General features: G+C 38.7%; 14 protein-coding genes across 17 annotated transcripts in view; 6 read left to right on the forward strand and 8 right to left on the reverse strand.

The window, feature by feature from the left end:
- Positions 1–3,395: 3,395 nt before the first annotated feature.
- LOC140936759 (ubiquitin-associated protein 1-like) lies at positions 3,396–9,552 on the reverse strand. Its single transcript, XM_073386245.1, has 8 exons — positions 9,496–9,552; positions 8,785–8,886; positions 7,987–8,043; positions 6,776–7,720; positions 6,162–6,377; positions 5,133–5,231; positions 4,756–4,928; positions 3,396–4,212 (listed from the first exon to the last, which is right to left on the reverse strand). The coding sequence occupies exons 1-7, from the start codon at positions 9,550–9,552 to the stop codon at positions 4,791–4,793; spliced, it is 1,614 nt and encodes a 537-aa protein (XP_073242346.1). The 3' UTR covers positions 3,396–4,212; positions 4,756–4,790.
- On the forward strand, positions 9,429–29,531 carry LOC140937690 (coiled-coil domain-containing protein 87-like). Its single transcript, XM_073387254.1, has 34 exons — positions 9,429–9,639; positions 9,773–9,842; positions 11,698–11,747; positions 12,021–12,134; positions 12,449–12,520; positions 12,818–12,846; positions 13,746–13,813; positions 14,058–14,139; positions 14,595–14,730; positions 15,433–15,519; positions 15,632–15,719; positions 16,031–16,070; positions 17,203–17,239; positions 18,696–18,774; positions 18,896–18,936; positions 19,701–19,750; positions 20,035–20,098; positions 20,575–20,625; positions 20,803–20,975; positions 23,847–23,871; positions 24,459–24,500; positions 24,875–24,976; positions 25,161–25,277; positions 25,448–25,608; positions 26,000–26,039; positions 26,382–26,498; positions 26,855–26,967; positions 27,277–27,392; positions 27,998–28,248; positions 28,342–28,467; positions 28,588–28,702; positions 28,797–28,858; positions 29,058–29,138; positions 29,308–29,531. Exons 1-34 carry the CDS (start codon positions 9,589–9,591, stop codon positions 29,470–29,472), a joined length of 3,015 nt encoding a protein of 1,004 aa, XP_073243355.1. The 5' UTR covers positions 9,429–9,588; the 3' UTR covers positions 29,473–29,531.
- A 495-nt stretch (positions 29,532–30,026) lies between these two features.
- On the reverse strand, positions 30,027–37,144 carry LOC140937687 (uncharacterized). Of its 2 annotated transcripts, none has more exons than XM_073387252.1 (6): positions 36,949–37,144; positions 35,520–35,591; positions 34,064–34,561; positions 31,427–32,452; positions 30,640–30,811; positions 30,027–30,502 (listed from the first exon to the last, which is right to left on the reverse strand). In XM_073387252.1, exons 1-6 carry the CDS (start codon positions 36,950–36,952, stop codon positions 30,298–30,300), a joined length of 1,977 nt encoding a protein of 658 aa, XP_073243353.1. In that variant the 5' UTR covers positions 36,953–37,144; the 3' UTR covers positions 30,027–30,297. The 2 variants fall into 2 exon arrangements, with proteins under 2 accessions (XP_073243353.1, XP_073243352.1); XM_073387251.1 differs by having other exon boundaries at positions 34,064–34,564; positions 36,949–37,143.
- On the forward strand, positions 35,471–40,972 carry LOC140937689 (melanocortin receptor 4-like). The gene is made up of 3 exons (XM_073387253.1): positions 35,471–35,545; positions 39,437–39,542; positions 39,751–40,972. The coding sequence occupies exon 3, from the start codon at positions 39,802–39,804 to the stop codon at positions 40,714–40,716; it is 915 nt and encodes a 304-aa protein (XP_073243354.1). The 5' UTR covers positions 35,471–35,545; positions 39,437–39,542; positions 39,751–39,801; the 3' UTR covers positions 40,717–40,972.
- A 1,631-nt stretch (positions 40,973–42,603) lies between these two features.
- On the forward strand, positions 42,604–44,068 carry LOC140938954 (beta-2 adrenergic receptor-like). The gene has a single exon (XM_073388489.1). The coding sequence runs from the start codon at positions 42,886–42,888 to the stop codon at positions 43,810–43,812; it is 927 nt and encodes a 308-aa protein (XP_073244590.1). The 5' UTR covers positions 42,604–42,885; the 3' UTR covers positions 43,813–44,068.
- Positions 44,069–47,058: 2,990 nt separating this feature from the next.
- LOC140938617 (alpha-1A adrenergic receptor-like) lies at positions 47,059–48,587 on the reverse strand. Its single transcript, XM_073388116.1, has one exon. It carries the CDS (start codon positions 48,549–48,551, stop codon positions 47,592–47,594), a length of 960 nt encoding a protein of 319 aa, XP_073244217.1. The 5' UTR covers positions 48,552–48,587; the 3' UTR covers positions 47,059–47,591.
- Positions 48,588–51,707: 3,120 nt separating this feature from the next.
- Positions 51,708–53,067, reverse strand: LOC140939027 (cannabinoid receptor type 1B-like). Its single transcript, XM_073388586.1, has one exon. It carries the CDS (start codon positions 52,896–52,898, stop codon positions 51,960–51,962), a length of 939 nt encoding a protein of 312 aa, XP_073244687.1. The 5' UTR covers positions 52,899–53,067; the 3' UTR covers positions 51,708–51,959.
- A 1,521-nt stretch (positions 53,068–54,588) lies between these two features.
- LOC140939049 (melanocortin receptor 3-like) lies at positions 54,589–55,661 on the reverse strand. Its single transcript, XM_073388607.1, has one exon. It carries the CDS (start codon positions 55,630–55,632, stop codon positions 54,712–54,714), a length of 921 nt encoding a protein of 306 aa, XP_073244708.1. The 5' UTR covers positions 55,633–55,661; the 3' UTR covers positions 54,589–54,711.
- Positions 55,662–57,472: 1,811 nt separating this feature from the next.
- LOC140936606 (peptidyl-glycine alpha-amidating monooxygenase B-like) lies at positions 57,473–69,895 on the reverse strand. The gene is made up of 19 exons (XM_073386103.1): positions 69,590–69,895; positions 68,389–68,443; positions 67,825–67,912; positions 67,085–67,179; positions 66,878–66,961; positions 66,283–66,331; positions 65,765–65,832; positions 65,373–65,456; positions 65,008–65,084; positions 64,683–64,733; positions 64,427–64,485; positions 63,383–64,027; positions 62,832–62,951; positions 62,658–62,730; positions 62,136–62,281; positions 61,277–61,359; positions 60,648–60,842; positions 60,308–60,423; positions 57,473–59,892 (listed from the first exon to the last, which is right to left on the reverse strand). The coding sequence occupies exons 1-19, from the start codon at positions 69,767–69,769 to the stop codon at positions 59,095–59,097; spliced, it is 3,066 nt and encodes a 1,021-aa protein (XP_073242204.1). The 5' UTR covers positions 69,770–69,895; the 3' UTR covers positions 57,473–59,094.
- A 2,698-nt stretch (positions 69,896–72,593) lies between these two features.
- LOC140939114 (protein FAM219A-like) lies at positions 72,594–77,932 on the reverse strand. Its single transcript, XM_073388673.1, has 7 exons — positions 77,760–77,932; positions 77,572–77,638; positions 76,460–76,529; positions 75,706–75,786; positions 75,472–75,541; positions 75,260–75,303; positions 72,594–74,421 (listed from the first exon to the last, which is right to left on the reverse strand). Exons 1-7 carry the CDS (start codon positions 77,817–77,819, stop codon positions 74,310–74,312), a joined length of 504 nt encoding a protein of 167 aa, XP_073244774.1. The 5' UTR covers positions 77,820–77,932; the 3' UTR covers positions 72,594–74,309.
- Positions 77,933–77,989: 57 nt separating this feature from the next.
- Positions 77,990–117,503, forward strand: LOC140939115 (spatacsin-like). The gene is made up of 50 exons (XM_073388674.1): positions 77,990–78,202; positions 80,979–81,178; positions 81,644–81,895; positions 82,462–82,530; positions 82,972–83,313; positions 84,110–84,627; positions 84,905–85,055; positions 85,707–85,865; positions 86,524–86,852; positions 87,341–87,421; positions 88,229–88,357; positions 88,727–88,798; positions 89,318–89,460; positions 89,627–89,735; positions 89,933–90,041; positions 90,324–90,585; positions 90,840–91,091; positions 91,340–91,446; positions 91,920–92,065; positions 92,392–92,562; positions 93,311–93,380; positions 94,127–94,295; positions 94,775–94,995; positions 97,332–97,440; positions 98,540–98,699; positions 99,763–99,924; positions 100,370–100,610; positions 100,986–101,134; positions 101,616–101,703; positions 101,980–102,012; positions 103,177–103,292; positions 103,557–103,664; positions 104,410–104,596; positions 105,184–105,398; positions 105,552–105,689; positions 106,641–106,820; positions 107,394–107,582; positions 107,683–107,799; positions 108,534–108,842; positions 109,478–109,615; positions 109,893–109,953; positions 110,488–110,658; positions 111,284–111,426; positions 111,519–111,626; positions 113,217–113,385; positions 113,637–113,669; positions 114,006–114,076; positions 114,498–114,647; positions 116,069–116,226; positions 116,670–117,503. Exons 1-50 carry the CDS (start codon positions 78,018–78,020, stop codon positions 116,848–116,850), a joined length of 8,130 nt encoding a protein of 2,709 aa, XP_073244775.1. The 5' UTR covers positions 77,990–78,017; the 3' UTR covers positions 116,851–117,503.
- Positions 117,504–121,025: 3,522 nt separating this feature from the next.
- LOC140939158 (melanocyte-stimulating hormone receptor-like) lies at positions 121,026–122,206 on the forward strand. Its single transcript, XM_073388718.1, has one exon. The coding sequence runs from the start codon at positions 121,030–121,032 to the stop codon at positions 121,948–121,950; it is 921 nt and encodes a 306-aa protein (XP_073244819.1). The 5' UTR covers positions 121,026–121,029; the 3' UTR covers positions 121,951–122,206.
- Positions 122,207–126,889: 4,683 nt separating this feature from the next.
- Positions 126,890–129,871, reverse strand: LOC140937703 (protein Mis18-alpha-like). The gene is made up of 6 exons (XM_073387269.1): positions 129,687–129,871; positions 128,930–128,996; positions 128,222–128,308; positions 128,044–128,079; positions 127,822–127,924; positions 126,890–127,128 (listed from the first exon to the last, which is right to left on the reverse strand). Exons 1-6 carry the CDS (start codon positions 129,856–129,858, stop codon positions 126,970–126,972), a joined length of 624 nt encoding a protein of 207 aa, XP_073243370.1. The 5' UTR covers positions 129,859–129,871; the 3' UTR covers positions 126,890–126,969.
- Positions 129,872–129,957: 86 nt separating this feature from the next.
- The window catches only part of LOC140936659 (importin-11-like), a 23,657-nt gene continuing 13,475 nt past the window's right edge, over positions 129,958–140,139 (forward strand). For 2 of the 3 annotated variants that reach the window (XR_012165401.1, XM_073386150.1), the window contains exons 1-16: positions 129,958–130,138; positions 132,667–132,767; positions 133,154–133,226; positions 133,472–133,558; positions 133,838–133,951; positions 134,366–134,446; positions 135,700–135,748; positions 136,420–136,478; positions 136,816–136,864; positions 137,020–137,090; positions 137,839–137,938; positions 138,556–138,648; positions 138,945–138,979; positions 139,184–139,267; positions 139,735–139,771; positions 140,130–140,139. The exon at positions 140,130–140,139 is cut by the window's right edge and continues 31 nt beyond it. Coding sequence is in view for 1 of the 3 variants with exons in the window: in XM_073386150.1 (XP_073242251.1) it covers positions 130,004–130,138; positions 132,667–132,767; positions 133,154–133,226; positions 133,472–133,558; positions 133,838–133,951; positions 134,366–134,446; positions 135,700–135,748; positions 136,420–136,478; positions 136,816–136,864; positions 137,020–137,090; positions 137,839–137,938; positions 138,556–138,648; positions 138,945–138,979; positions 139,184–139,267; positions 139,735–139,771; positions 140,130–140,139 (1,178 nt within the window). In the remaining 2 variants the exon portion in view is untranslated. The remainder of the gene's footprint in view (positions 130,139–132,666; positions 132,768–133,153; positions 133,227–133,471; positions 133,559–133,837; positions 133,952–134,365; positions 134,447–135,699; positions 135,749–136,419; positions 136,479–136,815; positions 136,865–137,019; positions 137,091–137,838; positions 137,939–138,555; positions 138,649–138,944; positions 138,980–139,183; positions 139,268–139,734; positions 139,772–140,129) is intronic. The other variant, XR_012165402.1, reaches the window with a different exon arrangement.

Below are 140,139 nucleotides of genomic sequence, written 5' to 3' on the forward strand. Positions count from 1 at the left end.
GAAAAGTAGCGCTCTAGACACCACAAATGGTAAACGACCAAAGGGACTCAAGTATCTGAAAGATAAGTCACAAATCGCCTCAGGTTAGTCTGGATAGTATTTTAGAAACACATTGCGACTTACCAAGTATCTTGAGGATTTTGCTGAAGGTCTTTGAAACAGTAACGTGTGGGAAAGATTCCATTTCTCGAGATACTTTAATACAGTGAAAATACATAGGTTTTCACTATATTATACTCCCCACTGACTCGAACTACTGAAAGATTCTAGAAAGATTCCGATTAAAAAGAGAGATAACTAACCGTAAACTAATTGCAAAGAAAATAAACGATGGTAGGTAAAACGAAACGTGAGGAAGGGAAAACAAACTTTTATCTTTAAAGACAAGTGCTCTTGACCTGTAATTATAAATGAACGTATTCTGATCTTCCTCAGGAAATCTAGTGTTGTTTATTAAAGAATCGGCAGTCAATGAAAAAACCAACAACCACAACAGCAGATTAAGAAAGTTTAGAACGTAAAATATTAACAAGTTTTTGAGAAAAATGGATGTTGATCGTTGTTACGTTAGTTTTTAAATATACACTTTGGATACGATCTAGGTCGTTTTCTAAGGGGGAGTAGGGGGGGGGGGGTGGGGGGAGCACTTGCTTTATAATCTTAGATTTTCCGTGTTGATATAATACTGTCAACGGTCTTACAATACGATTACAAGCTCTAGTTTATAAAGTGGCAAATACTGTGACAATATCCATCTGATGACGAACCAAACTCTGAACTTGGGCCACAGCTCTATCGAACAGCGTATTTTTAACAGCTCCTGGTAGTTGTTATCGGAGGCCCGCTTTAAAAACGTCAGCTTAGGTGACGAGCTGATATTGAATGCGTTTTCTGTTCAGTCGGACGTGATTCCCTGTACTTCCAGTCAGAGGTTAAAAAAACAGCGACCGATCAGCGTGAAATGTTGAATGACACAAAAACATTGCTTTTTATTCGAAGTTTTCCGCAACTAATAGTACTTTATATGAGTAATTAACATGTTTGCTGAGAAAACATTACATAAACTCAACGAGAACTCTTAAGGTTGAGTCGTTAGCATTCAACAATAAGCACCTTAACGCTCTTAGTTGGCAAGTAATGAAGCTTATGAGTGCTTTGACAACCGTATTAACATTCTGACTAGAATGAAAACTATTTCAGTGGAAATAACAGTAGCTTCGCCCCTAAGAGGTAATAAGCCACAAAAAATCAATTCAACTTTTGTAACAGCAACAGAAACAATCAGTGCAAGAACAAATCTTCAAAACGGAGGTGGAAAAAGACTGAACAATTGCAGTGGAACGTGTTGCAAACAGCAGAGCTCACAAGGTTGTTTTTAAGTACCAAAGCAGGCCTGCTAAGAAAGTAGGCATCATCAATAGTGTCTCGCAAAAGAGATTATCCTCTAATATTATGTCTTGTTCGGGCTCAAAAAAGATGTTAACGTCCAGAAGAGCAAATATCCATCGATAGGGGAGTTTCATAGCGGAACACAACAGTTATTGGAGTTAAAGACCAGGGCGTTGGTTGCTACATTCTTGCAATTACAGGCGGCTTCGACGTTTGTACTAAATATGCACTTCTTTCCGTGTCGCGGGAGTTTAAGCCCTGCTCGTTTCCGTTCTCGCGCTCGTTTATTTTGGAACCAGGTAACCACTTGCTGTTTTCTCAAGCCTAAAAGCTTGGCGAGCCACGTTCCAGAAGATGGCGATAAATGTTGTTTGAACTTGAAATTATTTTCAAGAGTTTCACATTGAAATTCTGAAAATATTGTTCTTTTGTTTGCTCTTGAAGGAACAGCTAATCCCTCGCGAGGATTACCAGATTTAGCCGGCGATGATTTCCGGGAATTGAGTTCAGGCTCTTTATTGAAGAAGTCTTCTACGAACCTTTCCAGTTTAAGAAGAGGAGGACCACTTGGCTGTGTGCACGAGGAGTGTCTTCCCGTTAATTCGTCGAAAGGCGAGGAAGGTTTCCATCGTGAATTTCGTGAAGACACCACGGGATTAAAAGCACTAACTGAGTTGCTGTTCCTACTGATCGTATAGCGAGCCATCCCCCGCTCAGATCTTTTACTTTTGTGTAGCGTGCAGAAATGACTTATTATTTACTTAGACTCGTTTATTCAGGTGACTTCAAGTGTTATCGAGTCCATCGATTGAAGTTGCGCTCGGCTATCAGCTCTCTAGGGGAGAACACGCAATTCCAAGGCCAGCTGTAAAACAAAAAAACGCCCAAACAGTTCAAGCCTGTTCACCCGTGACAAGAAATGTGGTGAGAGAGATTTACAGATATCTGTTGACACTAATCTGTAATAAAAATAAGCCGCGATAATCTCCTTCAATGTATCTACTGATACATTTTTGGCTATTTTTTTAAAATTTTTATATGCTTTTCAATAACGCGACGAACAAGGGAAGGATCGACTCCACCCGTAGATTCATTTCGTACGTTACGTATGTTTTCTCTATAACTATTTTTTGCGGGAACATTTTCTCCTCAGTATATACCACCTCTAGCTATTTTTTGTCTTACATAAAACTTGAATTTTAAGGCAAAACTAATGAGGAATGCGATAAGAAATGGAATCGTAAACATTTAAATAAACTCGGAGTTGAAAAGCAGTAACCTCTGACTTGTCTCATTAGAGTGTCTAATACTGTCTATATGTTTTAGTTGCCTGGATAGTGTAATAGACTTGCACGTAGCCGTTCTTTGGGTGGTCTGTAGCCGTTAATCCCCAACATGGGGCGTGGCCTGCTGCTTTTCACACAAGAGAGGAAGGGTACAAGAATTCTTCTTATATAACCAAGTAATTCAGGATTACCGTCAAATCTCCAACTAGCGCTCCCTCAAGGTTAATAACAGAAAATAAGCGCTCCCTACATAACAGCGCCCCTACCATCCCCAAGAAAGAGAAAAGCGCTGATGTAAAATGCCATAGAAGTAAAACGGAAAAATTTCAATACCAGAGCATAGTGCAACTAAGAGGAAACAGGACCTTGAGAGCGACTACACAGAGAATTGCGTTTATTCTCGGCTAACAGTTGTACATTCCAGTCAACCGTTACAGTTTGTGTGTGTGTTTTTAAAATGAAGACGACAATGGCATTTTAAGACCGAAATTAAAAATGAAAAATGAAATAAGCGCCCTCCCTCATTTGAATAAATGCTCCGCCACCTTCTCTACTCGGAGAATTGAATAAATGCACGGTGGAGCTGCAAAACTTAAGGTGGAAAGAGAGTGGAGTCGTTACCAAAACGATCGGAGAGCCTCAAAAATATCACCAAAAATTATACACTTAAGAAAAGCACCTGAAATGAACTCCGCGGCCTCAAAAACGAGCCAGCCTAGGTACATGCCTGTATTTAATGTGAAACCATCACTTCAAAGCTTTTATTTGCCCCATGGATGTACTGTCTCATAAAATTAAAATAAAATTGAGATTTGCTAATCAGTCTAGATGTCCACCTGTTGTTCAAAACACTTGCAACATTGCAATAGGTCAATACTTTTATAACTACCAAGGAAACTTTAAAGAAAAAAGTTCGGGTGTCACAAAAACTAAAATAGGACAACCTAAACCATTCACTAAGTCCAGGACTTGTCACTAATGTTACAGCCTTGCCTCTCAAGATCTCAGATCCACCAGCTTGCCTTACAACCTTAAGGAGATCACTTGTGTGAACAGAAGTAATACCTTATTGCAGAGTCCTTCTTTTCACAGTGGAAGGTTATCTTTGAGTAATTTAGTTGGGTTTACCAACAGACATTGGTAGCGTTTTTTTAGTCTCTCTCTAGCTGTTTTTGCGTTTTTGTATTTCCTACAGAAAGAGAGACAGGTGGAATTTCCTGCCTTAGATTTGACACAAGGTCTAAGTGGCAGGAGAGGTGCAACAACCTTCATTCTTGAACATTATTTCACTCTGCCTTCAAGGGCACAAACAAATGAAGCCTTCCATAACGTCAGCACATTTGTCATTGACTAATGTGGTACAAGAAAACACAGCGCACTGTAGCATCGCGCCATAAGGTCAGCTGATTATGTACATGTATCACATGTATGTATAACCATAATTATTATTACATAGTCTTTTAGGGTATTATTATTTTTAGCAACTGTGCATCTTAAATTTTTCTCTCAGCTGGTAAAATGCAGGTGAACTGTCTTCCTGGGGAAAAAAAAAGACAAAAACCTTGTTGTTACTGCTAGATGAAAACTGAGCAACCACTGAAGTTTTTTGAAGTGTGAAGTAACAAGCAGTCATGCATTAATATCCCCCACCCCTTCTTCCTTAAACTGACTAGGATTTTACTTTGTCAATGTAAATACAGTAACTAAAACAACAGTTTCCGTAGACTGTTCACAGTCTCCTATTTTCCAGTAAGATTGTCAAGATCAAGTGCTTTGTGTTATGGGCAGCCATCTTGGATAAACCCTGATGCCCATCCCTAGGTACGTAAGTGAACCAAGCACTCAATCCTGAAAATCTTACACAAAAAAAAAAACCCAGAGAAATGTGAACAGTCTACAGTTTCAGTTTAAATACATGTATTACAAGGAGAAAGGTTTCTCATCTAATGATAATCAATCTTTACTTGTTATTGTTGTGGTTGTTCTTTTTTTCTTTTTTTTTATCCTTGCTACATGTGTAAACTTGTACAAACTAGTTTTTTTTTTCTTTTCTAGAATAACACATTCATGCATTCATTACCTCCAGCAGCTGTACAATCCATTCAGCAGAAGTTGTTATGTAGAAGATAGTGTCATTAGATACTCCAGAGCCTTTTCTCTATCATTATCAGCAGCTTTTAAGCTTTCATGAATATTTTCCTCTTTAAAACCATATTCTTTAAAAGTTTTCACCAACTCAAGAAATTCCACTGCCTACAATAACATAAGATAAAATAATTTTAAGATCAACACATTCTTCAGCATGACTATGTGTAAAGAAAAATTAGGTCAGCTTTTTTGCATGTTTTCTGCCAGAAAGACCCAAAACTGCTACAGTATAAGTGCATTACAGCTGACTTGACTGAAAAGTATAAGGAATTCATCTGTTACAAATTAACAATTAATGTAAAACAATACCTTAGCTTTTTCTGAGTTAAATACAAGAGCAACTTCCACAGAATCAGCTGGGTACTTTTGTTCGCACAGTTCATTTACGGTAATTAGAAATTCAAACACCTGCAAGATAGTAGAAAATTCAGGCTGCTGTTTGATCAGTCAGTAGTGTGTTAAGTATTATATTTATATTTGTGTTGTATCAATAAACCAAAAACTTTTAAAACACTGTCTTGTACAGTCCCATTCAAGTGAACTAAAATAATTTCTAAGATTTGTTCTGAAGAATGAGATACAATCAATTATTACAAAAAATTATTATTATTTTAGTCTCATATGTACAGTCTTATATTTCAGTATCAGAAACCTTGAATCAAGACCACCGATGGTGACTGTTGAGACGCATTACAGTGTGAATGATTGTTGGCTGTGGATATTTCCTTTTTATTGTAATGTTTTGTTTAAACAATTAGTTCTTTCCAAAATAATACAAGTGAAAAAAAAAAACCAGACAACCAAATGATGGTTTAGTTGCTTAAATTAATCATTGTCTGTGAAGATACCTATCATAATAACATTTTCTGTCTTGTCTTCTCTAGTGTGAGGTGGAGGGTATTTTACTGTCGACAGTACCACTTACAGTGGAACCTCGATTTAACAAAGGGCAAAGGGACTGACAAAACTTGTTCATTATAAAGAGGTTTTGTTGTATCGAGGTTCTTTTTCATATATTTTACTATTACCAGGCTAAATAAAATAGTTCGTTATATTGAGGACTTTGTTATATTGAGGTTTGTTAAATCCAGTTTCCACTGTACCACACACCTCAATTCACCTCCAGACTAGTTGCTGAAACTGTCTCATTGTACCGGACCATGTCACTAAAAAGGGGAACAAGCACAGGGAATGGGAAAATGAAAAATGGCAACAAAACCAACTGGAATCCCAGCCCAGCTCTCAGTAACTTCATTTCCAATACTCTGTTTTGTTCCCTGCATTCTTTTATTTTCCTGTTGCCTGTGCTCAATCCTCACTCCCTGTTTGCCTGCTTACCTCCTTATCGTTAGTTCCAAGTCTCTGTACAGCTCTAGCCACCCGAGGAGCTGGGAAACCCATGCTAATAATACTCCTAGCATAAGATTGTTCTTCATCTGTTAGGACAGGCCAGGGATCAGCCAGAGAGGATTGATAAGAGGTTTGCCTGCTAAGAGTTTCATCACATGGCTTTCCAATAGGTGGCAAAGGAGAAGGAAAGCGACCTCCAGGTATCTGAAAATGAAGGCAAAATACTCACACTTGTTACTTCCAACTTCATGTTGAAAACGTCAGGGTTCAGACAGATGTTAAGATGCAAAATTTAAGCCTTTTGTTTCTATGTTAATTAACCCTCTTTGCTGTGTTTGCACTAGCAGAATTCATAAGACCTAGAACCAAGTCACCCGTAGAGAAGAGGAGAGGGGGGAGGGGGGATTGCAGACTGTCCTGTCTCTAGCAAGAGATTGAAAATAATGACCTCCGTTATGCCTCAGCAAGCATCATCATCTGAACCTTGACTGCAAATATTCTGGATCATTACCAATACTAGGAAGTTCAGCTACATTATCATAGACATGTGAGGTTATGAAAATATTGAATATTCCAGCTACCAGACATACAACCACACCAACCTGGACTTCGGGAGATCTTGGCATATTCCACTGTTGGTCTATAGTAGTAGGTGCACCATATTGTTTGTATTGTGTGTTGCTATTCCAGCTATTCATGCCTGGATACTGTCCTTGGCTGGGAGCAACACTACTTGGAAAGCTATTTATTCCTCCTGGTAGTGAACTACCAGTTGTACTACTATATACAGGCATTGGTAATGTTTGTTGTCCTTGCTGTTGTTGAGGAACTGGTGAAGGAAAACTCTGACCAATAGGTGGCAACAACCCTCCTCTTGAAAAAGGTCTGTTTGTATTGGATAATGAAGTATTTTGAAAAGTATTACTTGCAGGAACTGCAGCTGCAGGAGCTACACTAGCTGGTTGTGAATCTCCAATATCCACCAATATTGAACTTGCCTCTGTACCAACATTAGTCACAGGCATGCCTCTAGAATTAAGAGATGCTGTAGCCTCACTAGCGATATGAAGACCAGAAATATCAACTAATGAATTCCCTGAGGGAGACACGTTGTTTGTTGGAGATACATTGTTTGTAGTTGCCAAAGGAGAGGCCATCCTGGGTGCTGAATTTTCTGATGTTGTTGCTGGTAAAGCATTGGGTTGGAGGACATTCTTAAGTTCATCCATGTCATTTATTGTTTGTAATTCTACTAGCTCAAAAGGAGTTGAAGTATCGCCTTCAAAGTCCGAAATATCAAATGCGTTCTTGCCTTTCCCACCAAAACTGTCTTTCTTCTTATGTCCTAATCCAGGAGCCACAACAGGTTGGAGGATTTCACTTCCAACATTAGAAAAAACTGAGTTATGATTTGTGGCTGTATCTGTACTGTCCACAGATGCACTTGTAACTTGAGCTTCGGTGGAAGAAATTTCTGGCTGTTCCTGTTTTGAGGCCTTTAGTGCCTCAGACTTGGAAACAACATCTTCTTCAAGTCTGAAGTCATACTAAAAAAGACCATAAAGATAGTGTAGAATATTGATTTGAAGTCAAGTCAGCTCCTATAACCAGCAAACATACAGTGTAAATACTGTCAAACATTATAGATTGAGAATATCTTTGAGTGGGCTTACAAAACTAAAAATAAAAGAATTAAACCTTTCTCTATTCTAAAGTTTTATTGTTGTTATCTACAATCTGTCCACATTGTCAACTAGAGTCTAAAATTAAAGAAAGCTTTATTATCCATTTAAAAACATTTATGTCAACTTACCATGAAACTTAGTACACCTGAGGGATCTTTCTGTTGCCATCCAACAGGCAGAGTTACCTGAAAATAGTTTTACATTACGTATTATTATACAAATGCACATATTATATGTGCTAATGTTCAGGGCTGTCATGCAGGGCTGGGGGCCTAGGGATTTCCCCCAGCTACTACAAGGGTAACTCCTGGCTACTTTCATAAGAAACAAAAGGGAAAATGAATGAAAAAACAAAACATCCAAGCTGTTTAATTCCCTACTAAATGCATAAACCTGGTATCTTAAAATCTTAGCAACAGCCCTGAGTGTTCACTGCCACATTCAGAGACAAAAATAAATAGCTAACTCAAGAGGCATCAACAAAACTTTGATTGGACCACACTGGATCAACCCCTGTTACTCTCTCAACAACAATATTAAGGGTTCACGGCTGGATCTGATCTGATCCTATCCAAGTTTTGTGAATGGCCCAAAATCAAGGGTATACATGTAGTAAAGGCAGTAAAGGGGTGACCCCTAGCGCAATTTCAAAACCCCAGGTCGGAGCAGCTCCCATCCCAAAACTGAAACCTAAGCAACATGCTGGTGTTAGTCCTTCCTATTAAAAATTCCTGTCTATAACCCTGTAAATAACTGTGATACATTATTGATAATAGAAAGATACACCTGGGGATCGATTCAAGAAAGTTCTGTTAAAAACAAAGCCACCTATTGTACATGATAAATAAGCTTGAATTAAGAAGCTTAGATAGAGAAAAAATAATGGAAAGCAACCGATATAAGAGCAAGATCTTTTCATACTTTACCTTTTTCGGTGGTCTGAACTTTCCTCCGATTTTAATTTCTACCCCTTGTAGCGAATGAAACTCGGCATGATCTGTGAAATGGAACCAAATAAAACATCGAATCTTCGATTAACCGATAACTTCAAATGTCATAAACCTCCTATCTTATATTACATTGTTGTAAGCTAATAGTTTTATTGGCCGCACTGAAGCTATGCAAAAAACTATTTTGATAGCGAATGGAAGACGGTCAGCAAATTTGGTGCAATTTAGATTGACGACTGTCTGTACGTGAAACCATCAAATAGAGGAAATCTATCTTTTCGGGTAAATAGTGTGCAGAAGGAATAAGAAATGAGTTAAACTTACGGTTACCGCTCTTTCTAAATGTCTTTTGAAACGACGCCATTAAGCCAGCTTGTGATGAACCAAACAGTAACAGGCGAACTTAGACTAAAAGACTGTCGTCCGCCATATTGCACCTTTCCGGGAATGATGTCATTGTGCTTGCACGAGCCTGCGTTGTTCTTATTCTTCTGAACCTTATTATGAAATAGTTATTTTAAGCGTTTGTTCACGCAGATAAAAATGTCATTTCAATTTCATGATATTCCTCAAAACAAAAGAGCTAACTGAATAACGCAAACTACATTTCCCTCTTCTTTCGCAGACCGCTTTCCTCTCCCCTCCCTGCATAGTCGCCAGGAATTTCCTATTTCATTTCCACCCTACCCTAAGGAGTCTGAAATTGCTCAGTTTTTTGTTGCCATAGCGAGTGATAGTCGCCATCTTGAAAATCGAGATGTCTTTGAAAGTAGTGCAATAATGTCAAAGACAGAGAGGCTTTATCAGCTAGAAAGACCTCCATTCACTTCTGTAAGTTTAATATATTGACTTTTTGTTGTGGTTTCAGCTTCTTGCACGGGCGAATTAAAATGCATGAGGGTTTGTACAACGAAAAGTAAAGTTTACTTATTTTCTGACATTAGTTTCTTGATTTCATTAACAGAGAGACTTTCATGCCAGATTTACACATCTTGCGGGTCCTTTAAGTCTCTTTGAACCAGAGGACAACACAGGTACATATTAGTGAGACTTGGAGCTTTGCATTGTAACTGAGTTACCCCTCATTATCCACAATATCTCTGATTAGTTGTTGATAAAGTGGCATTACAGCTGTAACTTTAAAGAAAATTTATAGCATACATACATACTTTATTCAGGGTATTAACTTTATTTTGACTGATACTTGTTATAATTTTATATCCTTAAATTATTCATTGAAGTTTTTACTTATGAGGGACATATGAATAAAAGCCATGCTTTACATTACTAATGTTAAACATAAGCTTCTTTTAAGTCTCTCTAAAAAAATCACCTAGTCTCCAGGCAGAGGCCCTCTTAGGAGGGTTGTGCATGTCCTTTGTTTGAATTTGAAAACTTATTCTTTCACTTCAGTTGTTTGGAGAAGATCTCATATCCATCTTGCTTTTTTAATGCTTTATTTGTGAGTGTCTTTGTCACTGTCCCATCTTTGTGTTTTTGTCATCATCTCTCAGGCTTATGCTGCTGTGTCATGGCCATGTTCCTTATCAGTATTTTACCCTGACAGAACTGCCACCTGGTTTAAGCTCAGTTGGGAGAGTGCCGGACTCTGCTGAGCGGGAGGTTGCGGGCTCGAACACCGGCCAGACAAGCCCTCAGGGTCTTTAAATAACTGAGAAGAAAATACTGCCTTTGTAATGACATCTGTAGCCTGCGAAAACATCCCTTTCTCCTTGCTCTTCACCGATGGGGATGTTTCGCGCAGAGGAACGTCTGCGACTCAGCGACAGAAATTCTGTCATTCATAAACAATAGCTAAAACAATGTAACTACTCTGTCAACCAATCAGCGCTTCTGACCGGATTCCGGACAGATTTCAAGTCATCAGTAAACGCGAAGAATCTCTAACAAAACAGTCAATATTTGTGCAATATAGTCTTCTCTAGAAGAAGCATTTGAGTTTTGCTGCAGCTCGTTAGCAGATGAACACAACACTTTACCAAAATCGACCAGAAGACACGTAAAATTGAACAAATTTATATTTAAAACCCCATGACTACTAGATTTGTTATGTAAACATTGGTTTGCGTAATCAGTATGGAATTTCTGCAGCTGAGTCGCAGATGTTCCTCCTCATGAAACGTCCCCGGCGGCGAAGAGCGAGGAGAAACGGATGTTTTTGCGGGCTATGACATCTGCAAACAGTTAGACTTTCTTCTCAGATAAGGACAAAGAACTGTAGGTCCTGTCTCACAGCAGTTACACTTATCTGTTCTTGTGGGACATAAAAGAATTAACCCACACCGCTGTTCGAAAAGACTAGGGGACGTAGACCCTTGTGGTGTGGCCAACCTTCACACTTCATTCACGTCATGGGTTGGGTGGTTACAGTAAACTCATAAATGAACTGATAGTTGCTGCCAGTGGTACTTTTGAATGCTGGCATCTGAGCTTACTGTTAACATGTTAATATATATTATTGTAAAGAGGGCACGTCTGTTGTCCTCCCATCCATGACTCCTTCCATGACTCCTCAATCCTTACTCCTTGCTCGTTTGCACTCTCTCCCTGCAGAGGCTCCTGCAAGGTATTCCCATTAACAAATAGAAATAAGTGAAAATATTCTGCCACAAAATTTCTTTTTCCCTCTCCCCAAACTCCCTAAAACACAAAGAGCCAGGGTTCTATGGAGGAGAGAGTCATTTGCATGCATTTTTTAAGCCCACAGAGTGGTTTTTGTATGGATTAATGCTGGCCCCATTTACAGGTTCAGGACAATGGACTCCTTACATGTCTTTTAGAGAACAGCCTCGTTAAGATAAAAAAAAAAGATTACCTAAATGGAACACTTTCATCACTAACTTAAAATAATACTGTCAAATTCAACAGATGTTGGCAATGAAAACCCTGAAGTTGAAAGACCACTCACTCCCATTGAGGTAATTTACATTCTACAACTGCATGTAGCGAGGAGAATTCATAAATTAAAAGCAAAATTACTCCCCTTGTTATGCCAGTTCAGGATTTGATGTACCAATACAAAGAGATGGTGTGAATCCCGGCTACACCAGGAGGGCTGTGCAAGTACCTTGTCTCTAAGTTCAGGATTAAATTATTCCAAGGATATTATTAGCAGAAAATTAATCTTCACTTCACCAAGTCTTCACTTTCAGCCCGAACAAATTTACAGTATATTTATTCATTTTTTTCAGGATGCAGTTAAATGTCCTCCATCATCATTCAGTGCCCTTGCCAAGATTGTACGTCCAAGGTTATCACCAAAAGATGGAATACATGGACTGACATCTAATGACCAACAGCAACTGGTAGGCCCACAACCCGAATCCATATATAGTACACATTGTTGAGGAGAAAAGGTTCTATAAATTTTTGAAAGTGAACTCTGTACCTTCCTTTTTGTTGATCAGGTACATGTATTCCCATAATGTACCTTAAGTTCTTTTTTTAGTTTAATAACCTTTTTTCACCAATCTTTTTATATGAAGAAAATGATAAATGATAACCTGGAAAATCCCCCCCCCCCCCAGTCCACAAAAACTGTAGTATACTGTTTTGCCTTTTATTTTTTAATATAGGCAGGATCATTTAAGAGTCTAATCATACTTTGTTTTCCGCACAGATTGAAATTCTCATGAATGAGCTTAACAACATCTGGAGAGATGTTCAAAGAGGTCCTCCTGATCCATTCCTGGTAACTGATTTATAGCATTAAAAATACAACCTCTCTTTTTTTAATTTTACTGGGTTTGTTGTTAAACATGTTGACAGGCATTGAGGGGCGTAAGGACCATACCTGTTTTTTTTTTTTTTTAAAGGAATTTTATATCAATAGTTTTTCAGTGGATGAAAGTGCTTCAAATGTACCTATAGTTATTATACCCCATACTCAATTATTTTTCAACTTGTGCAATATTGGAAACTATGTAAAAAAAGTTACTCAATTCTTGATATTCAACTGATACATGTTCATTTCGCTTCATTTTATTAGACAGGTCAGCAAAACAGAGAACTACAAAGGTACACGTACATGGTTCAGGTTTATGGTGTATGATGATTGAATACAAGATTAAAATCTACATACATGTATTGGTAGCAGTCTTTAAAAGCCGAAAAATTGAAATAGTTTTTCATGAAGACAAGTGGTGGATAAATGCAAGCACACTACTAGATCATTTAGATACCGTCTTTCCTCGAACAATAGCTGTCCCTTGATTATTCACCTCGCTCAAATAATCGCCCCCTTTGACAGAAATGCTTAAAATAATCGCCTCCTTATTGGCCTCCGGCTCCACCCCTCTCGGAGAAGGATAAGGCTGAAGTGGAGTCTGATCCAGCAAAATTGATCAGTGGCGATTTAAGCTCTGATGCCGAGGATACTGGAATTAAAAAATATTTAATCAAGGGACCAAATTTGGAACACTTGAAAAGCCCATGTTCCATTTATTTGAGGTGATTATTTTTTATATAGTTTAATGGGATAATGACACAAAATATTTAGGGCACAACTTCCAGTGAGCATTATTTGAAATAATTGCCTCCCTCGAATATTCATCTTCCTTATAATAACCACCCCCTTTTGGTGGCAAAAAATAGTCGAGGAATACAGTATTTGGAAAAAAATGGGTAACTCATTTCTGTAAGCCACATAATATAATAGAAAAATTTGTATAGGGCTGGAGGAAATTAGCTCTTGGTATGCAGTCACAGTTCAGTGATTTTCCATACAAATGCTTGTTAATATTGATATTTAAAATCTCTCCCTTGTGCATTACTTGCCTTAAATTTTTTCTATGATTAAGATTTTGAGTTTCTCTGAATTCTCACTAATAAGAAGCCAACCCCTTTCTGAGAAAGGTTGACTTTGATTAAGGTGGAATCAAAGCTCTCTTTCACTATTAATTTTATATTTTTTTCAGACGTTTGACAATTGAGATTGTTGTAATCACTCAGGGACTTTTTGCAAAGTACTTGGACAAAGCTAACAGTAAGTTGTATATTGATACAGAAAGTAGCAATAGTACCCATCATTTCATCATAACAGCTCTAACTGCAGTCTGGTTAGATTTTAGCACCCTAAGTGGTAACAGAGCCACAAATTGCAACCCCTAAAAGGTACTACAGTGAGCACCCCTGTCATCCTTGTGGAATGTACTTCCTGGGCAGTGGACATAGTCCATGGACATAGTCCCTGTAATGTAAAAATTGTGTCTTATTGATTTTATTTCTAGAACTTAACCAAAGAGGAGTGTTTAGTGGGCCTGCAAACCTGAGTCGCCTAAAAACTCAGCTGGCATTGGAAGCGAGTAAAACGTAAGCCACTGTGACATCCATTAACAAAACTGCATAATGTTTTGTTTTTTATTTGTATTTATTTACTACATTGCTCTAAGTGGAGGTGGATGCCCAGGATGTCCAGGGGCTTCCACTTTTGGCAAAGCCAGCCCCTAGACAGAGTTATGCCCCCATGGCTTTTAAACCCCCGCCCTCCAACCATGATTTCCCACTCCAACAGAACCAGGCACCTGTCACTGATTTATCAGTGGAAAAAAAGTGGGGGAGTGGGATGGGAGTAAAAGAATGATCCAAAGGTTAAACAAAGAGTACTGGCACATGGAGATGATGCAAGCAAGGTTGACCGCACTTTAGCCACCACACTGAACGCTGACCAACGCCTGCGCTCCTAGTTGTTAACTGTGTTAAATTTCATTTAACTACATGTTAACTTGATACTTTTGTGCTTAATTGTATTTGCATTTAATTTTCAGTCTGAATGTACTGAGCATCAAACGTAATCTTGCTGCTGACATGAAACACCCTTTAGATACAAGCACGGTTTCCAGCAGGTTTTCTTTTAGCCGAGCTTTGCGTACTCCTCCCCCAAAGCACTACAGACCGCTTGTGGTAAGTACAGAATTGCCATTCAACTGAAACACGAGTTAAAGGTAATGAGTCGCGTTTTAGGAGGGCCATTATGAAAACTACTGGGTGACCAGTAATCAATGTCTTTACCCTCGTTAAATAAAGTTGTTACTTACTTACTTATTTTCAAGTTTATTCAAGTTTTTCATTTTCATTCAAGTCATGTTCAGTCAAGTTTATAAACAACAGGCAATCATGGCGATAATACAAAATTGTACAAACAAAATATTTATCCTTAACTACTTCATGATTGATCCAACTCGTCTTATTTTTTTTTTCATTTCTGAAGAATTTAGGACATGAATTGTCTTGAGGAGATTATCTGCCTTTTTCTTTGCATTCAGTCCCTAAAACTAGCCTGCGCGCGGACGAAATTAAACTTTGGTTAACTCCGTCTGCGAAACAGCGCCGAAATCCTTGTTCTGGACTTCCAGCTGTGTACCCAGATTTGAGTACGCGCCACGATTGGCCAGTTAAAAAAGGCCTTTGTTTTGTTTGTCGTGATCGCCAATCAGGTTGAAGGGAAATTCGAAACGCACTTCCGGTAATTCGTTGAGTCCGTTGGGGGTCCAGAACAAGGATCTCTGCGCTGCTTCGCAGACGGTACTAATCAGAGTTTAATTATCGTCTGCACGCAGGCTACCTAAAACTGGACAAAGAAATTGTTTACATTTTATGTCGTAGATGAGGCAGGATGAAGACAAGAAAAACAAAGTGCATCTTTCAAGAGAAGAGAAGCGACAACTATTGATTGATCGTGAGTTAAGTGATGTAAGTTTGATGTGTCCATGGTGATAAACGTATACTTGTACATGGAAAAAATATTCTTCGACTAGAGTTCGAGCACTGTTTATTTGTTTGTTTGTTTTTACTGTTTTTGCAGCTTCAGAAAAAAATGCCTCAGGTAGATTCCAGCTCTTACCATACTATTGTTGCACATCATCTCCAGCTTCCAAAGAAATCTGCATCAGGTAATTCTCTCTCAGTGATGTGAATTTGCTCCCCTCCACCTTTCCTACACACACATACATGCATGAACCTTTTAAAAGGCCAGAGGCTACTATGGTAATTACCATAGGTACTATGATCTGTACTTCTAACTTTGAGACCTCATGATTGATGTAGTAGTCTCTGTTCTTACTTATATAAGAGACTCCCACATAGGTTAATATGGGTAACTGTGACCTCTCTGCTGTTGTACCCAACATTGTGGTCGTAATAATAGCCGTATCTTAATGCAGTGAAACACACATTTAACAATCTTTTTTGTTGCTTTTCTCAGATTCTGGATCTGTTGTAGAAGATGATTTATCACAGCAAAGGTACGTGACCCATGGAGAAACTTGATATGACGTATTTGAAAATAATAATAATATTGGAAAATAAAACGGGAATCACCAACAAGTGCAAAGACAAAGGCAAAGGCTCATCTGCACCTTTTTCTCTGGATCTGTTCATTCCTCAAAATAATGATATTCTTGGTATGGTTCCAGTTTTTAAAGTTTTTCTTGTTGAAAAAAATGGTGTGTAAAAGTTTGGTCAGTTTTATCAGGTTTAAAAACACTATTTCATAATTCATTGCATTTTCTTACCATGGAATAAGTAACTAGGCAAAAGCCTTACTAAAGAAAAGGCCAGAAATCTGTTAGTTAATGGTCTTGCGCGTCGTGTTCATACAGTATCTTCTAACAACTCCACATGTGGGGATATTCCATTGCACGTTAAGTTTTTTCTGCCCTAAGTGTCTTTAACCTTATGCTGGCAATAAAGGTTTAGTTATTGGTACACTTTGCTGTGCTTGAGTCATACTCATTTAACCAACATTCCTTAATACAAGCATCTAGACAGCCCAGAGCAATTCTTTGTATCTCAGGAACGCTAGGCAGCTGTGGAGATGGATTGCAGCTACACCAATAATGACTATGTTAAACCGAGCCAGACGAAACTGCACTATAAGGTAGAAATAGGCAGTTAGAGTAGTGAAACAATTTGTAGATGAGCTACTTTGCACCATTGAAAAGAAAGTAATACTGCAGAGTCTTCAGACTACCCTGTGAGCAAGCTCTCTAGGGGCTCCGGGGGGGGGGGGGGGGGGTGGGGAGCTGAGGGCTTGCCTGCAGGCTAGCGCTAGACGGACTGATCAGAGGATATGTTCACAGCCCCATGGCATGACTTATTATTGCTTTGTCCTTAACATGCAGTTTGCCAGTAACACTTTTCAAAGCGAAAACTTCAAAGGGTGGGCTGATAGAGTCATAAAGTTTACATGGTACAGGTGTACATCATTGAATAATAATATACGAGGAACATATGACAATAAAAGTTACACTTCGTTACAGAACCAACATCAAGAGTACAAAGGCCCAACATCGTAGTTACACTGTATTTGCACTCGTTTTTGCATTTACCCGTTTTGTCCATTGTTACTAAGACAATTTTTTATTGTTTTTTCAGAAATGGTGATGAGGGAATATTTCGCTCAATTCAGCAAGTAGGTTACCTTGGTTACGTCAATAACCCCTCTTTCTCCTCCTTAACTGAGTGGTAGTATATAATTGATTTATCTGGTGGGTACAATCTACATAGAGTCACAATCAGTTTTGTTTAAAGCGTTTTATACCACTGTTAACAATGTTTTCCATGTTAGCGTGCCTCATATTGCCTGCATCGCAGACGTTCTAAACCTTACAAATGGTTAAGACGAGTGCGTGCGCACCCAACAAGAATATAGTTCAAAACCACTTAAAAATAGCATTGTTGAACGTATTTTAGTAATTAAACGGTGGTTATAGGTATATTTTTATCCCCTAAAAATCTTTCATCTGTTCGGATTTCCTAGCTGAAAGTCTAATGATCCCAAAATTATAGGGATCAAAACTTACCTCTCCAAAAATTTCAGCCAGAAAAAAGGCTCCCGAAAAATTCTAGGTGACCTTTTTAGGGTAAAAATCCGTTAAAAATGGGCAATTATACTATTTGTGGGGGGTCGAAAATCCTAGGAGAGGCAGGCAAGCAAGAAATTTAACAAAAAATGTTCCAAAAATTCTAGACCTCAAATCGTCTTCCGAACAGATAATTTCCAAAAATTGTCGTTGGGTGCCCCTGACGAGTGCGTGGACCGGCTGTAGCGTAGGCTAGCCTCATATGGTACCTGCGAATTAATCCAATCCAAATTAACCGTGAATACGTTTTAGGCACATATTACGTGATAAAATTAAATCTTATTCAACTGATTGGTTATTGTTGACTTGTTCGATGAAGAAACAAAAATAAGACTTTGTCCTTATTTTATGTAGCTCTGTTGATACGCCTCTGAAGTTAAGGCTTTCATTTCATCTATTTTTCTACTTATTGGATATGAGTTTTGGTGTCATATCTTCCTTTTCTCTCTGGGATTAATTTCGGACTGGAGTGTGTTTGTATGGTATTTCTTTTCAGTGCTTTAAGTTGTATACCTGTCCTCATTCCATCTCATTCTTCAGATCCGCCTCCCAAGGGCCGTCTTGTGTTTCACATTTTCTCCAAGTATCACGATGGAAACACATGGAAGTCTTCTCATTCTTTTGAAGTAAACTTTACAGCATTTGCACCTCTATCTTTATCTTTCTTCTTTGTTTCTGTGATACTCTTTTAACGTAATTCATTTCTTAATTCTTCTTCGATTGCCATTCTTTAATCTGCTCTTGTATTTTGTTTTATTTATAGAATGCGCACACTTTATCGACGGACGAATAAAAAAATTTCCTTTTTAACTTGCCTGCCATGATTGCTTTTCTGGTATTATTAAATATGTCCGCTTCGTTGTTGACAGTCTTTCTCGAATTTTTTCTTCTCGTGTTTAGCTGCTTGCCTCCGTATCCCGCGAGCATTTTATCAAAATAACTGTCACTTTAAGTAGTCTTATTAATAACTACAGGCCTAAGGGAGCGTTTTTCTCTCTGTTTAAGAAATATGCGTCGTTACCAGAGCTGTTTTCAAGAGATGCTGTCTTTGAAGAGCTTGGTATTTTACCAGAGGAAATGCAAGGTAATCGACAGATAGTGAATGTACTTGTACTTTGTATATACATGTAAAACTTTCCTAGTGCCCGCTCACATGAAAGATGGTGAAGGCGTAATATGATCATTTTATTATTATTTTCTCTCAGATTATATTATGAGGAGGAGTCAAAGCGAAACTAAACTCATGGTTTGTATTCAAAATAGCGTTTCGTAAAAAAAATAGCTTATAACACTTGCATTGGCTTGACAAGTTTGACAATAAGGGAAGCGTCGCTTGATCTTCTGTCGCAAGTTTTTAACAATTATCTGGTCAGGCTTCGAACAGGTAAACCGACAGAAATATTCAGCAACCTAAAGAGGATGTAGCACCCCGAGATAAATTGCTGTTAACGTCGGTTTCGCCATTTGGATTCAGTTCTGGAATCTCTTTTTACAGTTGAAACTCTCGTAAGCCGAGTCCACCTCGGAAATTCGAAAGAGTGGTCGTAACTGGAGCTTAGTCGCTTACGAAAATGTGCTGTCGCAAGCGACCGCATGGTAAAACAATAGGGGGTGTTCGCTTACGAGAGCTTCAGAAACTCAGTCGTTTAAAATTCATAAAGAAAAACCAAAAGAATTCAATGTTTATGAGTGTCTTTATATGTAATATAGACACGGCTAACTTTACGTCCAATTCTTTAGACTATTAGCGCAGTGTGTAGTTTCATTACTGTGTTGATTTATATGAACAAGACTCTGAGAGGTCGCTTACGAGAGCTTAAAAACAAAGGAAAAGTCCAGTTGGGTAATCCTGAAAGTGGCCGCGGTTCATGGCTTTATATGGGAGTGGTCGCTTACTATCCTAGAGCTTTTCATTACAAAGTTTAAGCCACGGTTCAAACGGGGTTTCACAGGCATTGTATCTTGAGCTGGTCGCTTACGCTTTAACTGTATTTACTTTTTGCTTTTTAGGAAGAAAACAAGTTTCAGGAACGCGATGTTGAGAGGACAAGTGTTACAAAGTAAGCTGAAAAATGGTTGAACCTTTACGAACCGCCACATCTTTGCGGTGGTAGATAAATTCACTCTGGTTATAACCGTTTCTAAAACGGCCTCGTAACTCTGTCCTAAAAGTGCCATTTGGAGATGTTCATCTCGTATCCTCCGGCTGATACATCTGACGATTGTCAGATGTTTTTGATCGGTAGAGAGCTTTTTCTTGCATTTAAGGATTAGCTAGTTTTCAGCTCAACGGGATCTTTGTGAACGCTTTCAACCTAAAAAGTAAGCAATTTACGTTTTTTAGGCCAGGTACGGCAGACCGCGCCTCTCAAGATCTGATGAAGCTTCTGTCCCCTTCAAAACCCAAGGTAAGTAGCCAAATAATACACTGTGTGCATTTGACATAGTTTACGCTAGCATGTAGCATTGCGCGATATTCACTCACAAATAAAATTGCTTTGGTTACAATGGCCCGCTAAAATTTCGTGAGCTAGGGTTCTCTATGGCTCAAAAGTATATCTTAGGCCTAAAACGCCTGAGCTAACGGAATAAGCGGTGCGGTTTGCCAGCGATATTCGCGTCATCATCTCTGTTTTACCATGACAATTTACCTCTTAGAATAATGATTTTAATGTGAGTTAAAAGCGACGATAATTGTACGAGGATAATTTACAGCTGTCTGTGACTGGAGATGATGGTTATGAATTTTCGAAGTTTTCATCAGCGTCTTAGAAACGTTGTTGTGATTTCATGTGACCTCTCTTAATTCATCTCATGTTTGTCTGGATTCAGGGGGGGGGAATTGAAATGAAGAATTAACGAAACCAATCTTTCTTTCTTTCAGGAAAGACTTCAAGGCGAGGAAGATCTTGATGATCTTCCGCCCTTGCTACAGGTAAGAATAAGCTCACATCACTAATTATCGATGTCTGGTAAATATTCGATTGATCGCTTAACTTGTCAATCATCATTTTTTAACGAACGATTGGTCATACCTCAACGGTCATAGGACAATCAAGTCAAGAGAAAAGTGGCCATAAAAGCATGACCAATTTACATCTTCTTCGCACAGGCACTTGCGCGCCACAGTTCCACTAACAAACAACGGGATATAAGAAAACAAAGGCGACTTCAAGCTGAAGCTGGATCTAAAGATGATGAAGATGACGCGGCTAGTGTCACGTCCAGCATAAGATCAACAGAAGCGTCCTCAGTTGCCAATGATCCTACTGTAATGGATGAGAAGTAAGGCTTCATGAATTCATGCTTAATTATTCTTCCCCGTTGATGTTCTTTTCCAGGTTAATGAAACAAATACCATAAATTCTTTAATATAGAGATTTAGCCAGGGCTAAAAGCGAAGCTCTCATTAATAAATTTATATTTTAAATCAAACAATAAACTTGTAATCCACAAATCAGTTAACTTAAGGGCACATTCATGTGACTTTTGAGGGAAAGGATAAGTTATTTTAGAGTGAAACATCTTACATCGAGTTGATAGCCTAAATATACGTACACCCAAAAAATAGCAAACATCTTCTATCACATTCAAGAGCCATAATGGCTCTTGATCACAGTAGATTAGGCCTCGAAAACAAATTCTTGGAAAACAAATCAGGCCGCATTTTTTTGCGTTCGAGAGGTTTACTTTAAAAATTCTTGCCAACACATCTGAGGGTGTGTAAAGCAACTTTTTATACTTTTTATACTTCACATCTGAGGTGAAACAGTACTTTTTATCGTACAGACCTCGGACAGAATACGGCATTTCACAATTTTTTAATGTTCAGGACGATCAATCGTGGGCTTTTAGCGAAACCGTTCAAAAAATTTCCAAAATCATTCATACGGCCAGCCGCTTCTCATTTTTAGTGCGAGCTGTCAGTGTGGTCGAGTGTTTGAGTGAACTTTAATGGAGATACGCTTCAACATAATAACGAATTTATTACCATTATTTTTTGTTATTTAATGGTTCCAGTTATAACGATGTGTAATCTTATAAAGCGTTTGATACGCGCGACATTTTTGAGTACTCCTGCAAGCGATGTTCATGAACGATGAAAACGAACACCACAGACAAGCGATTAAAATTGCAAGAGAGACTACTAACAATCAATAAGAGAAATATAATTCGGTAAAACATTTACAAAGACAACAATTTTCATTCACGAAGACAAGTATTAAAGTGTCTCTAAAAATTCTGAGTGTTTAAGCTTAAAGCTTAAGCTTAAGTTTATTTTGGTTTACTTTCAGCCGGCCTCCCGGTGTTTGTTTGTTTTCAAAGATGAACTCCTCGAAACAAGAAAATCACTCAAAGTTTTCTTTCTACAGCCAAATTTATAACTGAATATTCTTCGGAACGTTTTTTTTTCTATTTGCCGTGAGAAAATATATCTGAAGGCCATTTAAAGTTCTGTAAGCTTATATCAAACCTGATACTAGATCAGATCATTGACTCAAATCTCAACAAACGTGCAAAAACTTGCCGCATAAACTGTGCTCGACTTCATGAAATTAGATATAACAAAAACAAATATCAAATACAATAATTATTCAGGCTTACTATTCGAGATTCAGTTCCTGAAAGATATCAAGGAAGGCCATAGTTGCTTGAGACTTTTAAACCCTCTTACGCATTGAGCAAGGTGAAAGACGAAAACGATGCCATCCGAAATCAGATTACCCAATTTTGACAAGCGACGCATTTCTCAACCAAAAACCCAGTAAACAAACCAGCCATGGATAACAGAAGACTCTTGATAGCAGCTGTATTTCATTTTGTACATCCAGTGGAAAAAGATTTAGACAGTTTAAAACATCACAAGTTGACACCAAACTCTGTCAGCTTTTACTGTCAAAGTAAACAACTTTCAAGATGCTGCATAAATTTTCCGCATGAACTCACCTGTCACATTTTGACCAATCAGAGTACAAAAATTGGACGTAGAGCGTGACCAACGCGTGACCATGGTAAGAAAAGGTCTTCCCCGCCTTTATTTTTAAAAAAGTGGCTGAATTTTCGCGTCCGAGGTCAGTTTGAAATCAAAATCTTGACAGTGGGGGGCCATAGTGACATAAACACAACATATTTCATATGAATCATTGGAAAAAATAGACTTGAGCCTGCGATCATTTGAAACTGGTTATTTGTCAGCGGATAACTTCAAAAAAGTACTCGACCTCGATTAGTCGACACTTGAGCCCGCGGTACAGTCAGGTGATACTGGTCAGCGGATATCCTGTTTTGACAGCTGTCAATTGATCACAATATTGATGTGCAATTAGTTTTCTCTTGGGCTCCCAAACTAGCTAGAAAGTGTGAGAGTAAACATTGGTTTCCCTGTGGTGCGGACGGACGGTCGGGCGTACGGTCACGTGATTACCAAATTTTCTCGGATGGGTAGATTACCACATTTCCTTAGCTATGGGGCTCCGTCCACGCGCGCGCTTCGCGCGCGGGTGGAGCTCCGCTATTAAGGCTTGGGGTATTTATTTCAAGCACGTTTTAAGGGGGAGGTGGTGATGTTCTTAATAGAAGAGGGTTTATTTGAGAGAAGGGTGAAGCTTTTTCAATTTAGCGCTGAAGATGATAGTATCATCTCCCTGTAAAGAACTAGAATGCCAAGTTGAAATGCTCGGGCACACTAAGTTGGAGGTCAAACAGCCGAAGATCAAAAACAAATCTGAACGTCCAGCTCATGACTGCACTGGAATCAGTCCACATGAAGTGTTACAGTCGTGATTAATGAATTCAATCAATCTGTTATTTTAGATTAACGGGGGAGGGGAGGGGATGGGAGAGGGTATCGGTATTTCTAATTAAGTAAAATAAGTTTAAAATCCTTATTGACAACAGTTAGATTAGTTGGCAATTTTCATGCGTGGCGATAGGGATGCAGCCACGTATTTCTAAATACATATTAAAAACCTCCTGAAGGGACATTCACAAAATATGTGGTTGCTTAAAAAGCAAATGTCTAAATCACAACATCAATTGTAAACCAAGATGCTTCATAGTTAGAAAGTTGCTTACGTGTGTAATCACTAAGAAACAGTCAACTGTTATTGCTCTATAGCTTATCATTACATCTGTTTCTCTTTCTTTACATTCCAGTATAACAGAATTTACCGGTGAAGAGGTACGTATTCTCCATTTTCCATATGAATAATGCAAACTGTAATAACCTCCTTATCGTAACTGTAGTTCGATGAAACAATGAAGGTTTGAACCAAGGAGTCATTTCATAAGTAGGTTGCATGATTATGATCGTCCGGGCGCGCGTATTCCTGAATAGGACTGTTGTTGACAGTGTCTGACGTTTTGACGACCTGTGCGGACAATAGTCATCTTCAGAGTCAAATTGGCTTTTACCATAGGTCATTTGATATAGTCTTATGGCCAGAACCTTGATTAATCATACGTCTGTAACAGCCGTGAAACTTCTGATCATTATGTGTATCTGGGAAACTGCCCACCTACCCCTCCCCTAAGCCAACATTTTGCTAAATGTATAATGATCCGAAACTTCATCAATGTGTTGATTCTCAAAGGGACAAAAAAAAGCTGTAAAAGGTTTGCCTGCAGGAGGAGGTTGGAAAATTTTGAGCTGTTGATGCTAAATACGTGATAACTAATTAGTCTTACTCTTGTTCTTTTATCGTATTTGTTGAAAGACAAAGTCTTGATGCATTCTTGTAACGTCGGCGCTGAATTGTTTTTCCACAGCATCCTCAGCCTACTGTAGTATCATTGCGGCTTCCAGATAAGGTAAGACTTAACTACAACTGGTGTAGTTTAAACACGTATAAGAATAATAGTTGAAAAAGTGCCTCACTATCTTATGCCCCACTCGTCGCATCAGTTGACAGCAAAAACACTGTCAAAAGCTGTTTTAGTGAAAAGCAGTTTTAAACAGATTTTTGTAGAGTAAGAAAAATGGCACGGAGGCAGAGTGTGCTGTCTGTAGAAAATGGCAATAATATGAAGTCTGTAGCTTTTTATAGAAAGAAGACTCAGTTGCAGAGCTGAATTTTCCTTTTTTCCGTTTTGATGTCTTTAAAATGAAGTTTTTATGTTTGGCCAGAAAAAAATCTGCATGGCTTTTCTAGCACGCTTTTTGAACTTAGTCTTGTCTTCTACAGACTGTAGTCAGAGCCTCCGATGTTCGTGTGTCCAATAGAGTCAACAAGGAGTCAGTGACATTGAAAAGATATCCAACAGTTTACAACGACCTGACAGGAGAGGTACGTAATATGGCATAATGTTTTATGGCATTTTAAACACCAAAAAAGGAAGTTGAAGTTACGACGCGTAGAGGATAATTTTTCATGATTAAGACCTAAATTCTTCTCACCACTGTAGGTTATTCGAGGCAGGCAAAAATAATAATTTTTTTGTGTTGGTGATGTGGCTTTCACCTTGATTTAGATCGATGCGCCCATGGTCAAGTGGCTGGACAGAAACCTTTTCATAGGCGAAGAAATCAAAGAAGTTTATGAAGAAATAATCAAGACTATAGGAACAGACCATCTTCTTTTTGATCAAGTGAGTTGACCGAGAAATCTCGGTTCCCTTGATTAACGTGAATGCCAGCTGTAACTTGCATTACTTCGGCTATGCCATGTGCACGTTCCTTGCGTTTTAATGCAAGGGTATCCATACAGTTCTTATTTGGCGAAAAGATAAGCCACTTTTTATCGCTCTTTTCATCGTAGGATACGTACGTGGAAAGGCACGCCAGTACGGCCGAGGTTAGTTTATGTACATCATCTTCCTCACTGGACAAACCTCGTGCGGAACGCCTTATAAATAAACACTTGAAAAAAGAAATCCCACCGCCATGGGGAAACAGCACCGCCGACAACTGGAGAAACAGGTACAATTTCAACTAAGTTTACTTATGTTGCGTTTGCTTGACAAGGATGTGGTAGGTGCATTCTACATGAAAAATAGTACCACAGGAATTTCTGGTCAGTATCTTCCATATAAATGGCCGGGGTTAGGTTGAATCCACCGAATCAAGAGTTTAGAATTACATTCTGCAATATAACAAACGTACTACGTGACTAAACGAAGTGACGGGACCTGGGGACGAGGATGCACAGGGAAGGGTTGCGCAGATTACTGCGCAGTGGCTTAAACTGATTTGACTGACTTGGTAACTTATTCACTTACTTAAACGTCTGTATGTGTTACCTGTATGTGCGCAGCCATATTAATACTACCAAAGAGAGAGAAATACTGATCATAATGATTTTTTGTTGCAGTCCAAAGTTTGGCGGTCTTGGAAGAGAAGACATACTGCAGGTTAGCAAACTTACTAGTCAGTATATCATTGCGAGACACCTTAATACATGCCTTGCCAACCAAAGTAGTGAACGTACGCAATAGGACGGGAGAGGGAAGAAGACGGCAAACATTGTGTGACAAGCGTGACAATAATTTTGTTTGAAAAAACTTTCCAGGAATCTTCACGTTCTTTTAAACAGATATTTTTTTACAAAAGACCAGAAAACATAAATGTTACGAAAAGATCATAACAAAACACGCAAGTAATCGCCCTGCCGTGTTTGTCACACACAAGCGTTTTATCGTCCTATTCTTTCTGCGGTCCTGGGTCATTTATGATGTGAGGGTCTGTTTCCGCAGGCAAAACTGAAAAAGGGTGATGACAATGGTCATGGTAATAGATCGTACAACTCCTGGCTGGCCTGGTGGCGCAGTACTATCACTACAGATGACTTCCTCAAGTTCCTTTCCACACAGGTACGATCACTCCCCAACCCAGTCCTCCCCCCAAGCGCTTTTCGCTTAGAAAATGGGGAAAAGCCCAGTGGTTGAGGTTGTTCACTCTCCTAAGAAATGCTTATTACCTCAAGCACCACTACAATATTTTGTACGGTTTTACCAAGCCATTTTTTCTTTGTTTGTGTTTAAGTTTTACACTTTGTAATCAATTATTTTTAGTCTGAACCTACCATGATCAATTTAATTGTTTTCATTTGAACGCAAAAACCATACATGCACAAAGTCATCACTGGCGAATTTGCTGTCTCGACTACTTTACATGTACAGTGTATAAAATAAACGTTTTGTCGATCAAAATGCCATGTGTTTTGCAGGAAAATGACTATATGTCGCTGCTATTTCATTTATACGACTCTGATAACGAGGAAGATGCCGAGGGGGATGGGAACGAGGATCGTCCAGACACTCTTCAAATGGCTTTGATAAGGTACACGCTGACCAGAAAATTCATGAACTAGCCGCATCCTCAGAAGCAGTCTAAATAAGTGGCCGAACTTGACTACTGAAGTGTGAGCCTTTTCCTCATCCCAGTCCTCAACGGGGCTTTTCTTGCGTAGGGCGGCTGGGTCAATGAGACGGCTGACACTTCTATCTACCTTCATATGCAAATTGAATGTATCCAGCCTAGCCTGGGGTCGAGGTTGGAATGTATTTCATCTGTTAATTCACATTGCCTCTTTTTTTCGTCTTATGAGAAAGACTGGAATGGAAGTTTTGTCGTTTATTCCGATTTTAGAGAAAGAGAAAGAAAGCGAGCTGAACTGAAATCGTTAAAATCTGAGTATAAACCAGGTGTATGGAATGTGAACAGTGTTCTCCTGGGAGGACTTGGAAATGAACCTGATGTTAATGGTAAATATTTTCCCTTTGTTAGTTCTTAAAAGCATCAGAACACTCCATACAATAGAAAGCTGGTACCGAACTCAAGAAGAAAAGAGACTGTCAGTCATAAGAGACCTTTCTTCTTCTCCCGCGCGCGCGTGACCTACGACTCGCACGATGTCCAAACAGAGGTCTTTTGCTAACTAAAGGCTATATTTGTTAGCGGGGGTGGGGAGAGGAGGATGCACTTTTCTCCTCTTGTCTGTCTTCACCCTGGTGGTGTATACAGGCCACAGCATAAAATACTGAAGAGGGTAACCCAGCGACAGTCATTACATCTAGGGAGCGAATATCATGTTCCCGCGGCTTGACTCGTTCGTGATAAGAAGTGAAAGCTATAAGAATTGAAGCAATATTCCTAGTTTTGTTACATGTATCACAGTGTGTCACTGACAAGGATGGTTAATCTGGGGCAGTGTGTTCTATTGCCTGTGCCATACTGAATGCCACTGTGTCTTTCTAAGCAAGGTATCAGCCCCCTTTTCAAACATGTCTGCTTTATGTGTGAATACTTTTCGTTTTAAAAATCTGTTACCACAGATAATGCTTTTCAAGTATATATTTGAACTTTTTAGATGAAGAACTCATGGCCAACCTTGAGGACACGTATCTTCCTGTGCCGGGCACAGTCACACCAAGTAAACAGCCAACTGTAATGGTCGGCTCGCCACTGGCTCGCTCTGCTAGTAGTATCCAGTCCTTGGGATCAAACACGACTGGAAATTCAGACCAGCATAAACTGGAGGCTACACTGAAAGTGAATTCTGTTGGTTTTATGACTCAAGCTTCCACCACTGCCAGAGGAGAAAGCGCTAGTACAAGCGAGGCAAGTGTTAAGATAAACTTACAATTCTTATGAGCCTCTCGGCTTCCCTCTCAGCGAGCTCAAGTAATGGTTTACCGTTTTGTATTGTGGTAGGCTGGTTCATTGTCGCCTCAAGAGCGCTTGGAAAGGATATGGATGCTACTGTGTATGCCAGATGCTCAAAGGTTGGACATGGCAATAAAATATAGTGCAGACCCATATAGTACGCGTCTGATAGAGGTAAGGAAAGGCTTTGTTGGTCCTCAAGAGACAATCATTCTCTCTTGCTTTCACTTTGGAAAAGCTCGGGACACTACTCATTCTTTAGGCACGGTTTAACGACTGGTCTTACTGTTACAGTCTCTTGCCTCCTGGGAAATAGCCACGGAGGTCATACTGGAGCGCGAGAGTTTAATGACCAAGCTTGAGGACTTCGAAAGAGCTGCCTCAGATCCTAACAGGTTTTTCGTCAAAGGTAAAAATATACGTTTAATCTCAAACAGGAAACTGGAAATTTCCTTGAAATTTGTTTAGGCTGGTGGTTGAATTATGTCAATTGTCTACACCAGGTACTATCGGCTCATCGGCTGAAAGAATCCGCGAGTCCAAGACAAGAGATTCGTTTAACAAGGTAAGCAATAATAGCCTTGGCATTATGGCCTAGCTATTATCGGTAAATTGTGTCGCCTCAAATTTTAACGTTGAGTTTACTTGTATCCCGAGTTAAAGTTTGCAATTACAGTTAGGACTATAGGACAGTTGTTACAAGAACTGGTATCGCGTCATGTCGGTGGCAAATAATATGAATGTGTTTTTTTGTCTTGTTTCAGCGCCTGTCACAAATTGATAGTAACGTCAGAAGGGCGGTCACGGATGTTCAGAGCCAGTTTGGAGACATCGTCACATTTCAGGTATGCTGGTTATGGTATGATCATAGCGGAGCGAATGTCGATAAGTGCAAGAATGAACTAAAGGCTGTTTAAAGGGGAATTTCTTGTCATACGTTTTCTAAATTATAAACAAGTGAACGAACCAAAATATTAGTCAGTTGAAATTCGTAACCCTTTTTTCGTTCGACAGGGTCGTCCATACTTGGAGAAAATGAGCCTGGATCGAACCGAGATGTTTTATTGGTTACAACAGGAACGGCGGCAACAGGTTATGGATAAAGAGCTTGTAAAGATGAGAGAAGTTACTCTCAACTCGCCGGATCTGCCCCCAATTCCAGCACATACAATACTGTAAATGAAATGTTTATTTAAAATAATAGAGTGTTTGTATATAATAAAATGCTACGGAAACGATTTTTCGGTTGAAATGATGCTTAACAGTTCCCACCTAACAAAACTGACGTTAATGGGAGTTTCTCTTTGTCTGTTCTATCATGAACCCTTCTCTCTACATTTTGTTAGAGAATTAGTTGTTGGGAGATTTTGTTAAAAGATCAAAGCAATAACCTGTAGGGGATCATTTTTTAAAATCTCATTACTTTTTCTTTTGATCCTGTATTGATATTGTTCGGAGATGATAGATTTTGATCACCCTTGGGACTTGAAGAGTTACTAAATAGTAAGGTAATTGAGTGATCAAGGAACTTGTTACCTTGCTCTAGCCCTTTGTTGTCCGTTCTTTCTCACGGACTTGTCATCGAATCTGGTTTGCAACGTTCTCGCTTTGTTCGACCAAGTTCATGACTATCTAGAAATCTATTCTATCGCGGTATTTCATGGTATTTTGCAAACAATTGATGCATCTTTCTTCGTAACGAAGCAACGCAATTTCATATTCCTTTCAAGAAATTTCGTTAAATCGATTTAATTTACTTAATATAATAATGTGATCTTTAATTTTTCTCAACTAAAATTATTGCTGTTTAACCAAGTTGTAGGAAAAACAAATTCAAGAAAATATCTTCCCTACTGCGTGTAATGGTTCTGTAATGATAAAAGGCCTGTTTGTCCGAGGGTTAAGTTTCCCGGCTGGACATTTCCATAACTGAATAAGTGTTGTAATGGTACTGAGATAGCAAAGTTTACTTTGAATATCGCTCGCCGTTGACCAAATCATCCGTCACTCTTCCACTTTAGCTGACGTGAGACATGTGTGAGCTTCGTAGGAAAGAACAAAACCCTTTTTACTGTTGGTAGAGTCTGAATGGAAAACCACCGCTGCTACATTGCCTTTGACTTCTTTGTACACAGGCGACATGATTGAGCCGCAGTAACGCTGACCAACTTGGTTGTCCAATAAATCGTACACTGCAATGTAATCATATCTGAAAAAAAAAAAGAAGAAGAACTGTTTGCTCAGACTTTGATAAAGGAGTCCTTAAACTTCAGTGGTCTAATTATAATACTAAAAGTTTGACAGAAATTCTCTGACCATAGCTGTGTTCATAACTGAGCAACTTACACGCAGTTCCGATCCTCCTCAAGGTAAACTCTGTGGATTGTAAATCTGATCACATGATAGTTGTTTGGTAAAGCTATTGTCCATCTGCATGTTGTGTTTGAAGGATACCCAACTGGGTAACCTGGTGACATAAGCTTTCCTTTAGCTGTTGCCAATACACCTCCACAGCCACCTGAAATAAAACAAAACAGGGAATGGCTTTAACTATTAAATTTTTTTTTAGCCTCATTGACCCGAGTGTAAAAATGGCCAACGGTCGGGTCAGTGTAACCTATGATCAGGAGTTCTTTATTTCTTCGTGGAAGCACGAAATTTAAAGAGCGAAGAAAAAAGTCAGTTATGAAAAGATGATTCAAAGAAAGATTTATATCATACATTTGCCTCCGTTCTTTTCCGTTGTACCTGTGCATTAAATAAACATCTTTGAGTGGTTGGTACAAAGAAAGACAATGACCGCGTCTGAGAAATCTTTTAAGAAGTAAAGTTCGAAGTAACAATTATCATTTTCTTGCTTGGAAGACTTTTTGGGAACTTTCATCCTGCTCTTACCGTCTAAATACTTCATGCATTCCCTTTCCATGGTCTGTTAGTTTGACGAACAACAAGTTCTGTTTGAAACAAAAACTTTAAAGAACTTTTGTCACTCCGAGAAATGAAACGCGTGTGTGTTACTAACCAAAAGGGCAGGAAAACATTTGCTTCACAATGGGATTCCATTCTCAAGAAAAGTCTTCTTTCTCTGCTCTTAAATTTCATTTTACATTAATTATTCTCCGCTAATACAAACCTTCGACATTATTAGTTGTCGGTGTCACAGTAAGCAGTGGAGAAACCGAAGAATTGAACTGGCTTTGGCTTCCGTTTGTGTTCACACTGGGTCTGGTGGGTCTGGTCCTATTAAAGATCCTCGTTGGGTTTCTCAGGCGTATTTTCGTGTAATTCTGAGTAACTGTTAAATTTTTTATTATAGTGGTGAGTTTTCCTGTTGTTTTTGTGGTCGTTGGTTTTGTTGTTGAAGATTCCTTTTTGTTTCTCTCTGTAAGTGATTTCTCTTTGCTTATTTTTGTATACTTGCCGGTAGTTATCGTCTTCGTGATCAACCTTGTAATAGGTTTGGTTGTAAGTGGCTTTATTGGTGTCTTTACTTCACCAGATGTGATTAAATTCATCTTGGTTGTAGATGTGCTCTCACGGTCGTTTGTTTTAAGCCGACTGCTTTTTGGGTTTGCGGTTGTTGGCTTAAAAATTGTTTCGGTTGTTTTCACGTCTTTCCTTGGGGAATATTTCTTTGATTTATTGTCTGTCTTTTTCATTGTATTTGTCTCCGTTAGATCCTCTTCTGATAAATTCTCTCCTCTCAACAGTGTAGTTCGCCTTGAAGTTACCTTAGTCGATCCCAGGAAGCATTTCGTCTCATTATTGGCTCGTGGGAATCTCTTGCAGCTCAGATGAGCCGGCCAGCGGTTTACACCACTTGCGCAGTCTTCTTGGACACTCTGACACAGTGACTGACAGGGTGGGGCAGCTTGCTGAGGAAGAGCGCATGGGGGGAGATACAACTGACACAAAAATGGAATAAGATGAGGAGAACAGTTAGGCCGTAAATTTGATAGAAGAACTAACAATTTCATCGATGCGTCGCTAGATGTCTTATGCTGCAGGGCGTTTGGAACTTGTGTGAGATTGTAGCCCAGTTCTTTACAAGCTGTGAGTGTCAGTGGTTCACACTTTGGCGTGACTGACACTGTTGACCTCGCTATTTTTCTGGCACTGTAGGTAATCACTGGTGGTTTGGATGGCCGGAGAGTGGTCTCTGTTAAAAAAAGAGATAGGTAATGAAATCTCATCTTTTTTCCTCTACAGTTCGCGTGTTTTGTAACTACTTGAGGACAAAGAAGGACTGGTCAAAATTTACTCGTCGGTCCCATGGCCAAAATGAAAAAGTAAACCCCCACTGGAAGTATAGATCGCAAATCTTTCCTCTGTATCACAGCGCTTTCTCTTGAGATCGCTGTCTATTTTGGACAATTGCAGGAGCCGATTACTGACAATAGGCAGATTTAGCAAAGAAACTGAGACCGCAGTAACAGTGCGCGCAGATCTAAAAACTAGCTTGACCAATGAGAGGGCAGGAATGAAGCACCAGAAGTCGAGTTAAGGTGATTCCCTAGTAAAAGAACCTAACATAGATTTTAGATGAAACTTGGTACACTGATGCAATAAGTCAAGAAGATGATAAAAAGGTAATAAAAAGTGGGGGTCACCGTGCTCGTTTTGACGTCACAATGCCGACAAATACGGCTATTTTGGACCCTTTGACATAAACCGCGCGCAGCCCAAAACTAGACAAAAAGGAAAGATTTTTTCAATGATGCATATGGTATCGCACAGAATTTGACTTTAATGTATTGTTTATCCACTTACGTACTAGAAAAATGCCTTTTAATGCCCTTGTTTTTACTTTACGCTCCAAAGTAGAATTAAATTGGACACGCGCTATTCGACACGTGATAGCTCAATCCGTACAATTTAGTAAACTTGCTAAAAAACTGAACATAGATTTGTGCCAATTTTTTTCTCACCGAAAGGAAGCACTGTCCTTATTAAAATCATGAAATAAAAAATGGGGGTCACCGTACTCGTTTTTGCGGTAGAGCTGCAGAAAGTGCGCACCAAATGCATTTTCCTTGATTTTTGAGAGAGGACTGGGGCGAGTTTCAATTAGAATGTATGCGAAAAGGGGAAGAAAGTACTAAAACATCCGTTTTTACAGAATTTACATCGAGATATCACATTTAGGACACAATGTGATAAAGAAAGCGTTTAAATGAAAATCAAAGTGAATAAGCACAAATTAAACATCCACTAACGAGGTTCTCCGTGAGGAAGTCGAACTCAGCATCACGCGTACTGCTTACGTTATGCACATTCCCACCACACTGAGTCTCACCGCGACAAGAAACAACCGCGAGCAAAAATTGCAATAGCGTTTCTCTTCGGTCAGCTTCATTTTAGTAATGTTACTTCACATGCTCTTTTTTACGGAGGCCATCTTGTTATGCGCAGTAAGAGATGCGCAGTGCAAAACCAGGGAATCACCTTAAGTCCTTTCCGAGCGTTTTCGGGTTATCATGTACCTTCGCGTTGTCATTTCTAATCCGCCTAGTATATTCTGCCACGTGATTCTCACCAGCCCCTTGTTACAAAACGAGGCTATGTACAAAACCTTTCTTGTGAAAATGAGTTTTATTTGCATGAAAATAAACAATCATTTTCACATCAATAGCGTCGCACCTATTCTCGCTTTGAAACAGAGGTTTGGGTCAACTCTGAAAAGGAATGTTCGCATCATTAATGTGTTACTTACGAGGCAAAATCATAATTACTTTTACTAAGATGAGCAAATGCAAAGAACACCACTCACTTTTGACGGAACACTCATCTGACATTTGCAAAACGTATTCTTGTGTTTTGCTAGCGCGGACAGTTACTGTAGAATCAGTGATGCATCCCTGAACACCTTTACCGAGGACAATTTTGTCTGGCGATGAAAATGGCACTCCCAAACGCGACACGTAGTACCTTATATAGGAGGACCCATCCACGTTATAGTATACTGCCCCACGGAATAAGGACAAGCTGAAAGTGTGCCTCTTTCCGTCGCAGAAGCTCCCTTTTGATCGCATTGCAATATCCAATTGACCCTTCCCTCGACGGGTGTTGAACGCAACACGAATAGGACCGACTCCCAGAAGTGTAATCCGTAAGTACTGCTTGTTATTTCTGCTGGTGATGTCTAGTAGTTGTCCTGTGCATTGGGAAGTTGTGAACCGCAAGAAGATGTCGTAGCCCTTCACTTCTTTGTAGACTGGGAATCGTATGTTCTTTTCGTTCCCAACATTTTGAAAAAAACCTCGCATGTCTACTAAAAAGGAATTTAAATACAAGCGTAGTTAACGTTTTATTCCGAGTTGCCTGTAATATCTTAGCACACCTAAACCCCAGGGCCAGGAGCCCAATAGCAGACTGATGTCTTTATCATGATGTCTTTATCATGTAGCGCCGGATCCTGCAATGACTCATCCCCAGTCGTCTCTCAGTCTCCTTTTAATATTAAAGAGGGAAGCGTGGGGGAGAGCGAGGGATGATAGGAAGGATTAAAGGTAAGATTAAAGGTGGGAGATTTCCTCCTTCCCATCACCCCTCGCGCTCCCTTTGGTTACGCGTGCCATCCAAATAGAGACGACTGGGCAGTAGTGAGGGTCCTGCATTGGTATAGCCAGCCTTACTTTGTTGTTTGTCTTTTTACAGTTTGTTGTTGGTTCTCTCCTTTGCTCCGAGAGGTTTTTCTCCGGGTACTCCGGTTTTCCCCTCTCCTCAGAAACCAGCATTTCCAAATTCCAATTCGACCAGGAATCAGGTAGACGAAGAACCACTTTGTGGATGTGCTACCTCCAAATCATTATTTATTTATTTATTTATTTATTTACTATGCATTCAAAACCTCTGTCCTCCGCCGACGCTTTCTTATGTCGCAGGGAGGCTGGGGAGAAGGACAAAGACAGCGCGCGGGGCAGGATGGGAAAGGGATAGAGAGGAAGCGATTATTGCTATTTTTATTGGGATACTCAGCGGGAGTCTCCGCGGATGAGACTCTAGCCTGTTCCAGGCGTTCAGATAGTGGGGAGCGGTGCGAAGAAAAAAGGAGCGCGAAAAAATATAAAAGCGAGGGAGGGGGGGAGGTGAGAGCACCTCTCTCCCCAGTCCCCCTCTACTTTTCATCGCTATCTTTACTTCGCACCGCTCTCCACTATCTGAACGCTTGGAACAGGCTAATGAGACTCGGGAGAGAAATTCAAACCCTCAATAAAAACACTTACCTTGAGAGCTTTCCACCTTGTGAGAGGTAAGTATCCACACAAGCAAGCAAGCTGTTATCACTCTAGGTAGCCCTGTAAAATGATAACTGGAAGTCAATCAAATCACTGGCAGTACTATCGGCGCTCTGTAGATTTTGAAAAGAGTGTTCCCATGCCAGCCGTACAAGCTATGGTATAATACGAGAAAAAGATGAAAGACAGCTTTGCTTGGCCTTGATAGTCAAAGATCACAATTGTACAACACCTACCCACCTATCTCTTAATTGAAGAACCTCTTTAGTATCAACTTAGAGCGGTTTTCACTTGACTGTCGTAAAACCAAAACCAAAGTAAATACACTAGCCAACCAAAGGACTTAGTAAAACCAAAACCAAAACCAAAACCAATCCCTTTCGACAGTCAAGTGAAAACCGCTCTAAGCCATCTGTCGGAATAGTCGCCTCGCGCCATGCTGATAAGCCTGAGTCAGTAAATGACGAATATTTGACGTATTTTCACAGCATGAAGTGCGCAATAAAAATCATAGCTGTTTTCTCTTCGTTTCTTACAAAAACTGGAAACAGCCTTTTTTGTTGGTTTTCTTCTATTGCAAGCCAGAAGAAGCGCAGAACCCTTCTCAACAGCTTGTCTCGTGTTCAAATATATACTAATTGTTTCGAATTGTTTTTAAAATTTTACATATCTGCGCTGGCATCGATCTATACCCTGGTTTCTAAACTCGTTTTGTAGGTAAAAACGCTGCAAGTTTAACTGGTTTAATACATTCAAAAACTCATTAAAACCTGTTAATAATAAAAATAACAGCTATTTTAAATATTTAGATGATGTTGATCGCGTACAACTGGAAGAAATCCAAACAAGCATTACATCTTGGAAAAACAAGAAGTGAAGTGTTTTCGACTGGCGCAAAGGTCTCACTTTTCAAACAAAACAACAAATTTTTAGATTGGCTCAGATTTCGGTCATGTTTCACGGGTGAAATTTTTCCTCTAAGTATCTGAGGCTATATTTCGTCAATTTAAAGAGAGGAATGGTACGAAAAACCACTCAAAAAAGGAGGCATGATCACAGAATATAAAATTTGAATAACAGCGTTCAGAGGTGTTCCTTTTCACAGATAAATCTTTGTTGTAATATGCGTGTTTTATAAGAGTGCATATTCAACAAATTGAACTCTTTCGATAATGTACGCTTTATGATGTGCTTTAGGGTGCAGTATTCCAGTCGAATTTCCAGATTAGGGGCTTTCGACGGTATTCCTTTGAGTATGTGCTTGTCTCAGACATGTTAATACGACAAATGAAATAATTGTTGCAATACCCTTACCACATCTACTGTTAGCTAATTGTTGCCCATCATCAGGGCCATCAGAAAGCATCTAACAGACGGTTAAGCAATCAAAAAGACCGCAACATCTTTCCTAACTTACCCATATCGCTGAAGAAATGATTCGTGCGATTACTGCAGCCCAAGCATTCGACACTTCCTTGCTAGCTGCGAGTTCGTCAGCGCCTTGCAAAGAAGACTGCCGTGAAAAAGATACCAAATTGACGACAGATAAGGCGACAAAAGAAAATACATTTTTATAATGTCATCAGCTCTAAATTAGTTGTCACACCAAGGGGGTACGTAACGCTAAGCAGATCACAGTCAACGACGTAGTGTTGATCAGTCTCCTTTTTTTCCCCATTATTTCATTTTCATTTTGTCAGTCCTTTTGTACATCGGCTCCTGACACATCGGATAAAGAGTTCAGGTAAAAACAAAAAGCGCAAGGCTTTGTAAGGGCAGCTATGAGCTAAAACGAAATAAACTTGAATGGCACTAAATGAAATCATAAGCCCTGATGGGCTCCTGATGAAATCATTTCCAATTTTCATATCTTTATCCGCCGCTCAAAACGTGAGTCATTTCATATATTTCCATTCATGTCATTTTCACCATCGGGTATATTACAAACTGACAATGGACTGCTCTCCAGTTGGCTTGATTAGCTTTATAACGGACAGAGTGGCGGCGTCCGGTCTCGCAAAGATCATGGTTTGACCGTAATCTCGTAACCAGATCTCTCGTTGACGAGGCCGGCTTCGTAAACATGAGTTCTGGGTAAGAGATTATTTAAACTGCTGAGGTTGTTTATTCAACTGCGAGGATTATTTCCTCTTTCATAAATATAAAAACTAGTTCCCCTCCTGAAAACATAGGGAAGGGGAGGGGAGAGGGGGACTGGCCCTATATAGCTTGCTCGCGGGCTACATGATATACAGGTTTACGTCCTTGGTTTAAGGGTGATTTGTGTAAATGAAAAAGCTGATTGATTCCAAATTAAAAGACTTAATTAAATGTCTTTAATTTTGTATTATATTTATTTTAAAAAAAAGAGATGTTCTTCATCCTGAATAGGGTATCAGTGTGCTGCACTCTTAAATAGTGTCAAACAAATGTCTGTTTCCCCTTAAACAGGTAGCGAAATGAAGGAATTCTGTATCAACCCTTATAGCCTAATTATCGCCATACAAAATCCCCAGACTGATATTCATACATTTCCTTAGGGAAATTAGTTCAACAAGAGATCATGATTTGATCTCTTGATTGAGAGAATTTGATAAATGCAATAATGACAGGAGCCCAAATGTTAATTAGCCCTCAATGTCTCGATTCCAGCTAAGAATTCTTTTGAATTCTGAAGATGCGATGGAGGCATCGAGGGCCAATTAACATAACTGTAAAGATTATTAAAATTGTCGCCATTTTGGAATTTGGTTTATAGGCTCCTGTAAATGATCCAAGCATTTTCCCTTAAGTGATCATTATACTATTTCTCATAACCTTTTATCTTGAGACAATTGATGTTGGTGACTTTTGGGACTTTGGGTGTTCAAGGCCTCGGCGGCGGCACACCCCACCCCACCCCACCCCGACAACCCAAAACTTTCCCATTGTACGTGTCTCAGGATATCTCTTCGCGGATGACAATTTTCACGCACTCTCGTTCTCGCTTGCTCTACTTTATATTTTCATGAGGAAGTTAATTGACTACTTGTAATCTATACTAAGCGGAACTACTTGTATTCTATACTAAGCGGAGATTGCAGCGGATGGTAAAACGACAAGTGTTTCCCCCCCCCCCCCCCCCCCCACTTAGGCGACATTATACGGTCTCTTTTGTCATCGTAATGTTTCGAATTCGGACACCGCCCTAAGAAAATCCAGGAGGTGGAGTTCCTTTTTTGTTGTGGCTGAGAGATAGAAGAATCAGCAGGGCGTTCAGTATTTTATTGGTTATCGTCACGGCTTGAACTATGTAGTAATTAATAATTCACGATTGCTCGGTTTTAAGATTTTAATCAAAAGTTATTTTCGATCACGAAAAAGACCTTGGCCTTAGGCTGTCACGGGTTGCTTGTAAACTCGACAGCTGTGATATGAAAAAAGAACAAACTGATCATAACATAGAAATCTATTCATCATTTGGAATTTTCTTCACTTGAATTAATGATCCAACCTAGCCAATTGTTTTATCATAGTGGGGCAAAAGCTGTGTTACACTGCAAAGACTGAACACTTTTTCCACACAAACTGTCCACAGAGACGGTACAAGTTGGAATAATGAAGAAACAATTAATTATTTCAGCACTTCCAGACAGAAAATTAAGAAAATAAAAGTTACTTTTAAGGGTTAAAGAAAGCAAACAAATCAATTTTTTCAACGCAGGTAAATTAAGATTTTTAAAGACAGCTTGATTTTTATCCGGATAATGAAACATTTCATCTCCTACTGTTTATAACCAATCTATCATGATTCATTTCCTACTGACTATAGAGTTTCAAAAAAAATTTGAATTACGATGAACTTTTCATTAAGAAAATAAATGTTGTCATACAGTTTATTGAAAAACAGTGTTCTTTGTTTCAAGATTACAGCTGTGTACGGAGAACAGTTCATTCCCTTCACATCCGTGATCGTCCTAACAATTACAACCGTAAACATTCAAGTACGATCATCTCTAGTCCACTGGCTCAGTAAGTTCTCAGTTAACAAATTCAACATTTTTATTATTAATTTTTGTTATTTTAAGATCCTCTTAATCTTAGTCCTGTCGGAGTAAGTTCATTACGTATTTTCGTCCTCGAAAAATTCAAAACAAACCCGGCTTCCCTTAACCTTTTTTGTCATTGGGATAAGCAAAGAATGCCATTTCTTGTCTTTTATTTCTTGCTTCTTTTTCAGTTTTAAACTTTGACGAAGCTGACCTTCCCTGCAGCTACTGTTGTGTTTATCATGTCCTGTATGGTAAATTGTAGTGAGTATCCACCAAGCTTTTCGAATAACACGTCAGACTCAACCAACACCAATCCGCAATTATCTTCAGCATCAGTTGTGATTCTCTCCATGATTGCTACTCTCGCGAGTATCTCAGGCAGCTTAGGAAATGCTTTGGTTATGATTGCTGTTTTCAAATTTCAAAACCTTCGCAGCGCTCCAGACTACATCATCTCAAGCCTGGCCTTTTCAGATTTTATTGTTTGCTCTGTCTATCTACCACTAATGATTTATTGGATTGTGACAGGCGACAACAAGCATAGCATTGCAAGACAAGTTATTGGAGTTACCTCTTTGACTGCTTCCGTCACCAACATGCTTGTAGTAACAGTTGATCGTTTAATTGCCATAAGATTTCCACTTACGTACATAACAATTGTGACATTCAAAAGAATCTCATCTGTTATTGGCTTTGTTTGGCTTATTTGCCTTATTTCTGGGACGCTTTATGTCCCACAAATCGGCGGTGTTTCGAAATTCATTTTGGTCTCCTACTGCATCACTCTAATGTTGGGCACATGGAGTATGTATGCCTACATCTTTTTGGTTGCTAAGCGGCAAGAAAATAAAGTTCACACGCTTAATTTATCCGCACAGCAAGGAACTTCTGGTGAGCAACAGAGGAACGAAAAGAAAGCAGCGAAAACGATTTTCACCATCGTTGTTTTTTATGCTTTGTGTTGGTTACCACTGCTTCTTCTTCCCATTTTTGTGAGTCCTTCTAAAAATCCGGTATTGTTCCAAAAATGTTTTTTTTGGACGCAGACAATATTGGTTTGCAATTCAGCATTAAATCCTTATATTTACTGTGTACGAAGCCAAAAATATCGTAAACAGTTCAAGAAACTCTTACGAATGTCGTCTTCTGTGTGAGAGAGCATTCCAAGAATTTTCTGAAACAGCATAGAACCACTAAAAGAAACACTGATTTTGGGGGGGGGGGGGTGAGGAGGCTGTTTGTTGTTAAGATATGTTTGAACGTTATCGACGAAGCATGTTGACAAAATGGGGATTCACTTTTAGGATCCATTGTAAATAGGACCCACATATATAAATAACATCGCTGTTTAGGACGGTTCTTTTCCTTCAAGTTACAAGTAAAAGATTATTTCAGTTTAAGAGCGTTAATTGCAAGCATCAACAACTTTTCGAGGTTATCGTAAGCAAAAAGGACTCAGGGAAACTTTCTTCAATGTCGTGCTTCAATGAGGATGGCGGGCTCAACTAAATATCTAGCATTATGACTGGATAATTTTAGATGATCAATTCTTCTGTTTCTGCTTCCGTTTCCGGCAATCTGTTTTAATTACGCTAGATCAAAAGCGACGGAGACATGAGGGGAGTCGGAAGAAAATGGAAACGTTCTTATTCTTGCCAATCCGATTCTGTCGAGCTGAAAACACCGCTTACAACTCCCCTTATTTTTTATTTACACCATGAAGGTAAACGCGGGCTAAGCGTTGAAAATATGCAAGTTTCTCAGCAAAATAATGCCGAAAAAAGAAAAAAGAGGGAAACCAAATGGCAGTCCCCACAAATAGTTTTATGTTTGCTAGTGTAGTTAAACCAAGGTTAGAATGCGTTCTCCCTTGTCGAACCCAATGAGTCAGTGATGAATAAGTACCGTATGCCATGGTACTCATTCATCGCGTGCTGAGGCTGCTCTTTCACCCAAACGTAGCTTTAGTACCGAAGTGATCATCTGTTGCTTCGGGTGGCCGTGTAGAAGTCAAAAATAAAAATAAAAAGTTATCTTCTACTTCTGACGGCGGAATTTTAGGGCGCTGCAGTCATCATATATGATTACCTTAGAACCTAAGGTTCTTTCTTAAAATATCTCGTAAGAAATAAATGGTGCATGTCCACTATTTTTTTTATTTTGCTTTGATGCGCCCTGGTTACCATACGCAGAAAATGTACGCGCGTTCGTGAATCATCTATTCGTCGTTATAAAAGCCGTAAATTCGCTCGGGTTTGAAGTCACCGATTGTAAAGCTCTTGAAAGTTAAAAAAAGCCGTGGACTTTGATGGACTTTTTCGAGACTTACCTGCTAAGGCACATCAAAATGAGTAATTAATTTAATATGTCGATTCCAATCATTTTCTAATAAGTGCGACTTGAGTAGTCATGTATCAGTGCCTCAGGTTGCACGATTTCAAGACATGTATTTTTGCCTCTTCAAAAGGCGCCGATGGTTATATCCTGAGTCGACAGATCGCTACTGTGTGGCTCCACGAAATGATTTTCTTCTTTACAGCTAATTGCCTGTAGAAAAGCAGTGAAAAAAGTCAGTTAGAACTTTTCGAAGTTTCTACTTGCAGGGTGAATTAAAAAACATTAGGCATTCAGCTACTTGAGTGCCACTATAATATCCAGGATTTACCGTGAGTTCATTTGGCGCAATAGAAATTACTAATAAAAGTATACTTCATTTAGGTAAGTGCTAAATGTATATTTAAACCTGCTATTTCGTTCCTAATTCTAAAAAAGCTCTTAGAAGTTAATCAAGGCGATTTAACTTGTATTTTGAAAACAATGAAATCCATTAGTCAGTAACAACCAAACCAAAATGGAAAACCTTTAGAAAAACTATAGTAACCTGTTCATTTAGCAACATGGATATAAATTTGGAAACAGTTGCAGATACTAAAGTGACAGAGGAGGCGAAAAACTAGAAACTCGATGGAGGATTGATTGTAATGGTCCATGGAGTCGCGGCGGTAGCTCTACTTCTGAACTGTGTAAGTCGCTCTATCGTCACAGTGAAATTATTAACTTTATTTGTCTATTTTTATTTTTTTGGTTTTCTTCATGGTCGAAGGCTTGAAAGCAAAATCGTCATAGATTTCATCGTGCCACCCTGTTCGCTCATCTTCAGTGTCTACCACTAAGTTGCAAGCTGGCAAATTGGTATCTTCTTTTACCAGAGTCATCTCGCTTTAGTGCAGTGTCGATGAAATTATTTTTCTTTTTTTATAACAGATAGAAAATACCTTGGTATAACTGCTGAAAGTTAATACTCACATCTATCATTTCCTGTCATGTTGACGAACAGTACCAATAGTGATGGTCCAAGCCCTTCGATTGACACGAGCACAGAAAAAAGCCTGAGTTCTAGTAATCCAGAATTATCTACAGAATCGGTTGTGATCCTGTCTATCATGTGTTCCTTGGCGAGTGTCTCTGGTAGCATTGGAAATTCCTTGGTCATCCTTGCTGTCTCCAAATCAGAAAGCCTTCGAAGTATTCCTGATTTTATCATATCAAGTTTAGCATGTTCAGATTTAACAGTCTGTTTTATCTACCTACCCCTACTTATCTTCCAGGTAACATACGGCAATAACTTTTTTGTTAACACTGTAAAGAGATTTTTTGGGCATTTTTGTGTGATTGCCTCAATAACCAATATGTTTGTGATCACAATTGATCGTTTACTTGCCGTACGATTTCCACTCAAATACCCCATCTTCGTAACGGAAAAAGTAGCTTTTTCCTCCATTGCAATAGTCTGGCTCATTTCGCTATCCTTCGGGGCCGTTTACTCCCAAGAATTAAACAATCCTTCTCACCACGCCATTTTAACTGTATATACCACCTTGTTAATTTTTGGCACATGGGCTATATACGCCTTCATCTTTTTCGCCGCTAAGCGACAAGAAAACAAAGTGGTTCGGCCCGTAAATCCAGCTACCCCACCGCAAATTTCTGTCGTGCAACAAAAGGCAACCAAGACCATATTCATCGTTGTTGGAATTTATGCGCTATGTTGGTTGCCATCAAAACTTATTCATTTTTTTGTAAATCCAGCCAAAAACCCTATTTTGTTTAAAAAAAGTTTCTTTTGGATTCAAGCAGCATTGGCGTGTAATTCTGCTCTCAATCCGTATGTTTACTGCATAAGAAGCGAAAGGTATCGCAAACAATTTGCAAAACTCCTTCGAATAAAACCGGCGTCTGACGCTCAATAAAACGTCAGACGTTCGCATGTTTAACAATGACTAAGCAGTTGATTTGCAGCGAAACAATTGTCAGTTGGCAGTTGCTGCATTTGTCTTATTTGAACAGTTAAATTAAACGAGTCAGAGGAGATTTACTTTTTAAGATGGACTTATTAAGTTAATCATATTTATTGAGCTGAAGAAATTTGATGTTTTTGATTGTTTATGGCAAGTAGTTTTTTCGTGGAAATTGTGAAATGCAAAATAAATAATCAGTTATTTCACACACCTGTCAGTTTTAAGTTATGTTAATGTATCAATGATAAACTGGAAATAAATGTATTTCATAAAATGTTATTTTATCGATTCAACTACATTCTGTCACAGAAGCCGGCAACCGCGGCAAATTTCGTAAGGTAGCCACCAGTGCAAGTTACGAAATTTCCTTGTAGGTTCTGAGTTAAAAAAAAAAAATGAGTTTGTGATGGATGCGTGTTAAAAGGGCTGCTCGCGAAATATTTTGGCATTGTGTAACCAACATGAAGCCGCAGATCTGTCAAAGATCACATGTCCCTAGCCTTCCACGCAAATGGTAATTTCACGTGTCTCGTCACCCCCTACCCCACCCCCCTCGCTGTTTCTCCTGCTCACATCGGACTACGACCAATCCATCGCACTCTCAAGACGATGGCACCCATGGCGGTTCAGGAGTCCTTTTCTGTAGAAAGAGCCCTATCAGCCAATTAATGTCGTCGCAATTTGTAAAATAATTTTCTTCAGTAAATAATTTAGTATCAGATCTTGTTGACATGTTATAGGGTTTGTATCGGAAAAATAAAAATAGAAAAACTATCGCCTTATCATAGCTTATCGTGTAGCATAATAAGCCCCTTATTATGACGATTAAGACAGAATAGCAAAAACAGCCTAAAACGCTTCAAAACGACACAGGAACAGAAAATTCAGCGAAATTAAGTTTATTTTAATTCTTTGGTACACGGTAAGTTAAAATGAGGCGAGATTTTTTCTAGTTTTTTTTTTTTAATTTTTCCCATTTAAACCCTGAAAAACCGGCTACGTTACGCAAGATTAGCAAATGTATGAATTTTAACATGCGCTCACATATAGAGTTTGGGACGCCTATTGATAAAACAGTGGGAAAAAGCACTTAATGTTATTTGATGAAGATGGGGTTATCCTTCTTAGTTTTAGGGAACTGTTCCACCCTAAATTTCTATAGTCACGAATCTTAGCAAACTAAAAACAGCTCTCGCCTGTAAAATATTTGATGCTATGATCTCCCCTATTCTTGAACATATAAAAGTGAAATTTGGGGTGTGTATGCAAACCAGATTTTAAGACGGCTCACAAATCGAGAAGACACGCCTTCAATTTTGCAAACGGTACTTAGAGGTAAACAACAAAGCTTCTAATATAGTTTGTAGAGCAGCGCTTGGTCGTTTCCCTTTAAATATCACTATCAATCAAAACATTTTCAAATACATTTTGTATATACAGTCTACGAGGAACGTCAGTTTCGTCAAACAATCTTTTTTAAACGGTCATTTGACTTACACTGTAATGGCAAAAATAGCTTCCACTTTCATTTGACGAATATGTCGGAATATTTTAACCTACCTGACTTTAACCCTGATTCATTAGATAACGCTATGGTAAAAGGCTGTGTAAGTTCAATGAAACAGGAATATATCTCAACTTGGCAAAACACCCTTAAACATTCTCAAAAACTTTGAATTTTATAGATCTTTTAAAACCTATCATACCTCCTCTAATTACTTAGACTTAAAAAGTGGAACAGCTGGGAGAAGGGCTTTAATAAAACTACGAATAAACAATCACAAACTAATGAGAAATTTTTTTGTTTAGGGAAGATTAAAGTACTTTACCTCGTTGTGATACACGGGGCGAAGGGTCCTTTTCTATAGGAAAAACCTCACCAGCCATAGATGCTATCGATTTCTATTCTTTTTATATATATAATTTCCACCTAGAGTTATGTTAATATCAGACCTCTTTGATATGTTTGTATTAAAATAAAGAACAATCGTTGTAAGGGTCTCATACTCAGGTAGGCTAATGTACCCTCCCCTCCCTACTACAACAATACCAAATGGTGGTGCCCACGCTTCTCGCGCGTTGAATCTCCTGACGTCGGACGCAATGATTTAACAGGATCATTTTTAAAATTCCTTTTTGTTCTTAGGATTGTTACAATGTACAAATGAACAGTTATAAATTATTGAACATTGTTGTAGACAGAACAGTTCATTCATGCCCTATTAATACCAAGATTCCTCAAGACTGGAAATTTTAAACAAGAGGTAATAGATTTTCTTTTCTTTCAATTTCATTTTATTGAACCTCGTGTAAACGCATAAGTAAATTTATTACTCCCACCTTGTTGTTGTATTTTGAAAAGATTTGAGGAGTCAGCTTGGCCGAGCGCTTTCAAAGCTGTACTTGTAATCCGGAGTCTCGGAGTTTAAGTCCCACCCTGACCGCTAGCTGGATTTGTTTTCGGCATTCCTCGGCCACTCTTTTAGAATAGCATAAGGGGGGGGGGGGGGGGGGGTGGGGGGATAAATACGTCCTTTATTTAATGAATTAAGTTCCAATAACCCTCACTTTCAAAATGAGGCTAGGTTCACAACCTTTCTTGTGAAAATGAGTTTTATATACATGAGAATGAAAAGTGATTCCCATATCAAAGGCTGAGCACTTACCCTCGTTTTGAAACAGAGTCGAGGGAACTCGGAAATGGCCTATTTAATATTCTCAAGCTCACTGTACATAAGCTACAGAATTCTACTCTTATGTGGCGGGAAATAGCAGTAGTGGAGAAACTATGACGTCATCGAAAATTGCTAGATTTCTCGAACCTTGACTCACAAGTCATAAACATGTTGTTGTTTTTCAATAATACCGTCGAACCTCTCTAGAACGGCCACCTTGGGGACGCAAGAAAGTGGCCGTTATGGGGAGGGAGGGGCCTAAGATGACCAATTTTTTTAGGGAGTACAACATGTTTATTGTGCTAAATTCATGCTTACTGTATCCCTTATTGGTAATCCAATTATAAATAATGTATAGAGTTAAATAATAATAAGATATGTTTTGAATCAAAAGGGTTCGCTACATTCGCTAAGTATCATTGTCAATGTATTCTTAATGCAGCAGTATAAATGGAACATAATCAAAGTACGATTGCGGTGATTAATCATCAACGCTCCATACGGATCAAATTTCATAACCATTCTTGACTTTTTCACATTGTTTTTCATTAGTCGCTGAAAAAATTGGCCGATGTCGAGAGGTTATTAGGCAGTTGGGGACACGCTTTAGTGGCCGTTCCCGTTGTAGAGAGGTGGCCGTTGGAGAGAGGTTTAAACAAGAACCATTGTTATATTCCTAGACTTTCACTCAACTAAACAGGGACTGCTATTGGTTGATTCTTGGTCACCTGGCCTTGACTAAAAAATCAAATGTATGGAGTGTCCGCCGAGACCAAAATTAGTGACCGTTGTAGAGAGGTGGCCGTTACTTGGTGGAGGCTTGACTGTAATAAAGGTAAATGATGAATTTTTTGGTGCTGCCTTTGTAAGCTTAGAAATTAAAGTCTTAGTTATTTATCGAAATAAGTCACAACTGTTCGAAGAACTAAGGTTTTGGACGCGTGAACTGAGTCCCGAAGTTCCTTAGTCACGGATGGCGTCATCATCGTTATCCTTGTTCAGAAAATTATTTCAGTCTATATTTCTATTTTTTCTTGTGTAGTACAACGTTTCACACTAGTGGCGAGTATAGGTGTTCGATGCCGTGTTGGAATGAATATTTTCGGCACCCTTTATTCGCAAGAGCTTGGCAAACTGTTTGCGGTATTTACGGCTTCTCAAACAATAAACATACGGATTCAGCGCAGAATTACATGACAGAACCGTTTGGACCCAAGGAAAACATCTCTTAAACAAAACTTCCTCCGTGGAAGGATTAACAATGATCGGGAGAAGTAATAAGGGTAGCCAACACAGGCCATAAATTCCAACAACGGTGAAAATGGTTTTTGCTGCTTTTTTCTCGGCTTTCTGTTGATCAGTAGAAATATTTGGCTGCGTGGATGAATTCAGAGAGTGAACTTTGTTTTCTTGCTTCCTTGCGGCGTAAAAGATGTAGGCGTACATACTGAGGGTGACTAACAAAAGAATAATGCAGTAAGAAAGTATAATGAACCGTGAAACGCCGATGTCCCGTGCGTAGATCCCCCCAAAAGCGAAAGAAATGAACCAAACCAGCGCAATGGCGAACATGGCTGTTTTGACTGTCATGATGGACGGATATTTGAGCGGAAATCGTATAGCAATGACGCGATCAACTGTTACAACAAACATGTTTGTAACAGACCCGATCAGGGAAATGTGTCCAAAAAAGCTGGTTACGATAGAAAACGCTGAATCAGGATGTGATATTGGGCTTGTATAGTAATTGTACTTATAAGCCGACAGAGGTAGGTAAACAGAACAGACGGTGAAATCTGAAAATGCTAAACTTAATATGACAAAGTCAGGAATACTACGAAGGCCTTCAGATTTCATTACGGCAAGGATAACCAAGGAATTTCCAAAGGTTCCAAACATGCTTGTTAAAACACAGATGACAGTGAGAATCACAACTGATTCTGGAGATAATTCTGGATTTATGTAGGTTGCTTGTATAGTCGTTTCATTTTGAGTACAGTTCTCTGTGCAGGACATGATGACAGATGTTACTTGTTGACAACGATTCAAGAAAAGTTTCTAGAAAAAAAAATTAATAACGGCAAACAGTTTTATTTATCATTTGCTGAAACGTGGAACAGATGGAATTAACCATAGTTGAAAAGTTAAAACTAATAAGAAATAATGAGATGGTTCAATCTTCATTTTGCATTTTTCAGTTTCTTTTTTACAAACCTGATAGATTAGGAAATTTTGTACCATGAATTGGAAATTTTTCCTCGTAAATTATCATTTTTGGATATCAAAACAAAAATCATTTAATTCAGTTGAATTATACAGTTTTTAAAAGAACGAACGATGGAGGAAACTTACATTTCTTTCACGCTTCTTGCAAGACGTATCACCAACGCAATTGCACTTGACAGTGTAGCTTATCTGTTGATACTGCTTGAAGACTGTGATCACATTTCCTCGCTATGATTATGGATGTTTATCTCATCACCACCTTTTTTAGTAAGGTCATCAAACGCGGCACGAAAGGGCTTCTTGTCAGTTGCAGCAAGTCACCACACAAAACAGTGACTTCAAACCGTGATAGCAAATACAGGCGAAGATTTTACAATTATTACACAACTGAACCTCAACATCTAAGAGTAGCGAGGTAACTAAGTATCACATTCGGAAGTTGTTATCACAAATACAGCTGCTAATGTTGGAATATTCATCAACCTGCTGATAACAACAAAATGGGTAAAAGATAATTAAACTTTGTTCATTGGCCGATGAGAACCGAGAGCAATAATTTGCAGACCGATCTTGAACACGGTGACTTTCTAAATAAGCAGAAACTGAAAGCTCTTATTGGCTCTGGGACATGTCTTCAAAATTAAAATACTTAACGTTTAGGTAAACACTAGGAAAACCATTATATTATATTATCTTCATGCTGTGTAATTCCCGCACAATTTTCCCACTTTGGTCAGTGAGATTACCAGCCACCACCTTTCAGTGTTTATTTGAAATGACAATATTTTTTAACTCTACTTTAATCTTATATCTAAAAGTGGAAAAGTAATATTTCGTGCCACAGACTGATTTATGAAATGGTCCTCCTTTAACTCTATTGTTTTATCGGTGAAAATAAAAATGTTTCGATCGTCGTTAGGTCTTAATTGAAAGCGATGATCAAAACTGTATTCAAACCAATTCTCTTTAGTGACGCCATCACGTCGTGGACTTGATAAATTGGCCTGATCAACAAAGTTTAATTAAACAAGAGTGTCGATCATGGTTTTTCCTGTTTTTCTTTTTACTTCAAAGGAAAGATTGTTTCGTTCTATCGGCAAAACTAACAGAAAGGGTCCCACGAAATGTGTAGCCAAAGAAAAAACTGTTTGAAACGACCAGAGCTGAGCCTTGTTTTGTGGGTTTTGAATTGTTAATTGTGATGAAGACACCCAACTGCAACAATCAGAATTCATTCTGCGTTTAAACAATCAACATTAAAGACAGGATGGCTTTTCGTTTGCACGACATATCAAAAAGCAGCGCCGTTTGCGCCCATGTTGATGTCATTTTGTTCATTTACTTCAAAAAACTCTTTCTTTCGTTGATGAACAGTGTCTATAAAGAATTACGCGGAAAGCACACCCAAGTGCATTTGTTTCATATCCTTATGGTTCAGTCAATTCCAAGCGTACCCATCCCTCTCGGTCATTTGTCGAATCGTCCCCCCCCCCCCCCCGGCACGGTGGAGCTTTTCTCATCAATTGTTTGTTTGTGGGTGGGGAATTTGTCATTGTTGAATTTCACGCTTTCTACATGCAAATTTTGAAGAGGAACATAGCATATCTAAAGAACACTAGTACCCAGTGAGAGCATAAGCAAAGTCACTGGCATTGCAGAGGAATTTATAGAGAAACTGTCACTGTTTGTAAAGAGCTTTATTTCTGTCTACTAGTGGATCCGCGTTTGTCACTTACGGAAACGAAATCGAGTCGAAAGAAGTCCAGTTTCCCGGCCGAGATGCCCCTGATAAAACAAGTAGGGGGGGCTAATGGGCAGTCGCCCGTGATACCTCGAGAATTTGTGGCTTTGTACAATAGGAACACCAAGATTAGGATGCGTTCTAACGAACGCGAAAATGACACTTTTGAAAGAAGGCTCATTTTCTCGTCGTGTCTAAATGATAAAATTTTCGACGGTCACTATTTTCGCTACCCGATACAAAACGGAATCCAATGATTGTTTTATCATGTACACACATGAGCTTGTGTTAACCAAAACGTTTACCGCAATCAACAAAATATAAACAAAACGACACATCAAACTGCTTACAACATTTTAAATCGTTCAACCTTTTGTCACTTTTCGTAGACTCTTAAATTTTCCAAGGGCTTACAAAACTTAAATGCGAAAGCCCTCTAATTTGTGAATACTTTTTGAAAGATCTTTACAATTTAAAATGCCAAAAATTGTTGCTTCCTCTGATGGCAGCTACTGCAACAAGCTACTGTAGTTCCCAGAGTTAGAATCCTGGGAAGGATTTTGTTTGATAAGAGAGGTAACAGCAAAATGACTTAACTTTGGCGTCACCTTTGCCCGTCTTGCTTTTGCATATTGTTTATTGAAAATATGTTTCTCCATCTTTCTTTGGCTCAAATCTTCCCACCAAATCTTCATAACCCGTTGACCAAATTTGGCAATATCCGATAAAATGACGTCAATAGTACAGTCTATCGCCAGGAAAAAGGAATACTGCAACCGAGAAGCCCTGAGGACGAGGTTGCGTTTTATCTCAGTTGTTTTGGTAGAGCTTGAGAAAATGGCGGAAAACTTAGCGCGTTTTGCGAAGAAGAAATAGGCGAACCTCTGTCTAAATAAAATAGCAAGAACAGCAGAAATACAACCCGATGGATGACAACTGTTATTTGCAGAATATCTGCTAGACTTAACACACCTTTATACACCGAATTTTACTTCGACAGCTAGAGAAGTAATTTGTAGAAAGTCTTGAGGCAGAAGTCCTGAAAAACTCTTATCAATTGATCATTTCAGCCAAGTGATCGTTGCTGAGTTTCCAACTTTAGAAAGCCCGTACTACAGAGAGCAGTGCACGGAAGTGCAGTGACCTCGTTTTCCGGGAACGCTCTAGCAATAGAATTCGCTAGAGTCAGTTATACCCCATCCTCCACCTTTTCATCCACAGGCGACGCCGCTATACGCCCAAAGAGCTATTTCATATCAGATAGTAAATGATTCAAGATATGTCTTAAACCTTAGGGTCTCATGATCACTTTGTAGAAATCAGTGTTAAGTGTTAACTTTGCTAATTGTCTCCGGTTTTTTATCCTAGTGAGAAGCCGGGTGAAGAGAGTGGGTGCCCGGTTCGATAGCTGGCGTATGAGGTGGTTGTATTCGCAAGCTTTTCGATACTGAGATCGACTAACCATTTTTAAAGTACCTTACTCCCAAGAAATTTAAAAAATGTTTGCGGTATCTCTGACTTCTGAAGCAGTAAACGTACGGATTGAGAGCAGAATTACACGACAGCACAGTCTGAACCCAAGGAAAACATCGCTTAAACAACAATTCCTTCTTGGAAGGATTGACAATGATCGGAAGAAGTAATAGCGGCAACCAACACAAAGCATAAATTCCAACAACAGTGAAAATGGTCTTGGTTGCTTTTTTCTCGGCTTTTTGTTGCTCAGCAGAGACATGTGACTCTGTGGATGGACTCATAGTCTGAACTCTCTTTTCTTGTCGCTTGGCGGTGTAAAAAATGTATACATACATAGCCCATGTACACAACATCAGTATTATGCAGTAAGAAAGTATGATGAATCTTGATTGAACTCCGATATCCCGGGAGTAAACTGCTCCGAAAGTCAGAGAAATGAACCATACAATCGTTATGGCGGATATGGCAGGTGTTGATGACGCAAAAGTAGCGTATTTGAGTGGAAATCGTATAGCAAAAAAACGATCAATTGTTACTATGAACATGTTTGTAACCGAAGCAATCCAGGAGCAGTGTCCAATAAAGTTCTTTACAATAAAAAACGCGGAGTTCTGTTGCGTAATCTGGCTTGTATAGTGATTGAATTCAAAGATGGACAATGGTAAAAATATAAAACAGACTGTAAAATCTGAAAATGCCAAGCTTGATATGATGTAGTCAGGAATGCTACGGAGAGTTTGAGATTTGAAGACGGCGATCATAACTAAAGCATTTCCCAAGGAGCCAGAGACACTCGCTAAAGCAGAGACGATGGAGAGAATCACAACTGATTCTGGAGGCAGTTCTGTCCGATAAATGCAGGTTCGTTCACTGCTTGTGAAATTTGTTTCGGAGGTTGATCGACCCTCACAAGAGGACATGTTGTTGGTAATTATACCAAGTTACCTCGGCAGACATTGAAGTATATTATATGATGTTCAGAATAGTAGAACTTATCCTACGGGAGGAGTTTGTGTTACAAGGTGATACTTGCATGCATTTGGAATCCTGTCAAGGAACTGTTTCTGTTGAACCGCCTAGAGCAACAGCTGGTTACATAATGGACATAATCACAGTCCCGTTGAATATATTGGAGACTGAGATTAACATAACACGCTTCATAACGTTTTTAAGATCCTACTGGGTTCTTTTTAGCCTCAGAAAACATCCGACATTTCTCGACGCCAGCAGTGTTTTCCACGCGAAATGACGTCTGAGAAACTAGCGCAGAAATTCCATACTGCATGACGAGGCGTCACTACCCAGATCTGGGTAGTGCTTCTCATTAGTCATGCCGCTCGGGAAATTTACTTTGACCAATCAGAAGCAACGCCCAGTTTCTGGTAGTGACGCGTCATCACCATGGAATTTCTGCGCTCGTTTCTCAGACGTCATTTCGCGGGGAAACCAGTTGGCGGCGTCGCCAAAGGCCGGTTGTTTTCTCAGGCTAGTTTCTTTGACACATTCTGGTTTAAACAATATTAAAGTAGGTTTAACGTACAACGCCATAACGACCAAATCAATATTCCCTGGAAAAAAAGGGGATTTAACCAATACCCAGAGAGATGCAAGGCGCGCCCGTGGTACATGCGTTGGCTGCCGTACGTGGTTCTGAAGCTACGTTGGGCCGGACGAATCAGTTTCCACCGGCTAAAAAAATTGACGGATGGCATAGTTGGTTCACATGGAACCGCTCAATATTTTCGCTCTTTTGACACGTAACTAACGAACCAGGATGAATTTTAACTTTTTTCAGTGGTTTTACCATCCGCCCATGCGCAGGGTAATAATTCATGGCGTCTCGGTTAAAGGCGTCTCGGCCCAGCTGAGTTACCAAGCGCACACATCCGAGGAACAACGCCTTTGCCGTACAAAAATTTAGACAGTTATGGTGTTCAGACCGCGCCGGTCAAATTTCCTACCGAACTAAATAAAAATTTCATTTCAGTTGTGTAACCTGGTGACAATAAAAGGACGTGGCGATAAATAAATTTAAGTAAATGCAGACCATGATATGGGATTTGGCGTTTCGAGACACAATTCTGACTTGTGTTCAGTCCCTACCTTCCTTGATGACTTTCAGCAGTTAGCAATAATTCTCGCGAAAACAGTTAAACGCATCGTTAATATTGAAATTAAATATCAGACGATTCATGCGCCGTGGACTGACACTCAGGAGCACGGTTCGCTGATAATCGTCAATGTACTACCGATACAGGGAAAGATCAGAGAATTTTAAATCTAAGAGAATAAAATAATTTTTACACTATAAAGTTTTTTTCGTGTTTTGCTGTTAATGTTTTTATCAGGCACCAGTTACAAGTAAGAAAGAGAAACACGGCAATAAACATGACGGGTTAGTTTTAAACAAGGGTTATTGTTGGAATCCTCCTAGCCTGCGAACACAGACGTATTTCTGGTCGTCGCTTCCCTCCATCCGCGTTTACAGACTTCCTTCCTTCCTTCCTTACTTCCTTCCAATTCCCAAACTACTCACAAGGCACGCGTGCACTAGCTGTATGCAAAGTGGGTGTAGCGTGGCGGTTATTATACGATCAGAGAGTCATCAGAAAACTGAAATGCTCTAGTTCTAGTCTTGGTAGTAACAGGTTAAGTCACCATTGGCTTAGTTGAAAAAATCCTCGTTTATATCCAGTTTGCTTTTCAGATGGTCAAAGTGATTCAACCTCTTATTCATTCATCTACAGGGTGATTTTGGTAGCGCCTAATCCCCAAGAGCTTTGCAAACTGATAGCGGTATTTGCGGCTTCTTAAACAGTAAACATACGGATTCAGCGCAGAATTAATCGTCAACAGCGTCTGAACCCAAGGAAAATACCGCTTATACAATTCATTTTTTGAAGCACTTGAAAACACAATAATCGGGAAAAGCAGCAATGGCAACCAACACAATGTATAAATTCCAACAACGGTGAAAATGGTTTTTGTTGCCTTTTTCTCGGCTTTCTGTTCAGCTGATACAAGAGGGCCTGCAGACGAATTCAAAGTTTGAACTTTGTTTTCTTGTTGCTTGGCAGCGAAGAAGATGTATGCGTACATAGCCCACGTTCCAATCATTAAAATGATGCAGTAGGAAAGTATGATTAATTTTGAAGCACCAATTTCTCGAGCGTAAAACGCTCCAAAAGTCAGAGAAATAGTCCAAACAAGCGCAATGGCACACAAGGCTTTTGGCACTGTCATGATACGGGTGTATTTTAGTGGAAAACGTACGGCTATAACACGATCAATTGTTACCACAAACATGTTTGTAACGGATGCAATCCAAGAGCAGTGGCCAAAAAAGGACGTCGCAATAGAAACAGCTGAATCAACGTGTGTTAAATACTTGGTGTAGTGGTAGTACCTGTGAATCATTAACGGTAAATATATAAAACAGACTGTAAAATCTGAAAATGCCAAGCTTGATATGATGTAGTCAGGGATGCGACGGAGAGTTTGAGATTTGAAGACGGCGATCATAACCAAAACATTTCCTAAGGAGCCAGCAACACTCGTCAAAGCAGAGACGATGGAGAGAATCACAACTGATTCTGGAGGTAATTCTAACCGGCTGATGTTTTCTTCAGTGCCTGTGCCATTTGTAGTGGACATGTTGCCAATTAATCCAGCCTACGTCGCTGAAACCTGATTAAAAATAAAAAAAATATATGAGAAATTCGTCACCTTTTTGACTACTTAACACAGGCATGCTTCGCCATCAATAAAGAAAAGTGAGCGTAAACGACAGCTGAAACGATACATCAAAGAAACGAAAATATATATATATAAAAATCAAGAGATCTGGAAAAGGACATTTCCTGCTATAGTATTACTTTGACTAAAATATGAGCTTACACTACCAATAGGGAGATGGTGGTAAAAGATGTAGTCCAGTATGGTAATTTTCGATGCCTTTTTGAGGTGGATGTGCTTTTCACACAGCACCTTAAGTAGCTTCTCCAGAATCTGTCCGGAAATTAAATGCGGCTAAAGGCTGTTAATTTTTAGAAGACCAAGCTGTTTTCTTGTTGTCGGCACCAAGGGCTGCTTCCTCACAGCAGGGGCTTTTAATCTGTTTTCAATGTTGGGCATTGTAAACATTTGTGCACATACCGTCATCTTGGCATTCGTCGCGTTGAGTAGGAAAACAAATTTATATTGCCAAGAAAAACAGTAACCCTCACCGGAAGAGCTACATGTTGTAAGCATGTTAATTGGCATTGTTTGTATTGTCACTATTTGACTTCTCATGTACCAGATACACTGCTGACTATTTGCGCTTTTCATATTGCGTTTGCCTGCCTAGCAAGCGTTTCCAATTGAGTTATCCGAGAAAGTTAGAGCGGGAACAAAAAAAAGTTTTTTTTGGCTTTCGTCCCAGCTTTCTCGACGAACTCGCGGGGAAGCGCTTGCTGCGCAGGCTAATATGGCGTCCATGATACTTACTCAACTTTGTGACAATCTAATCATTTGATGCCTGAATCTATTTGATAAGTCACTGCAGTTTGTTTTTGAGAGCAATTAATGGTAACAGGTTAAAATTGTACTCACTTTCCAAATGATTTTTCTGCAAAGCAAACATAAAAAATGAAAACTAAGTTCTATTACTGATCATGATTATAAGATAAAATAAGACAATGTGCTTTTTAGCGGCTTACACAGAAGTACATCGCTTGAATTACGTTCTGACTTTTCGAGGACCATGACGTTATGAAAAGCAGGTGACATGAGCTTTTCGTGCTTTTAATGGTTTCCTCTAATTTGATTTCTGGTTAAATAAACCGGTTCAAAAAGCGAAAAAAAAAAAATAGAATAGGAATCAGAAAATCCTTTAAACAATGGATCAGTGTTTAGTGACATAACCCAAAATAGTAAAATCCTAGCTCAAGAATTCACTTTTAAACTATTTTGTTAGTGGTCTTAAGGAGGGTACGTATATTTGTGTGCGTTGTAGGGTTTAATAAGTGTGATATTAGTCGATATTTGATAACAGGGAGCCAATCAGATTTTAACAACTTAAAATTATAGTCGACTTCCGTTATTACCGACAACGTCGGGGGGAGATTTAGAGTCTGTAATAGCCAGAGTCCGTAATAGCGGGGAACGAGAGAAAAAAATTGTTTTCTCTTTAAACTTATGAAATAATATATGTTCTAAAAGTCTCATAAGCATTGTAGTTTATGCCGATTTAGAAAGTTCATATTTTATCACGGTTGTTGCCTGGAACAATTCACGACCAAATTTAATCGCGAACTGTAAGACGTGTATCTTTTCCGTAACTGATGACTTTGTTTCTCCTGCCTCACAGTGGAGTTTAAAAACATGTGCCGGTATACATGTATACACACATATATATTTCGAAGGCTTTCAAATCAATGGAAACAAATGCAATTGATATTTAGCCATTATCGGTGATTCTAACACCGTATGAATGAAATTATGCAACAGGTAATAACTCGTGAAAGGGTATTTTATTAGTAAAATAAATCAGGTACTGTCAAGCATCTGGAAAGAAATTTAACTTAGTGAAAGAAAAATATCGTGTTAACTATAATCACAAGTAGAAAATTAGAGAGAACGTGTATTCAGGTTACAATCATAAAAAGATAACGGACAAACAACGCACTGCAGTGAATCCTTATTGTTGTAACCCAGGCTAAGCTCTGGCAGATTGTGAGGTGGGTGGATGGGCGAAACCAAGCGCTCAATTTGTCTTCTCGTACGCAAGATTCTCCCCTCCCCTCCTCCCTTCCATCACCTACCCCGTACGCTAAACCTATGCGGGTTTCCCACCCATACCGAGGGTACACATAGACCTAGACATACTACTGGTATATAGTTATGATGCAGTGGTACGTCCTGCAAGACTGAACGACGTAGTCTGCTGGCCAATAGACACCACACAGCTCTAACAAGGATGCAAATTCACAGGTTTCACTAAGTACACAGCTCTACTGTCACCGGGCTAGAATCAAATTTTTGTGCTTTTTTCTTATTCTTGTAACCGCGTGCCATGTTGACAGAGCTACGCACCAGAGATCTAAAAACATAATATAGTCTACGGAAATACAACATTGCTTTTACTGCGTCTCTCAGTAGCCACGCATGCCGAATGTTGAGTTGACACAAATTAATTGTTTACTTTAAAGACGCTCCACAAGGCAAAATTTGACTGACAGGCATACCTTGCCGTTTTTAACGGGCGTAAAAATAAAATCCAATTTAATGCCCGACATGAAGCAAACGACATTTAAAAATATTATTCACACTTAAATAAAGAACTAATTTGCATATTTATTGTGAAAAGTATTGGCGCAATAGACCTCTTAAGCTAATGTTGGTCAAGCGAATTCGCCGTTTTTCTTGTAAATTTTGTGTACATATGGGCGTGAATAAGACCAAATTTGAAAGAAACAGTTCTCTGGGGCATTATCACATGACGTTGGGAAAACAAAACTTTCAGCTATAGAGGTCTATTTACTTGAAGCTGCCTTGAGGATGGCTTTCATTAATATTAGTGAGGAAAGAGTTACTTGATCCTGTTACAATAATGTTTATTATGAACGAGTTTTCAAACTCCACGATAAAACTTAAAGCACGCACAAGCTTTCGATTCCATCACGGAAACTTTATCAAGTGATGGAGATGAACGTTTGTCTCGTGATGGAATCGAAAGCGTGCGTACGTGTTCTTTTATTAAAATTAAGTTATATTTTGTGTCTAATGGATCAAACTTTTTTTCGTCCTTGTAGTACTGCATGGCAGCCAATTAAGACATACTGAGTTTGCCTTATATTGCTGACAAACTATTACGAAACACTAAAGTTATCACATTCTTGCGTTAAGTGTTTATGGTATGTTTTAAAAATTTTTGAGCAACTGCAACTACTGTCCCTAACTTAAGGACTGCATTCACTCAGTAGATCATATTCAACCTACTTATGACCTGACTCCATTTCACATTTACAACAATCTAACAAACTTTGTAAGACCATCGAACTTCGAAAACCTAAGCATTATTTTTCGCGAATAGGGCCGTAACCGTAAATTTATATTTTGTTGTTGTTTCATTGTTTACACGCCATCGCTGTCCGAATCACTGTAAAAGTCCTGTAGCGTGACCCTGTTAAACTTGTACTTCTGCCTGTCACAGCAATTCATGTATGACCACCAGCCCCGTGTCCTCCCCACTGACAAATTCTTCCTGCTTCCATGGAAACCGTTCGTTTGAAGATGTTTGTCACGACGGTAAGCACGCACGCGCAGTGTGATGCTAATAAGGAGCAGGAACACAATGGGAACAGCAAGCACCGACAGAATAACCAGCGCGGGAATTACGCCCGCTGTTACGTCATCGCGGCTGTCATCACCGTCTAGAGTATCACTTTCTGGTGCGCCTGTAGAATTGTTCTTATCTGATGAGGCTTTAGTAACAGGTTCGGCTAAATTGTTTCCCATATCACCTTTTACTGGACTAGTGGATTTGTTGTGGTGCATTGACTCCACTTGACTGAGGTTCGCATTCCCACTTTTAACATCTCCATGTCTTTGTGAGCCGTTATTTTCGGTTCCTGTCGCAGTGGTTGAGTCATAATCTGTTGGGACCAAACTGGCCTTCTCTTCAACCAAATCTAAAACACGAGGGCCGTGATGTGATTGCTCTGTATGAACCTTTTCACTGGTTGGTTTAGGACTGGGCTGACTGTTTTTTTGAGCAATGTTGTTTGTTACAGCCGAAACAGTAGATATTGACGGAACATCCACAGGTTGCTGCTTCGAGGAAAGTTTCCACACACTGTTTGGATTGAGTTCTACAACGTATACCTCCGTTCCATCAACGGATGACACTACGTCGTGAGGCTGGGAAAGAGCCTGCAGCAATAAACAAATAAATAAATAAATTACACACTTACATATTAGCCTGATTTAGCAACAGAACGAGAACATCATTTAACGACCGGAAAGCGCGCGAAAACGACTAAACTCGACTTCCGGTACCCAATTTGTCGCTCTGCCATTGGTCAAGCCAGTTGTTTGATTTGCGCGCGCCACACAGTCAAATCTCGATCCACTAACGGCCACCTCTCTACAACAGTCACATTTCTGTTCAAACCTCTTTACAACGGCCACTTTCCTCTGTCCCCAAGGAGGCCGTTGTGGACTGGAGGTTCAACTGTACATAAATTAGCATTTCAGCCACTGTTAGTATAAAGTACTCCACACTACTATTTGAGTTAACTAGTTTGACGCAAAGCAAACTAGAAATGACTGACTATCACTTCTGTACCTGTCCTTTTTCTGTGGGCCATGTTTGCAGAAGGGTTCCATCAGAAACACGAATTGTGAACCCCTGTACGGGCCGATCCTTATTAGGTCCATTGACCACGTGCAGAACTCCTCCTTCTGAAAGACAAAATATCCGAAAAATTGTTTTCGTTTTGCCTTTTGTACAAGAGGTTTAAAACCCTCTATAAAGCAGTTCATCCTGCTTATTATTAAAGATATTTTCGCCCTTTGAAGTCCTCCTCTCTTGGGAAAAAATTTTGATGTTGTCGTTTAGAATCATAGCGTTATCTTAATAACTCATAAGCCATACAGAATATTCTGTCATGATTGAAGAAACTTACGTTCGTTGTCATTGTAATCCACAGCATAAACAAGCCCTCCAAACTCTGGAAGCTTTATTTGTCCTATAAAACTAGTGGTGATAGAGTTGAACACCTGAACGCGTCCATTCTCTCTATCGGCAACATACAGAGAATGTCGTTTACTGTCTAGAGCGAGACCATGTGGAATGAAGAACGAGCCAGGGGCAGGGACACCTGGGGTAGCATAAATAAAGGACATGAGTGTTACCAAGAGCGACATCAAATTAAATTAAAAATGTAATCGCAAGGAACGACAATCTGCCAAAAAAGACTAACGAGGTTTAATTTGAATGATCACAAGGAAGAATTTTAGTCCAAAACCTTTTCGACGTTATAGTCCAACCACATTTCTTGTCATTGGCTTCACTTGTATGCAAGTTGATAGCAATACAGTTTAAATCTACATCTACATTAATTATCAAGTAGTTTTAATTCAAAACGGTTTCCCATACACGTGAATATGTGAATTGGTTTCTTGATACAGGTACTAGGGAAGCTAAGAACGTGAGAAATCACCTTTATTATGATCACTGCAGTGTCTGCAGTACCGTTGACAAGAACAGTTGATACACTGACACAAGAAATTCAGAAACTAAAGTAAACGTTACCTGGACTACTGTAAGACTTTTGTCCCCATTGACTCAGAAGCTTTCCAGAAGCGGAAAACTTCATAATACGAGAATTGCAGTAACTGTAAAAAACAACGAAGAATTGAACAGTTTAAACGATCGACTTGGGTTCTTTCTTTTCTTTTGTTTTTCAAATTAAAAAAAATCACAGTTGCGAAATGTATTATTACATTATTACATGTAGGTAGTGTATTTTGTGTATTTGAAGTAGTTCAGTCTTTATTGATGTACATGTTATATTATTAATAAAAAAGAAATAAAAAAAGAAGTTACGAATGTAAACCTGTCGTAAATAATTTATAAACAAGTGTAATTAAACTACAGCAAATTTCGCAGAAACACTACCCACATCTGGATAGTGACACTTCATCAGTATGAAATACCTGCGCTCGTTCCTCGGACATCATTTCGCGAGAAAACCAGTGGTAGCGTCGCAAAATGTCTGCTGTTTTCTTGTTTTCTCATGCTAAAGGTTTATCAGCTCTTGAAACTACCAAATGTCACTCTGTCTAGATCATAATGTTACTTAGCTCAGTTGTTTTGTTAAAGGTTAATTCGATTGTACTTTAAAAGTGTATCCAACGGGCCAAACTGTCCACTGACTAGTGTCATGTATCTTCCATTATAAATTGCAGGGGGGTTACCTTTGAATTAAAGCATTGTTGCAACTTTGCCTGCGAGCAAGCTCTCCAATTGGGGAAATAGCGAGAAGACACTCAAGAGCCGCGCGCGCATTCCCTTGAGGCTCGCCTCGCTTGCCGTAATTAGAGAGCTTGCTCGCAGGGTAGTTGCAACTCTGCTTTCACATAAAGACAAATAATTTGCTATTTTTACTTACCCATCCGCAACATAGAATTCTCCATTTTTATCCACAGCAACAGATGTCGGTTTACAGAATCGAGAATTACCAGATCCTGGAACAAGTTTGTCTCCTAATGCAAGAAGACGCTGGGTTCGATCACTCAGCGGCGAAAACTTAAAAACCTACAACGAAAAAAATAAACAACATTTCAGTTTAACTTTACACAAGTACATTTTTCACCACTTTGTTAAATATTTAATTACCGTTTGTGGTGCAAAAGAGCGAGGAAAATGCTTTGACGACTGCCTCTCGTTTGAGAATTTATATCATTTTTTACAGTTTAGGGTATAAACGATGCTATTTTCATAAGCACGTCCTAGTTCATGAAGCCACAAAAAGGGCTTAGAACGCGATTTGTATTTTTATTAAACGCCATTTACTGTTACTGTTTTGCTAACCGAGAGCCAGGTGAATCCATAAAGAAGGGAAAGATCAATATGTTAACCAATCGCACGTCACGACAAAATTAATCTTCAAACACTTAACATATAAACTAACCTGATGACTAGCAACATCAGTAAGCCACAAGTTGTCTTCATGATCAACTGTCAGTCCATGGGGCAAATAAAACCTGCAATAGAATAGAAGCATATTACTTAGACAAAGAGCCTTAACATAATACCAAGAAGACACTCAACAAAGGATCCGAGCTCTTGAAGAAAAACTACTTACATGTTCTTGCCCCAAAATCCTCGCACTTTTCCGGTCACAGAGTCTATGATCCATACAGCGTGTTCTGATATGGTGCCAACAACGTCGGCATTACGGAAAACATTCGATGAATCAAACGTACTGTGAAAGAAAATGTTACAACCGTGAGGGCATTCCTAACTGAAAAATATTTCCAATTACTTTTATGGATCGCACATTTTCGGGATTTGGAGGATCAGAAAATTCAGGTAGGTAGAGATTTAAAAATGGGAAGATTTTTTACTTCATTAAGTTTAACCAACGTGTCAATTTATTTCAGGAATACCTATTTAAAAGGCTTTAATTATAACGTAGATACATAAACAGAAAGTTACTAAGTTGGGATAACGAAAATTCCATTTTCCCAAAAGTGACTAAGATGGGGTCTACATTTGGCCACAGAATAGACTATAATAGGGTAGGGGTGCCGAGAGGCCTGCGGTTCATGCCCAGCAAAATTTTACCCAAGTAAACCCACCCTTGGCTTTTTACTACCACGACCTGGTTAAGAATGTAATATTTTGATGTTATACCTGTCATCCCAAATCCTGCTACCACGATGAAACACTATAACCTGGCCCTTTGAGTCCATCGAAACACCTGTAACTTGTCCCAATTGGGACTTTTCCAATGCTGATAAACTTGGCCAGTTAGAAACAACATGCAGCTCTGAGGAGTGACTCTGGGGAGTGGTAGTGGGTTTTTCTACAGGTATTACAGGATTAGACACTGCACCCACACTACCCCCATCAGGAACTGTTTGGCTCTTTGTTGGTGGTGAACTTGTTTGTTTGTATGACATTGCAGTAGGAGAAACCTTCATGTAAGTGACTTTTTGAGTAACTGCTTCAGTTGGAAGAGAAATATTATCAGAACCAGATGAAGATTTTGGTGATGAAGAGTCGTCTCCACCAGGCTCTAACTTAACACTTGGAGATACCACAGGTGTTCTCTGTGTGTGTTTAGATGGAATCCCAGAGGTAGGACTCACAACAGGGTTGGATGTTGCTTTATGTTCAGGTGATTGTGGTTCAAGAGGTGTATCAGAACCTGCTGGAAAATGTTTGAAGATTTCATCATGGTCCTGTTCTCCACAGTCTCCACCCGAGTACTGCAGAAGCTCTGTATTACTGTAATACATGATGTAAAAATTGCACATCTCATCATTGCCACTTGCCCTGAAATTTCAAGTGTACCAAAACATTTTACAATGTCAGATTACATAATTTCGCACTTAGTGTTATTGAATCTTTCCAACAAGACCCTTCCAAAGGTTTTTTCAACTTCTGACTGGGACCAGTAAGAGTCAGTTAGCAAAACATACCTTAAAATCAGTAAAGTTGCCAAGTTTGAAAGTGATTTGTAGAAAACAAATGAAGACACAGAGTAGCTCTGCAAAGTCGTGGTATTTCACAGACGTTTGTATGGTCGAGGTCAAGTTTCTGCCCCCCATACAATAAAAAACGTCAGCAAAATTTTCCCCTCCCTTCCGCTTTGATCTTCCATTTCTTTTGCTCTTACTCTGACTTTCACACAATAACTCCATTGAAAAACACTTGCTACATAGGCTAACTTACCCCATATGGACTACCTTACGTAGATGATGTCCTCTTGAATCATATGTGCAATGAGCAGCCTGCAATAATATATTTAGTGATGAGTAAATAGCCAAAAACATTTACACTATAAATTGAATACCAAGCACAAGCTTTCTTACTTTCTTCATGCTTCAATATTCTGACCAGAACCAACTAGAATTCAGTGTAGGGGTAAAATTTCCATGTATGTAAAGGAAGGACATCACATTATATTAATGATGAAACCCAGTCTTACCAGAATGTCACCTTTCCTTATCTCAAAAGTGGCCTTCATGGGATAAAATGCCTGCAAAAATTAAAAAAGGTGCAGTTCCTATTAGTTACATGTAAGTTTGGTTCTTTTAAAACAACATGTTACATTTCAGTGCAATTGCAATTGCAACAACTTTCTTTAGTTAGTTTCAAAAGTGCAAAAAAAATCTGTCTCTACCTCTATAGTTAGAACACCTCTATACTGTAGACATCTGGACATCTTTTCTCCAGTGTCCATATTAAGGAGAAAATTAAAATTACTCAATTTCCTGATGGATTCCATCTTAATAATAATAATATTTCATTACCTGGGGGGCTTGGGGGTCTCCCTTGCCTAGCAAAGTCCATACACCATCACGGATTCTATATCCAGTGATCACTGTTGCTGAAATGGTTACAGGAAATGTAATGTACAGATTTTAAAATAAATACATGTAACTATCCAATCTTTGTGTTCTTTGCAAAATTTTCATGAAATCAATGATCTGCAACTACACATTTTCTCAAATATTTAATAATAATTATTATAATAGTATGGCTAATATCTGGAAATTGTGCAACACTGATTGTTCTGATTGTTTTCTGTTATTACTAAAAAATATTTTAAACTTTACTAAGGGATACATTTATGGATTAAATATTCTAATAACAAATCTTTACTTTTACAACATACCAAGTGAGTGAGCGTGAGTGCGGAATGCAAAGGCAAACATTGGAACAGATTTTTTATATTCACATGCCACATCAACATGCACACCTAAAATTAAAATAAAACCAGTAAATTAAAGTCATGAACTAGTGCAATTCAGTAAACACCTGCTATTGCAGACACCCTCAGGGCTGCGAGTTAGAGTCCTTATGGGAAAGAGTCCATAACGACAGGGTGTGATAAGAAGTCTTTTTGAAAAACACTTGTTTTATATATTATAGTCTACATGTTTACTTTGAAACCCAGAAGACCCTGAACATGAGTAACTGTCTGCCTGAAAATGGTTTCTGCCTGCATGTAATAGAGAGTCCAAGAAAATAATGACAAGTAAACAACAGGGAGGCTTCAGTACAAACCAGATGTTTCAGGTGGAATGGAGGCACTGTATGCCCAGAGTAGATAAATTCCCCCTCCATATGGAAGACTGAAAGAGAAATTCAAAAAAAAAGAAAATTAACAAAAGGCTTCTATCTCTTTTTACCCTGCCTAGCAGAGGCTACCTTTTGTGGTATGCACTGGGCCTAGAAAGTAGCTTTTCCAAACAACCATTATTTTTGTCCGGGAATTTAGCTGAATACATTAAACTGGTTTCCAACCGGCTCTACCCTAGTTTGCCAATTGCATCACCTTGATCTTCTGTCATGTGTCACCCTGTAGCCACCCTACAGAAAAACACACCATTTACAAGCCATTATGCTTTCAAATCGCTCTACAAAACTTGTGCATCCATGATAGAGAATAGGGTAGCTGTTGGCAGAGGCTACATGAATTGTACAACTTGCTGCATGCCAGTTATAAACATGAAAAGGTATGTGGACCTTTAAACATAATTTAAAAATAATTGAACAAAGACTGATATTTACACCACATGTACCTTTGTTGTCTAGTGTGAAGAACGAATCCTGAGTGATCTGTAGCCCCACCTAGACAGCAATGAAATAATACCATACACATTTTAATTAATTTAAGAGAGCAGATAACCAAATTATAAACTGACCAACTATAATTTCCTAGCAGTTACTGCTGATAAATTTTCAGAGACTAATCCTTTTACTGTTAGGATGAGTTACATGTAGGTAGAGTGAGACAATTCTCATTTTAACTTTTTGTAATTCTACACAGAGCTCAAAAAAAGTCCTGTCTGCAAGTACAGGACTATTAGATATTGTTGCTGGGCAAGTGACTTTTAAAGCTTACTTGCCCAAAGGGCAATGGTCCAGAAATGTCATCCCCTAACAAAATCATTACCTAAGATGAGCAAGAAGTGGCGCCGAGTAAGCAAAAGAACTGAGCTGCTTGCCCAAAGGAAGAGATGTGGAATTCAAGTGTTTTTGAGCCCTGATACATGTACAATTCAAATGAAACCTCTTTAATAAAACATTTCATGGTACTATACATTATTAAGGATTTTACAAAAAGTATAATTATTAGAATGAAAATGCAGCAGTTTAATTGAATGATGTCCTTACTTTGAAATTTATCCACAGATGCATAATGTACTTGTAGCACAAGATAGTCAATACCAGAGTCTCCACCGATTGCAAATCCAACATCTAAGGATGATAATAACACAATTTGACAATTAAAATTAGTGGTAAGTTTCTCTTTACATTTAAAAATGCTTATAAAAAATAAATATATCCTGAGATTAAAAGACATTTTAGAGATTTAGTAACCTTTGGGCAAATATTTTGGAGGTGCATTCTTGGCCCATGCATAGAGAATTTTTTGTCCACTCCTGCATTCACCGTATGGTCCATCTTTGCAATTCCTGATGGAAGAAACAAACATTATTCTGTTGCATTTTTTCAAGATGTGGAGACATGACACATAGACCTCTAGTCTAAAGACCACAGTCACAACCAAACACCTTACGGCTGTACAGACTTTCAATCAAGAAGCGGGGTCATGACATGAATGTGGATACCTCTGACCAGATACATTGTACATGTACAATGAACAAAAGACAATTTCTATAATTTTTTTTAATGATTTTTATTTCCCCATGTGCAAATTTTAACTTCACTAATTTGCATATCCATACCGAAAAATTTTCAAACTGAGTCTCTACATGAAGGTGTCAGTAGGGTACCGGTATGCCCCTCTAAAGTCATAAGTAACATCCTGGATCTAGTGGGAGCATTATACAATGTACCCATTCCTACCCAAGTATACCTGAGTGGAGGGGACAATGCAACCAAACTAAGTACTTTCTTGTTAGGGGAAAAAATCATGATGACATGGCTAAGACTCAAAACCAGACCTTACAATCTGAAGTCCACTCTGCCTTCCAGTAGAACACTACTGTGATTTTATGATATACTGTACAAGTCTATAACACATACATGTACAGCGTAGGTATGGCACATCTACAGCACATGTACAGGTACAGTATATGTGTAAATGAGTTCCTTACCAGCTGGAGATGTCAGCGCCTGGAGTGCCACATCCAAACAACAGCATGTGATGTGCTGTCTCTTGTGAAGCACTTGGCTCAAAATTAACTTCAAAAACAGAGCACACATCAGTAATTATTTCACCTTCCCAGAGAAACCAGGGTCCTCCCTGGCCTTTCTGCAATAAGGTCCTCTAAGACTTTGCTCTTTAATGTTTCAAAAAAGCCAATGGTCCAAATCACTTTTATTTTGTCTGTAAAATACTTTTGACATTGAGATTCATTGCCAAAAGCATTTCTTGAATGTAAACCTAAACCACCACAAAAGCAACTGACCAAATCTCTCTATGTTTCATTAGGAATAAATCTATGACTAAACAGTCACAAAAACTCATGGTACTCTTTTTCACTAGTGAAGTGACCACCAAGCAGCACAAACTATTTGTGAGTCAATTCAGGGATGGTATTGATAGGTTGATTATTTAATTACTTAACCAAATGAAGAACATTCCAAGTTCTGATTGCTTTATTTAATAAGTCTTTGTTGCTTACTTTCATTTCCGCAGGCCAAAAACATACACCTACCTATGTATTGTTTCTGAGGTGAAAGCCTTACGGCTGTACAAAGATAGGTGTCCCTCTATGGAATAAAACATCTCAGTAAGTTATGAATTTCCGGTCGAGACTTTAAATTAAATAAAGAAAGGAAGTGTTGTTTACAACCCACTCAAAAAGTTCCTTATCTAACGCTCAGTATTAAAAACTGAATCATTGGATAATGCAATTCTAGAGCTCTGATTGGCCTAGCCATCATGGTATATGAGCCATTATACGGGTACCATGCTCTCCAATATGGTAATAATATTGTATGCCTCTGCTCAAAATTAAAAACAAGCTGAAAATCGGTTGTTTTTACAAAGAATTCTCCATATTTTGTCGGCATTTTTAATAAATTATTCCACTCGTGCTTGTTAGATATGAGACGATTATAGCCAACTCTGCACTACGCACCTTGTTGGCTATCTACCATCTAATAGCCTATGTACACTCGTGGAATAGTTGTTAATTAGTTCTTTTTCTAGCAATCAATCATATACCATGAATTTGCATTGAAAAAAATAGTTCCATGGATGGATGAATAGAAGTAACTAGAACCATTCTCCTTCGCAATTCTTGGGTTACAGATACTATGTGCACTGCTTTGGAAAATTTTCTTCCAACTGCTTCATTATACCAAGCAAAAGAGTTGTGTATAACAACTAAAAATAAAACTTCCATCTAATATTGCCTGTAATTCAGTATTATACAGACCAAAGGTTTTGTTAGTTTTGCAACCAAAATAATATAAGTACAGAATGAAAATAAAATAAGACTTAATTCAATAGTTAATTTACCTCCTTTTAGTAAACAAGTCTTAACTTCTCATACTAGATTAACCGCACAGCCAAAGAGAATGCCAAATAAACAGCTACGAATCAAATTAAATTAACGATCAGCCTAAAATGGATGCTTATCTCGGCAATGCGACTCACCTTTTTCCCCAAATGAAACTCTTAGATCAGCTAGTTGTGAACACATCAATATTAAAAAGACCGAATGTCACGTTTATAAGTATCATAGCTTAATAAATGTAAGTCTTTTAACAATAAACTGTGAAAAAAATTTAACACATCGTCACAGAAACAGATAAAAAATTCCCTCGCTGAATTAAAATTATTGAAACGAAGACATGACAACTAGTCAATTTTGTGTCGTCAAGTGAAGTGAAAATGTGATGAGTACTCGCCTTTAGTGGACGGGTTCCAGGCATTTTGATGGTGATGATTCTTTCAGATAGACTGTCACTATTCTGCTCGTAAACATTCCATGGATCCGCAGCCTTGCAGAAAAAAACATCGCTGCACATCAGATAATATAGGAGGACAGTGAACAAACTATCGCGACAACAAAACCAACGTAAACCCATGGAAAGTCCAGTTTGTAGCGAGATACGCTAGTTAAAAAGAAGCCAAAAGGAAAACTGGTTTATCTTAAACAGCTGATCGAAGGTTTCCGAGAAATTGCGATCACAAGTCAGGCTGACACTTCCTGAAAGTAATCCGAAAAAGTTTACGCTTTGGTCAGTTTCAGGGGAAGCTCACTTTGAGGTTAAGATATGCTAATGTATGCAAACTGACTTCCCAGCATTCCCACTGGTATACAGATCGAAAGGAAAAGGTTTGAATCATCAAATTGTGATCAAAGTATTCCCAAAAGTAGTTATCAAGATCTCTGGTGTATTCATTGATTGAAAGAATGGAAAATACAGATGAATACGAGGAATACAACTATGACGAAAGTCTGCACTCAGCTGGACATTCGCGCAAAGGAAAATCGAAGAAGGAGGCAGGGCAAAACAAAAGCACGGGAGAACATGGCCAAGGACACGCAGGCAGAAAAATCGTAGAGAACATTCAACATGGTGAAGAAAAAAGAAAAGAAGAAAATAAGAAATCAGAAAAATAACGAAACGTTTGCCTTGGAAAGAAGAGTTTCGTCGAAAAATGAAAATATTTGATGGCGTACGCGAGTGGTGTAGAAACTGTCACTCCCCCCTGGTTAGTTTGCTGGAAGTGGATTGGAAGAACGTATAGGAGAAAAAAAATAATTTTGCGCGAGGACAGTGTAGAAGAAAACTGCTTGGAAGGAGACATAACGATGAAACCACGATAAAAGATCTGTACTGGACATTGCGAGTAAAAAATGGAGAAGGAGGTTGGGGGGAGTCAAGAGAATAGACCTTCGACCTTAATCACGATGCCCGCCAACTTTGCACGCGCTCTAGGATCGATGGGATAAAAGCTACGTCACGTGGTATTTCAGGGGGCAATCAAGTGATAAAATTTGCCAATACAAGTGATCGCAGTCTAGTTTCTTTATTCTATCTCAAGAAGAAGACAATTTAAAAGTAATGGAAAACATATATATTGAGTTTTGGCAAGATTTACATCGTTACTGTTTGCCATGAGGACATCTACGGTCCCTCCACCCATATTTTGACATTATCGTATTTAAGATGAAAAGGTCTTCATTTCTTATTTTCTAGAAAAAAACAAACTCAACCTTGATTTCCTCCAATGCCAATTTTTTTCACTTGTTTGCCCCCTGAGAAAACACACGACATTGCTTTTATCCCATTAGTCCTTGAACGCATGCAAAGATGTCAGGTATCGTGAATAAGACCTATAAGAGAAGTCATTATGTCATGTTGCCATGGTAGCAAAAGTTTTGGATCTCAACAAACCGTTGTCCTGCAAATATGGCAGAACAAAATGACATGTATGACTGTCCCTTGCGTGAACTTGTACTCAGGAAGAAACCAGTAGCCCATACTCTCTTCCTTCGTTCAACAATCCAAATGGCCATCTCTGTCAAAGAAAGATTGTTGAGATCCAGAAATCTTGGCACCATGGTAACCTGACGTCACACTTCTCTTGTTTAATCGGTCTTTTAATTCATTCTTTTGCCCATGTGTAATCATCTGACCATCAAGTATTTGGTTATTTTGTATTTCATCATACATGTAATTCGCCATTTAATGTTTTCATTTTTGGAACAAACTAATAATATTATTTCAAGCTTGGTGAAAATGCGCTTATTGTATTGTCATTTCAAAATTTAATAATGTTGAAAGGAAGAAAGCTTTCCAAATAAATATTTTGTCTATATTTGAAGCTGATAATCTATAATCAATGTCTTGTGATGTCTGTGCAGTCATTGAACTTAATCTTTTCCGGGAACCCAGTGAGAAAATTCATAAAGAAAACCATTTTCAATGATTTGATAGCCCCAGAGGCCCAGAATGCTGTTGCATTAATAAGCTTGAGATAAGTAGGGTTTCCTATCAACTGCTCCACTTATTTTTTTCCTCCTATTCCATAGTCTTCCTTTTGCCCAGTTATCCATGATTCCATGTGAGAAAATCCTCTGGTGCAAAGGAAATGAGTTGTAGAAAATCCTCTGTGTTTATCTCACATTGCTTCAAGCAACTGGTCCCTGACTCTCCAGACCTTAGACAATCTGAATATCATGTCTATGACTAGTAATAACCAAAGGTTAGGGAGTGTGGGTGACAGCGATCAAAGGTCAAAACACTTTTGCTGTAACGCTGTGTTTTGTGTAAGTTTTACATGGCAGACGGTCAAAACACGTGTGATCAGATTACAAGAGGTAGAAGGTCAAATCACACATGATCAAAATTTGTGTTATGTGCATTCCATTCATTCTTAGTGGAAGCCCATTCAAATGCTGGCTACATACATCTGTGTCGCATGCATAATAACAACTTGGAGATTAGGATTTGGGGCTCCTCTTGTCACCCACAATCAAAACTAGCCTGTGAGCGGGCTCACTTGTGTGAGTTGGGGGAAAAATTTAGCGGCAGAGCTGCCATCACAAAACCAAAAAATTTTCCCCGCACTCCCACAAGTGAGCCTGCTTGCAGGCTAGATAAATGCAAATACTAGATTGCTTTAGCCTGTCGACTACCAAGCCCTCGATATTGGTACCACCATGGCAAAGGTGAAAAAAAACGTCACTTACAAACTGACTTCGAGTTCTTCGAAACTTCAGTACAATTATCCTTACTCACTCATTATTTCTTCTCATCTCTTACATTTGCTCGATTGTAAAATTACTAACATCTCATTTGATAATGGAGTCATGACGACCCCAAAATGTCACGTTATAAATCTTTCATTTTTCTTCTCAGTCGCTCATATTTGTCTAAGAAATTATCACAGTCAAGACTATCAGTTTTATTAAATACTTTAATCTTTTTTAAATAATGTTAATCATATTTCAGTTGAATTCCCCACCAGTATTTTCCTAATTGGCTACACTCTAGCTCATAAACAACCAAAATGGTGACTCAAAAATAATATTAGTGTCCAAAACTTTGCTATTGCTTTTCTTTAGTTTTGAACAATAATAATTATTGACATCAATGATAAGACCTGTTTAAGTGTAGACAAGGGAAAATGACTTGATCTCAATTTAAATCAATAATAACTCGGCCTGAAAAACAAACAAACAAGAAAGTAAAACAAAATTAAACAAACAGACATTATAAAACAAATAAAAGCCCTGAAAGAAGTGTGAAAGTTTTATACTGTCATGGGAAAAACCAAAACTGCATTTACATGAATAAAAGTATTTTTAAAAAAGAAATCAGAACATTTCAAGGAAATCAAAAGCATGTGATGAAAATGAGCCACTTGTAAATTCTAAGGAACTGAGGCACCAGTATCGCAATCAGTCACAGACATTTTCTAAAGGAATTTTTTAAAAACCATCTTATTCTTTCTTCCCAGTTTTTTTTTTGGAAACTCCCAGTATAAACTTCTCCAGAAAACCCACCAATCAGTTTAAGTTTTCAAAAGATTAATTTGCTATATTATTGCTGACTATAGAGAACAACATCATACTGACTAACTGTACATCAAATGTCTACTCAAGCCCAGATATATCTTGTAACCTCTTTAACTGAATTGCCATCAGTTCTGGGTATGAGTTCTATGATCAGACACCAAAATTTATTCTATTCCACCTCCAATTAGACCTCACTCTTATCTTTTTTGGCTTACTGCCTGGTCAAATACGATGTTTTTCTTTGGCTCCCCACGCACCTAGCCTCCTCTGCACCTGTACTCTAAAACAGGACAGTGATGCCTGGGAGAATGGGGAGAGAAAAGGGGTGACAGTGACTCCTCCTCTTTCTTTTCCCCTTTTCTGGTTCTCAGACCCCTCACAGCCAGTGTAACCATTACAATAAAAGAGTTGCTTGCAGAAGAGGCTATCATGCACCAATCTGGAGAAGGAGTACATAATATAGGGGGGCAACTTCCATATGAATGTGACCAGGATGCTCCTTAGAAAATTAGAATTTATTATTACTAAACCCCTAAAGGACACCAGTCTGGGTGTAGCTCAGCAATTGTTTGATGTCTAAAGATAACGACTCAAAGTAATCGGATGAAATTCAGGCTAAAAGGAGGCATCACTAAAAAGAGCTTTTTGTTAGATGTTGACATCAAATGCTATGTTCAACACCCCAGTATGATGACACTTTGTTTGTTTTACACAGATAATTCTTCACATGTAATGTTAAGCGATGCCTTTATGGTTAAAAATATTAGCTTTCTATCCTGAACACCCAAGATGGAAATGCATCCCAAGGTTCTTTTCAGTATGGGACACACACCCTCCCCGCACGTGCAGGGCATAATGAGCCAAAAGAAAATCTGTGTATGAGGCTAATCAAATATTGAACCAGGTATAATTTTTAAAATAAAAAGAATTATAGGAAGTTTAAGTGTGAATAATCTTAACTGTGTAGACTTGGACACAGCTAATAAAATTGTGGAGAATGTTTGTTCCACTAGTACTGGCTATGTATGTTTCAAATCTTAATATAAAACTACATCCTTTATTATCTTAAAAAAATTCTCTTAAATTTGAAATGATGATCAGGAAATGACACAGCCCTGCAACGTCACAGCTCCACAGCATTGACATCTATCATCCACAGGCCGTGGTGGTATAAGATCTAAGTCCTCTTCATCAGATATTTCATCTAGTCTGTGAATAAAAACAAATCATTTTTCCAAAAATGAATAGGACCACAACCAAGAAAATTACACACTGTGGTTTCTTAGGATTGATTACCAGCCATTTTGCATGTTTCTTCACACACAACATGGCTAAGGATCACTATGAATTAAAAAAGGGTGGAAGCAGCACAAACCAGTGATCCAACTGTCTCTGGAAGAAGGATGTAAAAAGGTGCCTGGAAATCGAGCCTTGCTGTTGTCAGTTAGGAAACAAAAGTGGCAATAAAATATTTTCATTGGCTGAAGCAAAGCAATGACTGCATCCAAGATGCAACATGCACACCTCCTTAAAAAGTAAAACCTATCTCTTTCATCATTAGAAAGTAAGTCAGGGTCCCTCTAGGATAAGTATACAGTTATATTTACATGATGTTTTAGCTACAACAGGGCTAGAAAAAAGTCCCATGCAGTCTAGTTGTCCGGGACAAGTAGACTTTCTTGCTGGGGCAAGGGTACAGCCAGGTCATCCTCTACCAAACTCATGGACTAAGATGAGCAGGAAGTGGCTATGGGCAAGCAATAGGTGCAACCACTGGACAAGTGGGAATTAAAGTTTCTTTCGAGCCTTGGACAGACAGTACAAGTTGTATACATGTTTCAACCTCATGATCAAATGTTAAAACAATGAGAACTGATACAATGATCATGCATGGCTCAGCCTTTGTGGTTTCAGGTATTAATTGACTGTGAAGACATAATTATTATACTTTAAGTTTTAGGACTAACTACATTTGTACACCATAAGACGATCACTTTCATACGTTTTTTCGACAAGTTACACAAACATAAATAATTGCCACTCTAACCTGTATCCATCTTTTAAAAGCTGCTGTGTACAGTCTGCGAGATTCTAATAAGATGAAAAGAAAGTATTTGTCGATGTCAGTGATAATAGAGGAGGCTAATAAAAAAAGGTTGAATGCAAAAGAATATAACAATAAATAATTATTTGTTCAAATGAATGTGATGTAAAACAAATTTTGAAGTCAGGGCTACCTTTCTAAATACCTCCACTTACCTTAGAATTCTGTGTCACAGAAACATTTATAGGTGGTTTGGTAAAATGGGTCACATTTAGCTCCTCGTCACTGTTAAAAAAACAAAACAACCAGCCAAATAATTATTAACTATAGTCATTTGTTAACTAATGACTGAAGAGAATACTATAATTCTGTCAATTAATAACTTTTACTTCTTATACTTCTCAGCTATTAACATCACTGCAACATTGTATTCATTTGACTTACAGTACCTGTCAGATTCTACTTGAAATAAAGGTCTTTCATCTGAATTACTACTATGTCTTATTGTACCATTTTTGCTTGATGAAACCCTATTAAAATAAAAGTAAGAAAGTTGGAAAATTAGAGTCTGCCTCAGGACAAGTACACAAAGTCAACAGGATTTAAAATACAGTCTTGATGGCTTGCTAGTCTGGAAATTTTGTTATAAAATAAATGAGTTACATATGAAAATGCTCATCTGTTGCAAAGTCCAATGAATAATAAGAATGAGGCAGATTTCATTTTATCTTCAGGGAATTTGGAGTGTTTACATGCAAAAAAACCTCTTAGAACACACATACAATGTATGTACATGTACAAGCTTTGGTGCTGCATATTTAGAAATACCAATTTATTTTTTCCAATTCATTTATCCAAACAAAGTATATTTGCCACCAATTCACCAATTTCCTTCATTTTCAATTTTTGGTCACATGGAATGTCACATGATCATAATTAAATGTAAAGGCACAAAACACCTCAAGCTTAAGATTTACTTTTGGTAGCCTGCGAACGGCAGACATTTCTCCTCACTCATCGCCACTGAGGGACGTTTCACGAAACGTCCCTCAGCAAGGAGAAACGTCTCCAGATCGGAGACTATACTTTTGGTGAAAAATTAATATTGTTCTAGGAATCCCAGCAAGAGATACTGTCAATCAATCACATTCTCTGAACAAACCTCTGGCCTTAAAACCCTAGTGCAGTAAACTTGTAACCTACCCATTTGTATGTCCTTTTCGAAGAGTTCCATTTGAGGTGGTTGATTTTCTTGATTTTTGAAGCTGTTCTTCTACATGTCAAACAAAAAGTAAAGAAAATTCACAGCACTTGACATATTTAATCAGCTTGGACTTTGATGTGCAAATAGGCAACAATGCAAATTTTGGGTTGAAAAATGACATCCAAATTCTTTGAAACATCACAGGTAAATATTATTTGCTGAAATGTTTCTGCTTATTTCCTCTATAGAGCGACAGTCCCCTAAAAGTAACAAAAGCCATTTGACTGTCAAAAACTTGTTGGCAAAATGAACAGCTTATTTCAAGAGGATCATGGCTTCTCAAAGAATATCTTGAAATTCTCATCATCTTTTAGATTTAATGTGAATTAATGTGACCGTACTACTGAATGATCACCTCCCCTTCCGTCCCAATGCTTATAAGGCTTAAATCTGCACAGTGAATAACTTAAGTTCAGCAATTATTGGGTTAGAAAACTGAGTGAGTCAAGTTCCAGTTTAGTTTGCCCAATATATAATAACCCTCACTGGAAATTGACTCACCCAGTTTTCTAACCTTAATCACTAAACTTCAGAGTCGTGTGGTGTTCTGTGGCCATTCAGCACTCTGCATAATACCCAAGTGAGCTTTAATATCGGCTGATTAAAACTCATCGGCTAGATCTCAAAGATAATAAGATATAAAATTAATATTGCCCCAAGAATTGTTTCAATAACAGCAGGGAAAGGTTTGCAAAAAAGTTATTTTATAATACGATACAAATGATGGCTTCATGAAAATATATGACTCCAGTATACAAAAAACAACTCTATGTAAGCTTAAATAATTCATCATCACTCGACATGAAGCACTTAAGTGAGCTTTGATAAGCTCAAATAATAAAAAGAAATTTTGTTCTCACAAAAAGTTTCTTATTTTGGTTTTGTTAAAGCCAAATAAAGAAGACGTAGATTAGGATTTAAACAGGGTGGATGACCTAAGATAGATAAAAGTTTTAATCTATTGCAACACTCCCCAAAACGGATCATTCTAAATACGAATCGAAATTAAAAGTTAAGCTTAAGTCTTAATTTATGAAAATGCCCGGCTAACCTAGTCTTTTTTGTAGAGGTGACGGCTTTATCAGTCTTGAAAGACTAACATCTTCCTTTGTTATGACCTAGAAATAAAATAATGATGAGTCACCCCAGAAATTAAATCAACACCACTCAACAAACTACATCTATAAACAAAGCAAGACTGGATCAAAGACGTGTTATTAGCACAACGATATTCTTTACCTTTGAATCATTTTCGCTGTCTGGTAAAGACACAAAGCGTCCGTTACTTTGACTGGACATTTAAATTCTAATTTACCCGATGAATTACTCTCATATCTGGCTAATCCTTCAATTTATAAGGTTATTCCACCGGAAATCATTCCTGCGCCATTATAGTTTTTCTAACACGCGAGTCATCATGGGATTTCCTGATGGGAAATAAGACTTGTCATATACGCCATGTATCTCATCACGTAGTATACAGGCGACAAAAACAAGATGGCGACTGGAAGGAGTCTTCCTGTCATCTTCAAAAAATTCGATAGAAGCGTTGATCCGTGGTCGTTAGAAACCGCTGAAGTGTCACGCAGATGTCGAGTGTTGGCATTCCTTGGCTTTGATCAAACACTACAGCTTTGGAACCTAAAGAGCGATGCAAAATGCGCCCTTCCGAGTATCAAACAGTAAGCTATGTTTTTGATAACTCAGGATATCTTTAGTGATGATACTTTATTTGGTAAAATTTGCGTACAGCCTCATTTGTTATGCGCGCAGCACTATCTTACTATCTCGTACAAATAAGTTAATATGTAATAAGCTTAAATGTATAATATTATGCTTCGCGGCAATCTTATCTAGAAAATTGCTCATGAAAATTATTAAAGTAAGATACCAGCTGGGTATACTGAGATATGAAGTAGTAAATGATAAAAAAAGGAAGAAAAGACAGAAAGAAAGAGAGAAATGGGCAGCGTGATCACTAAAAGTGTCTCTGAGTACCCTGTGTAGCTGGAACCCATGATTCATAGAGATCACTTCAAACTGGGATAGGAAGTACAGCAACACCATGGCAGGGGGTGTGTCACTATGAGATGGTTGGAAGTAGGACGTCAATTACAAGGTTCAAACTGTAGTGGAATCAGCAGCCCTTTGCAGCTTGCTTGAACCTCATTTTTATGACCCAAGCTGTATTTTTAGTTGTAATACCATATGCAGTGTAATTTACAAGAATTTTATAAAGTCTATAATGAATGAAAACAACAGGGAAGTCTTGCCTTATTGCCCCTGGTACAAGACAAACAGCATTTGCTCACTAATCAGGACTTGAAAAAAACTTGAATTCCGGCTTGTCCTTTGAGCAAGCAGCTATCACATTTTCCTGGCCCAGGGCCACTTTTTGCTAGACTTAGTTAATGACTTTATTAAGCTCGATTTCCATATGATCACTGTGATCATAGTTCCAGCAATCATCGCAATTGATGGTTTCCATATAATGGCTGCTATGTGATCACTGAGAAAGTATTGAGGGGACCTGGGTCTGACAACATCGTTCGCACCATTCTTCAAATTCAACACTGGTACTACCTCTCTTCCAGAACCAGATGGCACAGATTTCTTTAAAAATCTCCCATAGCCTGTTCTTGTGTTTTTAACTTTTTTCTCGGCCTGATCAGGACTCAGGTCAAATTTTTCCCAATTTCTTTCCAGCAATTGTTTTTCTTGTGCTTGTCTCTATATTCTGTTGAAAATTCGTTGTAAAGGCAGTCGTATTTTTGCACTTCCTCCGTAAAAAGTGGCAAATCCAGTGATTTCTGGGTTCTCATGGTGGCAGCCATCTTGAAACAGGTGAGCGTACGCATTGCATACTGGTCTTTTTGCTGTCGCTGCAATTGCTATGATCGCTGGAGAGTGGTTTCCCTATAATCACTGTGATCACCATGATTGCTGAGAAAGAACTTTCTCTATTTCAGACATCTCAGTGATCGTTGTCGCTATGATGGCTGTGATCGCTCGTAGTTACTAAAACAAGGAATGACCTACAATGACCTACAATGATCTACAATGACCTACAATGACCTACAATGACCTACAATGATCTACAATGACCTACAATGAGCTACTATGACCGAACGTGTAATCCCTGTAATGAGCTAAAATGAAGATTTTAGAAAAAGACAAAAAAAAAAGATCAGGGGACACGTGTGCGTAAACGTAACGCGTTTAGTCTACTGCATGACAGCCCATTTAACGATGACAGCATCTCTAATTATTACGCTTGGAGATAAATTTACAGTGTAATAATATATGTATGATGATACTGTGACTTTTGTCCAAACCATCCCTTGCAACCTTTCACATTAGTTTTATTTTGTCTTGTCTTTTTTTCAAACAAATTCAACAAACACACCCCAACAGCCGATCCGGGGGGATCTTCAAGGGACGTAAGGGTAGAGATGAACAAAGGAGGCCTTCAAATTCTGACCCTGTTCAAAAGAAAAATTGTTCATTTTTTTTTTAAGTACCCTGGCCTGTATAAGACATCATAAGACCCTTTAAATGGCTTTCGGTCCAACAGGATGCTCTGTTTGTAACGCTAAATAGTAAAATCCATATCCTGCTCAGCGGCCCATACCCATCTAGGCCAAATAAGGGAGTGCCTGCATGACTTCCGTCAATACAGGGTATGATAGTGCTATACCAGTAAAAACGCGATTGCAATAATCTATTTTCAAGTTTCTCAAGTTACCTGAGATCAGGCACAATTTTTGTTTTGCCTTTCCAAAATGTGCTTGGCAATTTAATACTATGAGCCTAGTGTCACATCCAGGCGTGACACACGACAAACATCATTGTCTGTCATTTTGTAGCTCATTGTAGGGCTTATTTTAACTCATTTTAGCTCATAGTAGCTCATTATAGCACGTAGTAGCTCATCGTAGATCATTGTAGGTCATTGTAGGTCATTGTAGGTTATTCCTTGTTTTAGTAACTATGACACACGTCCCCTAGTCTTTTTTTTTTGTCTTTTTCTAAAATCTTCATTTTAGCTCATTACAGGGGCTACACGTTCGGTCATAGTAGCTCATTGTAGGTCATTGTAGATCATTGTAGATCATTGTAGGTCATTGTAGGTCATTGTAGATCATTGTAGGTCATTGTAGGTCATTGTAGGTCATTGTAGGTCATTCCTTGTTTTAGTAACTACGTGTGATCGCTACGATAACTGGAGAGTGGTTTTGATATGATTGCTACTATTGCTGAACCTTTTTTTCTAGCAATCGCAGTGATCACAGCAATCATACATGTATGGAAACCAGGCTTTAGAGATGACTTACCTGGACCCTTTCCCATAGGACAAGTAACTAGCTTTGAAAGTTTCTTGCACAGCAAGAAAACCTTCTTATCCTAGGCTAGCAGATGGGACTTTTTTTAAGTGCTAATTATTCACTTTTTGTGAAGATTCAGGTGGAGTTTGTGTCAAGACTGTGTGAATGAAAGTGTTCAGCATGATTTATCAGAAGACCATTTTGCTGCAGTAAAGTCAGATGCCAGTATAGAATTATATTCCATTTCTAAAGCTTTTGAGGATTTATCGGTTACCTGTGATGCTGTTGTTGCTAAAGACTTGCTGAAAGGGCTTCTACATGATAGAGGAAAAGGTATGAAAATCTGTGTATTAGAAATAATGTTATTGACATTAACAGATTTTTATGTAAAGAAAGTCAGAATTTTGTAGCCACATTAAGCGAGGGAAATTTTTCTTTTTCCTCCCCTTTTATTCTAATTATCATCCAGGTTTTGGATAGGTAATCTGTAAATAACATTTATATGATGTAAGAATATTATCGACAGTCTTAAATTCTCAGTTCCTCTCGAGTGCCACTAGATACAAAATATTTTACCCTTACTGCTTTCACAACCTTGTTCCCATGGTCCTCTCAGTGGAGGACCAAGAGGGGGCCCTGGGAGCAAGATTGACTGCTTCTTTACAGCAATCTTTTCCTGATTAAGCAATACTCCAGTAATCTCTGTTTTAAAATAACCGCTTTATGGAAAGCTGTTGTGAGCTATGTAAACAGGTCTGCAAATACCTCTACTTAAAGGGGTTTCTTTGTTGTTTACAGATTGGCTTGGTGATGAAGTAGACCTTGTTTTTGTAAGCACAAGCGTGGAACCAGTGAGACATGAGATAACTCTACTGCTAGATAAGACATTTGTGGCTGTGTTGTCTTTGACCAAGAGCATCACTGCTGTATCAGTTTGCTTTGATATAAAACAATCTGTGAGAAACACAGACATTGTTCAGTCAGGGCTGGTTAAAGTAGTTAGGAGGAGTCACAAGTTCATTTTCACTCTACTGTCCAATGGTGTTGTGCGTATCCTTTTACTACCACTAAGTTTACAGTCTGAAATTGAAAAGAGAAATGATTAAAGAGAAGATCAGGGGAATTATTGAGTGCATAGGCAAATCTTTGTTTGTATTTTTTTGCCTCATTAAGCATATGCTTATCATTCTCTAGAGGATCAAACCATGAGAATAACATCCTTGAATATTGAAAGAGGGTAGCAATATTAGTAATCTCTCCTAGCTGGTGGGATGCCAACCAGTTGGCTATTTACAAGTATGGAAGGGGATTTGAACTTGGTATTATCAAGGACAAATCCAGCCAGTGGTCAAAGAAGAAATTGAACACAGGCCATTCAGATTGCTAGTCCAGGCTCTGGTCGCTTGGCCGATCCTGGTTCCCAGGCTTCTCCCTGTAAGCAGGGAACCTGAGTGAACCCTGAGAACTTGGTTGCACTTGGCCATGCTGTGTCCCAACGACAGTTGTATTGAATGTACTATAATGTGGTTGCAAAATGTAGAGATATATTTTTGTGTGAAAATCTGCCTTTTGGTACCTGCTGTAACTGCTGTTTTATGTGTCCTTGACATTTAAAGTAATTCACAACTTGAATATTTTTATTGGTTCAGTTGATGTGTGGATGCCTGACAATTTTATTATGCAAGGTTTGTAGCTGACTCTAACACTTTGTTTTAAGATGAAAGATTTTGTTGGCTTTTAATACTTCCCATAATAGTTACCACCAATTAGTTTAAAAGTAGCTAAAAGTATTTTGATAAAGATGAGATGATGAATTTTAACTGAATTTTATTTCTGGAAAAAGAAAACATAACCATACTGTTCAGGTTATAGTTATTAAATAGTCACTAAAACTGGGAAAGGTGGCTTAGCATTAAGATATATTGTTTTAAAGTTTTTATACCTTCAATATACAACTATCAATAAGTTAGATAACTTATTTTAGCTACAGGTAACATGCAGCCATGGGGCTGAATGAAATAGTAATGCACTTAAAATGGTCACAAAATCTTACATTTTGATCCAGCTGATGTAAAAGGAACTTACAGTGGCCTTTGAAGTGAATGCCATATTCTGCGTTATTTCAGATTCTGCAACAATTATTCAACCAAGACCAGTATTTTCTCATCTGGAAGTCGCTGATGATCTTTCCTTTCTTGTGTGTGCTGATGAAGCAAACAACATCTATTTAATAAACCTTGATGTGTATTTTAAAGATTCTCCTTCTCAGCTTGTTTCTGCTGGCTTTGTTGGAAACCAGTCTTCATCGATAGGAAACGTTAAGTTTCAGTATGAACCTGATGATGAAGATGCAGTTGCCCGGGTTTCTCACATGTCCGGGATAATATATGGTGACAGAGTGTGGAAAACTGAGTTACTGGCATTTAGAAGTGATGCAAAGAAACAAGGATGCTTGAGCAGCATTTCAGGTTACAATTATGCCTCTAGCCTAATTTGTTGTGTGTGTTAAATTCCAGACCTTTTCCATTAATACATTAACTCCTTGCTCCTCATTGAATTTTTTGTATTAACATTGTCTAATTTAGTGTTTGACTTTCAGTTTCATGTTTATTATGAAGGTATCATTACTCTCAAATCCCGATTTATTGAAAAGCAAGCAGCAGTGTTACTATTTTCATGAATCTTTATGATTCATCTGCTGTATAATATTACCAATAAGTAAACCAGGGTGAAGCTATGTGGTTAGTGACAGGGATTTGAGGTATGGGTTTAGTCCCAGATAAGCAATAAGAGATAGCTACACCAGAACTTTGCCCAGTCATTACGGGACACCCCACTATTATGTCCATGTATCGACAAGGATGGAAAGAGTCAATGTAGAGCAAAGTTTCGTGCAGAACACTGACCTAATGGTTAAAAAAATAAATAAATATATAAATAATTATTTGGAGGTAGCACATCCACGAAGTGGTTCTTCTACCTGATTCCTAGTCAAATTGGAATTTGGAAATGTTGGTTCTTGAGGAGAGGGGAAAACCGGAGTACCCGGAGAAAAACTTCTTGGAGCAAAGGAGAGAACCAACAACAAACTCAGCCCTCGTTAAATGAGGGCTGAGTTTTGGCCTCGACACTGGGATTTGAACCCGGGCCGTACTGGTGGGAAGGCGAGCACTCTCACTATGCCATCCCTTGCTCCTCTCCCTTGGTTTTTTGTTAACTTAGTATTATTTTAATGTTTGTTGTTTTTGCTCCCATTACCTACAGATGACAGTCCAGTGTGTGATTCAGCTGAGAAGAATCGATGGTTTTCTCATTTAGTGGGTCCTGGAGATGGACATCTCTTGGGTACATTCACATCATGTCATAAACTGCCATTCACAAGTTGCAGCAGAGTGTCAGGGTTTAGAGGAAAACAAGCAAAAGCTGCAGCTGCAGCTCTTGAAGGTGAAACTAATGCTGAATGCCGCCAGAAAGTGCTCTTCTTTCGTCATGAGGCCTGGATGGAAGTGTTCGACTTAGATGGAATTTTCATCACCCCAGCATCATTTTTGTTGAACTTTAAGTCAAAGCAACTGAGTGAAACAGAAGAACAGTCTTATGATGACTCGTATGGAATGCTATGTCTCTACCTGTTCAACACCAAGGAGTATGTTTATCACAGGTTGTCAGAATCTTCCCTGATGGTGCGATGTTGTGAAACAACCTACCCACCATTACTGCTGACAAGCAAATCACTTGCTGTACCTGTATTTGATATCACGCAAGATCAACTTGTACACAAGGTGATGTATCTCTTAACTGGCTCAAAGAAGTGTGACATAAGACATAAATATAAGCCTACACAATTATATATTCAAGGAAGCTTAAAACTCACTGTAGATGGGCAAAATTGTCATGCAAAAACACAAAACATTGTATCGCCATAGTCAAATTCCACCAATTCAACATCATAACAGTGTCGGTTAAGCAGATCTTGGAACTTGTAACAAAGTATAAATACAAAATTGGTTAAATTGCAGAGAAAGTATCTTCCTTATTTTACCACTGGTCTTGTTTTAGGTAATTATGTATGAAAATGCGGGCCTAGCTGACTCATTGTGCTTTGCAAATCAGTGGGATCACTGTACCATTCCAATTCATGCTTTGGAAGTGGCCTTGAAACTACGACAACTTGACACTGTTGCCTTCTTTCTAAAGAACCAGGACAAAGGTAACGCTGCATGGGTATGAAGAATCTAGCAAGCTGTAGCTTAGTTAGCTCCTGCTTGACGATTTTTGCATTACTTTTCAAATAGTGCTTTGCAAAAAATGTCAAAACTTGGCTTTATTAAAAGCTGTAAGATGCATTTAATACTCGTTTAAATCTTAGGGCAGTGTATCGCAAAGCTGTGATTGTGCCTTTTCCCCTTTGGCTTTACAAGTGCTCCAATAACAGCATGATAGCGTGATTTTTTTATCTTTTGATTCTTGATGCGGGAATTAAGGGAGTGAAGTAGAGCTGCATATTGAGGGTTCAGTTTGTTATTTGGATTATCTATTGTGAAAAGCGATTACTCACAAGAACCGTTGCCATTAATGGATCAGCCCTTTTTAAGATGTCGACTAAACAGATGTGTGGGGATGAGTAATAGCTCTTTGGAGCTCCTTAGGTTTTGAATTGCATGAAGAGTGTCAAAGTCGTTTCTCCCTGTCCAGCCCAGATGCTTAAGTATCAGTGTACCTGAAGGAAAGATAACAAGAGCTTACTTAAAGCTTAAGACCGGACCAACCAAAGGTCAAAATCTGATGCTGTGTCATCAATAAATCCAGTACCTGAAGTGACTGAAAGCCAACAATTTATGGCACTTTCTGTGTTTTTCAGCGTTTACCAACAGGTGTTCTGTAGCCACCTCCTCAGTTTCTTTGTCTTCGGGCGCAAGTTCATCCCCATCATCATCACAAAGTGAGCTTGCTTTGGGTACCACAGATGTGAAAGCAGTTACCAAGACTCTTGTCGCAGCTGTCAAGTACAATATGCAGCGTAAGTGGTTTTGAACCTCAGTGGTCTAATGTTAACTTACATTTTGCCCTTAGTACATTGTGCAGCTCGGCCCATCAACAGACACCAACTGATCAAGAGCCGTTTGTCAGTAGCCTTCCTTGTTTCAAATTTCAGGAATCAAATGAAGCTTTATCATCGTCATCATCAGTTGCCATTGTTGTCTTTTTTACATCACCATTCTGCTCCAGAACAACAGCTTGGCTGGTGTTGTCGTTATCTATATCCTCAATTTTAATATCATTATCTTCATCGTCATAAGTGCACAATGATTTTCTATTTTTATTACATTTCTGTGCTTTGTTGGTAGTTTCCTCATCATTAAAGTCGTTCATATTTGTGGTTTCATCAGAAGTGTCTGCAAAATCATTATCATTAAACTGTATTTTGGTTTTCATTCGGGCAATAGATATTATAACGGAAGGCACATTATGCCATTATTACAGCTTAAACAGTTGTTGGTAGTTTTATGGAGAGGTGAATAGCTTTCCTCTTCTCAAGATAAGAGTACTCCTTTTTCGTTTGCTTAGAGGCGGTTTTCTCTCTTGAAAGAATATCACAATTCACTGACGCAACAAATAAGCTAGTGTAGCAAACCTTTTTACCTTGCCAATTCTCACTTTGGTACCTTTTCTTCTAGAGCAACACTACCAACACTTTACCCAGCAACTTGCGCAAATGACTTTGAGCTACCTCCACAACTTGATGGAAGATGGAGCAAAACTTTTAGAAGCTGAAGACTCCTCTAACTCGACAGAGAGTGAACGGTCTCTATTTTTCCAAGAGATAAAAGAGTGTCTTGAATTTCTCACTCAGAGCACTGTAGAACTTCGTTGTCATCTCAGCAACATGCCTGTCGATGCTACAGAGAAACGGGAAACTGTTGATGGAAATCAAATGTCTTTTCCATGTATTAAAGTAGAAGAGGCAGATAGGTTAACAAAACAATGGATCCAAATGACAGATGAGGTAACATAGCGGGTACTATTTTTCTTGGTGATATTTATCTGTGGAAAATGTGGGTTTACAGTTTAAAAGGGGAAATACAATTAGAAAACGGAAAAAAAGACACTAGTGTAATTGTGTTCGGTGAAAAAAAGTTATTGTGCAAACAGGCTAACTAAAGACAGGAGGGCTTTACGAGGCGTTGGCAGCAAATCACAGTGGTGGTGGTTATGTTCCGAGTATGTATAGAAAGATTAAACATTCAGTTGATTGGTAAAACAAATTAACTGATTTCTTTGATGTACATTGCATTTCTTTTGATTGCTTGAAGCACTTGTCACGCTTTGCTCGCAAGTATTTACCGGCCCATCAACAGACACCAACTGATCAAGAGCCATTTGTCACTTGCCTTTCTTGTTTCAAATTTGAGAGATCAAATGATGCTTTAGCCATGTACACTATTTATTTATCGTTTCTGATTCAACCTTACCCACTGTTACTTTACTTTGCAGGAGATTGTCGAGGATGCCATTATAAACAGACAGATTTCCTCTGCACAGACGTTTTTCCAGAGCAGGAAGAAAGAAGACGTGGTAGGATGAGAGTCAAAACTGTTAAATGATGCCTTTGTTGATGTTGTCAATGCAATGTGTTAAAACTCCATTCTGTACTCCTGGTCTCCCCTAAATCACCGTGATTCTTATCTTCCATTTTTTAACGGTCCTGTAAGATTGGTTTGACCGTGTGCAGAGCCAATGTGACAAGTGGCAACAGAAATTCATATTAAACCTTTTCATCTCCATTTTACAACCTGTTGCTTTTAGATGTGTTCCTTGCGTCTCCTTTAATGTATTACCCGAAACCTCCGTTAATTGTAGCATCATGTTCATCAATGATAATGGAAGTCATCTATTCCCCTTTGGTTTTACGAACGAACCTGGTATGTTTTAGTGGCTCTAATGCAACTACTTTGGTCATGTCTTAAGGAAAGATAAATATATTTCAGTCAAGTGATTTCAATACCAGCATATTAAGTAAAAGACAGAAACCTTATCAAAAACCTGAATTTAAGTATCTGAGGACACATTTCTCTTGTTTTTCATCTCTTACAGTAATTAGCTCTAGTTTTAAGTACTCAGGCAGATGACTCACTAGACTGAAGTCAGTGATAATAAAGGTCACCCGTTTCCCTTTGGCTTAACAAACGACCCAAGACTTTTTCAGCCACTCAAGGACGATTTTTTTGGTCTGGTCCAAAGAAAATTCGTATTCTGCGGCTACTATAATCTAAAAAAATTCAAAACCCTCGTTATCATAATCCTGGCATTAAACAGTTGACATCACCAATTACTTTTTCTAGAGCCACTTTTCTAGCGTTGTAATTACTAAGTAATGTCCAGTCAACAGAGGTCAAAGATGTTCATTGTGATGGTTCGCTGTCAAGCTTCATTGCAATTGGTCTTAAAGTGGTTCTTCAGAAACTCTTGGACCATGACATGGATACTGTGGTGATATTGCTAGCAAACCTGGTAGGTGAGATGCGAAAATACGAAAATGTAACAAGATAGTACACGTTACCATAAAAACTGTGATCTTCACCCACCTCTTCCCACCAATAATGTACAAAATCGTTTGGTTTTCTGAAGGTGGAGTCGGATTTTGTGGTTGTAGATTAGAGAAAAATAGGTATTTCAACGCGAGCCTTGTGGTCTTTTAGATAATGAAGTACTATAAAAATCAACATGGGAGTGGCTCCTCCTAAATGTTATGCGATTCTAATAGTTGACAATGGAGCCGAAATCAATTGTGTAATTGGACACCATCTTAGGCATCCTACTTCTCATCCTATATTTACTAGACCATCTGCCCCTTCGAATAAACATCTCTTCTGTTTGCAGGGACGGGATGTTTTGCGACAATTGCACACGATTTGCCTGTACACACTTCACAGACCCTTGAGAGATTTCCTGGTAAGCTAAGATTAGTAAAATATTGAAGCAGAAAAAGCGTTTTGGTCAATGTCTAAAGCCAAGTAGTGGCTTGAAGACAAAAAACACAAGAGACGGCCGAGTTTTCTTCTTTAACCGACTTCAAGGTGTATGACTGCGTATGGCAACGTGTATGACTACGTGAAAAGTCATCTCAAATGGTAGTTAATGACTGAATTAAGACAAAACATTGTGGTAATTAGAATACGTTTTCCTAACCTCCTTTACCTTTGTTATGTCCTGTGTTTTCTTCTTATGATGTTTTCATTTGAGGAATGTTCTCTTAAACGTTTAGGAACAAAAAAAGGGTAGGTAACAAGCTTATTAAAGACAAAATATTTGATCTTCACCCTGCCTTGAAAGGTACAACACGCAAAACCACACGCTCGTGAGATATGCGTAGATTTCGGACAAAGAGGGAAAAGTGTAGTCGGTCTGTTTAAACTGAAAAGTAACTACAGTTAACCCAAAACAAAGGTTTATAAAGACATTATGTTTCAGGCAACTGAATTGGAATCCAGAGGCTTTTTATCGTCTGAGGAAAAGGATCTGGTTGGATTTGTCCATACCTTGGAAAACACATACAGTCAACAATCGTTCTTAGAGGCAAAACGTAACATAAGGAACAACGACGAGGATGACAGGTTTTTGGAAGTCACTTTATTGCTACGTCGTAAGATTCGTGGTTTACCGGCCTGGCTTGTATTTTGTTTATTTGTCCTTTCTTGCTCACCGGTACAAGCTATCTCTGCTGTTGTTATTGTTTTAAATGTTCTTAAAACAGATCAATTTATACTTTCTATTTCTCAGCTGGCGAGATCTCGGATTGCTTAGAAGTTCGTTCAATCTTGGATCTACCCAAATCCTTGATACGTACATCCAGACTGGAAGTCTGTTGGAAGTGGCAATGAAGGAGCAGGTAAGAATTGTCAACAACCTCTTCGATAGATTAACACTGAACAAAGAAATTTTTTTAACATAAAGCGAAACGCTTTCTCATATTGTCAAACCTGTTGTTCCACGCTGGCACCGTGTCGTGGAAAACGTGGACCAGTGGAGGTCAGTGGGAAAGGCCCCATTCAACGGCTGAAACTGAAGTAAATTGTTGTTCCACAGGCTCCTTCAAGCTCCAGTAGATATGTTGAATTACCTCTCGCTTGGGGATGCACCTGGGATCACCTCTCCAGACAACGAATTTTGGCTGAAGCAGTGCTTCCTTGTGAAGGTATTTGAAAGGGACTTTTGCAGTTTTATGGTCTTCCAAAAACGAAAGTTGAAGGTTGAAGAGAGTCTGCAGTTAATTTGATTAAACCAAAATATTTTAGAAACATTTTTTGTGCAATTGTATGAAGATTTTATACTGAAATATCCTTGTTTTGAACTTCATAACCATCGTACAGTTTTTTTCGATCAGTTGTTAAATTGCTTAAAGACATTACTAACCTTGGTTATCGACGTGTTTGTTTTGACAAAACTGTGAATGGTGATGATGAACATTTCATTACAGCTGGGGATTACACCTGTGTATCTGAAGAGGTGAAAATTGGTGCCAAAGCTATATGGAACTACTTATTATCACACACAAACTGGCAAGCACTACTCGACTGGATCAGATCCATGGCCTCTGATTTGGAAGGATCTCATGAGAACGCCAGCCTCCATGTTCACAAAGGGAACGTCGTCCTGCCAAAGCTGAGTCGTGGTGTCTTCAGTCAAATTGATGGCTGCCACAGGGTCGTAAAAGAAATGATTTTAGAAGAGCTAACCAGGTACAATTTAACTACCCACCTACCCGTCCCCCTACTCAACGTTTGCACTAACTTCTGACTTAGGGCAAAATATTAAATTAGGGGAGGGGTAGGTAGGGAGTTTGTCAGAAACTTATACTCTCAATAACTGATACCCTGTATCGGTTTCACTGATCACGTCCCTCAGTAATAGGAGATAGTTCTTAGATTGTTCCAACTAAACTAACTGTCGTTGGCAAATTTGTACCACCATTGCTTTTGTTTTTTCTTTCTAGGAATGGAATGTTTACAACATCTCAGCTATCCAGCTTTTCTCTTCTGCTTCACTATTTGTGCGTAACACAGTCACTGTTTAAGGGCAACCCGCCAATATCATCTCTGGAAAACCCTCGTGCGAGTGAAAACAAAGTGTCGGCTAATACAGAAGGATGTCTTGTATCCGTGTTGCAGTTTCATCGGAGTTTTATCGACTACTGTATAAGGCTAAAATTGGCCAACTTGTTGTATTATTACGTGGATTTCTACAGGTTTGTTTTACCTCTGAAACTACTTTTCTCTTTTAAGTCACAAAAATTACCACACTTTACTCCAACAACATTTTTGGGAAACAATTAGTACCATGTGAAAGTACTTCTGAAAAGTTACAATTAAAGACCCTGGTATTGAGGGATATCTACACACGCACGTACAGTACTCTATATGAAGAGGATAACAGATGTAGGAATGTGATGTGTGAATTGTGTCATCTAAATGTTGATATACTTTTCATGTTTAGGCTGTGTGAATGTGAAAGCAGCGTGAAGGAACTTGGATTAAATAAGGAGATACCAGCTTGGGTTGACATGCTCATAAAATGTAGATTCCTTGGGCAGAACTCTGAAGGTAGTCTGTTTCCAGTTTACGACTTAGTTATAATGTTTGGAGACAGTGGTCAAGAAAAATGGCGTCTTATCTAGATTAGCAACTTACAGTACCAACAGAATACATGAGGCATTTTTCTTCTAGTCATGAATGATTTTACTGGATTTTTGCATCAACTAGACCTTCGATTACCAATAAAATCGTGCGTCTCTTTAACGGATCAAGCAGATTGCTATCCAGTTAAAAGTTACCATAAAGGAACCTTGACTGTGAAATACGAGTTAACGTCAGGATGTTATGACTGACGACAGTCGTGAGAACCCGCTAGAACCATGAAGCCTTCACTAAGTACACCAACACTATTGGTGTAGGACATAGTACGCATTCCAGGCTTGTGACGCTTTAAAATACATTGTGGCATGTAGGACTGGCAAAAACGTACTAATAAATAACACATGTAGTAAGTTATTGACCATCACGACTGCTCTCTTTAGATCATGGTGCGGTTTTTCAAGCCAGTTTATCAATGGCAAGCTTTCTTTTAAATACTGAGTTGCCTTCTGTCACACACATGCTGCAGGCAGGACGCCCTGTTATGGCCTTAAGTAGCCTTCTGTATGGTCCTAATACACTTAGTCAGGTAAGGATCTGCAGCTTACTGTGGAGGTATACCTCATCTCAAGCAGATATAGAACGTAAACATGATGAAACTAACTAAATTTTGTGAAGAAACCAAACCGCGAGTGAAATCAATCATAACAAAGTTTTAAAAATGAAATTTTCCTGCGGTTAGTAAATTCCTTAATGTGTAGTTGTACAACGCTATTCGCAGCTACGACGTCGTCGCTTGTATGCTGTTCAGTTGTACGGCATAAACATACAAGTTAGGAGTTTTGTTCGAATTGAAAACAGGTTTCACCATGAGAGCACTTTAGAAAGCATTGTTTTTTTGTTTCAACATTTTAGGCCATTATCTCTTCCGAATCTCAACCCAACGTTCCAGTCTACCAAGTGGACGAAAAGCTCCTTTACACGTCGCTAATGAGATTTCCCAAGCTGCAGTCAGCACTCTTCCCTATCACATGGGGTTCGCTTGGAATGGAACGACAAGATGTCTCTGTATATAAACTTTTACAGGTTTGTTTTCTGTCATTTTAAACTTTTGGAAGGGGTGTGCTTGGCGCATCGTTTCAAGGTTGAAGTGAATAGTTTCAAAATAATAAACGCAAAGAAAACCCTCGAAAATTTCTCTAGTTTTTGAGTAATACAATTAATCAAACTACGTTTACTTAGCACGGGTACCAAACCACTGTGAACCATATATGCTTTGATTTATGCTTTTCTTTTTCTCGTTAGTTAATATACCACCTATGGTAGTCTGTCTTTCTTGTTAAAAACAGCAAAATGCTCCGGGCGGGACTACTCACAACAGCGTTTTAAGTGGACAGGCTCCGCCTGAGGTCCAACCTTTTAACCATTTTATATGCCATTTTTGACAGAAAAGGTCCTCCTTTCGTATACCTTCAATTGAAAAATGGTTCCCTTTTCACATACTAACTAACAATAAGTATTCTTGTCATTTTGTGTAGCGTTTAGTAATTAAGTTGATACAGTCATAAGGTGCGTCGGTTAAGAATATTTTACATAAGGCCTTTTCGAACGCCAAAATGATAATTTTCCTACCCTTTCATTTACTTCATCTCACGAAACCCTTACCGTTTTGTATCCTTAAGCCTGAATAGGGTACCCCTTTCGGGCGGAGCCTCCCGGTATAGGTTATCATAGGGAGTACCCCGTGTGGGCACATACTTGCACTACAGCCAAAGGTCTACTTCGTGGTTCTGTCTAGGGTGAGGATACGGTAAACTATTATTATTTCTTACAGGGAAACTCTCCTTTTGAAATATCTCGGTTATTCGGATGGCAGCCAACAAACGAGCTTGCTACCAAAGGAGGTTGGTTTAGTTTAAAGTTTTTCTGTTTATTTTGTTCCGGTTTTTATTTGGGAGTCTCACTACTTTTCATCAGCTGAATAAAAAACCTGACATTTTCTTTGGTTCTGTGTGGATTTTTTAAACGAACCTAAGTGGGTCGGTTAAATGAACTTGCATTTCAGCATAATCTCGAGGGTTAACTTGATATTTTATTTTCTTCATCACTTTTCATGAAACTTGAAGAGGTTCAAGGCTCTTTTGCGAAAATTAGTAATTTGTTATTTGAGTTTGAATTGCCCTACTTCAAAACGGCTAAAATGACTTATCTGAAGTTATTATTATTATTATTATCATCATCATCATCGTCCTCCTCCTCCTCCTCCTCCTCCTCATCATCCTCATCCTCGGAGACCCAGGGGCAGATAGTAGGGGCGAGGGAAAGTCTAAACGGGCGGAAAAATATGGCACGAAGAAAAGTAAAGAACGGCGAGAAGAGCCCCTGGGGACAATGCCTTACCAGACCAGTTCCAAATGGTCTGATTGGTGCCAGAAAACTCTTGTGCTTTTCTGCCCAATCAGAAGCCAGAACAACGGCGACCGTTTGGAACTGGTCTGGTAAGACATTGTCCCCAGGGGCTCTTCTCGCCGTTCTTTACTTTTCTTCGTGCCATATTTTTCCGCCCGTTTAGACTTTCCCTCGCCCCCACTATCTGCCCCTGGGTCTCCGAGGATGTATTATTATTTGTTCTTTTTTTTTTCCGTAACAGATTCACCCGGAAGTGATATGCCACATTTCTCTAATGAGCTCTTAGTTTCCCAACGTGCGCATGTTGAAAAGTTAACATTTTCTTACTATCTGCGACACGGAAGACCTTCATTTGCGTTCGTATCTTTTGTCAGTGAAAGACTCAAAGATGCTACTGTGTCCAAATCAAAGTAAGTCAAATATTGGTCAGTCAGTTTGTTGTGTGTGATGTATTTAAGAAACTTTCATTCCTCCATCTTTCATCATTTGAGATTCTAGAAATAGAAAATATGTAGGGTACTTATCAAACATAAACCTAGTAAACGACCATCGTGTCTTTAGTAAGACGCTAACTTCTCACATAATTGGCTCAGAAAATGTCTTCGTGACTTATCTAAGACGCACCTTATACGGTCGTATAAATGGTACAGACGAGTTCGTGTCTCATGCAAAACGTGTCTCATTTACCCGGTACAAATCAGGTCCTGTTGAGTCTCTCTGTAGCTCAGTAGTCAGAGAACCCTACTAATTGGTGTCTGGGCTGTCATTGGTTCAAATCTCGTCATTGTCTCAGGTGTTGTCTTTGTTGTGCGCTCGTGACGTCATCGTACTCCACTATGGTTTTTGTGAATCTGAGATAAGGATGGCTCTGTTCCTTTTGTCTTTTCAGAATACAGCAAGCAGCATGTAAGGCATACAGAGTTGCTGTCCAACATTTATCGAATCCTTCTGTGTGTGCAGCGTGTGTTGCCTTCACAGAGATGCTTGGTTTGGATAGCACTTCACTGAGGGTGGATATTCAGGCTGCCAGCAGAGTGATAGCACATGCTACCTTGGACGATCTACTGGCAGATGATAACAAGGAAGACATTACATTGGAGGAAGCCGTTTGTAACTACATTTTATTTTATTTCATTTAAACTCTGCGGATCCTTTTATTTTTTAAGGTGGCTCGACTGGATTTTTTGGGGTTGACACCTCCCAACTTTGAGCATTAACTACATCGGCATGAGTAAAGATATGGAAAAAATGTTACCACAACTGTATTATATAAAGATGAAAATTTCTTATGATCTGGGTTTTATTGCAATCGGAGTCGCCATGGCAACGTAATGACGCCATTACGTTTTTCATTTATCTTTGTGTTTCTCTGTTCCAGGAGTTTTTTGAAGAAATTGCTTTAGGGAGTATGTACCTGCTATAATTGCCCCCATTATAGCGTAGTTTGAACAAATACTATGAGAGCGTTTTCGAAATATTTTGAAATGTAGTTTTAAGAATAATAAAAACAGTGAAATAGCATGCTACCTACACAATTCGCTAATATTTTAAGAAAATGATAAGCTTTGGGAACGAGGCTTCATCTCGTAGTGGTTTGATTCCATTGAAAACTGCATACAAAAAAAGAGGGGAAATTCTCTGGGCGATCGCGAGTAAGAAGAATTTTATTAACTTGCATTCAGCTGCTTTTGATACAGTTTTTGGACGTAATTTGGTCCATGCCTAAACATTTCGCATTTTTCCAAAAACCGCTCGATAAATTTTTTTATAAATTCGATAATCCCGAAATCAATTGTCAAGAAATATTCCCTGCAAGTTTCAAGAACATTGAAAATAGGGAAGGCTTTTAAATAGGGCCATAAATATAACCAATATTCCCCCCAGATTTTGTGTTTACAAGTGAGCGCCCTCATTATTCACTGGCATCGTTTTCAAGTTTCATATGCACGTGCACAACAAGCAAAAGTTATAAATTTGCATAAAAAAGAACTCTCGATTACTTTCCGAAGAAATATCTGGAGTATGCTAATAATTGGCTTGTCGTCACAGACAGCAGTGAGAGCCGAGACGGTGAACGTCACGACTCATCGTGTAGGATGGAATACTTAATTATCTTACTCGGGTTATAACATCACAGAAACTCTCACAAAGAGTTGCTCTGATGTTATAATATATCATTAATCTCTTTACCCGGTAATTAGCATATCCCGGAGATTTAACCGAGGGTCCTTTTTGATGCAAATTCTATCTTTTTGCTAAATGTGCACGTGTATATGAAACTTGAAAACAATGCCAGTCAATAATGAGGACGCTCACTTGTAAACACAAAATCTGGGGGGAAAATTGGCTATATTTGAGGCCCTATTTAAAAGCCTTCCCTGTTTTCAATGTTCTTAAAACTTGCAGGGATTATTCCTTGACAATTGATCTCGGGATTGTCGAATTTATAAAAAAATTTATCGAGCGGTTTTCGGAAAAATGCGAAATGTTTAGGCATGGACCAAATAACGTCCAAAAACTGTATCAAAAGCGGCTAAATGCAAGTTAATAAAATTCTTCTTACTCGCGATCGCCCAGAGCAATTCCCCTCTTTTTTCGTATGCAGTTTTCAATGGAATCAAACCGCTATGAGATGAAGCCTCGTTCCCAAAGCTTATCATTTTCTTAAAATATTAGCGAATTGTGTAGGTAGCATGCTATTTCACTGTTTTTATTATTCTTAAAACTACATTTCAAAATATTTCGAAAACGCTCTCATAGAATTTGTTCAAACTATGCCATAATAGAGGCAATTATAGCAGGTACATACTCCCTAAAGCGATTTCTTCAAAAAACTCCTGGAACAGAGAAACACAAAGATAAATGAAAAACGTAATGGCGTCATTACGTTGCCATGGCGACTCCGATTGTAATAAAACCCAGATCATAAGAAATTTTCATCTTTATATAATACAGTAATGGTAACATTTTTTCCATATCTTTACTCATGCCGACGTAGTTAATGCTCAAAGTTGGGAGGTATCAACCCCAAAAAATCCAGTCGAGCCACCTTAAGAAGAGTATTTGTGATGGTTGCTCAAAACAACGCGTTTAGTATTTCGAATTGTAGGCTTTCCGGCTGGAGTATAAACATTTTAAGTTCTAAGGTCAAACACTATCGGGCGATCCATAAAAAGTGTTGTTATTGCGGTGAGGTCGTTCTCCTACTAAAATGGCCTTATATTGAAATACAACACTTTTCTCCAAAAAAGTCAAATTACCTTCCAATATATCCTTCTCTATACTGTTTTGTGGAACTTCGACAAACTTTAGGTTAAAATGGATAGATGCGGAGAAATTGACATGTTCATTGAGTTATCAGTCTCTAAGACTGGATATTTGGTCGTTTTGCCTGTTTCCACCTATAATCGAAACAATATCGTAAAGGTAATTTTTTGTTTACTTAGCTTCAGAGTTGCTGTCATGTGTCGGAAAAAGCAATCAAAAACCAGAAAGACTTTTAGCTGCTTTACAAAGTGCAACAAGGAACTTGATCAGCAGAGAATGCTTGGACAAGTAAGTTTCGTCTCTTATTTTTATTGATAGTTTTGTTTGGTTTATCAAAGACAAAGTGGTCTCTTATCAAACATACCCTTAGGGTTTTGGTTATTTAGATCTCAGCCTTGTTAGACCTTTTCACTGAATTCTCACGAAGTAACCTTAAACGCACACGCGCACTTGGGTGCATCAAATCCAACGCTACAAACGACATAACCAATCACCGTAAGGCAGGATACACATAAAGGAAGGTCACTGACGACAAATGTTAATTGTACTAGTTTTTTAACATTCCAAAAGTGGTCGTGATTTCGGAAGGATAACAACTTTGCAATTGCCAGTGATACTGTATCACATGTGACTACGACCAGTTGCAAAATACTTGAGACGCTATGCCTTATTTGAATTAGATCACCTGTCCATGATCTTGTACTTGTGATTCCCCCTCCCCCGCCCCCCCGCCTCCCCATTTCATTCTTCTATTTAGGCGGCCTCGTCGTAGGTGTCCTTGTGCTGGCCGCTACAGGACAAGCTTGAATGCTGGCAATTCGCAATGACAGTGGCCAGCAAGACAAAGCCTTCTAAATTCGATCCTCTGTCTGACACAACCTCGTTCACAGGGTCCTTTGCGTCCCGTCTCTTGCTCCGCAGGGATTGATAGGAGAGGACCCTGGGAACGAAGTTGTATCTGACATAGTTGGAATGTCACCGTACAGTTCATAGTTGGTGACTCGGTCTCGCCAACTTTTGTTAAAGACACGGCGGAGCATGCGAGTTTATGTTCCATTGACCTCCTTGTCTCAACATTTTTTCAACTGGTGTAAATTGAGTTTGTTTCTGAGTCTCTTTATTGCTTCGAAGAGTTTATAATGTGAACGTCTAGAATTTTCTTTTCAATTCCAGTGCTACTTGGAATTCGAGGTATCTTTCTTAGTAACGGCACTGTCAGTTCTCATTGCATTGAAAATAAATTTGTTTATTTTTTTATCTTATTTTTCTCAACTATGTTGCTCCCACGTTCTTTCCCGCTACAAAGATGTAATTATCATATAATTTGCAGGTATGAAGTTTGTTTCTATTTTATATTGAATTGCTATTACTGACATTTCCATTTCAGGACATCATTTGAGGCTGGCCAGCATTGGAATCTTGTTGTTTTATTTTGTCGAGTTCACAAGATGGAACTTCCCGTTTCCTTTCTTCAGGATTGTGCCAGGGCGGACAAATGGCTCCCATTTGTTTGTCATGCACAGGCTTGTCAGTTTCCAAAGGACCAGGTATTTCCTGCGGTGTAATTCTTTTTTCGGCTTGAACTTGTTTAATTTTCCCTTTGTCTTGGAGTTTGGTGATGAATCTGGAACGTAAAACATTTAACTAGTTTAGATGTTCAAACCCAGTAAAAGTTACCGTGTGATCTAGAGACTTTTCATCCGCGGTTTCCGCCTTGGGTCGCCCGAGTCTTAATAGTAAACCGGGCGAAAAGTCCTGCTGCCGACAACGAAGCATCCCGCCATACAAACGAAAAGAAAACTTCTGGTACCTAAAGTTATGAGGGAAATGTTGTGAGTGGTTTGTTTTAAGAGTTGTCTCAAGTCATGTTTTGATCGACGCTCCCCGAATGGACAAACCTTAAGTGCATATAGATAGTGAGTATGGCATATATTTGTTTGGGAGGAGCAACTCCCAAGAGTGTCTCGTAGAAAGTTCAGGACATAGTACATGAAAGTGCTGCTGATTAAGAGGTTTCATTTGAATGGTTCCACCAAAAGAACTGTACGTACGTACAAATAGCACCCGCGTGTGAAAGTACTGCTGAAAAGTTTCATTTGAATGGCTCGCACCACGGCATTTCACCCACAGACAGACTCTCCAACTAAAAAGGTTTAAGTTCAAAGGAAGAGAAAAAAAAAACAGAGACCTTTAGATTCTAAGACGAGTACGACTACGAGTACGAGGTTTCCTCAATACTTAGTAGTGCACGCACGTGAGGCAGCCTCATTTTGACGGGAAAACGTGATAGCTGTCGTCATTCTATTAAGTGTTTGAGCGAGAATGGTGTAGTGGCGGAAACAAGTTATCAAATGTAAGGATCGGGAGAGGGCTTAAGCCCCTTCAATAAAAATAAGAGTGCCAACCTTTCTGGTGAGAAAAAAAAACAAGTGAAGCTTTCCGGGGTATTTATTATTTGAGAATAAGCGAAAAAACTTTAAGTTTAACCTCGTCCTCCTAGTCGTCTTTGTCGTCGAATCTGAAGGTCTCTAATCTGTTATAATGGTAACGGAAAAGCAAATTTGATCTGTTTCGTAAAGGACAATTCAAATTTAGCTGTGTTATTTTCAGGTGGTGTACGTTATTGAACATGATTTCTGCAATCCTCATATTCAAGAACATCTTCATCTAGCATTTGACAATGTCCCAATCATTAAAGTGGAAAATACCCCCATTGATGATTCCAGCAGAAAACGAAGCAGAAAAAGGAAGTCTATTAAGAAACCGGAACAGGTGTGGCTTGTAAAGGTTAACGTATTCTCGTCCTTAGGGATGCGGCCCGCTTGACCAGATGGCACAGATGAAGATCTCTGGAAGCAGCCAGAGCTCTCGATCAGTGCCGCTGGTCAAGAGGATCGAGATTTATAAGGAACATCCTTCCCTCAGTAATAGAGAAATGCATATGGAATAGAAAGCACTCTCTATAACGTACCCTTCTTGTAGCTAACAGGTTTCTAGTCCCTTGTGTAGTGACAAGAACAATTCCAGTGTGCTGCATACAACAGATTTAATTCAACTAGTGTGATTCTCAAATGATATGAGTATGCTCGCTACAAAGAGGTTTGCGTGATTGTGTGGTTTATCTGGGACTTTTCCTAGAAAGCCATCCATATTATAAGGAAAGCCCGTGTCCACAACAAAAAAAATTGAAGGTGTGGTCTTTTCATTATCACCTCAGGTTGTAACGCCTTCCCGTGATGTGCGAGCTCAATTTTATTCGCGCATGGGTCTCGTCGCAGCAACAGTCCCACAGCCTTCCCAGACTGCGACTGAAGAACAAGTTGTTATTCCATCATGCAGCAGTAGTGCAGAGGACGAGGAGGTTTCTAGACAAAGAGCAAAACTAGCTAAAGACAAGGACTTGGAGACCACTAAACGACGATATGGCTCTACAAGTAGAGTTACTAATGACTATGAGGGTAGGTCATCTCTCAGCACTTGGTGAGAGAAAAGCAACAACAACAACTTTCAAAAGTAGGTTGAGGGACTACGTTCACCCGGACGATCAAACTCAACCTACTATTGAAATCACTCCTGGGTTAAAACCTTTCACAGAACAACAACTTTATTTAAGTCTTTCAGTTATAGGAGGCAATAATAAGCTTCTGACCTAGTCGACGGGCAAAAGTGAAGGAAAAAAATATTACAGTATAAACAATTAATAAAAGAGTATAGAACCAGGCGCACACTAGGTTGTATCTATTCTAAGGAGTGTTACATTCATTACTTCTTTCTTAACTTGTTTCCGTGGTGTAATTTCTCAGAGAATTTAATTTTCCAATTTATTTTTAAAGAAATTCTTCTCGACGCGGATGAGGTCCCGCAAAATCTATTTGACATCTTGTTCAAATGTCAGTCAGTCGACGTTCCGTGGAGGAAGTTGCTCGCGTACTCGATAAGTCTTCACCGATCCCTTCTGTCAGTTTTGGCCGCATGCTTTCAGGTTAGTTGTTTGTCATGTGTACTTCATTCCATAGAGCTGAGGCAGTTAGCAATCAAACCTGGTCCTCACCAACAACACAGGTGGAAAAAGCAGGAGCTTAATTAAGACCATTAGAATCTTGTCTTCGTTCTTCTACTTCTCTTTAAGCCTACGTCGATGTGATTCCCTTTAAGGACGTGCTTGGCATAAGCGTATATATAATTGCGTCGTTGATCTCATTGACTAATAATAGTTTCTACAAATTTAAACAAGCAAATGCCTCACAAAAACCTAAAGCTGAGAAGCGTTTCGATGGGCTCCATACACTGAGCAAGCAAAGTCAGAACCACGTTACACTTGTAGCCTTGTGAAAGGAAAATGACTAGCTTGTATTAAAAAAGACAACACTTATGAATTCACCTATGAATGTCGTTTGATTTAAGTTTGTTCTTAGGCTCTGGATTTCTATATTCATTGCACTTTTTTTTATCTACTTCAACAGGATGCCAAGCCTCTGGATTGTGTATGTGCCTGGATATGCTCCACAGTACATCCCTCTGTATTAGAACCTGCCTTGGAAAACATCCCAGGTGTCTATATTCCCTGCTTATGGTGATACGAATATTGTATAAAATGAAACCAAATGTTGTTTTAACTTTTACTAATGATCGAAGGATAGATAATGATGACGTAAATTAAGTTGTCGAGACGCCATTTAACATTCTTATCGTTAATTTTTCGTTTAAAATGACCGTAACCTTGTGCAGATAACAGATAATTATCTTAATGTAGTCAGTAGAAGCCATGTCGTTTTAGTGACTAATTTATTTAAGTGGCTAATGATGTCTAATTATAACGTTCAACAGGGAGTCATCAAACAGATTCTTGGAATGTGCAAAGTATGGTTTTATATTATTATGTCTGAGATTTAATCTTCTAAAAAGCTGCGTGTTCTTAGCATAACCATTTTTACGCATTGTATTTGTGGGTAAATATCCATTGTTATGGTGCATAAATAGAGCATATTACATGGCCGCTCGGAGATGCGAAATTTCTCTTCGAGTGTTGAAAAATATTTTTTTCAACACCGGAAGAGAAATTTCGTATCTCCAAGCGGCCATGTAATGTTCTATTTATTATATAAACACCAATGAAATACCAAACCATTTCACTTTAATAGTTTTTTGGTGTGAAAGGCGCGATTTATTATGTAGCCATAGCAACGGTGATATTTTCACGCGTGAAGATAACATGTTATTTTCACGTGTGAAGATATGAAGTTTTCGCGCGAACGCTCACCTGGTATTTCATTGGTGTTTATATAATAAAAACGAGTCATAGTTCCACCTAAAAATACATAGTAGTTGCACATAAAAATGTGTTGTGGTTGCGCAGGAAAATGCATAGTTGCGCTTGAAAGTGCGATCTGGTCACACCGGAACATGCATTAAGTCGCATGTAATAATACAGTGTAGTCGCTCTTGAAAATTCGTTCTAATTGCAACTGAGGCCACGTTCACACAGCTCCGGACGAATTATCGACCGGCTGAAAAATTTAGAGCAATTTAGGTTTCTGGGTAACTGCCCACCTACCCCTCCCTTAAGCCAACATTTTTCCCTAAGTAAGAAGTAAGTGTTAATGTTAGCTTAGGGGAGGGGTAGGTGGGTAGTTTCCCAGAAACCTAACTTGATCCAAAAATTTGACCGGACACTTCGTTCACACGGGATCGTTCAATATTTTCGTTTTGTTCACATGGAACTTTGAACGACTGGGCGTCTAAATTTTCGTAAAGTCAAGTGATTCCGTATGAACGGAACACCTAAACGCACGAATATTCAACTGGTCAAAAATTCATCCCGTGTCATGTGAACATAGCGTGAAAAAGTGTGATGCATGCGACTGTAAATCCTTTTTCGTCTGAAATTTTGTACATAGGCTTATTGAGGTAAAGGTCCTAGATCTGCTCCGTAAAATACCCCCATTAAAGGTATAAACATAAACGGTTATTCCAGAAAAGTGGCGACTTCATAGTCCTGTGAATATGTGTTTTACTTGAAAACAGAGCTGCAGTGGCACCAATGGACCAAAGAGGACCTGACAGCTCTCATCATGGCGCTTGCTGACAAACGTGACAAGTTTGCGCACACCCTCGTTAAGGCCTTTTATATTTTTGATCCGGTAAGTTCGTTTAAATGGAAAAATTAGGCTGGTGAGGTTCATTTTTTCTTTGCTTTTCACCCAGAAGAATACCACAGAGAAGTTTGCAACGAAGGAATTGTCTTAGAACGCGGAGATAATAAAAAATAAGCGGAGTATATTTTAGCTGAAGATATGCGGTCATTAACTTTCAATTTAAGATTTTATTGCTGTTCAATTTTATATTAACGTTGTTGTCCTCTATCGGAAGACCAAATGGCAACCGACTTTTTCTATCTTTCGTAGGAGAGTCCTTTGGTACATTTTTTCCGTTTCCATGAGACGTTTTTGGTGCATTCAGATTATGAGGCTTGCAAGGAACATTTGAAGTCATTTAAAATATATTACAACAAGGTACGAAACAGAGAAACATATGGCCGATAATAAGGTGCAACTTTGACTACAGAGGTCACCGCCATTCTGGGCGACCACGTGACAGCTGTTATTGGGACGGAATATAATATACCTAAGAAATGATCAGGAGAATGGTAGAGCTCCTGAATCACTTTTACAATGTTACGTGCAAACGGACGCAACAACTCCCAACAATTTTGGGAGTTGCTGGCCAACAATGTTGCGTCCGTTTGGACAGGGCTAAAAGTTTGACCGGTTTCAAACTTTGCGCAACAACACGCAAGAACATGCAACAGGGTGTGCAAACGGACGCAACCTGTAATATCCAAGAATGTTCAGGCCGTTTGCACGTCGCCTAACTTAACTAGTTCCTGCTTCAAATGCCCCCATAGCTGGCTCGGTAGGAATGACTGCCCGGGGGCTTTCGCGTTTTCCATGTAACCTTTCTATCATGAATATTCCGACCCAACTAGCTTCTAATGGGTCTAGGAGGGTGGTTAGCCTGTGTACAGCCGCCCTTCAATATTTTTTCCGAGTGAAGGGGACGCTTGTGCACAGACTACCGCATGTCTCTTCAGCAGCTCTTTTTGCGTCTTAGCAGAAGTTTAGCTCGATTATAAATCGGAGTTTATTTCAGCAACATAAAATTACCATCCATAATCACAAAGGGCAAATAAAGTTCGAATCAATGCACTGCTGCATAATTTTGTTCTAACATTTGAAGTGCACTTATTTACTTCATCAGCAGTCTTTGAAAGTTGGGGCAGACAAAAGCAAGAATGAGATCAAGATTGGTAGTGTAGATTGGCTGGAAAAGCTTACAAGTCAAGTCACAAAGCAGATGTTGACACATTCCGAGAGCACCTACCAACAGAGACATCTCCTAGAGATTTTGGCCAAAGCCATGTTTGGAAAAAAATTTTCTTGCCAAGGTTAGTACAAAATTGCGTTGGAAACTTTGAGTTGTAAAGATTGTCTAAAACACGAGAAGCCGTCAGACCTGGTGGAGAGATACTAAATAAATAAATAAATAAATAAATAAATAAATAAATAAAGTAACGATTAGCAGGTAGCACATCCACATAGTGGTTCTTCGTCTACCTTATTCCCGGTCAAATTGGAATTTGGAAATGCTGGTTTTTGAGGAGAGGGGAAAGCCGGAGTACCCGGGGAAAAACCTCTCGGAGCAAGGGAGAGAATCAACAACAAACTCAACCCACATATGGTGTCGACGCCGGGATTTGAACCTGGGCCACATTGGTGGGAGGCGAGTGCTCTCACCACTGCGCCACCCTTGCTCCCCATACTAAAGAATTCTAGACGAACATCTGAGTTAAGACAACTGTTCTGACTGAAGGTCACGTTTGTGATTTGGAACCGCGACGCTTTGTAACAATAAAGAAGACGGAGAAAATGGTATATGTTTAACACTGGACGAAAACTATGATGGTTGTACGGTGGTGGCAGATTTTAACGAGTAGATGATAAGCCAAGTTGTAATTTTTATTCATGTTTACAGTGCCTGATTACTTTGAATTGCATGAAGTTTGCAAAGTTCTTCACGCCACTAGCACTACCATCCGGCTTGATGTGATGCTGTCACCGATTGTTAAAGACATTGACGATGAAAAACACAGGGTGTTGGTAGCATTGCTTAACGATAAACACTTTGCACAGGCGCGAAAGTTTGCTGAGATGGTTGGCTTGTCTGATGATCACATTACACTCAAGGAGGTCAGGAAATCTTAGAATCAAGTTTCAAGTTTCAAGTTTATTAAGAATTATTTTAAAAAAATTATTTAAGTTTATTAAGAATTTTAGTGGGTACTTTTCGTTTCACAAAAATCAAATTGTGTGAGCTCATGTCAACTTGTTAATGATTCTCAGGTCGAAGCAGAGTTGGAAGGTGCCAAAAATTCCATGTTGTGGGAAATCGAACAAGGGCGATTAGCATTCTGGCACAAGGCTGAAATATGCTTTAGAAGCAACAACTGTAAAGAAAGCACTGTAGGATCATTCTTTGAGGTAACCTTGTAAAGTAACATTCAATCAGCCATCAATATTATGGTACTGATTGTTTCTTCTCAAGTAAAAAGGTCACTGCCGAAAAGCAGCTTTTTTTAGTTTTTTTTTTTAGTTTATAATCTTAACCCACTCTAAATCTGAAAAAAGGTCTTTACTATATGAGTAGTATGGTAGGGTCCTAGTACTCCTTTTTTGGGCAAGCATCTCATAAATTCGTGCCTGAAGACATTAATGATTGACCTCATTCATAGTCCTGCAGAGAAATGCCTTAACATGATGACGTCATAGACTCCTGAGATAAAGACAATAACTATGACGTCATGGAAGGTTATGAATTACGAATTACAGCAATTAGGTTCTCTGCAAAGTAAAACAGGTAGTGAACATTTCCCTCTATACTACTGTGATCAACAGAGCGATTTAGATTATCTTCGAGGAAAGACAAGCAGTTTCATGCTGTATGACATCAAGAGATGATCTTGATGACATGTGGTAAAACTATATCTTAACATGAGCTGTTATTGAACTTACGCAAAGGGACGGCAGAGGGAGGAAGACAGCAAACCTTATGTGACAAGCGGGACAATTATTCTGTTTAAAGATAATTTCCGCCAACTTCAGCGTCCTTTTAAAAGATCTTTTGTGAATGATCAAAACACAGTTATATTAATTGAACATCGCAACTTACACACAGGTAATAGGCCTGTTATGTTTGTCACACACAAGCGTTCTGCCGTTCTCTTCTTTGTACCGTCCTGTTGCGTAAGCTCACTATTGACGTGCACAAAGTGAATTGGAAGAAACCACGCAGTTTTTCATTTTTGTTTTGGCGAATGTTAAGCCCAGTTGTAAGATCAAATACGTATTTTGATAGAATGTGATCTCACTTTCTCGCTTGTCCCCTGCCCGTTACATGATGAAATTTGTTGTTTCTTTTCTTTTTTGTTACAGAGCCAAGCTAAAGATGAACATCTCACATTTACTGAACGCGCAATGCTCCTTGGGATAGCAGTGAAGTGGTTTTCAAATTCTACTGACAGCCAGCGGCAAAAAACACCAGCGGAACTAAAGGAACTTCAAAAGAACCGGTGGCTGTTTAAAATACGAGCAGAGATAGAGAAAGACTACGAGGTTAGAGGAGTAATGTTCCCTGTTGCTATGCCCTGTTACTATGTCGCTTGTAACCAGAGTTATTTCGCCCGAAATTTTATCATGTTCAACAACATCCTAACATCTTTATCGCGCCTGTTTCATCTCATCAAGGCGTGAAGAACTAGATGTATTACTCATTTATCGCGCTTGTTTCGTTTCATCATCGCTTACAGAACCAGATATATTACACATTTATCCTTCTTGTTTCGTCTCGTTATCGCTTAAATAACGAGATTTATTTCATGCACTTATTACAAAAATTTCTGGCGACATTACTGAGCATTTTGGGCGACTTGACTTAATAATATCGGGGGACGCAACTTGGTTTCGGGGGACATAACTTCGGGCGAAACTAACTTTTGGGGTACTTGACCGAAAGTAGAGAAAAAAAAATTAGGAAACTATATAACAGAGATGTTCTGAGTTCTTGACTGGGACCCATTTAACAGATTGTAAGACAGCGGGTTAGACCCTTTAACCAACCTATATACAACAAGTTTCTTAACGTTCCGAGTAGCGTCATTTTCTTTTTTCTGTCTTTTAATTTTCCAGAGTAGACTGACACGATCTGTAAGCCACCTGGAATTCCTTTCCCACGAAACGGAGGTGGAGTTACTAAGCGACATCAAGCCAAGCAACCTTGATTTGGTTTCTTATAAGACCGTCAACCTTAAAGAATTTGTCCAAGATGATGCTGCTGTCTTTGAATTAGACTCTGACTGCCCGTTATCAACGGAAAAGGTTATACGATCACGTGTTATCTGTCGCAAGTTTTCCTGTTGCTATAAATTGAGCCCTCGTGCGATATGTAACACGTGCCTCTTTTATTGCTTAAATGTAGGAGTTCCTCGCCTTGGAGAATGTGATTGGTAACTTGGTAGAGAGCTGTCATGTGACTCAGGCACGTTGGCTGGCAAACTTATTTTCTCACAGTTGTTTGGATTTGGACATTGTCATGGTGAGGCTTTAAAATTGTTGGAGGTTCTGGTGGGAGACAAATGCCCTCACCTCTGCTTTCGTTACCAATATGAGTAGCTGTATTTTTATTTCGGAGCAAAGGCAAACGAACATTTTTAAGCTTACCGAACATTTATTCACGTTGCTACTGTAAAATACAGCAGTTTTTCTTGCTTTTATTATATAGACACGAGTGTTTTACTGGAAAATATACCACGCGTAAAATTCATAAAAACTACATCCGGGACCCGAGTGGTTTATTTTCCATAATCTCACACGTGAGTTTATCGATGACGTAATTTCGGTAATTTCCCTCCAAAATTTGTAGGCGTCTTGCGTCCTTTGAATTTAATTACACATTTTTCAAAGCTTTGCTTATATTTTGTCATTGTAGAGCTTTATTCAGCTCAGTGTTATTTCTCAAGATTATTGTAAACAATGTCTTATATTGCTGTACTGTAAATTTGAGCGGTGACAATTACTTTTTGCCGAATAAAAATCTATTATTTTATCGATGTCTTTTTGTCTATATAATAAAAAGAACATTACACGGCGGCTTGAAGATATGAATTTAATTTTCTCGTGGCAAAAACAACATTTACGAACGAGCGCAGCGAGTGAGCAAAATATTGTTTTGCCACGAGAAAATAAAATTCATACCTTCGCGCCACCGTGTAATATCCTCTATGTAATTTTTAGGAATATATTTATTAATTGTGTATTTTTCTGCAACAGTCGTGTATTTATTTGGCTCAAGGCACACGCTCCGTGGACACCTTAGATGATCACATCCAGGCACTAATCAAACCAAACAGAAGAGCAAGCAATAGTCTCAATCGCCCAGGCTCATTTCAACGCAGCGGAAGTTTTGTTTTTACTTCCCCTGGTGATCGCCATGACTCTGTTTCCTCGGTGTCTTCCATGTCCTCTGTGTCCTGGGTGGAAGTTGAAGATATCATCACCACCATGGAAAGTCTGGCATTTCACTCTAAGCAGGCAAAGAGATGCTGCAACTGCATCATTGTATGCTACAAGGTTGCTCAGGTAAGAAATACTAGTACATCCATATAGTGGCTCTTCTTTTACCAGATCCAATTTGAATTCGGAAATGTTGATTTTTGTGAAAAGAAGCAAACTGGAGTAGCCGGAGAAAAACCACTCCGAGTAATGGATCCGGGCCACACTGGTGGAGGGAAATTTGGTTACTGCCCAACGTTAGAAAGTTGGTGTCCCAGGGTCATGTCTTACCCGTCCCTGCGGAGCAAGGTAGGGTTTTTCCGACTTATTAGATGTCTGTCATAACATAAAAATGAACAGTTCATTTCTTTCTCGCTCGTGTATTTGTATAGATAAGACAGCACTTTTTGAATGATTTTTAAAAGCATGTAAGAACGAGATTTGAGGTATAAAATCCATTTGCCGTCTTGAAGAGGTGTCTGCCTCATAGAAAGCCTTAGAAAATGACTGAAGAACAGCGGGGGCCAACACTTGGTGTCCATTTTAGAAATGTGTCTGTCTTGTACGGGTGTCCGTTAAGAGAAAGTGGACTTAATATTCCAAATTTGCTAACTTGATCCTCCCGTGCTGGACCAGGTTTCTGTGCGAACATGTGTTTACTGGTTTACTGAAGGACATGAACGCGATGATAATTCACTGAAATGATTACTTGTTTATTACAGACTTTGGGTCAAGAGTATGAGACTATTGTGAAAAAGAAACCCTTGAGCGTACTTCAGGCGCTGTTGCTGTCTGGATTTGACAACCGATACAAACTTATGGATATTTATATTAAAGCTATTCAAATGAACACTGAGGAGGTAGGCTATTTTTAATGTACTACCACTAAACACGAGTGACCGTGTTTCATCACATATCAAACATTGAAAATATCGCGGTTGTTATAGCAATTACAAAAAATAACAACAGAGCAAACCTCTATCGAGCTGCCACTGATAGTTTGCTATTCAATCTCAATGATATTAGTGGTCCATCACAAGATCACTCGTGAGGTTTCACGGTACGAATTGCACGCTCTCCCTCGGTAACTGAGACTGATGTTAAACCGAAATCTCTCACTTGTATGTTTTTCCTCAGGTGACTCAATTTTTAGCCGACATCATCTTAAATTCCCTCCGAGTTCATAGCACAGGTGAAGGTATGTGTTGTTCTTAAATCTGGGTGCCGTAAGTGTAACCATTTCCTCAGGTGACTCAATTTTTAGCCGACATCATCTTAAATTCCCTCCGAGTTCATAGCACAGGTGAAGGTATGTGTTGTTCTTAAATCTGGGTGCCTTAAGTGTAACCATTCAATAAAAATCTAAACTATGAAGTCTGGCGACAGCCTTAGTTTTTCAGGACTTGACTATAATATTATCCACTTCATCCTGTTTCTGCGTCTGTTTATTTGAGTACAGGTAAAGAGTGTTTCTGGTTCTCTAAGTCGCTGACGTTCCAAGTCGCTCATTTTGAGTCCCATTCACTGGTTGATTTGGACTTCCTTGTGCGCTTATTTTCAAGTCATTGTCCTCCCTGTTTTAATAAAAGGGGTGTTTTGCCTCAAATGCAACGACCAAGGAATACCTGTGCTGATTATCTTAGGCGTTTTAACACAGTGTTGGTCTGTCTTGCAAACGGGTAACTAACTAACGAACTGAATGTGTGTTTTTGTGCGTTTTTTTTTCTCGCAGACATATCGGGAAGGCAGTACAGTGATCTTACAGTGAATGCAGCACCCTCATGTGAAGACATAAGTCATATGATCCGCTTGTGCCCAGACTACTCTCTGCTTGGTAGCCGCTTGTTGAACGCTGCTACAGCGTTGGTCAGTGATCGTGTGACAGGAACGGCACCCCGTGGCGGTACGTTTTAGTTATTGTTATTAGTTATTTATTCGTTTCACTTTCATCGCATCATGATGATGTTGTATTAACTACCAGTAAAAAGTATTCGAGAGTGAGACGCAGTTCAAGTAATTCATCCAACACGAGACGCAGTGTTTTATCCGATATCCAAACACTAAAAAGTTGATTGATAAACGAGAAGCAGGCGAGGTTTTTTAGACCGACTTGGAGGTTAACTTGGAGGTGTCTCAGAATACAGGATGAAACATTGTGTCCAGTCTTCCTCATCCTCGTTCCCAGGATTCTCTGTTTTCCTCTCTTGAGAAGAACTCTGGGAGCGAGGTTGGTGTCTCCTGTGGACCCAGCGTTTTCACGTGACAACACGTCCGCCATATCGGTGTCCCAAAACGTTAAAACAGCGGCCGAGATGGTGTCCCAAACTACTCCTGTAAACACGTCTTTGGTTCCAATAAATTTACATTGCTGCTAGTAACGTGAGTGAAATCGCTCCAAATCTTAAAAAGTATAAGCTTCTGGCTATATTAAAAAGCTAGCAGGATTTGTGGACTAGGGAAGCTCGATCTTAACACCCTGTTTTTCAGAATGTTTTTGATTATATAAAGGTATCTGTTAATCTAAACAGGGTTGAGCTTAGAAGTGGAGCTGTTAGTACGAGCTCACGAGTGTCACACATTAGCCTGTAACATGGAAGGCATTGCAACTGTGCTCCGGAATGGACGAGTTCTCACTTCAGCGCTGGCAGAAAGCGGAGATTATATGCTCATGGTAATTACCCGACAATTAACGACTTCGAAGGTTTTTTGCTTGCTTAGTTGTTGTAAACAGGAAGTTCCATGGTAATGTTTTGCTTGTTGTAGGTTCGTTTGTTGACTGGTGTTGGTCGATTCAATGAGATGTCTTACATCTTTGACACGCTGTTTGAACACGAGTACTTTGAACTGCTCTGCCGCAAGGGGATAGAAAAGGTAACGTATTGCTTTTTATTGAAAAATGTTTTAATTCGTATTTTCGTCTTTTCACCCATTTTAGTCTTTTGTAGGTTGGTAGCTTGCGCCGCAGACGAACCTCAACCTCTGGTTAAGTCCGTCTGCGAGCCAGAGCTGAAATCCTTGTTCCGTATCCCCACCTGTGTACCAGGATTGACAGTCAAGGCAGGTCAAGCGTACCCCCCAAGATTCTATTAATGAATTGATTATTAGAAAAATGAATCCGTTAGTCGTTCCCGTAACTGGTGTCAAATTCACATCGGCATTCCTGGATGCGTAATGAGCGGTGAATATTTTACGAGAACTTCTCCGTATTTGGTCAGATCGAAAATCTCTGAATGGATAAAATTACTTCTAAGTCCTTTAAGTCAATTCAGGGAAACTGAGCTGGTAGAAATTCCATAACTGCCTCGCGTGTTAATTCATGGCCATTACGCATGCAAGAATGCAGAGATGAATCTGAAATTTACAACTACCAACGCTTATGAAACTTTGTCTATTGTTAGGGTTGCATTTTTGGAAGACAATAGTGCTTTTGTTTCTCACGTTCTTTTGTGTTTCGATAAGCGGCATTCGACCTTTAATCGGATATGATCGGTAAATTTTCGGAGTGACATTTTTTTACTTAGTAGTGGTCTAGTGGGGCAAAAACTTTAAGCGAGACACAAAACGATCAAACACGGCTGTTTGACCAGAGAGATCGCACATTGAATTAAGCTTTATCCAGTCATGAAGCCTGCATAAAATAAAAACTTCGGTTATTGTAGCTAGGAACTTCAAATTTTGAATTTGGAATCTTGGGGGGTATGCTTGACCTGGCTTGACTGTAATGACGGGCCATGATTGGCCTGTTAAAAAAGCCATTGTCAATTTGCCAATAAGGTTGAAGGAAAATTCGCGCTTCTGTTAATTTTTTGAGTCCGTTGGGGGTCCAGAGCACGGATCTCGGCGGCGCTACTTCCGGCGCAGACGTTACCTTCTGCGGTTAGATAACATCTGCGAGGCAGGCTAGGTGAATTCTCGCTGTTTCCGAATTCATCGCTTTTATCCCATTTGGTTCAATTTGGCAAAGGTAGTGGAATTTGTTTGGAGCTGAATTCTTAAGAACCGTATCTAAGTTCCGACAAGGAAACAGATAATCGTTCCCTTGCCTTCACGTCCTCTATAAAAAGTGAAATTAGGAAATTTCATCTCGTAGTCGTACGGTGACGGTAAAGAAATGTACCAGAAAGTGTGATGCACGTGCAGAGTTGTTGTTTTGCTTATCTAAACCTATTGCTTTTTTGACGTTCTCGTTGACATCGCCGTCATCGTTGCGTAAGCTCCCTATTTCCTTTGAGTGGACGCCACTTTGTAAACTTTACAGTGATTGCAAAAGTGGTGCACTCGCTTCTTACCGATGTGGCCCAGTTTTCTATTTACGGGTACCCCTGTTTTCCCATCTCCTTAAAACCCAACGCGTGCCACCAATTTAAGTTCGAAAGAACGGCACCTGTTAAAAAGTTCTTTAAAGCCTTTGGTGTTTCGTGGATGAGAAATTACGTTTAAAATCGTTTTTTTTTTTTTCAGGAAAATAAGCTTAAAGTTGCCCTTCTCGAATATCTGCGAAGACAACACCCAGATGACACAGATAAGTTTTCCATGGTGGCTCATCACTTTAGCATGCATCGAGAGATCGCCCAGACTCTGGAAGAGACAGCTCTTAAGCAACTTGCTAACTTAGGAGATTGCTTTCCAGGTACCGAGTCAGTAGCCATCCACGCAAATATTTTTACTTTTATATAACAAACAAAGAGTTTTTATTGATTGATTGATTGATTGGCAGCATTCTCCTCTTATTGGTCAGAATTAAAGCTGCTGTCAATAACAGTGCTTCTCGATTGTGAGCCTGCTCATGTATGCACTCTGATTTTGCTGCTGCCATTCTCCCAGCTCCTACCTTTCCATGAAACAATTATCATTTTGACTGCATCATTTTTCATACCTTAGAGAAAAGGAGCGGTCAGGGGTTAACAGATAAAGGTGAGTAGTAATATTTCACATGTTAGTAAAGTGGCCATTCGTTACGTATTTAGCTATTGATGTTGTTGTTGTAACCGTCATACTGTGCCAAAATTCTTGATATTATTCCACTCACGCACAGCGTTATCAATGGAAAACGAACACAGGAGGTGTGCTACAAAGGAAGCTTATAAATGTCTTACTCTCTCAGCTCTATGGCGTGAACCCCCCGGTGTCTTGAGGTCATCAAATGAATCCCTTTGGTGACTATCATTTTTCTTTGTCCCGCGCATGGAATATCATTAGCAATACATCCTTCCCAAGTACTTTTCACTGGGTAACTTGTTTATTTGTCAGGTGCTGAGGTGTTTTACGAACTGAACTCCATTAAGAAATGTTTCTGTTATGCCTCGGATAACTACACCAAGGTGAGTGAGTGATATGTCACTTGTTAGGTTGAGTGCGTAACATGTGACATGTTAACGCGTGACTTCTTGTGTGCTAAGGTAAGTACGTGACATGTCACATGTTAGCGTAACCTTTGCTGAATGACAACGAACCACAAAAATGCTAAAAACGGCCAAATTTTCCGCACAATTTTTCCATCTTCCTATGTTGATTATGACAGGAATTATAACCTCAAGTAAAGCCCAAGAGATTCACACTTGGGTTTTTAAAAGCACCCGGGGCACACGCATGAGGGAGAAATGCAATACAAACACAACATAACATTCAATTCTTCTTTCTAATTTTTTTTTTTTTTGGTGCCCTTTTCAATCTTCAAATAAAAGTGCTATTTTGTTAGACTGACGTAGCATTGATACTTAAGATTCGGTTGGCAATTCATAGGAGAACTGCTGGCGGCATTCACAGGTTTGTCTCAGGATGGCTCGGTTGGTTCACCTCCAAATCCAGATTCTTCCCACTGGTGTGACTGTGGTCAATCTTGATGAACATTCTCTTAAGAGGTTCCTTGCTAACCATGGTAACTTTTTCCAGGTAAGATTCTTGGCGTTTTTTTCAAGCCACAGCCACGGATTGACAGATCACGAAAGATTTAAAAGAGGCTTGCTAACAGTACTCACACCACCCTCACCCAGTAACTAACCAATAGGACAACCAACAGTAGTTTCCACAAACAACACCCAGCCATTTCGTGCCTTTTATGTAAAGCTGATTGTTTTCACAACTTAGGGAGTGTTTACATGACACCGGGGAGACTTTCGCGCCTGCACGAGTTCACTCCGGTTCCCTCTCATAGCTGTATATTTGTTCAGTTTACCACAAAATGTCATACCGGCGCGAGTCATTCCGGCGTGAGTTCACCCCCGTTGTTTTACCGGGGCAAGAATTTTACTCCGGGACGAAATCATGATGCGACGGCATCATGTAAACGGCAAACAACCACCCGTTTCGGCGTGAAATCGGTCTGCCGGTAGACTGGAACAGGTAGCGCATGCGTAATGTTTGCGACTTTGAATCACACGTGTATTTTATCAACATGAAGTGTACCTTCAAATAACGAGATATGAAACGACCAGTCATCATGACGCGATACGAAATCAAAAAGTCATCCCGGTATGAAACTCGCGCTGGTGCGAGTTTTTTCATGTAAACACTCCCTTGGAGCTGTCAGTCATCGAACAATAGATTTTTACAGCAAACGGTAAATGTCAATTTGTATCACGTGACCAAGTTTTTCCTTCAGTTGTCGTTTACTGTTCATTATTTCTTCCCAAAAGTAAGTAGCTCGAAGCCGATTTATCCATAAGAATTACTCTAGATAGGTTTTGTTCAGTCTACTAGCAAGCTCTCCATTGCCGGCGAGCGAAGAGAGCAGCGAGAGGAGGAGGAAAAGGATCTTACACTGAAGTATCGTCCGTCTCTTCGCCCCACCCTGCAACGGGCGGCAAGGCCCCACCCCCCCCCCCCCCCCCCAAACGGCTTTACCGTCCGTTAGGGGGTGGGCGAAGACGCGGATGACACTTCAGCTCTCCCTTTCTTTCCTGGCCCCTCGCACTCGCATCTTCTTTCGTTTGCTACTCTCGCGTGACTCCTGGCGACTCTCGAAATAGAGAACTTGCTAGTTTTTGTTCTGATATCTAAGATAAGTATGTCCTTCGTAGCTGGCAGGTTTTTAGGTGTTTTTGTCTCTTGTGCTTCGTAAAGTAAGGGATACAACCGTGAGAAAACATAACCGAGGTCAAACGAGAAAACCGGGGGGGACAGAAGACACTCTCTACATTCTTTCTCTCGCCCCCTCCCTCCATCGTTTTCTCGTTTCATCTCTTACTTTGCGACACATGAAGAAAAAACACACCAAAAAACCCGCTTGCTATTTAGGCTAAGATACCTAACTCTAAAATTTCGACTAAAAATCTTGTTAACGGACCGATCATTCGGCTATTTAATTCCCGCAGTCTCTTTTGGTTGCTGACGCGTACAAGAAGCGTGATATATGTGTTTGGGTTGACGCTATCTACAATCAAGTGGTTGTTAAAGGCAACTTTAACTATCTTCAAGACATGCGTTCGGCCTTGCCTATCACCAACAATCTTTATGTTGATGTCGCTCACAAGTAAGTCACATGCATGTTGTACCGGCTAAAGAGTTGGTAATTTCATTTTCTCTTCTTTTTTTTTTTTCTTTTTCTTGTGATTAATTGATCGCACGATAATTGTCTATCGGTTCGGCGCATGTTAAGTTCTATTTAATTGGCATGAAAATTGCATGGACCTTTTTGCCTTAAACGCACGTTATTAGCAACAAAATTTTCCATTTTGGGTCCTGAAGTTGTCACTTTTCTAACCTGGAAAACTCCTGAAATTTCATTCCCTGTCAGTACTTCGATCCCTATAAGTAGAGCATACATTGTACCTCCCAAAATACCATATTCAACAGCTAAAAACAACGGAATTGCTTTTGCTTTTTAATTGGGCATAAGTGTATGTGACAACCTACCGCCCTAGACTATTCCACGAATACGACCGTAAGTCTTAATGTAATTTCCGCATCTCTTAGGTACAAGAATGAAACTTATCGCTCATCACAAGCTGCGGCCAACATGAAAAGACTCTTGGGATTTGTAAATGATTTGCGCATGCGTTACAAACTAGCTACTGACCTGAACTTCCGTGATCTGGGTACTAGCATTCTTGAAGGTGATGGAGGTGCCTTTTTAAGAGACGTGATGGTGCCATGAAGTGGTGTGTGTAGCTGGAATTAAGGAACAAACCGCTGGCTGCCTGTTTACAGGCTCAAGAAAAAATGATAACAAAGCGCAGTTTATGACTCTTGCTTACAAGCAAGTTGGAAAAGATGCAGCGCGAAACCAACTTCTCGTTCTGTCGACTCAATAAATTGTCTCATAACAAAGACTGTGTTTAATGCGCTGGAATGCAACACCAAAAGTATTTTTTCCGAGACACGATGACACAACCTGAAAATATTTTAAGTGGTATTTTTTTTATTTTTGTCTTCGTTCAAGGCATAGCTCTACCGTAAATAGTTTCATTGAACCTATAAAGTAATTAGAAAACTTAAGTAATTTTCTTTTTACCAAATACGTCTCTTGGGGTTTTTTTTATAAATGGCCCTCTAAATGGCAGAAAGGAGTAATTTTGCTAATGGCGTATTGTTGTTAACAAGAAACTTGACGCCAAACATGCTTAAGATTAGGATCTCTGTGTCTAGACCACAGAAATTTTCCTACTATTGTAGTAGGTAATAAGGTAATTAAAACGTAATTAATTACATATATGAATAATCTATGTTCAGAGAAATAATTTATTTTTTTTTATTTCAATATATTTGCTACAATTAAAAAATATGGTGCAATAAATACGAAATCTCTGATAGTTGTGTTTTTAATCGTAAAGGTTTTGTCTGAACAAAACACGATGGACTAAAGGGCTTGAAGCATCTTCTGTAGCACAGAAAATGTCATGGGCATCCAGACATCTACAATAAAGTACACTGAAGAACGCGAATTTCGTATGAAGAAAATGAGACATAGAAATAGATTGAAAATCCCTTACGGGAAGAGGACAGAAGGTAACACGAATGTAAATCAGCGTTGGTTAAAGAAAATGAAAGGGTTTAAACTACCGAAAAATCACCGCCAAGTCTCATAAGAAACCCGTGTCTGATTGTCTTTGTAGGGGTGGATTTCCACTGCCGCGTAACTTTTACGTTCGTACGCGCGTAAATAAAATGGAGGCAATAGACTTATAAGCTCCTCTTGCACGTGCAAAGTAGACTGGCATTCGATTCCAAAAATATAAATCGACCTGGGAACCTAGAATCATGAAACAAAACATGACTAGCTGGGGTATGGTGGGGAAAACTACGAATGAATAGAAATATATGGAGAAAAAATGACAAAAGAAACTAACAAAAAAGACAAAATTCTGTTGTTTTTTTTTTTCTTATAAAATACAAACTTCATTTAGCCAATCTGCAAACCGGCGTTTTTTTTATTTTTTTTTATTTTTTGGGCCCTTCCAGCGGACGGTCAAAGGTCATTCTCCCATTTAGTCTGACCTACACTGTTAATTTCTTCGTGCTCAGTCCCCACATTTGGGCTGCTGTTTTCTAGCACTTATTCCCCCTTCTTGACTTTCATATCTCTCAATCCCTTTTAGAAATTTTTTCAGTCTGTTGCAACCCCATTCCAGCAGTCACAACTGGGGGATTTGTATGAGAATTTTCCGTTCAACTACGACGCTACCGGTTATATATAGAAAATGCAGTCACGGGAAACAAGCAGTGCACTCGGAATCAGTTCGCCTCTGAATTTCCATAAGGAGTTGAGTAGAATAACATTATGCAGATTATATTATATATACTAAGCTTTAACTATTGTTATAGATATGAAATAAATCTTGCCAGGATAATGTACGCAGCTTATCATCGATTCTGCACAGCAAAGAAAAAAACTGGCAGGATACTGGGCACCCCACCCCACCTAACATCAATACTTAGTGAATGTTTCTGGCCTCCGTTATTCCAAACAAATTGAAATTCAAGAAGAATTAATGAATTTGCTGACAACCTGACTTCTTTAGTATCTTCACTAAGAACGATAGCACTAAACGGCAACGAACATGTTGGAATGCAAAAAAGGTGCTAGCTTTTCTATTGTCTGTACTTACTTCTGATTGGCTTAAACAGCAAAAGTTATCAAAACTTCATAAAGCAGTACATATATTCATCCTTACTTTCCAACCATCTTCCATATAACAAAATCTGGTCTCAGTTTGAATAACAAAGAACTACTATGTGGGAAACATGTAAAATTGTAAACTTTTCTTGGCTATTGTTTTTAACCCTTGTGATTGGTCAAAATCTTTTAACACAAAAAAACACCCTTTCAAAGTGGAGTGTAAATGCATTTTATTGCTTAAACGGCCTTCATGTAGGTTTATACATTCTCTGTGTAAAAATGAGAACATTCCTATGTGGGGAAAACACCGTTGCCGCATAACAAAAGAAATTGCTATCCACCTTACCCGGATCATTACTTAAATATAAAACAGTTTCTTTAAAAATATCACATATTACCAACCCTTATTTGAACACTACTTGTTCTACTGCGCAGTGAACAGCGTAAATATTAGCCATGAAAAGTTTACCCACCTGAACAGAACGGCGCCTTCTACAACTGTTTCTCAAGCTGTAAACGGGCCAAAACTTGCATTTTAAAGCTGAAATCTTCATCCTCCATTCAAAATACTTTGTTTACCGAAAACCGTAAAGCGCGCTGCAAAAATTGAGTTTTTGCTTTAAGTGGCCGGATACTGGTACCGCCGGATACTGGGCAACATACTGTACTTACCGTTCTATTTACTGAATTTTTTTGTCAGTATTTGCTTTAAGCTGAATGAAGAACAGAACTTATGCTCTCCCATTTATCATTTTTGGACAAAAAAAAAAAAGAAAGAGAAAGAAATATTTAATACTCTGTAACTTGCATGTTTTGTTTGGTTTGTTTGTTGTTTTTGGACATTTTTTTTTGGTTATACCTTTTTTTGTTGTAAGGTCCGCCCTCGAACAAGCTTCTTGATCTTGATGAAAGGAATTGCCCGGTGCTGCGGATCACATTAAAGACACAGCTACCGGCCAATTGTTAGGCTTAGAAAACAGCCGACATTTCGCATTGTCCCCTCGGGAAAACCAGTATCGGCTGTTTCCTCAGGCTAGCCAATTGTTTGCATATTGATCATGCCTTACTAATGATTACGTCCATTTTCTAGAGAAGAGCTCAGGTTTCTTCTAGCCTTATAAAGATCCTACTCCTAATAACATTCATTGCCGCCTTTATGTCGCTTGTCTTGAGAGGGAATTCTCTAAAACGCTATCAGTCCGTCTTTGCGACGCTTTTTTAAGCATTTATGCACCTATCAATGTAAATCCCGTGGGGCGGGGGGGGGGAGTGCGGGCAAGGGGAGGGGATTTGATGCCTGGGACTATCCCCGCTGTCGGGCTTTTGATCGTGTGAAGCGACCCCGGGATCGGGACATTTGACTTTGACCGACAGAAGCCTGGTATCAATTCAGAAGCAGTTTCCAAGTCCCTCGAGGCTTCCTGAAAGTCACGTCGTTGGAGAAAGGTATGAAGTTTTCATTTGTTTTAATCGCCATAATCCGATACTTTAAACTGTCATCTAAACAGATAATGTCTATTTTGAGGAAGTTTTTATCTTCAAGTTCCCATCTAATAGTAAAACTCGATTGAAATCGAATTCCACCATGAAAGTCAAAGGATTTTTTATGGGTCACTGATCCGACCTGTTCCGACATGTTGAGCAGATGTTATAAAGCATTTTACGTTTTATTAATAATATATAGCACGGTCAATCTTCCTGGAGTGATTTTGTTGTTCAAGATAAGAGATGCTAGTGGAGAGAGAAAATACTTAATTACGCGAGTAATTTAATGGAGCTTCCGTAAACCGTAAATAAAAGTAGTAACAATGTGTTTGAAATGTTCTTTTATTCGTTTTATATAGTATTATAGCATTGTTTGTTTAGATTTTTTCCCCTGGGGTGGGGGCTTTTTTGACACTTTTGATTGACCTTTCGTTTCCCACCCTGGGGAATTTGATCGAAAAATTTTAAAATTTGTCAAATCCCCACCCCTTGCCCGCACTCCCCCCCCCCCCCCCCCCCCCACGGGGTTTACATTGATAGGTGCATTACGCAGGTGCCACACAAATTGTCGTTATTAATTACGTGGTAACACTTACAGCCTGTATAATTATCATACGTATTAAGGGTAAAGTCAATACGCGCGTAAAATGTACGTAAAAATGAAACCCCACCAATACTTTTTAAATCGAGGCGCTTACAAGTGTGAGTTATCACAACGTTAACAAGTTCACTATGACTGCCCAGTACTGCATTCAGAGATTGAAAGGAGTATCGCAGCTTGTTCAAGTTTATGGAAATTTGGTTTGCGCGTTTTGTGTTTTAAACCTTGTGTTCGCCGTTGTGGCAACTTTTGGAAACCTTCTCGTTATTCGTGCCCTGAGGAAAGCCTCATCGATACCTACAAATCTGAGAAAACTTCTTTTAAACCTCGCCTTCTCTGATCTTGCCGTGGGTTTCTTTCCCCAACCAATGTTTGCAGTAATCGTCGCTATGATGTTAAGAATGGCAGCGAATTCAAACTATAACTTTGACTTCTTATGTCCAGTTGTTCTAAATGTAGGTTATTTCGCCTTTTTTCTCCTCGCATGTGCATCGTTCCTGACTATAGCTGTCATCACAGTAGACAGAATTCTTGCTATTTTTCTCCATCTGCGATACCAGGAACTTGTAACATCAGAGCGAGTTGTCATATCCTTGGTGTGTTTATGGTTAACAAGTGCCATCGCTGCCTCGATACTTATTTCGGTTCCTACACTTAACCAAATCGTTACTGTCATTATTCTATTCACTGGCCTTTCCTTGACAACTATAGCTTATATTCTTATTTACAAAGTTGTAAAGTATCATCGCAATCAAATACATCATCAGCATCAGATACCAAATGCTCAAGACCTGAACTACCTACGCGAGAAGAAATCCACATTTAATGCTTTGTTTGTCTACATTGTTTTTACAGCATGTCATTTTCCACACCTGTGCTCTGTAATATTGTTAATAGGAAACAGTTCCCAGTTATCGTTTCTGGTAGTTGAACACATCACGCTATTTTTACTTCTACTAAATTCATCTTTAAATCCCCTCGTTTGCTACTGGCGATATGGAGAACTACGAACAATAATAAATGGTACATTGATGAAAATATTTCACATTTAGACACTGTCTCATTCAGAAGAGGGAGGACAAAAAAATTAAAAGCTCGGTCAGTAAAATGGCTTTCAATTTTTGGTAGGAGACTTAACATAACGTATTTATTCAGAAAAGGACTAGGTTTTCTTGGCCTCTTTTTTGGCGTAATGGCAACGCCGGTAAGAACTTTAGTTCCTTTATAGTTAGAACAGGGGAGAGTTTAAAGCAAGAAATGGCGTTAACATAACATAACATAAAACTTTATTTATACTCGAATTTTAGAGTAGCTAACAAGCTAATATCTTCGAGCTGACACTACATGAAAATAATATATAAAGTACTGGAGTTGGTGGCTTTTTATTTCTACTCAAAACGGAAACGTGCGACACTAAAAACTCTTGAAAATTTTTGGTAGATGCTAAATTTTAAGATAGGTTTCGAAAAGAAGCTAAAAGAGAGGAACAAAAAGAGTAGGTCACTTCTGATTAGCCGGTTTCTTGCAACTAAAGCTTTGGGCAAGAATAACCTTGCAGATAGGAGATAGTCCGTCAGCAGTTTTCCTCTTTTCGTGCGTCAACGTTCACAAATGCGTTAGCCTTGCATTTTAAGGTTAATTGTGCAGCGAGTTCTACTTCAAACTTGCAGTTATGAAACAAGAGAGCTCTGAGGCTTATTTGCTGAAGTTAAAGAAAAATCTGTCCAAGGGTTTCGAAATTATTGACATTTCTTGTAAAAATGCGGTTTTCAAAATATGCCGATATCTCAAAGATTTTAATACCTACAAGAAGGTAAATAACAGTTTCTTTAAAGTTCGACCATTCTTTATTAAGGATGCCAAAAGCCATAGAAATCGGTTAAATCTTTCCTGCCGAAAAACGCGTTTCAAAAACATAACCAACGCGCATATAGATAGGTTCGGGCCACCTTAAATAATTCATTCCGTTAATTATAGTAATAGGATCACTCATTCTGCATATCAATGGTTATTTGTTGAAAATGATTGACAGCGAACTAAATTGATTCCAAACTTTGTAATTTATATATCATTTTCAAGTTAATAGTGACAAGAATTGGCGAACAGGAAGTTTTTCATGCAACACTTATTATCGATTCTACTAACCTGAGATCAGGCTGTATTTTCGTTTCGCTTTGAAAATTACATTCCGGCCTTAGAGAGAACGCCTGAGAACCGCTAAAATTGGGCCTGATCTCAGGTTACGATTCTACCAACGGGGGTAGTTCTATTAACAGGCGAGGTTTCATTATTGCACGCTCTACAACAGAAGCCAGTACAAAACGTTGACGAGTGTTTATCACAAGCAGGGGCGGATCCAGGATTTTTTTTTAGGATGGGGTGCACTCGTCTCTTGCTCTACTTCAAAACCAATAAACCACATTTTTTTTTTTTTTTTTTTTGCAGAATACTAGTTGTATTAGAAAACCGCAGGTCATCTCAGGGAGGGGTGCGCACCCCCTGCACCCTCCCCCTAGATCCGCCCCTGACAAGCATACTCAAAACAGGTGCGAGTATTATGAAAAGATGAAATAACAAACAAACGCTGCCCTGCTTATTTTTCATAATACTCGCACCTATTTTGAGTATGCTTGTGATAAACACTCGTCAAAGTTTTGTACTGGCTTCCGTTGTAGAACTATCCCCGTTGGTAGAATCGCTCACCTCGAATGCCTATGAGGTGCAGATGCAAGAGACAACGAAGAATAGCTGTCCTGTTTGATTCTGCTTAAAATGTGCATGAGTTGCATCATATTTAAAAGGTCAACGGACTGGACAATTCCTAAACAATGCCTTTTGAACCACAACAGTGTGTATTAAACACAACAATAAACAATAATTTCTCTAAAGACTTTCGAGGCAGATTCAAACGCGATACCTTTTGTCAAAAAAACTTCATTGTTTGCTGTTGTTTTAGACAGTTATGATTTAAAATGAATATTGAGGAATTTTTATCCATCATTCGGTCTTAGCTATCGTTTACTTTATGATATTTTCAATGTCTGTTATCCTGAGGGCTTGTACGTGTTATTGTTCCGTTAATAAAAGCAATGCAGCCTGTCCAATTTTCACTCTACTTTGCAGTAGTAGCCACATGTAGTCATCGACTACCTATTTTTTTTTTTAACGTACAGGTGGTCTGTCATGTCATTGATAAGCAGGGCAGCGTTTGTTTATTATTTCATATCGAGGACTACTTACAATCACTCTTACAAAGTGCCAGTATAGGTGGTTTTCAAGCAATCTCGGGAGACATAAATAACAATGGTGATATGAACAAATGCTGGTGGACAAACAAAGCGAGCTAATGAGCGATCTTTTGTTTACCGTCCACCAGCATGGCGGTGATGACGTAACGTGAAAACCACCTATAGTGGCTAAAACTACTACGAGTAGTAGCCACAAAAAATCATACTTACGGTGTAATTACATGTAATACCGGTGTGTTATTTAATGAACTACACGCAGATAACTACTCTTCGAGCAGAAGCTATTTTTTCGTTCATTCGCGAGAAAGTAGTCTCTGCTGGCAGTGAGATAAGGCCACATTTTAGTTGCTGTCATAAATTCTTTTGTCCACGGTCGCGCTAAATGTCGGAGTAAAAACTATGGTTTTTAGAAAGAGTACTACATGTTATCCTAAGATCAGGCTTTCTTTTCGTTTTACATTTCCCGCTGGACTGAAATTTATCAAGCGAAACAAAAATAAAGCCTGATCCCAGGTTTATCATCCTAGTTTTTTCTGCTTGTCTGTTATTCTCAAGTTCAGTGGCTTCCGTAAATGTTCTGATAAATCTCGGAGCGTTTATTGAATTTCATGGGTCCAAAAAACAGTTTATAGATAGCGGAATATTCAGATACATCTAGGCCGTCTTGAGATCTATATCGCTCTTTCAAATCTCAACATCAATATCAAGATACTCGCCAAGCCGGTCATTGTGTTGTAATCTTTAGAGTATTCTTACTTTAAACAAGATGCAATGCGGAAACTCTTGTTAATCAAGCAAGAAACTGAATAAATTGAATGATTTTGCTTCTCTTTGCTGTTAAATTCCTAATATGTTGAAGTAACTGTCATTAAGGAGGGGGGTGGGGGGCATCTTTTGGACAGGAGGCTTTTATTTATAGAGTTGGGCGTCTGACACGAACTTAACATCGTCGAAGGGGCGTTTATTAAACAAGAAGCGTTTATTTGAGAAGGGCTGTCAATTTGTCAAAAATCATTTACGGTATGTCCGGTAAATAATTGTTTTTTTCCTTTGAAGCAAGTCCAGGTTTAAGTCTGATTGCAGCACTTTGCCTTGCGCAGAGCATGCCTTGAACCATCCAACCCTAAGTATCGTTCGTATGTTTGAAGAACTAAACCGGTCGTTTTTGTTATAGTGCATGTCAACCTGTTATTCTTTGTTGTTTCCCTAGTCCTCTTTCTAGAAATTACACCATGACAACTGTTTGAACGTTCAAACAATTTTCCTGTAGGCAGTTTATTTTCAAAATATCTTACACAATTCTGTGCATGTACTTACACGTAACATGATCTAACATTAACTGATGTATCGTCATGATCTTCGTATCACTGATGAATCGAAATGAACACCGATAGTCTTTTTGTATTTAAAATAAACATTAAATCGTTTAGATGTGCAGGCTGCTTTAAATGTCCTTTCGCAGTAAAGAAAAACTTGAAAGCAAGAAAAACTCTGAAAAACCGTATCATTCAGTTCAGAGACATAGTCTTTTTAGTTAACTTTTATCTTCAGGGTCATTTTCTTAACTTCACATGGCACTGCACTTTGTTTATTTGTTCCAGTTTTTGGTTTGCATCATCTAATTCATTTACCAATACCAGATCATGCAAACAGCTACATTGTAGCATAAACTTTTTGTATCTTTACATTATTTTTTGACTTTGTCTACCTTATTCTCCTTAATTTTCGCGGGTTCTTAAATTCGTGATTTTCGCGATTTTAAAAAATTCGCGAACTTTGATCTCGCGAAATTTAATGGACATAGAAAATCATGTATTTGTGTTTTCAAGGGTCCTAAACAATTTTTAACACAAGGTGTTACTACAAGCAGCTATCATGTATCAACTTTAGATGTTAATGTTTAAAATTTTTTAAACTAAACTAGTGAGCAGCACTCTGCGAACTGTTGCTGTGAAACTTATTTGTTACTTATTTTAGCTAAAACCGTGGCCCCAAAGTTTTCTCACGCCTTGCGTGAAAATTTCACAGCTGCGCCGGTTCCTTTTCGTAAATCCGGCAAAAAAACCTTCAAGGTTTGCGACTATCATTATTTTTAGTCATATTATGGCGTAAATACAGGCATTTAGTGCATGATTGTAAAACTCCCTGAAGAAGTCTACGATAGTTAGACGAAACGCGTAGGAGAATAAACAAGTTTTACAGCAACAGTTCGCAGAGTGCTGCTCACTAGTTTAGTTTCAAAAATTTTAAAAATTGTCACATCGCTAAAGGGTGGGAAAAGGCTGGCATCGCCCAACTATTAGATGAATCGTTTAGTCTTCCCCCTGAGGATCCATTTGAAGAGATTGAAGGTTGTATTGAGATCTCTTAGGAAGGACATGTAACGATACTCTCGATACTCGATAATGACTCGGAAGAACAAGAAGACTTTTTTCATTACTGTAAGACTGACTTTTAGAGGAATACGGCTGCCGCTAAGGGACAGCATATTGGTTTTGTTTCAATTGTTGATTAACGTACAATTTTTGTAAAAAAGAAAAAATAAAGTCACTTAATCGTCAATTTCGCGAAATTAAATTCCCTGCAAACACAATTTTTCTCCGCGATCGCGAAATTAAAGACTCGCGAAATGTGCCGAGAAAATTTTCGCGAAATTTAAGTCCCGCGAAAATAAAGGAGAATAAGGTAAGTCTTTTTCTGCTTACGTAGTTGGCATTCCATTTTGCTATTTTCAAACCATTTTTATTGTGCACTTTAGTAACATTAACCCAACGGCTATTTAGAGTATTTGAGTTATCATGCACAGAATCAAGTTAGAACAATCTACTTTCTTTTCTTTTTGCTTGGCTTGTATTCTGGCTTCTCGTTGTCTTCTTCTTCTGCTGTAACATGGCTGTTTGAAGACATGGTGCTGTTGTTTTCTTTACTGGTCAAATCCTGGAGGCCCATCCTTTCCATTAGCATTAATATCACACATTCAATCTGTTCAATGCAGTAATCAGAATAATTAATAACTATAGAGAATTATTGACGGCAAAAGAAGCTATATCAGACACTCATGACAAGGGTCTTATCTGGACAGTGCTCAAGCCTTTTAGAAGTTTTTTAAGCCACTTCAAGTGACTAGCTTCCAAATGCCTTTCAAAGCTAGTTAAATCATTTTCTGGTCACTGTCTGGCAAAAAAGAACTGTGCAAAACGTTGTTTATAAGTTGACCATTATGTGGCCTTTGGTTCTTGATTCTATAAGGTTAGTATTACCTTCCAAAGTACGCTCTTGCACAGAGGGCAAAAGATTATTGTTCTAAATTGGTTATGGTTCCAAAGATCTCTTCCCCCACCACAAGTTTTGGTCAAATTTGTCTATGACTGTTAAAACTGATGACATCACAAATGGTACAAGGAATGAGGAACTACATAAGTGGTAACGAGAGGTTCAGGTGTGAATCGGTTAATAATCCATACGACAAAACAAAGGAAATCACTATGGTGAAAAGGTTTGGACATCAGATTCTAATTACCACAAAAGTTTCTACATAAACATATAAATTATCTGACTTTTGTTATCAAACCTAAATCCACAGTACACCATGAGCTAGCCCTACCCATTCATTAATTAATTTCAGATGAACAAAACAAAATACTGCTGAATCTGACCAGAAAAATAAATGCGTACCTTGGTAATTCGATTTTGAAGGGCCTTAGCTGATGGTACATCAAGAAAATCATCAGATTCTCCGGCAATGCTCTGTGTTGCACTTCCAGAGCCCACTTGATAGCTGGAAGATAAACATTTACCTTTATTTTCTGTCTCAACAAGGAGCTTGTTTAGTGGTGAAATAAATAACCCCTAGTTTCAAGATGTATGACTGGTCACCAACTTCAAAAAGCTTTTTACCTTCGTATATGTTCCACATCTAAGCAAAACATATCCCTAAGAATGAAATACAAAAAAAATTCTTTACTGTTAGTAATAATTACTCTCTACGAGTTTCACGCAAATCGTAATGTGATACAGATGTACAGTAGCTAATTCTGAATACAAACTAAATTACCTCTAAGATGTATATCTATACCTGAAGTGATCCAATTCTCGCGGAGTAGTTCGATAGACTCGTCCAATAACTGATTTGCAGGACATGCATTGTAGAGGCCTAAATGTGCTACAAAGGAGATTCAAGGTAAATCAATGACATTCTACATGTTACTCGGAAGTGACAATCTTTGGACCTTCAGGAAATATATGTTACACCTGGTCAAAATTAAATTTGGGTTAAAAATTTTTTAACCTAGGTTGATTCTCAATTTTCTTTGTTTCCTAGCCCTAATTAGGGCTAGGAAACAAAGAAAATTGTGATTCAACCTACAATCAGTGACAAAGTGAGTTGAGACACTTTGCCCAAAACTGGGCTTTTTAACGTTTTTTGAACTTCAAAAGGAGGAAATATAGCGTTTCCTCCGCTATCCCCTCCAAGCAATGTTGTGCTGATGTTCAAGCCACCTATAGAAAACAAAAATGTCCCAACTTTGAATGGAGGGGACAGGGGAGGGGCGTGGATTCTTTTGTTCCCCTTCTTGTCGGCGATTGTAGGTTAAAATTTTTTAACCTGAATTCTATTTTGACCTGCAACATATACACCTCAGAATTTTTAGTTTAAACTGTACTATCTCATTCTTAAGGATTTTGATTTTCACATCTTTTGAAGCATTATAGCGCAAGTGGGAATTTAAATTTGTTAAAAACCTGATCAAGATTCATTTAAAATTTCACAAATCAAACTTACCTTCCCATATCTGGTCCTTCAGTGGATGTTTCCAGACACTCTTGAGAGCTAACAAGTGATGTTACAGCTATGAGAGATAAAAATTTCAAACCCAATGGCTGTTAAACATTTTGCAAAGATTTCTAGAGATAATAGCAAGAATGTAAGTGGGAATTGCGTACATTTTCTAGCAATTATGACCCATCCCCTCTCCTCATCTGGACATTTGTCAAGTCTAATTTAGTTCCCTTGGTGGTGTTTTTTTTTTGTCAGGGCTGGTTAGAGGTGAGGAATTTTCCATTGTCCTGCATTGTGGAATCTTCCTTTACTTACTAGAGCCTATTCCCCCCCTCCCCCCACACTATGGCAGGTATTTTCAACATATCGCATTCTACAGGTCAGAATACAGGTCACTGTGCTACAGATAAATAAACAAGACTAAAAGTGTCTCCTAGCTCTAATTCTTATCCAAAATGTTGTTTTTGATCGAGCGGAAATTATTCGGTGACCTGTGAAAGAAACCTATCCCCTCCCACCCCACCCCACTCAAACCGGAGCTTTAACATTTTTTCTTCAACAACGTTCTAGAACGAAAGTAAATCCAAGGGACTCCTTCGGCAATGGGTTTTCTAGATTTAGAATCAATTTCGGAATAAAGTAAGCTAATATAAAGTGGTAAAAAGAAACCTACATAAGCTTACTTCAAAATTAATTAAGTGAATACATGCAAGTTACATTGCAAGCATGGATCGTTGATGTACACAATTGCGGCACTTACCATTTAAACAAATTACTTCTAGCTCTTGGTCGGACGAAGTAAAAGCAGAGGAATCTCCGATTATGTTGTTACATCCTTTGCATTGGAACACAAATGGGAGACGTTCTTCTTTTCGCGATAAATTTAATGTAAGGTTTGACTGTTCTGGTTCAGTGTGCGAATTTACCGCCATTTTTTAGAACAACTGACCAGACAATTTAGTACCTCATGTATGATGAACCTGATATCTCTGGGGTATTTTTCATTTGTACTTACATGATAAAACCTGAAAACTTGGTAAGGAAATGGTGAATTGAAAAATTTACTTTGTAAACGGCATGAATGAAGCATGGAGAGATGAAGTGTTACTTGCATTAAACCATGCATGTAGTCAAGATCCCGGGCTTATTAAAGAAGCGGAGAAAAAACTTAAAGCTTGGGAGACTGAAGCTGGATTCTACAGCCTTCTTATGGTAAGGGTACATGCAATGCCACATGTGACACTGTTTTGAAGTTAAGCTTGTCTTTTATTTTTATAAAATGGAGCCTAAAAAGTGCTACATCGCTTGAAAAATCTTTGAAATTCTTCGCTATTTCAGCTTAAAGTACTCGCATCAATGTTACATGTAGCCATTACTGGGCGGTACAGGCGCTTAAGAAGGATCAAGATTCCAACTCATCTACATGTACATTTATACACACGAATTGTAATATCCCCATGGGGATGCGTCGCAAGTGTCCAAACAGAACATAAAATAAACTAAAACAAAAATGAAATAAGTAATAAAAAAAACAAAGTTAAATAGCAGCGGATCAGCCAGATTAAGTGAAAAAAGCATTTGCAGCAAGCTTAAAATTGTCAGTTGGGTCAATTTCTAAAACATAGGTGGTAAAGAGTTCCAATCGTTAATTTTCCTTGGCCAGAAACTGAATTTGCAAGCATCTCATGAAGTTTGGGTGGGAGTGAATTTAAGCAGATGGAAATTTCGAGTTGCAGAGCTGGACTTGTATTGGACATGGGATGGAATGGTGATAGCAGCTCTGTTATGTACGGCTTTGTGAAGCAGGCCCAGTCTTGTCATTCGCCTGACCTGTGTTGCAGGGATTGCCAATTAAGACGGTTCAGGGCACGCATAACACAGCCTTTCTCATGGCTTTATGTCCTTGTGACAAATCGTGAGGGACATCTCTGTACACCTTTGAGCCAGTTTATCTGGTATTTCCTATACGAGTCCCAGGCAGTGCTGCCATACAGGAGGATAAGTCTAACTAGGGTGAAATATGCTTACTGATCCTTATCTCTCGCAGAGCATGAATGAAAGTCCCTAAGTTTAATAAACCCTAGCGAGGTATTACAGTAGCTTTGTTCTTGACATGCAGGGTATGTTCCTTCCAGTTCAGAGACTCAGACAGCGTAACACTTAAGTAAGGTTGGTGATCCACTACTTCCAGGGTTTGAGTGTGAAACGCTGAGTGTCACCAACATGCATGTATGAATCTTGAGGATATAACACTTGAAAGGGTTGAATTACATTTGCCAGATTTTAGCCCATGACATGAGTTTTTCCAAGTCATGTTGGACTGTAAGAAGATCCAAAGCACTGTGGATGACACTGTATAAGAGGCTGTTACCTGCAAATAATTTCAGTTGTGATGATATATCATTATCCATGTCATTAATGTACAGTAGAATACAAAGTGGGACCAAGACTGTCCCTTGAGGGACACCAGATTTTACCACTGATATTTCACTTAGAACCCCTTCACTGGCCACCTGTGGAGTCTGGTTTACCTGCCATTTTTCAATCCAAGCCAGGGCCTGGCCCCAGATACCACAATGATAGAGTTTTAGAGGCAATCACTTGTGAGTGATGGTGTCAAAAGCTTTGGAAAAGACTGATTTTAGTAGGCTAGTTTGATATTGATGGTCAATTGATTGCGCCAGGTGCTCAATGGTTTGGGTCTCGCATGATTGGTTTTGCCTGAAGCTGTGTTGGTAATCAACAAGAATGTTATGATCTCCAAGGTGTGACATCATATGTCTGAATATGATATGTTCCAAGATCTTACACGGGAGGATGTTATTGAGACTGGGTGATAATTAGCTGGATCGGTTCTAGATCTATTAAAATTATGAAGTTCTCCTTGTACCCATCCATGAAAGTCCATGACCTTGGACAGAACCCTACCATATATTTCTTACGCCCCTAAAGTCAATATGAACAATAAAACAAGCTCACGAAAGAAGGTGATTAGAGCAGACGGTTAGTGTACATGTACAACCTTCTGCATGGGAGGTTCCTATAGTTGATTCCCATGGTAACCTCATGTATCCTTGTTTCAACTTCTTTCCTTTCTGTTTAGGTTTAAGTAGTTTTAAGTACCTGTAAAACAGATCCCTGATGGAAAGAGGGGGGTAAAACAAATGGGCGCGCTGTCGGCCTCATGTTTATCAATGTAAGCAGTACTGTTACAAGTTACCAATTCCAATGTAAAATAAGGACAATTACCTTTTTAAGTGAAATGATAGTGAGACAGGGCCCATGTTTTTTGTACTTTAATATCTTAGAGAGCTAGAAGCGTAAGATCGAATTATTTGCAGGTGTGGAATCAAGCATAAAAACAAACATGACACGTGAGTTGTGTGGATGTCAGTACATTTTGCATGTAACTCTTGGCTTGGGGCTGTGCCTCTTGGTGCTCACGTATTGCACTTGCTTTTTTGCATCATTTCACAGATTTTATGGAGCAAAGAGAAACTGCTTGCAGGGTAAATTCCCCTCAGCTGATAGTAACTGTACATTACTATACAGCCTATCCTATAACATGGTTGAGTTCTGTAGAGCTCTTGTGGGTAGATCCTTCACAAAAAATGGGCAAAAGTTAGTAAATGCTTAATCAACCCCTGGTAACAATATGAATACAGCCTGTATTACATTTGGCTAATAACAAAAGTAGACATTTGAAGGAGGTTTGACAACAGCATGCCTGTTCCTTGCAGTTTGTTTTTAAAAATGAATCACTTGATGTCAAAGTTCGCTGGATGGCAATTCTGTGCATCAAAAATGGTGTTGATCGTTATTGGAGAAAAACAGCTCCCCAGTAAGTACTTGTTTTAGGAGATGAGTTGTTAATTTGACATACAATTTATTGAGATTGAGTATGTTAAATTTTGAGAATTGCTGTCATGTTAATCATCTTCAGGGTCAGATCTAGGACAAAATAAGGGCCATTTTCCTAAACGAGTGCCAAAGTGGATACCATTTTTGACAGCTGTCAATTGACCATAACATGGATGTCCACCATCAAGTTAAACACAGATTGTATATGCCTTGGACACCTAGCTAGTAAAGCCTGGTAATTACAAGAAAACAGCCAATCAGAGCATGTGTACTTAATTGCAGCCATATAATTATAAACTGTCACAATGTTTTAAATCTCAGTCCTCTGATTTTGATTTTTATCAATCTAACATTATTTATTTTCAGTGCTATTTCAGAGGAAGAAAAGAGTTATATGAAACAAAATCTAATTTTGTCATTTGATGAACCTGTTAATCAGGTAAATATTTTGGCACAGTAAAGTTTTCTCTTCATTTTTAATTGAAATTTGACTTTGTGTTTATCCTCATATGATTGCACCAGAAAAAGGCGCATTTTACTTTTGTCAAACTGCAAACACTGGTAGATTTCAGAGCTTCTTTGTGGCGAGCTGGTTTTCACAAAATGGCTTTAGTAGTTTCAATCAGTATCTTTTTTGTGACAATTATGTTATTTGTTATTATGAGGTGTCAATTTTATTTTCAGGTAGCAACTCAGGTAGCTGTGCTGATTTCTAAAATAGCACGGATGGAACTCAGAGAATGGCCAGAACTTTTACCAACCCTGTTAAAGGTTTGTTTATATTTGTATGCACGTAGACAGAGTAAACCAGATACGTTACATATAGTGAAAGCTTTTACAGTCCTCTATTTTCTTATATAAACTTTTATTTCTTCAAATTGTGCGAAATAATGATAGTGTCAAAGAAGAGTACAAGGGGTGGGGTCAGGATGCGTAAATAAGTTTGCATCAAGAAAATAACAAGGCTGTGTTGATTGTATAATGTCAAGTCTGTTATCTTTCACTGATCTTTGTAAAACTGTTTAATTTTGTATCTGTGATCTTCCACAGGAGGTTCAGAGTGAAGATGCATTGCATCAACAGCGCACATTGTTGGTGTTTAATCATGTGATTAAAATGTTGGCATCCAAGAGGTTAATGAGTGATCAGCGACTGTTTAGACAGGTGCTGTTACCTAGATTAATTGTGTAGAGCAAGGTGCAATGTTGCAGAAAATTTATTACTTACTGTTGCCTTTTGAAATAAAGAAAAGAAAATTACCCTCTGTTATCATCCAGTGAGATGCAAATAGTAATTTTCTGTAGTCCCAAACCTGGCAATATTTTATTTGCCTATTCAAACTTATAAGGAAACTTACCATAATGGAAAAGAACTGGGTGGCTAGACTACTATTAAAATACTTGTACAAAGGGGAAAATAAAAGAAATGGAAGAAACTCTTTTGAATTTAATCCATTTATTTTGCAGCTTTACAGATTTAACATGGGTTAACTTGGGACTTTTTTGCCTTTACATGGTACAATCAAATTAAATAAAACTCAATTCAAATTAATCAACTGAAAAAAAATTTTTTTTCTAGATTACAGCTGATATTTTTGGCTTTATTCTGCAATTATGGCAAAACAGTACATCTACCCTTGTGGAATTGTATCAGATGAAGGTAGTTAATGACTATATTGTTTAATAATAATAATATAGACAGTGTATGATCAAACTAATGAATCAAATTAATGGTATATATTCAGTAGTGACTAGAATGGATACCCCAAACTCATGTCACTGGACCCCTTATTATTATTTAACGCCTGCGTCGCAAGTGGAGGTTGGGTGCCCATGGGCCAGGGGGCTGCAACCGCAATACACCCCAAGGCAGAAGAACACCCACAGGCCTACCAACCCGCAACCCAACCACGAGCCCCCCCGCGCCCAGTCCCCCACTATAGCACCTGTCACACTGAGGCCAGATGCCCAGTGGAAGTAAAATGAACCAACCCCTGAAAGAATAAATAACTAAATAAATGAATAAGACAGAAAGCGGAGGGAGGGAGGGGAACCAAGAGAAACGCTACGCTACTGGAACGCCACGCCACGCCAAGAAAGCTTCGAGTACAACGCAAACACAACGTAGGCACATGGCCTCCGCATGCGCCAAAGCGACATACCGCTGGACAGGAAACTGCCCCCATGCTCACGAACAATGGTAAATGCTACAAACGCAAACATAGTCACGCACAATGCTACGGACGACCAATGCGCTACCAAAGAATGTCCAAAACACCCGGGACCATAGCTCCTAGTCGTTAACTACATTAAATATGATTTAATAGTATTATGCAATACAATAGTCCTGCTAGAGAAAAAAGTGAAAATTAAAGAGAGCTTGTTATGTGCTAGTAAGAGAGTAGGGAATGGGTATTTCAGCACTTGATAGCAATAATTAGGGCTATTAGTACTGTATGAACTTAGATGGTCAGCTTTCAAATAATGTAATGAGCAACGCCATGTAAATTAAGTATGTTGAAAGTAACCTATAAATGTCAGTGCGAAGTTAGCGCTTGATGGTGTCATGTATTTTAAGTGCCAATGACAACCTGAATTATATATATTTGGGGTATTCATGATTCTGACTAGTCACAACCAGGCCGGCTGGGTATAATTATAAAGGAAATCTGTTGATTTTTCCTTAACCTTGAAATTGCCACAACTTTTGTACCTCATATTAACTAATGCCACGGTCCATATTTTTCAAAAATGATTTTCAATAATAATAACATTATGCTTCTTATTTGGGGCCTTAAGTTTGTCCGAGTCAACATTAAGGGACACCATAGTGCCATCAAGCTATAATGCCTATTTGAACCATAGACATACTCATGTAGTATGTTGAGGACGTTACCTTATTCTTTTTTTAAGGACATGAGAGTCTTGGCTTCCCTGGAGCTCAGCACCTTGACACTTAAGGGTAAATAATTTAATTGCAGACCCTGTACACTTTCACCAGATGGAGTAATAATGTTATTAATTTTCTGGTATTTCATTCTTATGATGACCTGTGTGCAGCTAAATATTTGCTAAATTTGTTCATGTCCATTTATTATCAGATTAAGAAAGTTCCTGTTTCCAACCTTTAGGCATATGATCATTAAATAAAATGAACTTTTTAACTATGGTATTCCAGGTCTTTTTTGATCAAAATTTGGTTTGATTATAACAGTACTTACAGTTATCAAAATGCTGTCATAATTAGCATTAGTTCTTTGAAAATTGTGGTAATCTATACATGCACACAAAAGATGCAAGTACAAAGAAAACACTGTGTAATTTTTTGCTAAATAAATCAAGAATTAATGAGGCTCTTTCACAAATACTCATGTAAGCCAAGGTTCCCAATTAATAATATTTTTGTCCTTTGAGCTAATATGGATAGAGAAGTGTGGCAAAATTTCTCAGCTTCCACCCCCAAAAATTTTCATATATTTCAACATCTATCATTAGTTTTTTTATACCACTATTGTAGGGTTTCTTCAAACATTGTTGTATCGAGCATTGTTCCGTGGCTAAAACAGAAATATGGGCTCTTGTTTTCTTCTCATTCAACCAGATACAAATTTTTGCATGTTTTTGGTCTTGCAGTTTTAAGGAAGCTGGTAGTTTATGGATTCAAGGAGTTTGATCCTTCATCTCAACCAGTGGTATGATATTTTTAGACACAAACAAAACACAAGAACTTTTAATTCAAAAACTCGTTAATAATTCATAAAGAAAAAAAAAGAAATGTTGTTAATGTTTAATGATTGTCTTTGTATCTGATAAAGACACGACTAAACTTTACGTCCAATTTTTTTGACTGAAATAACCCTATATTAGAGATTTTGAAGCCATTCAAAAAACTTGCAGTCGTGTATTATCGGGTTTAAAAACTTTCAGCTTCGCCTCGAGTTTTTAAACCTGATGATACACTCCTGCTCATTTTTTAAACAGTACTTAACATAATTTTATCGGTAATTTCAATGTCATTTTTGTCCACAGTTTCTCCTTCAAGCAATCCTTGATAAAATAAAGATCATTTTACAGTATCGTAAGTGGTTTCATCAGTTGTTGAGTTCAGATAAGAGAAAAATGAATCATTCCTCATTCATTCCTCATGCTTTCTTCAACAATGGATTTCTTTAACTTTCATGAAATGTGGTTATCAACTTATGTAGTTTGAACTGAATTTTTTTCTCACAACAGGAAAAGATGAATCAGGAAATCATAGTCTGCAAGAAAAATTAGAGAAATATTTGATATTGATGACAAAAGTGGTAAGTAGTGTTGGTGGTATAATAAAATTTTGGAAATTTAGGAAGAAGCAAACTAAGAAGCAAAAACTGGGTGACAAAGCCATCAAAGTGCTGGACTCACAATCTTAGCTCTATAAACCTAACTTTAAATTTTGGGTAGTCTGCTAACTGGATTTGTTTTTGGGTTGTCCTGAGTTTAAATCCTCGACCACGCTTGAATTAGCCAATTGCTTCGCCTACACCTGCAGTTGCGATTCTTAATCTTTTTCTGTTTCTTTCTGTTATTAATACTGCCAGGGGTAATTAAAGGGAATTTAGTTAATCCCAATATGTTTTTCCATGCTTGTTTTTTGCTTCTATGGGCATCAGAAGGGGGGACATGAGTGTCAGACAGTTGAATCTGTATAAGGTTTTGGCAAACCACCCACCCACCCACCTGTCGCTTAATTCAACATTTTTCCCTTAGTGAGAAGTCAGTGTTTACATTAGCAAAGAGGTAAGTGGGCAGTTTGCCACAATCTTATACACATACTTATCCAGTCGAGGAAGTCAGTCATAAGTTTAACCCATGCTTCTTCCAGTCTTTCTTTTGTCAACAAATCTGCATCATGAGGCAAGATTACTTGTGAATTAAATTATTGGCACAATTATTTTTCCCAGTTGTTCATTTACATTTACATCGAAGTGTGTCTGAGAACAAATCAAAAGCCGCATCAAAAATCTTAGCTTTAAACCCACCCTCAGGCAACTCTTATAAATTATGTTTCAGTTAATTGATACTCAAGAGCACCATTCACTGTCTTATTTACCGCTGCTTCAACACACTCTACAGCTGTGCTACACATATTTATTCACCAGTCAAGGACAAGGTACAGACTGTGTACATTTTATGGTTTATTCCTGCCACCTGTAGCCAAAGACAAACATGTCATACATAATTATATAATATAAAGTCAACTCTTTTTAATATGGACACCTTTTGGACCAGCCCTATAGTACGTGTATGTGTCCATTGTAATATAAAGTCAACTAAATGGAGTAGTGAAAGGTAGGGATCAATTTCAGATGTCCATGCATTTTAGTGAGGTGTCCATGTCCGTTAAGAGAAAGTTGACGTACTATACAAGTAAATTTTCACACATTATTATGCTACTGCTTCGTCATATAATAAGCCTATAATAGTTGATGAAACGCGCACAAGTCAGTTTTAAAAACTTTGTTCTAATACTGCTTATCGGTTTAGTTGTACAACTCAATCAACATTTTTTCGTTGATTGCCTAGTGAGTACATGTTACTCATTACAGTCATTGATCATCAACCTATTGTAAGTGGGGCGGGTGTGGCAAGAAGTGACAAATATGGGAGTTGATATAACCTTTCCCTCCTCTTCTAAAACTATCATAAGGTTTGTGCAATGACATGGGTGCAATGGAGAATTTATTTATTAATTCAATTTTTTAATTTTAATTTAATTTTCTTTTTTAGAAGATATTTTCCAAAACTTCGCATTGCAGTGCTGTAAACTTATGAAAGTGATTGTCAAGTGCGACAAGTACAAACCCCCAAGAGAAATCAAAGGTAAGGGCTGTTTCATGCTACAGTCACTAAAAAAAGCTCAGTGATTGTAGCCTGATCAAATGACTCTTTGGTGACAGCACATCGTAGCAATCTCAGTAATAGTTCCTAGGACTATTGCTGAGGTATACTTTGGTTCTTTTTTAAGGCTAGTTTGCTTACGATTGCTATGATCATTCAGACTGCTCCAGACTATTTTCAAAAAGATGACAGTGACAGACACAAAAAGAAGCAAACTATTAAAAAATTAGTACATTTCACTTTATTTTACCTGAAATGCCACCATTATTATTTTTCAGATACAACTCGTCCAGAGATTGTACAAGCACATCAGGTCTGTTTTGGTCAAACAATCCAGTTTCTGCATGGCTCTTAATTTTCGTAGGAGGAACTTTATTTAACTATAAGAGTCGATTGCAATGTTACCAAGATGGGATTCCTTTTTTCTGTTGTCTAGCAATTTAAATGTCATACACCCAAACTGTACCTTTATCTGTTTCCAAGACATTTTGATTTTGCTTCCCATTGTTTTCTGTAGATCAAGATGTCCTTCTTTACACCAACAGTTTTATCAGAGATTATTAAACAACTTGTTCTTCGCTATTTCCCTTTAACATCAGAGGTAAGTATGGAATTTCTGTCTGTTTACAGAGGCTTATTCAAACTTTATGAATTCATGCAAAATTCTTTGAAATGTACAGATGCATGTGTACTTGTGTGTGTACTTGTACTTGTCATTGTAATTATGTCATCTGATGCTAACTCTGCTTCATAATATATAGACAAATGCAAGCTGCCTGTCTTGGACTCCCACATCCCCTCCCTTGCAGAGTCTTGCACCCCCCTCCCCGAAAGTCTGTACGGACCTATGGATGGGATACGCTGACATCATAACCAAATTTTCTGGCATCGATAGGTTTCCAATTTCTGTAGCAGTGGTGGCTATGCTATAAGGCAAAACTTAACTTTAAACTTCATACAGGTCTATTGTAAACCCTGTGGTATTTTGGATGATATACTGTAAAGATGGTATTAAAATGGTATGATAAAATGTAATTATTCTATTGTATTTATCCCTCAACATCCTAGGATTTAGAAAGTTGGGAATCAGAGCCTGAGAATTTTGGTAAGTTTATGCATCATCACCAATAATTATCATTATCGCAAGGCTGGGGGACAAACGATCACAAGCTTCCAAAAACTGTTGGGATCTTTAGCAAGCAAAACAAGTTGGCTTATCCGTAATGATCATTTAGATTCTGGCAGTTCTACCTCAATGTTATTTTAAACAGAAATAATTAGTACCGTGGAGAATAGGCCCTTTCAAACTACCCTACAAGGCTATTTGAGACTGTTGTATATTCTATGATAAATACTGTACTACAAATTTACTACTACTTCAAAAACATGATCAGGTAGTCATGAAAAATAATATTAAAGGCCTGATATGCCTATTTATCAACCACTTTTTTATCTTTTCATAGTTACTGAGGA

Source organism: Porites lutea, chromosome 5 (genome assembly GCF_958299795.1).
Source record: "Porites lutea chromosome 5, jaPorLute2.1, whole genome shotgun sequence".
In the NCBI taxonomy this organism is placed as follows: domain Eukaryota; kingdom Metazoa; phylum Cnidaria; class Anthozoa; order Scleractinia; family Poritidae; genus Porites; species Porites lutea.

What these genes read in the sequence shown, in the direction of transcription:
- LOC140937689 (XM_073387253.1), top strand. Translation starts at nt 39,802, where the DNA reads ATGTCCTGTATGGTAAATTGTAGTGAGTATCCACCAAGCTTTTCGAAT.
- LOC140937690 (XM_073387254.1), top strand. Translation starts at nt 9,589, where the DNA reads ATGTCAAAGACAGAGAGGCTTTATCAGCTAGAAAGACCTCCATTCACT. An exon ending in TGAACCAGAGGACAACACAG is followed by an intron (nt 9,843 to 11,697) that starts GTACATATTAGT and finishes CAAATTCAACAG; the next exon opens with ATGTTGGCAATGAAAACCCT. An exon ending in AGCACTACAGACCGCTTGTG is followed by an intron (nt 14,731 to 15,432) that starts GTAAGTACAGAA and finishes TTTATGTCGTAG; the next exon opens with ATGAGGCAGGATGAAGACAA.
- LOC140937703 (XM_073387269.1), bottom strand. Translation starts at nt 129,858, where the DNA reads ATGGCGGTAAATTCGCACACTGAACCAGAACAGTCAAACCTTACATTA. An exon ending in AGAAGTAATTTGTTTAAATG is followed by an intron (nt 128,997 to 129,686) that starts GTAAGTGCCGCA and finishes TATCTCTCATAG; the next exon opens with CTGTAACATCACTTGTTAGC. An exon ending in GATGTGGAACATATACGAAG is followed by an intron (nt 127,925 to 128,043) that starts GTAAAAAGCTTT and finishes TTTATCTTCCAG; the next exon opens with CTATCAAGTGGGCTCTGGAA.
- LOC140938954 (XM_073388489.1), top strand. Translation starts at nt 42,886, where the DNA reads ATGTTGACGAACAGTACCAATAGTGATGGTCCAAGCCCTTCGATTGAC.
- LOC140937687 (XM_073387251.1), bottom strand. An exon ending in AGATGAGTGTTCCGTCAAAA is followed by an intron (nt 32,453 to 34,063) that starts GTGAGTGGTGTT and finishes TTTTTTTAACAG; the next exon opens with AGACCACTCTCCGGCCATCC. An exon ending in GAGGAGGATCGGAACTGCGT is followed by an intron (nt 30,503 to 30,639) that starts GTAAGTTGCTCA and finishes TTTTTTTTTCAG; the next exon opens with ATATGATTACATTGCAGTGT.
- LOC140939027 (XM_073388586.1), bottom strand. Translation starts at nt 52,898, where the DNA reads ATGTCCTCTTGTGAGGGTCGATCAACCTCCGAAACAAATTTCACAAGC.
- LOC140936606 (XM_073386103.1), bottom strand. Translation starts at nt 69,769, where the DNA reads ATGGGTTTACGTTGGTTTTGTTGTCGCGATAGTTTGTTCACTGTCCTC. An exon ending in GGCGCTGACATCTCCAGCTG is followed by an intron (nt 67,180 to 67,824) that starts GTAAGGAACTCA and finishes TTCTTCCATCAG; the next exon opens with GAATTGCAAAGATGGACCAT. An exon ending in GAGACCCCCAAGCCCCCCAG is followed by an intron (nt 64,734 to 65,007) that starts GTAATGAAATAT and finishes TAATTTTTGCAG; the next exon opens with GCATTTTATCCCATGAAGGC.
- LOC140939049 (XM_073388607.1), bottom strand. Translation starts at nt 55,632, where the DNA reads ATGTCCACTACAAATGGCACAGGCACTGAAGAAAACATCAGCCGGTTA.
- LOC140939114 (XM_073388673.1), bottom strand. Translation starts at nt 77,819, where the DNA reads ATGTCCAGTCAAAGTAACGGACGCTTTGTGTCTTTACCAGACAGCGAA. An exon ending in ACCTCTACAAAAAAGACTAG is followed by an intron (nt 76,530 to 77,571) that starts GTTAGCCGGGCA and finishes TTTGACATGTAG; the next exon opens with AAGAACAGCTTCAAAAATCA. An exon ending in CTGTGACACAGAATTCTAAG is followed by an intron (nt 75,304 to 75,471) that starts GTAAGTGGAGGT and finishes TCATCTTATTAG; the next exon opens with AATCTCGCAGACTGTACACA.
- LOC140936759 (XM_073386245.1), bottom strand. Translation starts at nt 9,552, where the DNA reads ATGGCGACTATCACTCGCTATGGCAACAAAAAACTGAGCAATTTCAGA. An exon ending in CAGGTGTACTAAGTTTCATG is followed by an intron (nt 7,721 to 7,986) that starts GTAAGTTGACAT and finishes GGTCTTTTTTAG; the next exon opens with TATGACTTCAGACTTGAAGA. An exon ending in TTGGAACTAACGATAAGGAG is followed by an intron (nt 5,232 to 6,161) that starts GTAAGCAGGCAA and finishes ACTATCTTGCAG; the next exon opens with GTGTTTGAATTTCTAATTAC.
- LOC140938617 (XM_073388116.1), bottom strand. Translation starts at nt 48,551, where the DNA reads ATGTCCTGCACAGAGAACTGTACTCAAAATGAAACGACTATACAAGCA.
- LOC140939158 (XM_073388718.1), top strand. Translation starts at nt 121,030, where the DNA reads ATGACTGCCCAGTACTGCATTCAGAGATTGAAAGGAGTATCGCAGCTT.
- LOC140939115 (XM_073388674.1), top strand. Translation starts at nt 78,018, where the DNA reads ATGGCGACTGGAAGGAGTCTTCCTGTCATCTTCAAAAAATTCGATAGA. An exon ending in AGATAGAGAAAGACTACGAG is followed by an intron (nt 106,821 to 107,393) that starts GTTAGAGGAGTA and finishes TTAATTTTCCAG; the next exon opens with AGTAGACTGACACGATCTGT. An exon ending in ACCATGGTAACTTTTTCCAG is followed by an intron (nt 114,648 to 116,068) that starts GTAAGATTCTTG and finishes TAATTCCCGCAG; the next exon opens with TCTCTTTTGGTTGCTGACGC.